The 121896-nt window shown below is 40.3% G+C and overlaps 2 protein-coding genes across 3 annotated transcripts in view; one reads left to right on the top strand and one right to left on the bottom strand.

Annotated features, from left to right (window-relative positions):
* The first annotated feature begins 24444 nt into the window (after window positions 1-24444).
* LOC124795527 (OCIA domain-containing protein 1) lies at window positions 24445-69279 on the top strand. Of its 2 annotated transcripts, none has more exons than XR_007016715.1 (7): window positions 24445-24597; window positions 24691-24814; window positions 30417-30597; window positions 38298-38449; window positions 45849-45966; window positions 48553-48770; window positions 69074-69279. XR_007016715.1 is itself a non-coding variant. In XM_047259598.1 (7 exons), the coding sequence occupies exons 1-6, from the start codon at window positions 24496-24498 to the stop codon at window positions 48689-48691; spliced, it is 816 nt and encodes a 271-aa protein (XP_047115554.1). In that variant the 5' UTR covers window positions 24445-24495; the 3' UTR covers window positions 48692-48694; window positions 69074-69279. The 2 variants fall into 2 exon arrangements, 1 of the variants encoding a protein (XP_047115554.1); XM_047259598.1 differs by having other exon boundaries at window positions 48553-48694.
* Window positions 69280-116384: 47105 nt separating this feature from the next.
* Window positions 116385-121896, bottom strand: part of LOC124796308 (endoglucanase E-4-like) — a 22278-nt gene continuing 16766 nt past the window's right edge. The window contains exons 7-8 of the mRNA XM_047260435.1: window positions 120169-120308; window positions 116385-116644 (exon numbers count right to left, since the gene is read on the bottom strand). Of these exons, the coding sequence (XP_047116391.1) occupies window positions 116431-116644; window positions 120169-120308 (354 nt within the window). The 3' untranslated portion in view covers window positions 116385-116430. The remainder of the gene's footprint in view (window positions 116645-120168; window positions 120309-121896) is intronic.

Genomic DNA, 121896 nt, shown 5'->3' with positions numbered 1-121896 from the left:
GTAGGCTTTAAATTCGGCCTGTATCCCATTCAAGCCAATAGGTGGCATTACCCACAGAAGAATTTCTACAGTGAACTCACTCTCTATAGACCTGATAGGATCTACACTCATACACATTTGGTACAGGGGGTCCACAGGCATTCGTACACTGCTCCACTTGGTACATAGTAACACTAATTTATTCAAATAGTCTACAGACTCATAGCAAATTGTTCTTACATAAGGCTGCCAGTGGCACAATCTTTCTGTGGCGATCGACAGTCCCCAGTAAAGATTTTCTAAATTCACAACTCTTGAATATTTTAAGTACACTACTGGCCATTAAAATTGCTACACCAAGAAGAAATGCAGATGATAAACGGGTATTCATTGGACAAATAGATTATACTAGAACTGACATGTGATTACATTGTCACGCAATTTGGTTGCATAGATCCTGAGAAATCAGTACCCAGAACAACCACCTCTGGCCGTAATAACGGCCTTGATACGCCTGGGCATTGACTCAAACAGAGCTTGGATGGCGTGTACAAGTACAGCTGCTCATGCAGCACCACAGTTCATCAAGAATAGTGACTGGCGTATTGTAAAGAGCCAGTTACTCGGCCACCATTGACAAGTCGTTTTCAATTGGTGAGAGATCTGGAGAATGTGCTGGCCAGGGCTGCAGTCGAACATTTTCTGTATCCAGAAAGGCCCGTACAGGACCTGCGACATGCGGTCGTACATTATCCTGCTGATACGTAGTGTTTCGCAGGGATCGAATGAAGGGTAGAGCCACGGGTCGTAACACATCTGAAATGTAACGTCCACTGTTCAAAGTGCTGTCAATGTGAACAAGAGGTGACCGAGACGTGTAAACAATGGCACCCCATACTATCACGCCGGGTGATACGCCAGTATGGCGATGAGGAATACATGCTTCCAATGTACGTTCATCGCGATGTCGCCAAACACGGAAGCGACCATCATGATACTGTAAACAGAACCTGGATTCATCCGAAAAAATGACGTTTTGCCATTCACGCACCCAGGTTCGTCGTTGAGTACACCATCGCAGGTGCTCCTGTCTGTGATGCAGCATCAAGGGTAACCGCAGCTGTGGTCTCCGAGCTGATAGTCCATGCTGCTGCAAACGTCGTCGAACTGTTCGTGATGATGGTTATTGTCTTGCAAACGTCCCCATCTGTTGACTCAGGGATCGAGACGTGGCTGCACGATCCGTTACAGCCATGCGGATAAGATGCCTGTCATCTCGACTGATAAGATGCCTGTCAACTCGACTGCTGGTGATACGAGGCCGTTGGGATCCAGCACAGCGTTCCGTTTTACCCGCCTGAGCCCACCAATTCCATATTCTGCTAACAGTCATTGTGTTGTGTTGGCAGAAGAGCCAACACCGTGTTACTAGAGGAGGCCGAAATGCTCGCGTTTTAGCTCACGCAGGCTGACGTGAGGAGGGAGGGACTATACTGACGTGAGGTATGGAACATGACAAGGAATTATAATTCAGAAAGCGGACGTAATTAGTTTGATAGTTAACTTTAATCCATTAATGATGAACGTCGCTCTTGACGGTACATGATTCACAATATTATCTGCTCAGAATACATTCATAGTTACTGAATATGGCGCCTTGCTAGGTCGTAGCAAATGACGTAGCTGAAGGCTTTGCTAAACTGTCGTCTCTGCAAATGAGAGCGTATGTAGACAGTGAACCATCGTTAGCAAAGTCGGCTGTACAACTGGGCGAGTGCTAGGGAGTCTCTCTAGACCTGCCGTGTGGCGGCGTTCGGTCTGCAATCACTGATAGTGTCGACACGTGGGTCCGACGTATACTAACGGACCGCGGCCGATTTAAATGCTACCACCTAGCAAGTGTGGTGACTGGCGGTGACACCACACATTGGATCTCGACCAACGCGAGCAGCATTGTCACGATACGATAAATCGCAATCGTGATAGGCTACAATCCGACCTTTATCAAAGTCGGAAACGTGATGGTACGCATTTCTCCTCCTTACACGAGGCATCACAACAACTTTTCACCAGGCAAAGCTGGTCAATTGCTGTTTGTGTATGAGAAATCGGTGGGGAACTTTCCTCATGTCAGCGCGTTGTAGGTGTCACCACTGGCGCCAACCTTGTGTGAATGCTATGAAAAGCTAATCATTTGCATATCATAGCATCTTGTTGTTGTCGGTTTAATTTCTCGTCTGTAGCACGTCATCTTCGTAGTGTAGCAATTTTAATGGCCAGTAGTGTATATGCCTGTGTTCCATGAATTTAATTCTGACATGACGTCACCATACACGTCAACTGTTGAGACTTTACGGCCGTACATATGGGATGGATCATACCCATCCGTCATCTGATTCTTCATGTACCCCATCACATTACACATATGTTATAATATTAACTCTAGTACTGTGCATATATAACTCTGGTACCAATGCATTGTGCGTTTTAAACTTTAGTCACTATGGCAAATTCATTATCTAGTGACAGACCCCCAGTTATTCGTTTAGATCCAACAGCAGCCACGCTATATATGCTGGTGAACAGAAGTGCTCTTTATAAGGCACTCGACTGCAGTTCTGTAAAATGTGGCAGTTTTTATGGTAGCAGCTGCTACTGTACCTGCCACTGCGATGGTGTATAGTGTAGAGGAGCGACACCAGTCCGATAAATGAGGGAGACCATATCTGGGTTGCTGTGGCAGTGGAGCCAGTAGCATGTGGATTTCCTCATCCAGCAGTTGTGCCAATACTGGTTCAGGGGCTCATTGTGCTGCTGGAACAGTAACAAACTGTATGTATAATCGAATGTATATTTGTTAATAACAATGATAATTATATTATTATTAGATAATTACTTTCAAATATAACAATCTTATTGTTCTTGTGCATGGAGGCGTTGGCTGATACCTCTCGGTATGAATATCAGACCTATAAGGAGGTAGACTTGGGCAGCTGGATTCATAATATAATAAAGGGGAGAGGTGGGGACAGCTCGTTTCCTATTGCCTTGCTATTGGTCGGCAGGTTGAAGGTGAGGAAAGGGGGAAGGGGCAAATCGGGAGGAATGGGGTTCCCATGGATGACCTCTATCATTTGCTACTGGTTCCCAGTGGGGGAGGGGAGTGACCATGAATAAAAGTCACCCAAGTGTGTAACCTGTCACTGAAAATCCTTATCAGTGACCCTGAGGGTAAGACCATCATCTGGTCTTGTTCTCTCACTGGTAACCTAATAGTAACTTACTATTATGTATTAAATGAAGTAGGCAACAAGTGCTCTGTAACGTTATTTCACAGTTGCTTAATTCGCTAAAATTTCAGTGAAAGTTTCCTCTGCATTAATGTATGAAGCAATAACATGTTTATTTTGAAGAAGCAAAAAGCATCATAAATTGATGAGCTGTTCCGAAAAATTTTCTTGTATCTGTAAATCCATTTGCAATTACTCAGATCAAAGGCTTACAAATTAGAGAATGCGAGAAAAAGGTACCATGCGGATACAACATCCCGTTAGGTAAATAATGCCTTGAAAGCTTTGTGGCAGGAAAAATTTCACGTGGGGTGGTTTGACAGTAGTATAAACATTATGGTTTTCTTATCACTACAACACCAATCTTTCTAAGACAGGAGAATCAATAGGCAAAAACCAGAATCACATATATATGAGCAAGGCAATTAATTATGGGAAAACAAGTTTGCAGCGCAATTAAATTCACACTACAAGGTAATTAAATTTTATTTTCCTTGAAATATAATAAGTTTCCTCTTACTTTTATTTGCCACTTTTTCTGACTGTATTTCTGCCCACTTTTCTGTGTGGTCAGTGCATCTGGCTCCCTTGCACTGGGCCCAGATTCGATTCCCCGTCAGCTCAGAGATTTTCCGCTCTCAGGGACTGGGTGTTGTGTTGTCCTCATCATCATTTCATTATCATCAACATGTAAGTCGTCCAATGTATTTGAAACTGTATTTGATACACCTTCATACACTTCATTTAAAACAGCACCACATAAACATGTATCATGAAGAAAGAACTTTAGACTCGCATCTGAAGAAACAGTTCTTTTCAAAATTAACTTGTGAACCTGCTTTTGCTTACATATTTTTAAAATGTGTAGTTCATGTGAATCTCGTATTAGTACACATACAGTATCCAAGCTAGGTGATATAATTTTCAAACAGTTGAGGATGGCAAAGTCAAGCCACTCTTATTAAGGATGTCAAAATAAAGACTCATTTGATTTCAGAACTGCAACACAAGTTTCACATGACCTCTTTTGTACAGCCTTCTGTGCCATAGATCCACAAACTTAAACGATAACAGGATTATTATTAGGTATATCATTTTTGTTCCTATCTTTGGCACATCTATCTTCAGTTCTTGGCTCGCTAGACAGACTGAACCACTCCAAAATCATCATTCATAATCTGGTGGTTGAAAGAAATGCTCCAAAACGTGAAGACAGAAGTCAAGTAAACTATTGACATCAATTTTGGTTGCGTATTCTAAAATTTAAGTGTACAAAATATGATAATTTGCTCCAGACAGTTGTCCGTCCAATCCAAATCTTGCTTCTAAATTATTGGTCCGAAACTTTCTAGTCAGAAAATACTATTTAGAAAATGTTGAGACATAACTGAGTAATGTAAGAAGAACTTCGTTGGCACAATGCTTTGTGTTTTGCTCTTGAAAGGGATTAACCCTTTTTGTTTAGTGACTTCCATCGGCTTAACCAGCCTTTAGAACTTTCCAACAAATTTAGCGTATAACAGTTACAAACAAATTGTGCACTGGATTTCTCAGTACCTTCAACCATTTCTTTAGGAAAATAAATTATTTCAAAATGTTCTTTTCTCGTTACATGGGTACAAATACCATCATGGCTATAATTTTTTCAACAAAACTGACCAGATAATGCATAATTTTGAAAACCAACCATGTAAAGTTTTTCCTCATGAAGCCAGCGTTCTGTTTGACATGTGGAAGTCGGGTATGGTGAGGGTATAATATAAATGAGGTGTAGCATGATAACATGATATGGTAGACCTACACATTATTGAGTGAATACATACACAGATAAAAGAGGAATGATTGTTCACCATGGACGCAAAGAAAAGAGTCAAGTCTCTGGTCATAGACAAGTATTGCACTCACAGCACGTCAGCAACCTAAATCGCAGCGTATGTCCACACAGAACACTTGTCCCCCATAGTGTGAAGCTTGGAAGTCAAGAAAAGAGTAGGGTGAACGACTGTGGAAGTGCTAGGTACAGACATACGTGACTGGTAGTGTCATAGCTGGCAATTTCGTGAGACATGCCTGGCCTGTTTTTCAAAGTGATGTTGGTGCAGATTTGTTTGACTAGTCGCACTGTGGCTGTCACTTTCTCGAGACATGACTGTACTGTTTTTCAAAGTCACATGGGCGTGGTACGAGCACTGAAAAGGTGGTGTAGCTGTGGCTGATGTGGGAAGCATTCAATGCATACACACGAGACACAAGTGGAACCACTGAGAAGATGGGGTTGAGATGTCAGTATTGAGGATGTCGGCATGTGGAGGCCTCACATGTCAGAGAAACTTTGATCTGGTCACAGTGATGGCGTACATTGAGGGGGCAGTGTGGCTGACATTAAATGCTAATTTATAAGTCAGTGAAAACTTCGGTGGGTGCACCTGCAACAGTTGCCATCCATGGCAAACTGGATGCCGTGCTGAGGTAGAAATGCCAAGTAACAATCCGTACTGGGCCATGGTTGAAGTGATATGGTGGAGATACAAACTTAGAGTCCAGCATTGTTGTGTTGAACTCATGTTGGGGAGAGGTGCTAAGGTTGTCAACGGTGGTTGAGGGCAAACTGTGCTGTTGTGTTTGGTTCCTCTGATTTTTCCTGTGTGTGGCATTGTAGAGAATCATCAACCTGTAGTAGGTGTGTAGTAGTCTTAACATGGAACCAGGTGGACACAGCCAGTGAAATCAGTGTTTTCATGTGAAGATCAAGAGTAGGTGGTGGTCGGGATGTGTAGCAGTGAGTCATGTGGAAGAGATGTGTCGACAGTGTTCTTTGCAGCTGGAAAGCATGCCTGATGATGCCAGTGGCAGGGTAGCTGGGTGGTGAGGTAGGGCACTGTGTTCTAATGTTTGCGCTTCAGTGTGTGTCAGGGATCCATGACAAAGTGATTGTAGCATAGAACAAAGAGTGGGTGTGATCAGATATAAGGTGGGCATGACTGGTCAGCAGATATGGGGCTACACAAAATGGGGCCACACATATGTTCCCACTGTAATCATCATGATGATTGTGTGACACATCAACGGCTGCTCGCACAGCAGGGCTGGTGCAGTGAATATATCATTATTACAATGTGGGAGCAATGTTTTCCCTGTATGGAGTACATGTTGTGATGAATAGCAGTCAGTGTAGCGTTGTTGAATTACCAAGAGCTCATAGACTGTGGAGGCACACTTGTTGAGTGTATTGATAGATGTACAGTTGTCCTTCTATTGTTTGTCTTGAGCAATTGATGTACCAGATAGGGTTGGAGGCCCCAGGGCTAAAAGTCCTGGGATGTAGTGGCCTGTATCAAAGTACAAGAGCAGGATGTTTTGTATCATTAAGAGATGGGAATGGATTAAAAAGTCCAGCAATAGGTCAGGTTTTATGATACAATTAATGAGGAATGTCCATGTAAGGTGGCATGAAAGTAACAGTTTCATGGTCCAGGTCATGGATATGTGCACTGTAGTCGATGACCTGGCAGCTTTCTGCCGTTGCTGCACATGCAGTGCAGTATGTTCATCCATCGTCGATGAGCTTCCAAATAGCTGAGGGTGGGTGTCAGAACTGATGTCTGCCAAAATGTGGTATGTCAGACGCAATGAGGCAGAGGGTTTGGTTGAAAAAGCGGTGCTCACAAGTGGACCCAGCGGAAGTGGAAGTCTCATAGAACACTAGAATTCAAGTTGATGAGAAGATCATGTTCATGTGTGTGATCAGAAATTTGAACCTGGTAGCAGTTACTGTCAGTGGGAAGAGAGAAGATTTGCTGCTGTGTGGAGTGTCAAGGTCAACAGAATAGATGAACTTGTTACAGGCGCTATCGAGTAGTCGAAAGACTGGCGACAGTCGCATGAAGTGTTGGCAGACATCTGCGTGAACATGGTGACACATAGGAGTGGTTGGTCGACTCACAGTCGTTTTTTTTGGCTGTGTGACAGTCATTGTGTCGAGCAGTCGCTGTGACATATGTTGCATGAGGTTCCATAGTAGATTATATAATGCTTTTAACTGTTCAGCACTATCATCATAAGTTGAAGCTAAGTATTGAAGCACATCACTTGAAGTACACATCACTGTAGTGACTGAGAAGTCGGTTGAGAAGCACTACACTGTCCAGAACCGTGAATTTCGGCACACGACCATTACTTGTGGATGGCTTTTTCATAGTATGACAACTGTATCGGCGTTAATTTTATCTTATATGTGGTCAAGGCGATTTGTCAGAATCACCAGTGTAGAATTCAGGTATGGTGTAGGTGTACAAATAAGGTACAAAGCGGATAATAATGATGTAGTTTATTTTTTTTTATTCAAAAATGGTTCAAATGGCTCTGAGCATTATGGGACTTAACTTCTGAGGTCATCAGTCCCCTAGAACTACTTAAACCTAACTAAACTAAGGACATCACACACATCCATGCCCGAGGCAGCATTTGAACCTGTGACCGTAGCGGTCGCGCGGTTCCAGACTGTAGCGCCTAGAACTGCTCTGCCACCCCAGCCGGCTTTTTTGATTCATTTTCAAATAATTCTTGAATATCATCTACTTTACTTGGTGATGATTGCACATTCTGGTCAAATACAACTAAATTTTAATTTAACTTTGGACTTGGTGACTTACTTGTATTTGTTTTTGGCCAAGTGCTGGCTTGATATATTGTCTATGGGTATTTGCCATGTGTCACCACTTAAGTCCTGGTTGTGTGCTGCAGGTCAGTGTTTCCTGAAAGGTGATGTCATAGTCTTCTGGATGACTGGAATTATGCTCTCAGATGTAATGTGATCTTCTGTTGCTGGAATAGACAGATGGCATCCAGATGTGATCTTCGGGTTTTGTCCGTAAGTTTCGTGTTTCCTCTGAATCTGCTAATGTTTCTGTTGTCAGTGCTATTTCTGTAGTTGTGGAGTTGCCCTTAGACCTAGCATAGCTACTTACTGACAGAGTAGCTTTTCTTTTTCTTATCACATAATATAATTCGATCACAGAGGAAACTGACATAAATCGTGTTTCCATTTCTTCACTAAAATTTTGCTTCAAATTTGCAACAGAGTTCTTTAATTTTGTGATATAATCAAGTTCTCAAATTTCACTGGACGTTTCAGTTGTTACATACCACTGCAGAATGTTCTCTAATAGTGGCCACCTGTTTATTTCCAAGTTTAGAGGCGCTATCCCTGACAGCTCGTGGACATTACAATATTATTGCCAACAGATACTCGAACGTACACACAACTAACAATCTTTACACTAACTTGAACTTTTTGAATGATTCCCACTGATAACCCATAGTAACATGTAGAATCATTAATTACAGTATGGCACCACATGACACTTTGCACAGTTCTATCTATATTTTTACACAAATCTGTGACACTTTTTATTACATCTTCCAGAAGCTGTTCTTCGTTTCTCTTATAAAGATGTTCCTCTCATTTAGGTCTTCTTTCATTTGAATTTTCCCAGAGTCAGTTTTAGATGTTTTATTTAAATAATGAGATATATTGTCGAAAACTCTTGGTAATACGCCGTCTCTTCATTTTGGTCGAGATCTTAGGTATTTCTGCTTGTTTCCTAGCATATCCTTAAACGTATCAAGGTTTATTCTGTCCTCTTCTTTGAACTGCTTAACTCATACCATAGAACTCTCGGAAGGGAACCAGTATTTTCCTGGAATTGCTTTCAGCCATTCACAGTTTTTTTGTCCTTATCTACTGGGAACCAGAATAACGTGATGTAGCTTTGAACGCCACTGGGTCGGTAATAGTTTGGACATCCTGAAGCATAATACGTGTCTGGCATCTGAAAAATGTCGTTTAACTAATAGTAATACACTTTTCCTGTAGTTAACAAACTACTCTTAACTAGCATGTTTTATATTTGGCCTCATTCTCTTATATTGTATTTAAATGTCGTTTTTATAAAAAATATATCAGTCGGAAAACTTACCTTTAGAGACAGACTAGCGATCTTTGGACGTTTAGAGACAAAGTTTAACAAAAGTAGCAAACCTCACTGCAAAGAAAGCCAAACATTCACAATCTGGACGTCTCACAACATAAAACTGCATAATTTCAGTAGGCTGTCTTCACAGCTTTTCCATTTCTCATGACTATGGGTGGTGTGGAATAGAGCTTAGGATGAGGTTGGCGAAGAAAAAATGGGCACAAAAATACTGGATACAACAATCGGTATTTGTAGAAATCGTTTGGAGATATTCAATAAGCTAATAAGGGAACTACCTGCTGAGGACGAAATTCATTTATATCACTGTAGTACATGTGTTCCAGACAGCACTATTTCTAAAATTTTATGTTAAGTACAGTACTTCGATGCTACATACAACAGGTTTTTGTCTCAACAATTCTACTTTGTTTTTTATTTTTAGAGGTAGTTAAGATTCCAATAGCTTGTAGGCGACATAAACACGATGCTTCCCTTACCAATACAGTACTTAATTTTGTAACCAAACTTTCTACTGCTGTCCAGAACAGTTATTATTCAGTGGTTGCAGCAGTAGAAACACTGTTGTACCTACATAGCATTTTAATTAGGCTGAAAAGTAGCTTTAAATTCATAAAGCGCAAATAAGTTTCGAATTTCCACTGCGCTCGAAGACTAAAGAGAAAAACTGTTCCAATAATGGTGAAATGAAAAACTCCCTGTACAATTTTGTCTATTCAGCAGTAATATGAACCTCAGCAACTTCATACTCCCAGTTACAATATTTTTTAATCCATACATCACTTTAAACAATGCTGTGTTACTTTATTACAAATAAGTGCTTATAAGGAATTGTTGAATGCTAGAATGAATTTCCTATCACACAGTTTAAGAACATTTTTCCATTTTACAAAATATTTTCTCCTTACTTGGAGAAGTGCTTTTAAAGAGCCCAAATACAAGCAATGGATTGCAGCGATCCTATGATTGCTTCATGAGTCGCACTTGTGTGGGTAAATCGCAAAAATCCCTTGCTCATTGCATGGAAATCCCAAACATTTTGAGGTTCACATGTGATTCGTGCATGAAATATGGCTACCTGGTTGGTAAGCAGTAAATGTGGCAATATGGCTACAATTCGCTTCTGTAGTTGTTAAGTATGGTTGTGCAGTTTTATTTCATTTCACTTTGTCATGTTGAGTAATAACTTTGCATTAGAATTCATAGTTATTCAGGGACCATGAACTACTGTGAGACATGGAGTACAGAGCTGCCATTTATATTAAGAAGTAATACAAAATGCACCCTCAGTTTTTGCAGTGGTTAGCATTTTTAAACTTGTGATGCAGAAGTAGAATTTTTGGGAAGTTGATAAAAGTATCCCTGTACACTGGGCTTCTCCAGATGATATTGAGTTATTCATCAAGAATTACATGCATCGTTAACAAGTTTTAACTTTCAAACAGAATGATCAGCTGCATTATTAAGTGGCAGTCAAGCTAAACTCAAGTTCCTTCTCACATCTCACAGTCTTTTTCTCATAAAATTTATAACAAGGTTTATGGTAATCAGAAGTACTGATGCTGAAAACATTCCTACAGATTTAAACGTTTTCTGAGCAAAGTTGTTTCCATTATGACATGGAATGATACTCATAAAAGTTGCATGTCAACTGACTCTGAATGTGGAAGCCTACACAGACATGAACATTTCTATAGACACATTGAGCTGGCAAAATAATTGTGTAAATACTTGAAGTTAAGCTATAAAATAGGCAAAAGGTTTTTAACAAGCTACCAGAGTCATTAAGGAGATAAAGGAATTAAACTGATTTAAAAATTGTTGAAAAGTGTACCTTACAGAGAAATGTGAATGCAGTATGAGTGAGTATGAAATATTACATTAAATATCAGTTGTTATCTTGTGACATAAAACAGTAATGACCTCATATGTGACTGCAAAATGTAATCCTGCTTTTTTTACTGTACATTTATTGCATATCCAAAATTGTATGACATGCCCTACACACTCAACTGAAGACTGTCAACTGGACTCCATGGGCAAGAATAAATAAATAACACCAATAAACGAATAATGAATTTCATTAAGCTTGTAGTAAGATGTGCACAACCCACTGGTGTCAATGAAAAATGCTACATATTATGTAAAATAGTCTACAGTTACTAACTGGAAGAAATCGTTCCAAAACAAGTTTAATAAATTACAATTCCTGTATTTTTTATTTATTTTTTGTGTGGGAATACCTACTGCTGCTAAACAGTCGATTTTCCAGAGGATAACTTCTCAACACAGTTGTTGTTGTTGTTGTGATCTTCAGTACTGAGACTGGTTTGATGCAGCTCTCCATGCTACTCTATCCTGTGCAAGCTTCTTCATCTCCCAGTACCTACTGCAACCTACATCCTTCTGAATCTGCTTAGTGTATTCATCTCTTGGTCTCCCTGTACGATTTTTACCCTCCATGCTGCCCTCCAATGCTAAATTTGTGATCCCTTGATGCCTCAAAACATGTCCTACCAACCGATCCCTTCTTCTAGTCAAGTTGTGCCACAAACTTCTCTTCTCCCCAATCCTATTCAATACCTCCTCATTAGTTATATGATCTACCCATCTAATCTGCAGCATTCTTCTGTAGCACCACATTTCGAAAGCTTCTATTCTCTGCTTGTCTAAACTATTTATCGTCCATGTTTCACTTCCATACATGGCTACACTCCATACAAATACTTTCAGAAACGACTTCCTGACACTTAAATCTATACTCGATGTTAACAAATTTCTCTTCTTCAGAAACGCTTTCCTTGCCATTGCCAGTCTACATTTTATATCCGCTCTACTTCGACCATCATCAGTTATTTTACTCCCTAAATAGCAAAACTCCTTTACTACTTTAAGTGTCTCATTTCCTAATCTAATTCCCTCAGCATCACCCGATTTAATTTGACTACATTCCATCATCCTCGTTTTGCTTTTGTTGATGTTCATCTTATATCCTCCTTTCAAGACACTGTCCATTCCGTTCAATTGCTCTTCCAAGTCCTTTGCTGTCTCTGACAGAATTACAATGTCATCGGCGAACCGCAAAGTTTTTACTTCTTCTCCATGAATTTTAATACCTACTCCGAATTTTTCTTTTGTTTCCTTTACTGCTTGCTCAATATACAGATTGAATAACATCGGGGAGAGGCTACAACCCTGTCTCACTCCTTTCACAACCACTGCTTCCCTTTCATGCCCCTCGACTCTTATAACTGCCATCTGGTTTCTGTACAAATTGTAAATAGCCTTTCGCTCCCTGTATTTCACCCCTGCCACCTTCAGAATTTGAAAGAGAGTATTCCAGTTAACGTTGTCAAAAGCTTTCTCTAAGTCTACAAATGCTAGAAACGTAGGTTTGCCTTTTCTTAATCTTTCTTCTAAGATAAGTCGTAAGGTTAGTATTGCCTCACGCGTTCAAACATTTCTATGGAATCCAAACTGATCTTCCCCGAGGTCCGCTTCTACCAGTTTTTCCATTCGTCTGTAAAGAATTCGCGTTAATATTTTACAGCTGTGACAACACAGTGGCGTGCATAATAATGGACTGATAGAAATTGCTCGGCAAATCGTTCATGTTTGGCGGTGTTAAGGCATGTGACGAGTTGCAGCAACATCATATGTGACAGATTGCTGTGATTTGTCGCTCATGTGTGGGACTCTTAAGAAAGTTACGTGGATATTAACTTTCAAAGCTTATGTGTGTAAGTTGTGATGGCAATGTGCAAGTAGGATGTCTCCACTTGTCAGCTGGGATGGCCGAGCAGTTGCAGGCGCTACAGTCTGGAACGGCACGACCACTACGGTCACAGGTTCGAATCCTACCTCGGGCATGGATGTGTGTGATGCCCTTAGTTTAGTTAGGTTTAAGTAGTTCTAAGTTCTAGGGGACTGATGATCTCAGCAGTTGAGTCCCATAATGCTCAGAGCCATTTGAACCACTTTTTTTTTGTCTCCACTTGTAAGTTGGCTTTCGCCAGTGGTGGTGGGGGAATGCTCATGTAAGTAATCCAAGGCTCTGGAAACCTTCATTTAAGCCGGGTTCAAACACACAACTGCAGTGATCCCACAGACAAGGCATCACAGTTGGAGTTGTACAATATTGTGGATCAATAAAATACATAAAATACAATGAGAATAACCTGACATCATTATTTTATCCATGTTGAATCTCGGCGACTCTGTGCCCATTTATCATAGTTAGTGAGTGACTCAACCATCCACAATCACTTTTGAAAACGTTTTATTTCAATGCCATAATCGATTTCTGGTTACCATGTTCATCTATCATTAGATGGCTAATATGTTCAGTTAGATAGATATTTTGATCAGCTGAATGTCATCTATTCCTGCGATAAAGCTAGGTTCACACATGCAACAAAGTGTAAACAATGCTAATGGCAAACTGCAGTTGCAATGCAGTTGCGTGTATGGGCTCACAGTTTTTAGTGGCGCAACTCAAGAGAAATAACTTTTGTCATGCCTCTGAAATTTGAACTCGGTTGTACTTTGTTGCACCACTTTCCTTCCACTACTTCTCACTGGTGGCAGATTTCTAAATGCAAGCGTTCTGTCTCATTTATCAAAGAGCAATTGCTGCTGTGCTCCTTTACATTTCAGTGTGTTTTCATCTTATTATCGAAAACAGTGAAAACGGTGGTCAGCAGATACACTTTTGCATCTTCTAGAACTTGAAGAACAGCAACCCATACTTGATTTTCTGCAGTAAAATCACGTTTCCCATAACCTTAAGATTATTTATTTCCGACTAGCTAACAGTTTCATTATATACTCGAACATCAACATATAAAAGACTGAGAGGAAAAAAACACTTTTACACAGCACAGATTCAACTTGTCTTACATGCAAAAGATATAAAGCATCAGAGGTATGACGAACTTCGTAATTTTTATTTCCAATTTTAACACTTTCTCCAAATAAAAAATATCAAAAACCACTTAATATCACATTGATTTAATCTTCTGCACTCCATTTCCTACATGCAGCATCTCGAATCGGACCCTTTCCAATGCCTTGGTTAGTAGATCAGCTACTTGATATGTCTCATCAATGTGTTCCATCCCCATTCAAAAATCTCTGACGTAAAAGTGGCGAACTTCAATGTGCTTCGACTTTCGATGATATGTTGGATTTTTAGACAACTTCACTGTACTTGCACTGTGAACATAGAATGTGGGAGGTGTCACTTGTTTGGATATTCCAATCAGTTCATACAGCAACCTTTTCAGTTAGAGCAATTCCTTTGCTCCCTCACAGGCTGATATTATTTCTGCTTCCATAGCTGATGTTGCCATTGTCTTTTGTAATTGACTGGTCCCTGATGGAGCCCCATGAGGGAGTGTTGCGACAACACCTGTTGTTGAACGCCTTGTGTCCTTCTCACCAGCATAGCCAACATCACTGTAGACTTCTAAACAAACTGCATTGTTCTTGTAAATAATTCCACAAGTCATCGTATTCTTCAGGTACCTAAAAATTCTTTTCACTCGATTCCAGTCTTCAACTGTAGGATATTCCATGGCTCTAGCCGCTTTGTTCACTACAAAAGCAATAGCTGGATGGGAGACTGTAGTCAATTACATCAGACATCACACCACTTCACGATAAGGAACTTTGGCTTGACATCACTTTCTGCACGTCCATTTGGCTTAGAAACTGCATTGGCTTCATCCATTCCAAATCTCTTCAGAATTTCCATTGTATAGTCCTGTTGATTGATTGCTATTGACCCCTCTTCATTTTGCTGTATCTTCATACCTAAAAAGTTCTCGAGAGATCCTCAAGTTGTGTGAAACTCCAACTTCAACATTTCCATGAACTCTTCAATATCTGCTATATTGCTGCCCAAAACTAAACCGTCATCAACATAGACTACAAAATAAAAACAATTTTTGTTGGCCTGATGGTAGAAGAGACATGGATCAGCTCTACCATTTTCAAATCCAGCTTTGTTCATGAAGTCTATGAAACGCTTGTTCCAACAATGTGGTGCCTGCTTGAGACCATACAGACTTTTCTTCAGTAAACATACACATCCAGTATCATCTTCAATAGCTTCAGGTTGTTCCATGTATACATCTTCTTCAGGTATGCCATTGAGAAAAGCTGTTTTGGTGTCAAACTGGTCGAGTTTCATTTTCTGTGCAGCAGCTACTGCCAAAAGGGTTCTAATCGTATCATAGCATGCAACAGGGCTGAACGTTTCTTCATAGTCATTTCCCTGCCTTTGTACATGTTCTTTGGCCACAAGTCGACCCTTGAACGTACATTCCCATTTTCTGCAGTTTTCTTATGCAAGACCCAACGATTCCGCAAAACCTGTGCACCACTTGGGTGCACAACTTATACCTGTGTATTATTCTCTTTGAGGGATTCAGTTCTTCATGAATAGCCTCCAGCCACTAAATTTTATTGGCAGACTGCAAAGCTTCAGTATAAGAGCTTGGATCACTATCCCTGATTATAGGGGTTCCCACCATGTACACATAATCTCTGCTGGTCATCCATTCTGGTTTTTTCTTCTCACATTTGCTTCTTCATTTCTCACTTAAACCTTTACTTCCTCTGGAACTTGATGTTGTGTCTAAATCTTCTTCCTCCTCACTTAATCCTTCTATCCTTTTGTTATGACTGACATTTTCTGATTCCTCTTCCTAATCAGAAGTCTCACGAGGTTCACTTTGTCTAATGGTTTCGTTGTGAGCAACTTCAAATTAAGTAACACCGCTCTGCAGATTGCATACAACTTCAGCCTTAAATTTCACATCATGACTCAGCACAACCTTCCCCTGAGATGGAATCCAGACCCTGAAGCCATTTCTGTCTTTCACATATCCAACCAGATGTCCATGCACAGCTTTGTCATCAAACTTTGTGTGAAAATTCTTGTTTACATGCACATAACACTCCGTTCCAAAGATTCAGGTTGCCTACTGGTCATCCATACCACAGTTCATATGGAGGTTTGTTTTCAGTAGAGGCTTGCCCAGTGCGAGTCAAAAGGTATGTAGCAGTATTGCATGCTTCTGCCCGTAGTTCATTTGGCATTTTACTGGGGTTCAATGTAGAACATGCATATTCCACAATAGTTCGGTTTCCTCTTTCGGCAACACAATTTTGCTGTGGTGTGTACGGTGGGGTGATGCAGTGCTCGATACCTCTGTTTGCCAGCAATTCCGAGACCTTGTTGTTGTCAAATTCTTTTCCTCCATCACACATGAATTGTTTAACAGTATGACCATTCGTCTTCACTTCATTCAAGAACTGTTCCAAGACAGTGTTGACTTCACTCTTCCGCTTCTGGAAGAAAATTTTTCGAAATTTGCTAAAGTCATCTTTAAAACATACGTGGTAACAAGCTTTTCCAAGAGATTCTATAGTCATTGGTACATTTACATCAGCATAGAATTGTTCACCAGTAACCATTGGTCGATTCGTTCGAGTCCTGAATGACTATCTATGCATTTACCCACTGCACATCCATCACAAAATTCTTCTTTGCACCCTTCCACATTGATATTCATCTGCTTCAAAAGACTTTTCATGTGTTGTTTGTGTTGGTGGCCAAATCTCTCATGATAAATGTGCAGCGTATCTGACGATGTTACCAAGTTCACTTGAACTGGTTGGAATTGCTTAAATACACATATGTCAAGAACATAGAGACCTTGATTGTAATGACCAGTCATCACTGTTTCACCAGTCACTTTGCCTTCAATGTGGACACTTTTGTCATCAAGGTTTGCACAGAAACCTTTTCTTGCAGCTGCTTTTACAGAGAACAAGTGAGCACTTGCTTCAGGAACACAAAGCATTTCTCTCAGTTCAGTTTTCTTTGTGGAATTATTCAACTGAATCTGAATTTTCACTGTTCCCTGTCCATGAGCTAACATGCTTACACCTCTTTTCTCAATTGAAATCTTTTGAGGAACAGCAAATTTTGTATAAGACACAAAATATTGTTTATTTGCAGTGATGTGATTTGTGGCACCACTATCTCAATACCGTCTACTTCAAAACCTTTATTGACTGAGGCACCAAGAACATGTGCCAAAAATGCAACATTCTTTTCAGACAGATTGATGCGAATGTTTTATCTGACTTTTTCACTGAACACTCTGCTGCCCAATGCCCACGTTTATATGGAAATATTCGTTTTTCACGTTCCACATTCTTTTTCGATTTTTCACTATCATCACATTCATTTCGCTGAAATACAGCTGATTCAACAGTGCTTTGATCACGCAATTCAAAGGTGCACAATTTTTCAAGCAGAACATTCACACTTTGATTTTCGGACGGAATTGTGTCCCACAAGTCTTTAAAGTTGTCATATTATTTGCCTAGCGTGGATAAAATTCTGCCTTTTAAGATTCTTTCAGACAAAGCATTTTCTTCGTGTTTCTGCAGTTCGTCGTTCAAGTACACAAAAAGTTTCTGTAATTTCGCGACATGAGTGCTAATATCCTCTGCTACGCTCGAACCACGCACATAATTTGTCCCAAATTTCACTTGCCTGAGTGCATTTTAAAACGAGTTCATCTACTGACTTCCCTAGCGCACTTGCTAATAAACTGGCGGCTTATGCATCGTCTTTCGTCCAGTGGTGATGTGTCGCTCTTTTTTCTGCGATCGCATCTTCTCCCACTTCAGGACTCTTTTACATACCTGTGACGAAGTCTTCAAATGCATATGCTCCCAACAGCATCAATATATGCCACTTCCATTTCGCCCAGTCTTCAGGTGCTTCGAGCTTGTCCACATGTATCTTATAGTCACCAGTGGTAGCTGCCATTTACATTGCAAAAATAACGGGCAAATTCACATTATTTGTTATAAATTCACGGACGAGCGAAAACAAACACTTCACAGCTTTTCATGCGTGGTCTGGGCCCATAACCTGTTAAGATTATTTATTTCCGGCTAGCTAACAGTTTCATTACATACTCGAACACCAATATATAAAAGACTGAGAGGAAAAAACATACTTTTGCACAGCACAGATTCAATGTGTCTTATACGCGAAAGATCTAAAGCATCACAGATATGACGAGCTTCGTAATATTTTTTACTTCCAATTTTAACATGAATGAATAAATAAATAAACTTAATATATGTTACCAAAAAAGTGAGTCATATCAAGTTATTCATCTGTGAGACCAAACATTGTATAAATTGTGGATTGCATGCTGAAAATAGCTCCCAAGTGTGATATGGCAGGTGTTAAAAGAAGTTAGTTATTCAAAATGCCTATATCAACGAATACAATGAGTTTCTAAAACCTTGGAAGAGTGACGTGGTGATATCTACATGTCAGCTGTTGTTCAGGTTGCCACTGCAGACAGAATCATCATCTCTGAGGGTTATTTCTTTTATAAATGTGTTTGTGGCTCCAGATTTATCCCTGTGAAAAATCTCTTTTTGGATCCAACTTTTGGGTTTCTTCTTCCTTATATTTAACTCTTATCACAGTGTTAATACCATAACTCTCACTATAACATTCATATCCACCCATATGATTTCAGTTGACTCCATACTGAAATCTGTGCAACTACATAGAATTTGTGGCATCCTGTGTGCACGGTAGCTCGTAATACCATTACAGAAAACCACAAGCTGTGGCACCACAGTAGCTGAGTGTGTGTACCTGGCTAAAATTCCAGTAAAAGGTGATTTTTAATTTTTTTTAAATCCATATGTTTTCCAGGTCGCTGTATCTACATCTATACTCTGCAAATCACTGTGAGGTGCATGGGAGAGGGTATGTCCCATTGTACCAGTTATTAGGATTTCTTACTGTTCCATTCATGCATGGAGCGTGGAAGAATGATTGCTTGAAAGCCTCTGTGCATGCAGTGATTATTCTAACCATGTCTTCACGGTCCCTATGTGAGTAACATGTAGGGTCCATCAGTATCTCTGTGACACTCTCCTACAGGTTAAACAAACCTGTGACCATTTGTACTGCCCTTCTCTGTATATGATCAATATCCCCTGTTAGTCCTATCTGGTATGAGTTCCATACAATTGAGCAATACTCTAGAACCGATCACAGGAGTGATTTGTAAGTAGTCTCCTTTGTAGACTGGTTGCATTTCCCTAGTATTCTCCCAAAAACCGAAGTCTACCACTTGATTTACCCACAACTGAACCTATGTGATCATTCCATTTCATATCTCTACAAAGTGTTACACCCAGGTATTTATATGATTTGGCCAATTCCAACAGTGACTCTCTGATATTATAGTCCATAGGATGCTATGTTTTTTCTCTTGAAGAAGTGCAAAATTTTGCATTTCTGAACATTTAAAGCAAGTTGCCAGTCTCTTCACCCTTTGAAATCTTATCAACATATGACAATATTTATGCAGCTTCTTTCAGATGATACTTCATTATAGAAAAATTCATTGTCTGCAAAAATCCCGATTTTACTGTTAACAATGTCTGCAAGATGATTAGTATACAACATGAACACCAAGGGTCCTAACACCCTTCCCTGAGACTTATACAAAGTTACTTCTACATTTGACGATGACTCTCCACCCAAGAAAACATGCTCCACCCTTCCTACCAAAAGGTCCTCAATCCAGTCACAAATTTCACTTGCTACCCCGTGTGATCGTACTGGTGACAATAAGCGTAGGTATGTTACTGAGTAAAATGCGCTTTGGAATTCAAGAAATATGGCATCGGCATCCACCTGACCGCTTTGATCCAGAGCTTTCAGTATGTCATGTGATAAAAGTGCGAGTTGGGTTTCACGTGATCAATGTTTTCGAAATCCAGGCTGGTTATCATTGAAGTCGTATTGGTTGAGCCGAGAATACGTTCTACAGCTGGGTTCACACTCGCAATTAGTGTGACATCACAGCTCGTGGATTTCTGTAGTGGCATCGTGAGCTACCATTTACACAAGATGGCACAAATTCTAATTAGTTGCACAGCTTTTAATATGTGAATGTTATAGTGCAGGTTATGGCGTTACAGTTGTGACAAGGGCTAAATACAAGGAAGACGAAACCCAAATATTAGATCCGAAAATAGATTTCGCATAGGGACAAGTCAAGAGCCACAAACACATTTATAAAAGAAATAACACTCAGAGACGAAAATGCCGCCTGCAGTGGCAAACTAACCAACAGATGGCACGTAAATATCATCTGCAGACATGCCATTCTTCCAAGATTTTAGAATCTTATTGTACTCGTTGATTTAGGCATTTCGAATAACTAATTCTAAAGTTTAGCAGCTACCACACCACACTCGATAGCTGTTTTGTGCATATAACCAATAGTTTATATGATGTTTTTACACTGAAATGAACACCCTTAGCTGCTTACAGGCGTTGACATACGTCAACAGGGACAGATGAAACTGTGTGTCTCGACTGTCAACCCGCTTACATGGCAGACACACTATCCATCTGAGCCACCGAGGACACAGAGGATAGCGCGACTGCAGGGATTTATCTCTGGCACACCTCCCACGAAACTCACATTCTCAACGTGTTGTCCCGCACTACATTCGTAGTGTTTGGTCTCACAAACCACGAAGTTTATATGACTTGGTTTCTTGGTTCCATGTATCAAGTTTATTTGTTTACTCATCAAAAAACCTTGTAAGTTGTGGCATGCGTCACTGGTTTGCAAATATTGCCCCTCCCCCCTATCCACACACACACACACACACACACACACACACACACACACACACACACCTGATCCAGAAATCAAACTATGTTGCTGCTCTTGTTGTTGCAGAAGCTGCGAAATTTTACCTGCTACCACTGTGATCACTTTTATCATAAATAAAATGAAAATACACTGAAATCGAATGGAGTACAGCAGCAATTACTCCATGATAACTACAACAAAATGCTATTGGTTGGAAATACTGCCGTCAGGGAGCAGTAACGGAAGGAAAGTGGCGCTACAAAGTACAACCAAGTTCAACTTTTTGAGGCATGACAAATGTCGCGTCTCTTAAGTTGCGCCAATACAAACTGGAAGTTCACACAAGCAACTGCAGTTTGCCACGAGCTGTGGCGACACTTTTTTTGAGTGAGTGAACCGGCCGTAAGGTTGTACAGCTCGATGTCAAGGATATTGGACGGTAGTTATGTGGATCACTCCTACTACCCATCTTGCAGACGGGGGGCAGATCGTAATGAGAAGAGAGGATAACTCAGCAAAAAAATCAGTACAGTATCTAACAGGGATGCCATCGGGGCCTGGAGCTTTGTTCCTGTCACTTCACCCCAAGGCACCGTCAGATTTCCCGGGAAGAAGGTTTTGATGGCTGAAGTCATTCGTCCGTTGTCGATCAAGTGACCCCACGCCCATTCCCATTCGATACGCGGCCATATGCAGATCTTCATATTTCATTTCGTCATGGTTTCCGTGGTTGATTTCAGTTGTATTTTGTTTGTTAATTGTTATAAATTGTTTCGTTTCGGTATTTCTTTTGTTACAATTTATAATAAATGATGAAAGATTAATTAAAACAGTGAGGCAGGAGACTGAATTATACGACATGAGTGCACTAAATTAGTTGCCCTGTACTACACTTATAAAGTGGATTTTTATACATACCAGTATGGCATTTAATATTTAAATGGATTGCAGTATGGCTGCAGCTTGTAAAGTGAAAAATGTATTGTAGCTAGAATCACATTGATTAGAAGGTGGAATTTATTTATAGTTGTCGGGCATTTGTAGCGTTTAGTAACGAAGTGGACTGAAACCTTCAGACACTGCAAGTTCTTTGCTTAAATGTTTGTTTGTGGCGTACTTATTTTTAGTAGCTCTGGATTGTGTGCAAAACAGTTTTGCAAACATCAGGGTCAATATTTGTGTGGTTTCATCAGCTAACCCGGTACAAATAAGACACTCGAACTGTTAAAATCTTCATACAAAGCTTAAAGAAAATCTATAAATCTTGAAGGGAAAGGTACTGAGGGAGATACGACTATTGCACAAAAGTTTGCATTTGCTTAACAACTAAACTTAACCTTAAACAAACCAATATTTCACGGTGATGGCGGCGTGTGACACTGTGTTCCTTTTAGTGAGTCTGGTTGCAATTTGACGTAACAAATAAAAAAAGAAAAAAAGGAAAACTGATTCTTCGACTTTCTAAAATATAAAATCCAGATTCCTCCTCCTCGAACTCATATTTTTCAGACCCAAACGTCTTTGTTTGTTTTTGCTTTTTTGCACTTCTGTCTTCCTCCTCAAATATGTACCCTATCCCTGCAAGATGCAAACTATTTGAGTCGAATAAAAGTAATTTTTGTACAACTGTGAACTCTGTGTATATGAACTTTGTGCACTTCGCGCGTGAAAACAGTTGGACGCAATTCCCGCGAAAAAAACAGCTGCGGACAGCTATGCAAGCTGACTTGAATTGGCTTGTCGTGACTGTGCTCTGACAGCCAGTATGAATCGGCGTAATTACTGTTACATTTTCTGTTAAGGCCCGTCCACACGCAACGATCTGTCTGCGCAAATGTCTGCGCACATCACATCTGCGCAGACAGATCGTTGCGTGTGGACAGAAGATTTGCACCAACCTGAGGTGTGTGCAAACCTGCAAGTTGCAGTTGGAGGTTTGAGCGAAACCTCTCCAATCTGTGGGTTCAAACCACATCTGCGCAGACAAGTTGGAGCGTGTGGACAGGAGATCGCCGCAAATCTGGCGCGAAACAGCTGTTTGCTCTGTCTAGTGTTTGTATTTGTGTGCATAGGGCATTAAAATGGCTGATACTCGTCAGTGTTCTCGAGAGTTTGTAAGTGAATTCATTGAAATATATAGAAACCACCCACGTTTGTGGAAGATTAAAAGTAAAGAATATAGTGACCGAGACAAAAAGACAGCAGCATACAATGCTCTAATTGAAAAATTGCGGGCAGTTGACGCCTCGGCAAACAGAGAAAAGGTAATAAAGAAAAATTCGTTGCGAACTGGCGAAATTATTTGCGGATGGATGTCGAAACTTATAATTATCTCTTAAAGGTTGTAACCCTTCGTATTATGAGAAAAAATACTCGTATGAGAAGGGCAATTTCTCCTCATGAACGGCTGGCGGTAACATTAAGATTCCTAGCAACAGGAAGGAGCTACAAGGATTTGGAATTTTCAATTGCAATATCGAAACAAGCGTTGAGTAAAATAATACCCAACACATGTGAAGCTACTTACGCTGTCCTGAAGGATGAGTTCATGAAGGCAAGTCAAGTAAATTAAGTCTGTCAGCGAACTGTTTACCGAAAAGAGTTACCCAAAGGTCAGAAATCTAGAAGATCTGGGGTAAGAGTAGATCAAGTATACCAGCCAACGTTATGGTATTTTGATCTGCTTGGCTTTCTTACTGATCAAGAAACTCCAAGACGAAGCAGGAGTACAACTGAAGATGAAATTGGAGTGTCAATGTGCCAGGAAATAGAACACGAGGTAATGTAAAACAAAACAGGTTCGCCCTGCAACTCTCGCAGTAAATGTACGTGAGAAAACTGCTTTCGCCTTAGCAACCACTGTGTACACCATTTTGACCGCCTTCTCTGTTTCCTGCGGTTGGTCTGAATGTTCTTTGCAACACAAGTAGCGAACACAGACCACAACAGAACTTCCTCCATTTCTATATTTCAAAATAACTGAATTAAATTTTTGACGTTTACGGAGAGCGTAGTCGCTTGCCACGGATATTTCTTTTCTACACCGACAGGTGGCGGGCGAGTAGTAGATTGGGGTTTGTGTCGTGTGAACACACCACATTTGCAGCGATCTTTTGCATGTACAGACATCTGCGCCAATGTCTGTGCAGACAGATCGTTGCATGTGGACCGGGCTTTAGTGTGCGAAAGATTTTTGGATGAATAAAGAAATAAATTTTATGTGTTGACAAAGAGAACGCTATAAACATTGTGTTTTGAGAGACCAAACTTTGCATGAATTTGGGTTATATGCGGACAAAAGCTAGCTCACGAGTATGATGTGACAATTATTAAACTAAAAATGACAGGTATTCGAAATGCCTGCGTTAATGGATATAATAAAATTGTAAACAGCATTTGATGTTGGCTGCCTTGAGTTGTGCGTACCAGCCAGAGATCACTAATATCAACTTATTTAGAAAGTATCACTGATGTTATGTTGAATGGGGATTGTAGATTGTAAACATGGCAGCGCCTGTAGGGATTGATGGGTTGGATCCACCGCAGAATCCTGATACTCACGGAGCTCCTCATGGCAGGCTTGATCCCCAGTTTTCACCTCAGATGGCAAGCCACCTCATATGTGAAATAAATGAAAGTGACATTTTGAATTGTTACTTTATTGTTAGAAATTAAGTGTTATTGTTTGCTTTATTTTAGCCTTACCGGCTTACGATGGAAGAAGTAAGAGTACTAAGACAATGCAACCGAGATAGTTTTTATCAGAGATCGTTACCTTTCGCAACAATTTTGGGTGGTACAACCTATTTAGCCGTGAAGTCAGGTGAGTGTAGTTGTCAAGGGTGTGTTCAGATGAAGTAAACAATAGTGTCGTCACATCACGAGAGAGAAAATATTTGTTGTAGCGCCTAAGAAAAATGCTGTCATTAGTAAAACAAAGCAGTTTTTATAAATTTCGTAACAGTTTCGTCAAGTTACATCATTGTGAATGTCAGTTTACTTCTTAGTCTAAAACTGTCAGAATGTTCTAGAAACTAACGTAGATTATTTTTATTAATTTACGCCTACAGGGATTATCTTACAATGCTGTAGGATTTGCCGTAATAATAATAAAATGAAAATAAATAGCGCGAAATACACATAGGGCCTACCCACAAAATGTAAAAGTATGCTTTTATGAGGGTAGAACAGGTTGTAGGACGTGCTCTTCTTGAAAGAATCATCCCAGCATTTGCCAGAAGTAATTTAGGGAAACCTACGTCAGGATGGCTGAAACTCTACTCTCGGTTATGAGGTCAGTTCAAAACAGCTGCACTCCAGTTTGTATGGTTCCTATTGTACAGGGTTCTTTGATATTCCCGCAATTTGCTCTTCATTACTGCATAGATCAAGTACACTTGCTGGCGACTCCAGAGCCTTTAACGTGCTTCTATAGCCTAACTCCAATTTGTCCAGAAAACTGACTCCGTGCCCTTAAACATAATGGTATGCCTCATGCTTGTATTTGTACTTGTCTTCATATCCTCCTGTTAGTCAGCTGGAAAAACTGACTCAGCATTCTCCCTCATCCCATAATAACTCAGGAGAATGACAATACATTACTGACCTCCACTAGAGATCTCAATAGGCTTACATGATTTTCTTGTAAAAATTTTGTAATGTGGCAGTGTTGCAGTTATCGCCTTTCATCATTAACCAATACTCTGAGTCTACCACATAGTCCTTTAGTCTGTGGTATGCATTACTTTTGAAGACTGTTTTAACTGCTTTTTATTATATTTTAACAATGTGATTCAGCTCCTTGGGCTATTTAAAATACAGTTTCTTCCCTGATGGAAAAAGCTTTTGATGTTTACTTGTTTTCCTTTGGTGAATGTAAGTCTGAACTGGTTCCTGTTCAGTGATTATGTAGAGAACTGTTAGTGGAATATTTGGCAATGTTTTTTCTGATATGGACACAGATTGATTCATGTACTCACTTGGTGCAATAAGGATAGCCATTATTTAACTGTTTTATTCAGTGAGCCTGACTGCTACTTCTAGATAGTTATTATCCTTAATGTCCTTTTCCTGCAGTTTAAAAAATGTTTCCATGTTTTTTATCTTTGATCCTAAGAAAAGAATCACATAGCTAAAAATACGGTGTATGTAGGCACAATATGAGTGCAAGGCATTGACTCACAAACTGATGGTAGAACGGTAGAACCTGACAAGCAATTAGTGATTAGATACTGTTTACTCAATAGACTCGTAGTGAAGAATTCCTTGAGGATATATAAGATGATAGAAAATGAAGTAGCTATGGTTTGATAGGTTACATCATCACAGATGTCAGCTCGATCTTACTAATAAAACCTAAATCTCGTAGAAACTGATAGCACATGAAGGAGTAGGTAGCATAGGCCTACTATTCTTTCTGTAGAATTGAATAACTTGGTTGCTTGCTGTTAGGGGATCCACAGTTTTTCTTGCATTTTCCAAAAGGGTGTGTGTGTGTGTGTGTGTGTGTGTGTGTGTGTGTGTGTGTGTGTGTGTGTGTGTGTGTGTGTGTGTGTGTGTGTGTGTGTGTGTGTATATATATATATATATATATAAAAACAATGATGATGTGACTTACCATACGAAAGCGCTGGCAGCTCGATAGAAACACATACATACACACAAAATTCTAGCTTTCGCAACCAACGGTTACCTCGTCAGGAAAGAGGGAGGGAGAGGGAAAGACGGAAGGATTAGGGTTTTAAGGGAGAGGGTAAGGAGTCATTCCAATCCCGTGAGCGGAAAGACTTACCTTAGGGGGAAAAAAGGACGGGTATACACTTGCGTGCGCGCACACGCACACATATCCATCCACACATTTACAGACACAAGCAGACGTATATATAATGTCATACATTGTATATCTGTTCGCTATTTTCATGTTCATGTGATCATTTGCATGATTGGTGGTAGTAGTAGTAATTATAATAATGAGCAAGCCATTTTACATTTGCATGTAAAGTATTTTAGTATAGATGTAAATTAGTAATTCCTACAGAGCACCTGTCATACATTACAAAAATAGAAATTGTTCTGTGGGCTGTCTGTTGCTCTTTTTCTCAATTACATGTAATGATGTTCATAGAAAGATTAATATAGGCCTACTGTATATGTCCAAACCCAATATGATTTCGAATGCTAGATGATCCTCCATTGCTGAACCAGTGATTTCAGAAAATTGAACAAGACAATAAAAGTTCTGATAAAATTAGATAAAGATCTCCGATAGATACAGATGCCAGTTAGTCCTCCTCCACTAAAATGCTGCACAGAATCTGGAGAATCACTGCCACTGCCATGGTTAACTTGCATTTCTTCCCTTAGCAGATTATCTTCACGCCCATCTAATGAATTTGTTATTCAGCATGTCTTAGTCATTTACAATTGATGCACTGGATACGCATGTGCAAGGGGCCTGAATCCATTCTGTAATTAGCGATAGGCCTACTGAAGGCTTCATCAGTTTACCAGTAGGTGTCATGGCTTGACCATCTTAAAGTAACTAATAAGTGTACAGCTGCTTCAGATCTTTAAATGGCTCATTCACCAATGCATGTAACACTTCTTGTTATGAACTCAGGCCTCATGGAATGATGACAAGATCTGTGTTCAGTTTCACTATTCCTGCTCTTACTGTGGGTGTCAGATGCCCCTTGAAAGCATCAGGGATCCACATCCTAGCCTTCTGGTCCAGCGCTCCAGACTGTATGGAACCAACCTGTAACGAACTTGTTAATGTATCCTTGAAATGAAATGACACCAGGCAGCAACTTTTCCTGTGACATAGTTTCATGATTGAGGATGGCATGTGGTCGCATCTTCGTTCCATCGGCAAGCACGCATAACATCCTGGTGATTCGGAATTTCTCACAGCATGTAGTGCAAACCAGTACACTTCCAGCACCTTTCTCTTCACTGTTGTACTAGGTGGCATCTTGAAATAAACAGAAGTCTCATCAACATTCTTCTTTTCACCACTTCCTAAAATTGGCTTATGTCACACCACACTTCCTTGAAGCTGCACAATTGTTTGTTCTTTCTGCATGGTGAAAACCATGATTTTGAAATTTGCGTCATAGCAAAACGTGTTGAAAAGCTTTATTTTGAACTATGTTGTTCCACACTACAATCTATTGCACACTTTGCTATTAGGTTTAGAGATGTGATGTCCAAAGTAAAATATTTGTCTCTACAAACACTTAATGCTATCATATCACAGTGCTCTAAGTGCATGTAAAAGTTCAAGGCTAAAGTAGTAGATGTAGCAGAGAGTAGAGTTATGGCTTAATGGAAGCTCGATGTTTATTTTGTCACGAAAAGAAACTCGACATTATGTGCCGTGACTGCAAGAAGACCCCAGACAGCTGGGTGTGATATTTCAGGAAATAACCTCGTCTTGAATTCAGAGATATATGATTATTCATAAGTAGTGGTGATTTTACTAAATGGGCACAGACTGCAGGGAACAATACCTAAAGGGTAAGAAGCAAAAGAAAGTCATAGATGCATATGGCCTGAAAGTCTTTCCAATGGAGTTATACCCACTAGAAGGCTGAGATAAAAGATCTTTAACAGTGCAGATTTCAGTGATTCAAAGTGCACATGAGAACACACCAGGAAAGTTGGAACATTCTGTCTGTACTATTGTTCTAGCTCTGCACTCGAGAGCGTTGAGTGTGATGCAACATTATCTGGTAGACCTTTGCACCACCAAAGGCATGTGTTTCAGAAGGGAGGCACAGTCACCTGTGTAGGAAGTGCAGATACGCCTTGTTGTGGGGTATTGTGGAAGAATGATTGGTCACATGATGCTGTTAACAATAATCCCTCCCCACCCATCAATACTGAACCAGTATTGATGGTTCGCTGCCACCAGGCCTGGGGGATTCTGTGCAGTAAATATGTGGGTTTTATGAAGGTTTACGATATTGCCCTTTGTATAAATAACCTCATCAAAGAACAGGATGGTTGACAGAAATCCCAGCATAATGGAGGCCTGTGCAGTGAACCATCAACAAAACCTCTGCCATGGTGGCAGGTCTGTAGTTAATAAGGCCGGCATTAATTGTAAGTAATATAGATAGTGGCAGTTGTCATGGGAAATGTTCCACACAAGTGTCTGGCTGTCCCCACGCTGGCAGGCCACCTGTCTATGATCACTGTTAAATATCTTTTATCTCTACCTTAAAGTGAGTGTACCTCCTTTGGAATACATTCCTGGCCTTATTCCCTCAGGTGTCATTTTGTGCAGTTTGGCCTCATTTTGCAAAAGCACCCAGTATACACGTATTAAATCTACTGTACATAAAGATGTTACGGGTCTATTGAACCTACAAGTATCGGATGTTGGCTTTACCTTCCTCAGCTAAAGTCTGGATCAGGGCCAGTGGCACTCACCGTGCTATTTATCTACTGATGGTAGGTTGGCATTGTGTCAATTTCAGGTAGCAAATGGGACGATACTTTCATGTAACAGATGAGAGATGAAAATATAAATTTCTAGCATTCTCTTCTTTGCTGTTGTCAAAAATGTTTAACTTTTTCCAAATATGTCATGAATTACAAGGTTGTGGCTATGTTGGGACCTAAGAGTACAGCTGAATATTTGTAATAAATATTTCCACAATTATTCAGCTGCTTGTTTTTTAATATGTCACAATTTACAAGGGTGTGGTTAAGCTGGGACAGAGACAGATTAAATTTATTATTGTCATTTTCACAAATATTTGATCACTTTTTTGACGAGTATGTCACAAATTGAGGCTGTGGTTGAAATGGGTTTGGTTGTGAGTTAGCAAGCAAATAAATGTGAAAGCTAAAATACCTCATTCTGGTGACACAGATCTGTAGCTTAATGCAAGGCCTAGATTAGGTTAAAATGCAACAGTTTAACTCACACACAATAAATTTAAAATCTGCATTGTGACATAAATTTGAGTATTACGTCCGAATATCACAAATTAAGACAACATTGCTGCACTAACTATGTGAGTATGCTACAGCCCTGGTCTAGACATTTACTGCTTTCCTCTAATGTTGCTTATAGAAACTGACTGAATTTGAAGTGAGAATATTTGAAGTGAGAATATTTGAAGTGAGAATATTTGAAGTGAGAATATTTGAAGTGAGAATATTTGAAGTGAGAATATTTGAAGTGAGAATATTTGAAGTGAGAATATTTGAAGTGAGAATATTTGAAGTGAGAATATTTGAAGTGAGAATATTTGAAGTGAGAATATTTGAAGTGAGAATATAGTGAAGTATGTTTTCTATTGTGTACATATAGTTGCTAAAATTGGACAATAAATTGTATCATATCCTCCATTCGCTTCTACTACATAACAAAACATACCAGTAACTATACATACTACTTCCCGTGTTTGTAGGTTACTTCAAGGCTCACCCTCGTTTCGGTGCCACCCCAAAAGTCATTGTGGCAGGCCTCTTGGGTTATTTTGTGGGGAAAGTATCATACCAGAGCAGATGTGCTGAGAAATTGATGCAGCTTCCCAACAGTCGTATTGGAGAAGCTCTAAGGCAAAGGAAGAGACAAGGAAATCAAGAAATGTGAGAACAGGTTTTTAACTGTAATTTTTACAATATAATTGGATAAAAAATATACTGCAATTTTGAGCATTAGTTTGCCGTACAATGATAAACTATTTCTAATGATGGCTCACCAGTTTATTATAAGCTCATTATTTGTTTGATGTTTTGTGTACTGTTGTACTATGCCAGTCTCTTTAATTATACTTCGAACTGTAATACTTGCTTCTAAATAGTGCTCCCTAACATGAGGACAGAATTAAACAGAACTGGGGGAAATAATGGGTTGTATGTGTGAATAAAGTGTCTGGTACCATGGACAGACAGATATGTGTAATCTACAAGCAATGGTGGGGGGAGGGGGGTTTATGGTCACCATTCCATATAATTTGATAAATTACGTATGTATTTTGAGTCATCTACATGTGAAGCCATATTTCGCTAACCAGTGGCCACTGTGAAGTGCTTGTTAGAAGATAATTTACATTCCAGAATGAGATTTTCACTCTGCAGCGGAGTGTGCACTGATTGGAAGGTAGGGGAGGAGATACTGGCAGAAGTAAAGCTGTGAGGACCGGGCGTGAGTCGTGCTTCGGTAGCTCAGATGGTAGAGCACTTGCCCGCGAAAGGCAAAGGTCCCAGGTTTGAGTCTCGGTCAGGCACACAGTTTTAATCTGCCAGGAAGTTTCATAATTTCCATTGACCACAACTTGGGATTTCTTCCTTTCCATTCACATCATAGTGTGCCGGAAGAATGACTGCTTGAAAGCTTTTGTGCATGCTGCAGTTAGTCTTATTTTGTCTTATTGCAGGCCATACAAGAACAGTGTACATGGGGCTGTAGTACATGTATATTCATTGCTTCATGCTTGTTCTTGAAACATTGTAAGCAGTAGGCTTTCACAGATTAGTTTCTGTTACTCTCTTAGAGTGTCTGTTAGTTCAGGTTTTTCGGCATTTCTGTGATGTTATTGTGTGAGCCAGATAATTAGAAGTTAAAGATTGAAAAGTTGCATGTAGATGAATTCAAGTTAATGTAACATAACTAAGGAAAGGGAGAGTAGCTATATACACAATAAGTGGAGTGAAGACACAGGCCTTACACCACAGTGAATACCACATTGACCACCTAATTTGAATGCTGCACTTCAATAATAGACTTGGAAATATACAGTACAACAGTTCTGGCAATCTATAGTAACAGATAAAATGCTTAAAGGAGTTACTAATAATACTTAGTTGAAATAACTGAGAAACGATGGTATGTGGTGATTTCAATAAAGAGTTCATCTTAGATAGTTCTGATCAAGGATACCTGGAGTTACTTTCGTGTCTACCTCAATAACATTCCCAACAAGAATGGGACATAGTGCTACTGTGACTGATAATTTATTTCTCAGTATGTCTTTACTGAAATAGGTTTTAGCCCCATAATACGTAGTTTATTTGTTGATGATGGTCAAATGGCAACTATAAAGCATCCTCATCAGTCATGTTCAAATAAGAAAGGAAAAGGAAAATTTCACAGATTTCTAAATGGTTACTTAGTTTCACCATTAAGAGTGACATAACACCATGAAAAATTAGTAGTAGTTCACTAAGGATACACAGTAGACAAATTTATTTTCTAAAGATATTATTACAACCTTATGAACCCAGTTTTTCCTCTGCAACATGTGAGGGGCATTGCAGTGGAAGCAAAGAGAAAGCTTGGCTGATTTATGGGATGAAAATACCATGTACTAGAGAGAGTGAGCTTTATTCAGTGCAAAGGGCTAGCTCTAAGTAAGGCTTGAAAATACATTACAAGCAGCAGTATTGTAGAATTCTTCAGTGTGTTCTGAAAAAGCCGTACACTATATACTGTCCTCAAAAAATTCGAAATTAAGACCAAGGAAAAGACAATTTGGACATAATTGGGCATGAAACAAGTGAACTTGGCAAGGCAAATGATATTAAAGTGCCAGATAAGTATAGCAGTGAAACAAATGGTATAAAATTAAAATCATTGGCTCCTAAACTCTTCATATCCGTAGCTGAAAACACAGGGATAACAAAAATATGTCCATCAAAAGCAAATCCCATAGACTTGTTTATGTAGGCAATCCATACTCCACCATCAGACATTGGTAATGCCAACTCATCGCTTTGAGAGATCATGAAAATCATTGATCTCAAAAAAAGTAGTTACTTTTCTGTGTATACTGGTATCTCAGCCAAAGTACTAAAATCTTAGACTGACATTTTTTTGTGTAATCCTTGGGTTAACTTTGTAATGAGTCTGAGTCAAGGTGCACATGCTGGAAGAGTGAAGTATGCACTACAGCAGTATACAAATGTGGAGATAAGCAGCAGATCTCTAATAATAGGCTGAGCATCTGACCTCTGATTATAATTTTCACCTGCTTCAAGATGACTGGGTGTTTGTGTTGTCCACATCATTTCTTCATCATTCATGAAAGTGGCGAGATTGGACTGGGCAAAGGTTGGGAATTTGTACAGGCACTGATAAGCGCACAGTTGAGTGCCCCACAACCCAATAATTGTCATCATCATATAATTATAAACCAATTTCCCTCATTCCATGTTCTAAAAAGTTTTTGAGAAAGTAGCTCACAGCAAACTATTAAACCATCTTTCTGAGAATAACTTCTTTACAGCAGCTCAGTTTGATGTAGGAATGCCGTGTATGATGTTAAAAACTCAATTATAGAAGAACTAAGCAACAAAATTTATCTTGTTGGAATTCTGTGATTTTCCATGGCCTTTGCTTATGTAGATCATACAATTCTGATGGGGAAACAAGTCTGGTGTGGCATCTTTGCATGGATGGAATCACAACAATAAAAAAAGGCTCTTCAGGAACAGTAATACCTGCCAATGACATTAGTACATTGATAAGAGGCCCACATGCAGCTGCACCAGACACAGCCAGGGGAATAATGGAACAGGTTTATGATTTGTTTACAGAAAACGGTGAACCGTTAATCTTGCTGAGATCGTATTATGCAATTAGAGATACAATAAAATCTCCTTTTTATGCTTTTCAACAGACTGACTCAAAAAAGTGTAAAATACAGAAAAACACGGAGACTGCCAACTTTAGTGTTTTAACCAGTATTGCTTTACATGCTGTATTTAATGTAGTTTTATAATGATTATTAATAAGAAGCAGTACTTTACGTGAATATCTTTTTATTGTATTTTCACGAAAGGGTATTGCTTGCACGTTTTATTTTCGCCATTGGAACGAAGAAGGAAACGTGCATTTGTTTGTGTTAGCACTCACCCACTGCCTTCGTGATTACCACAAATGTGCCTTACTGACCAGGTTTAGCACCTGGCTCTTTCCAAAAATTAAAACTGTTCTTACAGGATAACATTTTGACTCCATTCCTGACACTGAGGGGCCCACGACAGAGCAGCTGAATGCACTTCCAAATGAATCCTTCCAGAAATGTTTCCAGTCAATGTTTGGGATAAGTGCATTACTAGCCAAGGACAGTACTTTAAAGGAGATTAAATCAAATTCCATGTACTTCGTTTCTAATAACATTATTTGCCATAATTTCTAATCACACCTCATATGTGCAGATAAGAAATTTTGTGTGTCTGTTAATGCCTGATTGGTACATATATCACTGGGTGGACAATTCATGCTAAGTCATTCCCCAGTGACCACTCACAATGAGTATCAGCATGTCAGCTATTACAAATCAAAAGTTTCTCTCTTTTGGTACTAAGGAGGAATTTTCTGTCTACCATAATGTGCAGGTGGCAGAACAAGAAATAATATCTTATTGGGAACTATGTGGTTGCCAGACTCTAGAGTCAACTGTCAAAGAACGTTATCGTCCATGGTGCCAGAGCCACACCTTCTGATGTAGTTGATAAATTCTCTAAACTTTCGTGCATCTATACATCTGTTATGAAAGGATACTATATCTATGGAGTAGAAAGCCAGATATGGGTCCTTAGGAAGTTTTGGTAGGGTGTTGCCCTGTTGGTTCATACTTTTCCCCTCTCTCTCAAAGCCAGATCATTCCATGTCAATTCAGACAGAAAAATTCTCACCTACCATCTCAGATTTGGATGAGACTGGACTTACTTGTTCTCCTGTTAGCTATTTTCGTCTGTCCATTTCCATTTTATAGCACTACAAAGTGCATAAGTCTCGTTGGTTTTAACATTACCGTGACATAGATTGACACTTGCAAACATTTGGAAATTATATTACCTCATTTACCATTCAGATTGTAAAATTTGATGGCAATATTCACTGTAGTATAAGGATTGTAAAAGAAAAGGGGAAAAATACTCATACCTTTAAATGGAACAACTAAGACAGGAAAAGAAATGTATTTTTATCTAAGTACTTTATATTGCAAAAGACATGGTTTTTACATTACACTAAATATGACTTGAATGGGAAAGGGTAATCTCTAATATTATTTTTTTGCAAAATAACCCTCAAACTATTGTCTTTCACTTAGAAAAATAAAATTAATGGAGTGATTGTTCATTTGTTGTTTTTTGTTTTAGCACCAGATAAATATTTTTAGTTTTTGCTTGAGAACTTAACATAAACCATTGACATTTCAAAGGTGCGAAACGATCTGGGGTTTAAAATGTAAGTGACTGAACTAATTGTCAACCTTGGAAAAAATTGTAAATTTGTGGTAAGGTCTTATGGGACCAAACTGCTGGGGTTATCGGTCCCTAAAGCTTATGCATTACTTATTCTAACTTATGCTAAGGACAACATACACCAATTCACAAGGGAGCACTCAAACCTCCGAGGGAGGGGGGGGGGGGGGGAAATAGCCATGTGGACCGCGACAAGGTGCCTCAGACTGCGCGGCTATGAAGATGGGCTCCACATCACTGCTGATCTCCTTTCTTCCAAGTTTCCTAAAGAATCTAATTATTTAAAGTTACCAGTACCATGGGGAAGTGCATTGGGAGTGGATGACAGAATGGTGGAAGGGGAGGCTGTGGGGGAGAAGGTGTGGATGTAAGATGAGTGAAGGCAGGGTCCTGTAGCAAGTTGGAGATGGGTGAGGGGCTGGGCATTTGTAGCCAGGAGGATTTCTAAGGACAAAGGATGCGTTGCAAGGATAACTCCCATCTATGTAGTCCAGATAGCATGGGTAGTGAAGCAGCCAGTGAAATCAAACTGTTGTGCTCAGCAGTATGTTCCACCTCTGGGTGGTCAACTCTGCTCTTGGCCGAACACCAGCTTTCCTGAACTGCATACATGGGAATTATCCTTGCAACATATCCTTTGTTCCTGTAATGTTTCTGGCTTCAATCTCTACTAATATTAGGATAGAGGAAAGTTTACAAAACCTGTAGGAAGTCAAATATTGTCTGCATTAGATAAATTTCTTTCAGTACTTTAGTGTTAACATCACCAAATTAAGTTTTATTTTATGTCTGAGGAGTCCATAAGTCCGATACATTCCTCCCTTGACAAAATTCATGCACTACCTGGAATCAGAGGTATCCATAATTTTGAACAGAAACATTGTTTAGGAAACATGGAAACAAGGAAGATCAATAGTGACAGGGAACTCACCTTGAAAGATAATTTGGCATCCTTTGTAGAGAATAAAACTGATCCCATAACAAAATGTACATAGCTTGTAAATATATAATTTTCTGGTAATTTGGGATAATAATTAAACTGAATACAACAGAAGATGATGTTACTGTACAGTTTGTATGTCATTCATTTTATTGGCCCAAGTGAGATGATATTTTTCTGGTTCCAACCCTTCATGTGTTCATGGTCATTGAACCATCTAAAACATCAGCTGGAAGACTGACTTACTTTTAAATATTGTTGGTTGTGAGCCTGTTTCTATAAGTTCAGTCACTTACAATTGCAGTTTTACCACCAATGTATTGTTCATGTCTTTTGAAATTTCAAGGTTTATTTTAGGTTCTCAAGAAGAAATTAAAAAAGTTTCTTTTGGAGGCGGCCGTTGTGGCTGAGCGGTTCTAGGCGCTTCAGTCTGGAACTGACCGCTACGGTCACAGGTTCGAATCCCGCCTCGGGTGTGGATGTGTGTGATGTCCTTAGGTTAGTTAGGTTTAAGTAGTTCTAAGTTCTAGGGGACTGATGACCTCAGATGTTAAGTCCCATAGTGCTCAGAGCCATTTTATCTGTTGGGAAAATAAAATAAAGGGAACATACAGCATATCAGTATTATTTTCCTAAGTGAAAGACCATGCTTTGAGGATTTTGTTGCAGAAAAGGAGATTAGAGATTGTCCCTTTCCGTTTATGTGATACTCAGTGTAACTGAAAAACCATGTTTTTTCATAAAGTGAACTGCATAGATGAAAATATACCGTTTCTTTCCTGTATTGATGGTTATATTCACAGATATGAGGCTTTTTTTTCTTTCTATACTATAGAGTATAACCACAAAATTTTACAATTTAAATGATAAATATAGAAATGGTAACTTACTTTCTAAGTGGTAGCAAGTGTTGTTTTGTACAGCCACAGTGTTAAAAAAGACAAAACTTCCAAAAGTTGAAGTACTGTAAAAAATTTAAATAGAAATAAAATGATAAAATTTGGTACGGTTATTTGCTTCTATAGGGAGAACAAATAAGCTGTGTGATACAAATCAGTGCAACATGCTATGACTTCCTAAAGTCTCAGTTCTAGCTTTCTGCTCGATAGGCATTTTCTGCCACGGGAAGTTGTAAAAATCTCGACAGCTTGGTGCTCCACAGCTCTCAGATATTTATAATAATAAATAAGAAGTCTGTAGCAAATCCCACTTTTTTATCTGCAGTGGTTTTGCAGAAAATGATCCTTATACACGTAAAAATGAAAGTTGTGGGAAACGCAGAAAAAAAGATTTTATTAGCATTTCTGACAGAAATAAGTTCTTTAATGTTGGCCATTACCATACATTTGATCTTTTTGGTCTTCAGTGCAGCTCTTTTCTTCTAGTATGATCCTTCTGGCATGCCCTTTTGCCAGTATCCTCCACTGACATTACACACATCATCAGTCTTTTTCAGTGGAGCAAACTGCATCAAATCCTAGTCTTACAAGAGTCCCGATTCTTCCAGGGTCACCATCACCAAACACCAAACAGGCATCATATGAGGAATTTTAGCAACAGTAGCTGAGCAAAATGTTTTCTTAGGGTGTCTGTTTCAAATGAGGTTTCGTGTTCCATCATGTATGCATTTCTGTAGTAAATCATAATTAATCACGTGGTCAATGGGCTCCTTCTCTACTCTACAAGTGTCTTCCCTGATGGGAGGAAGTAATAAAATATTGCAAACAATAAATCTTTAAACATTTTGTGCTATCTCTGGTGATGGCTTTATCATCATCAGTATTATTATTATTATTATTATTATTATTATTATTATTATTATTATTATGCCTCACATAAGTTATTTAATGTCAACAATGTCATATGTAACAGACTGTGACCAACTTGTCACAGTTGCTGGAGTTGAAACTATTTACCATAGTGCAAGGCTTTATATGAGTTGTGATAAAGTCCCTGCCTAGAAGTAAGAGATATCTATTGAAGAGACATGGTCTAAACTACTGCTTCAACCCTTTGAGGAAATGAGGTTCAGAAAATACTGTGATTCAGGAGGCGAGTAGTTCATTCTCGTTGAGTAATTATCTTTCATGTAAACCTTTTGAAAGATTGAAGATACCATTTTTTGGTGTTGCAGACTAACAATGGATCCAAGTTTTGGTGCTGGAGTGTCATTACCAACGTTTGGAAGTTTGGATACATTCTCAGATGTAGGGCCACAACATGACTTGGATTCTGGATATCCAGCGAGTGAAGGGTTAGATGATACATACAGGCCAACTCTTGACTGTAAGTAGTTTCCGTATTTTCATGGATTAATCAATACATAAAAGCCTGTTCATTACCTTTGTGATTTCTTCAATTTTCTTAATGGAGTAGAACATTTTTAATCGGTACAATGTATGGAATGTACTACAAGCATGTGGATTTCACCTTATACAGCTTTTCCAATTAAATACCAGTTTCACTTTAATGTTTTCAGCTGGATCCTGATAACCATGTTATTTCCTGTATAAAAAGTCTCCCACAATCTGGCGATAGGGTCCTGATTTAGGAGCCAATGATAAGGTTATTTGTTGGGAAAACATACACTGGTAATAATCAGTTGCAGTTATGTATAGAAAACAATATAAAGTATTGAAGCATATCTCTAGAGAATAGGTTTACATTGATTTTGTGATTAAATTTTGCTTTGCAGTAAATTGCAGAGGTTACTTTATGTCCAAAATGGATCTTCTGGTAAAGGCTTCATAAAAAGAAAGAATATTTGACCTTCAATGAAAAATATTTTGTATTCAAATATGGTAAGAAAATGAGTCACTCCCAGTTCAGTTTGTCATTCCTTCAGTGTAAGAGCCAACTAATGAGCTCTAGGTGAAGGCGGTGTAGTGTAATGTAAAATCATTCATAAGAATGAAGTTACTTAAGGACTGCACCCTCACAGGTTCACCTACCATGAAGTACAAGATACTAAATTTAATGACAGAGGCAGCTGTCAAAGTGAAGTTAGACTGGTGGGTTTGATGTGAACAGAAGAACAGAGACTGCCATCAAAAGTAGTGTGATCTGGAATAATATTGTAGATTTATTGAGAATAGGCAAAATGAAGTAAGAATCTGAAAACTGACCATAAACAGTAGAGGGAGGGAGGGAGGGGGGAGTGACAAATAGGAATGAGTAAGTATATGAGAACAATTACATCTGAGAACAAGTGAACAAAACAGTATAACAAATAACTCTGCAGTTGTGTTTTAAAGAAGACTGTTCCTGGGAAAACGTCAGGTATACGAGATAACAATTGAAGGCTGCTTGCTGAAAAAGAGGAGACAAATGCCCATGAGCAAGGTTGTGCAAGTTTGTAAGACACTGGTCTCACATTCATGAGCAGGACAGTTCAAATTCCTGTCGCACTATCCAGATTTAGATTTTTCATTGTATCCTTAAGTCATTTCAGATGAATGCTCGTGTGGTTTTTTACGAGGATGTGCCCAATTTCTTACCCCATTTTTCTCTAGTCTGAGCTTAAACTCCATCTTCAATGGCCTCAAAGTCAGTGGAATATTAAACCGCAATGTTGCTTCCACTGACAGGTTTACATAAGTGGAAATTTCTAGTCTGGCCTCAGTGTCTGGAGACAGTGTTTCACTTCTTGTCTCTCTTTCCTATGATTTTGTTTTGTTATTATTATCATTATTACTTGCGTAACAACGCATATACGAAAAGAGCCGCGAAATACCTTTCAGTAACGCTGTGCCATGAATTTCTTTATAAACATTAATTTTCAACAAAACAGAATATATCGTATTGTTATTGTTCTGTATCTGGCTTTCTATTAAAGGAACATTTTTACGTTACTGTAACTCACTATAAAATTCAACATATCTTCCCTACTTTATAGTTATAGAAAATGAAAATTACTTTGTTATGAATACTGACGTTACAGTTCGCAATAATTGCTCAACATCAAAATTTTGCAGTGGATTTTTGTTAACAGTAAAACACCAATAATTACCACGACTAGCACAAGAACATGAGACTATTATCGGAGAAAAAGACGTTTTTTCTATAAGGTTTGCCAGACCAGAACTAAGCACAGCAAGATTCCTATTATGTTACGAAGGTAAATTATCTTTTTTGTACTGTTAGTAATATATTATCAGCAGCCCGCGTCAACCTGCAAAACACATCATAAAATCTGCTGCTCTGCTCTGCATGTCCGAGAGCTGAATGAAATAATTTTATTTCACTATTACCTCCCCGCTTCTTTGCGGTATGATAGATTTCATTTAATGCAGTTTGAATGCGCCGCGGCAGCGGCTCATTCGTTCGTAGCGCAGCTCTGCACCACGGATAATATTTAAATAACTGAAAATGTCTTAAAGGGATGGGATAATATGCCGAGCAAGCTATTACAAATAATAATGCAAGGTTTCATTAAATAACTCTATTCAAAACATTTAAATATGTTAGTTATTACACACCTTTAAAATGAGTACGTAATGGCGTACATCTCTCAATCTTGACAAAAGAAGGCTACGCTAGCGTACAATACAACGTCACAGGCTATCCTACTCCCGTAACTCCAAGAAGAAGACAGAGAAATTAATGTTCGTGCTGTATTATTTATACTAGTCACACATTCTCATCTTTGTTTGATATTTATCGTCTGTGGCGGTTTCAGTTCTCGCCGACACAGATATTATCTAAAATAAATAATAAAAAAAAATACATAATTCCATACAGTAACAGAACATGATACACAATGTTTTCTCTTTACTACATAATATGTCTTTTGCTAATAGACGTTAAAAGTGGTTGTTGTGTTTGAGTTGTGGTTGTGTGAATGTGTGTGTTCTCTACTTCAGAAGAAGCCCTTTTGGCAGGAAGCTGAAATGTATAGCAGTCTTCTTCTTGTGCTTTTCTGCAGCTCAACAGCTCTGTATGGTCAGTAGCAATGTACCCTTTCCGTAATGTTGTTGTTGTTCCATCCCAAATTTTCCATTGTGGGACAGTATAAAATGCTGATAAAGAAACAAAATATTGTCAGCCTGTTGGTCCTATTTAGGTACATATTTTCAATATGTCGTAACTTGTAATGAATGCATTTGCGCGATTCATTTGTTAAGTATGCTGTTTTGACCATATTGCTCTTGCCTATGAATAGTTATCATGCCTGTGTGCAATAAACGTAGAGATTATCATATCCAGTATCGTATCTGTCATTGCAAACACAGCAGAAATACCCATTTTCAACAAGTTAAAATCCCCGTGTACTTAAACACGACACTGCCATGTTTTCTAATCATTTTCTGTATCAAGAACCTGACTTTGGAACAGTCTTCTTCAAAATATTAGTGAAATTAAAATCCTTTCAAACTTCAGAAGATAGATAATGGCCCACCTATCACATTAGCTCTCTCTTCCATATTCTGGTCTGCAGCTCACTTTTGTTCAGCCTTCCCTCCCCCACATTTTCCCCTCCCCTTGTCTACAGAATTTTCTATCGAAAGTCTCTTCTTTCAAAACTGCCATTGTCAATTTCATTTCACTCTTCTCGTATTTCATTCTCTCTTCCATTTTTTTAAGTACCAAACAAGGCTTCAAAAGTGCATAATTGATCAGTATCATTCTTAATGGCTCCATTAATTATTATTGTTGTCATTATTACTATTATTATTATATTCCTTTCTCAGACGTTATGTCTGGTTAAAAATGGAAAGTGACGCGGACCTTTATCAAGCGTAACTTCCTTTTAACTGTGTGGTATATGTTACATTGCATTTAGGAACTTTCGGGTAATTGAACATGTATCAATAATTACAGATTTCTGTAGTTGTATATATACGTTTGGATGTAGCAGTATTGCGTTGATGTACTGGTGGATATTGTGTGGTATGACTCCTGTAGTTGATAGTATATTTGGTACAATGTCAACTTTATCCTGATGCCACATGTCTTTGACTTCTTCAGCCAGTTGGATGTATTTTTCAATTTTTTCTCCTGTTTTCTTCTGTATATTTGTTGTATTGGGTATGGATATTTCGATTAGTTGTGTTAATTCTTCCTTTTTATTGGCGAGTATGATGTCAGGTTTGTTATGTGGTGTTGTTTTATCTGTTATAATGGTTCTGTTCCAGTATAATTTGTATTCATCATTCTCCAGTACATTTTGTGGTGCATACTTGTATGTGGGAACGTGTTCTTTTATAAGTTTATGTTGTAAGGCAAGCTGTTGATGTATTATTTTTGCTACATTGTCATGTCTTCTGGGGTATTCTGTATTTGCTAGTATTGTACATCCGCTTGTGATGTGATCTACTGTTTTTATTTGTTGTTTGCAAAGTCTGCATTTATCTGTTGTGGTATTGGGATCTTTAATAATATGCTTGCTGTAATATCTGGTGTTTATTGTTTGATCCTGTATTGCAATCATGAATCCTTCCGTCTCACTGTATATATTGCCTTTTCTTAGCCATGTGTTGGATGCATCTTGATCGATGTGTGGCTGTGTTAGATGATACGGGTGCTTGCCATGTAGTGGTTTCTTTCTCCAATTTACTTTCTTCGTATCTGTTGATATAATGTGATCTAAAGGGTTGTAGAAGTGGTTATGAAATTGCAGTGGTGTAGCCGATGTATTTATATGAGTGATTGCTTTGTGTATTTTGCTAGTTTCTGCTCGTTCTAGAAAGAATTTTCTTAAATTGTCTACCTGTCCATAATGTAGGTTTTTTATGTCGATAATTCCCCTTCCTCCTTCCTTTCTGCTTAATGTGAATCTTTCTGTTGCTGAATGTATGTGATGTATTCTATATTTGTGGCATTGTGATCGTGTAAGTGTATTGAGTGCTTCTAGGTCTGTGTTATTCCATTTCACTACTCCAAGTGAGCAGGTCAATATTGGTGTAGCATAAGTATTTATAGCTTTTGTCTTGTTTCTTGCTGTCAATCCTGTTTTCAGTATTTTTGTTAGTCTTTGTCTACATTTTTCTTTTAGTTCTTCTTTAATATTTGTATTATCTATTCCTATTTTTTGTCTGTATCCTAGATATTTATAGGCATCTGTTTTTTCCATCGCTTCTATGCTGTCGCTGTGGTTATCCAATATGTAATCTTCTTGTTTAGTGTGTTTTCCCTTGACTATGCTATTTTTCTTACATTTGTCTGTTCCAAAAGCCATATGTATATCATTACTGAATACTTCTGTTATCTTTAGTAATTGGTTGAGTTGTTGATTTGTTGCTGCCAGTAGTTTTAGATCATCCATGTATAGCAAATGTGTGATTTTGTGTGGGTATGTTCCAGTAATATTGTATCCATAATTTGTATTATTTAGCATGTTGGATATTGGGTTCAGAGCAAGGCAGAACCAGAAAGGACTTAATGAGTCTCCTTGGTATATTCCACGCTTAATCTGTATTGGCTGTGATGTGATATTATTTGAATTTGTTTGGATATTAAGTGTGGTTTTCCAATTTTTCATTACTATGTTTAGGAAAGAAGGGAAAGCAGAAAGGTGGAAGGAGTATATAGAGGGTCTATACAAGGGCGATGTACTTGAGGACAATATTATGGAAATGGAAGAGGATGTAGATGAAGATGAAATGGGAGATTTGATACTGCGTGAAGAGTTTGACAGAGCACTGAAAGACCTGAGTCGAAACAAGGCCCCCGGAGTAGACAATATTCCATTGGAACTACTGACGGCCGTGGGAGAGCCAGTCCTGACAAAACTCTACCGTCTGGTGAGCAAGATGTATGAAACAGGCGAAATACCCTCAGACTTCAAGAAGAATATAATAATTCCAATCCCAAAGAAAGCAGGTGTTGACAGATGTGAAAATTACCGAACTATCAGCTTAATAAGTCACAGCTGCAAAATACTAACACGAATTCTTTACAGACGAATGGAAAAACTAGTAGAAGCCAACCTCGGGGAAGATCAGTTTGGATTCCGTAGAAACACTGGAACACGTGAGGCAATACTGACCTTACGACTTATCTTAGAAGAAAGATTAAGGAAAGGCAAACCTACGTTTCTAGCATTTGTAGACTTAGAGAAAGCTTTTGACAATGTTGACTGGAATACTCTCTTTCGAATTCTGAAGGTGGCAGGGGTAAAATACAGGGAGCGAAAGGCTATTTACAATTTGTACAGAAAGCAGATGGCAGTTATAAGAGTCGAGGGACATGAAAGGGAAGCAGTGGTTGGGAAGGGAGTAAGACAGGGTTGTAGCCTCTCCCCGATGTTGTTCAATCTGTATATTGAGCAAGCAGTAAAGGAAACAAAAGAAAAATTCGGGGTAGGTATTAAAATTCATGGAGAAGAAATAAAAACTTTGAGGTTCGCCGATGACATTGTAATTCTGTCAGAGACAGCAAAGGACTTGGAAGAGCAGTTGAATGGAATGGACAGTGTCTTGAAAGGAGGATATAAGATGAACATCAACAAAAGCAAAACAAGGATAATGGAATGTAGTCTAATTAAGTCGGGTGATGCTGAGGGAATTAGATTAGGAAATGAGGCACTTAAAGTAGTAAAGGAGTTTTGCTATTTGGGGAGCAAAAGAACTGATGATGGTCGAAGTAGAGAGGATATAAAATGTAGGCTGGCAATGGCAAGGAAAGCGTTTCTGAAGAAGAGAAATTTGTTAACATCCAGTATTGATTTAAGTGTCAGGAAGTCATTTCTGAAAGTATTCGTATGGAGTGTAGCCATGTATGGAAGTGAAACATGGACGATAAATAGTTTGGACAAGAAGAGAATAGAAGCTTTCGAAATGTGGTGCTACAGAAGAATGCTGAAGATTAGATGGGTAGATCACATAACTAATGAGGAAGTACTGAATAGGATTGGGGAGAAGAGAAGTTTGTGGCACAACTTGACCAGAAGAAGGGATCGGTTGGTAGGACATGTTCTGAGGCATCAAGGGATCACCAATTTAGTATTGGAGGGCAGTGTGGAGGGTAAAAATCGTAGAGGGAGACGAAGAGATGAATACACTAAGCAGATTCAGAAGGATATAGGTTGCAGTTGGTACTGGGAGATGAAAAAGCTTGCACAGGATAGAGTGGCATGGAGAGCTGCATCAAACCAGTCTCAGGACTGAAGACCACAACAACAACATGTTTAGGAACTGTATCAATTTAGGATCTACTTTGTATATTTCCAATATTTGCAGTAACCATGAGTTGGGTACACTATCAAAAGCTTTTTGATAATCAATGTATGCGTAGTGTAGTGACCTTTGTTTAGTTTTAGCTTGATATGTCACCTCTGCATCTGTTATCAGTTGCTCTTTACATCCTCGTGGTCCTTTGCAACAGCCTTTTTGTTCTTCATTTATAATTTTGTTCTGTGTTGTATGTGTAATTACTGAAGTTAATATTTTGTATATTGTTGGTAGGCATGTTATGGGGTTATTATTATTATTATTATTGCCAACTATTATTTTTTATTAATAATGGAAATAATTTTCTGATCGTTACGTAAATTTTTTGTGTATTGTTTCTTGGCAGATGTAAGAGAGGGCTCTTAAGGCCTTAATCGGATCAAGCTAAATAAGCGGTAAATAAAGAAATAATCTGCTTATCCTTCAACATTGTCACAGATTGTGACCATGTCATATATTAAAAGTGCAAAAATTAAAGCCAGCCTCTCTATAGTTTATTTTCATATGTGTTTTAGCACCAGCATTTGAAGAAGAGATGCCTCTGCCTGAGGCACAGCAGCGTTCTACAACATATGAAGAACTACGTAGGAAGAACAGAGAAGAATATGAGCAAAAGAAAACAAAACCATACAGGTAAAGCAAAAGATGTTCAAGAGTTTTGCGTGCAAAAACCACTTAAAGAACGTAGATTAAAATGTTTCGTGCTATGTTTTGGATGTCGAAGCATCAACGTGTTAACCCTCATTTCATAAAGATTGGGTTTCAGTTCTGTTCTTTTTCCTTTATCTTACTAACAATAAGAGGTAACAAAGAGTATAATATTCGCAAGAAACAAATTCACTCTTTTAGCCGCCACCTCTCTCTACTGGCAACCCATCATTTTCTTCAGTTTTAGTTGATAATTGAAAGTACATCTACATCAGTACTCACTAATCACTGTTGAATCCATTTCATACGGTACTTGATATTATAAGTCATGTTAAGGTTTCTTTCCTTTTATATTTGTAAATGGAACATGACAAAAATGACCACTTAAATGCCTCTTTGTACACTTTTTATAGTCGAATTACGGGAACAGTTCATAGGGAACTCTAGTGTGTTCTTAGATTTTTCACTTAGCATTGGTCCATGGAGATTTGTTAGTAGGTTTTTACTGGATGTTTCAGAATATAATTCAGTTGTCAGTTGCAAATACATTTTTATTTCACTTTACTGCTTTTGAAAAATTAATTTGTCATCTTCAGAAGCCTACAAAATAAGGAATGTTATGAAACTTCAAACCTTGGTTATACATTTATGCTAAGTACAAAAAAAAGTGCATTACAGAAACTTACTTAGTATTGATTTAGTAGATATCAGTATCTTCTTTGTAGAAGCGTGATGCCATGATATGTCCAAAAATGTGTATATTATATGTGATTATATTAAACACAAATTGACAAATAGATGATTTACAGAACTAAATCATCTATGTACATGTCAGTCTGTTGTGCCAGCAGCAAGGAACATTTTATAAAAGCTTGTAAAAAGTATAAGTAAGGTATACAAGGAAATTGTATATAATACTTGTGGAAAAAACATAGCACATAGTTATTATATATAAAAGGAATGGACTAATTTTCACATTTTATGAGAGATGCTGTGCACTCAAAATAGTGTCTCTTTTTAATACAATTTGATCATTCAACAGAGCTTGTGAATTGAGGTGGGAATGTTTAAATATTTCAAATTCTTCTAAAGAGTTCATTTTGTAGCCCATGTGAACTATATGCAAAATTTCAATGTTGTGCAAGGATGGAGGAGGAAGAAGAAGAAGCTGTTTTTAGATTTTGAGATATCCTACAAAAATGGACTTACATGAATTCTCACTTTCTTTCTTGAGCAAGTGATTCAGTTACTGTGAATTATCAATCTGTCTTTAAATCACATACACACATATTTGGACGTATCATGGCATTGTGCTTCTGTGAAGAAGATACTGACATCTACTAAACCAATACTAAGTAAGTTTCTGTAATACACTTCTTATATTTTACATAAATGTATAGCCAAGGTCTGAAGATTTATAATATCCCTAACTTTTTAGTCTTCTGAAGATAACAAATTAATTTCTCAAAATCAGTAAAGTGAAATAAAAATATATTTGCAACTGATAACTGAATTTTATTCTGAAAGATATACTACAGTTGCTGAAAAATATCAGCTGTGAATAAAGTACTTTCACAGGATGGTAGGATCTGCCTTAAAGCATCTGCCAGTTCAGTTACTTTCTGCTTTTCAGTGAAATGCTTCTGTGAGTCAAACAAACCTTTGAACATTTGTGTTACTTTCCTTTGCACATGTTCAGTATTCATTGTAAGTCCTATTTAAGATGCGTCCCACTCACTTCAGTGATGTGTTGCACAAATTACATGTAAGCATTTTCATTTATAGATGGCATATATTTTCCTGTTACCCTACCAATTAATAAAGTATGCTGCCCCCAAATTGAGCCTATGTGGTCATTCCATTTCATATATGTTCAAAATGTTACTCCCATTTATATCTATAAGTTAATTGGTTTTAGTTGTAACTCTTTGGTACTATAGTCATCGAATACTAAGGTTTTGTATTTTGTGAAGTGCATAGTTTTACACTTGTGAATATTTGAAGCAAGTTAGCCATATCTGCAAGTTTTTGATACCTTATCAAGATCTCAGCAAATGTTTGTGCGTTTTTTTTTTTTTCTTCTCTCTTTTTTAGACAACTGCTTCACCTGGAGACAAAATATGATCTAAGGATACTTTTGATATTGTCTGTCAGGTCACTTAAACATAAATGAGCAATAAGGGTCCTAAAACACTTCCCTGTGTCACAATGACAGTTTTTTCTATATCTTTTGTTTATCTGTAGCCAAGATAACACGCCCTTTCTACCTAGAAATTGTTGACCCAGTCACAAATATCTTTCAATACCCCATATGATCATTCTTTCATTAATAAGCTTTGATCTGATATGGAGTCAAATGCCCTTTGGAAGCCATATGTATGGTAACATGCTTGGATGGCTCTTAATTCTAGTTAGCGTGCCATTCTCCATAGACTTGTTTGTGAATGAGGAATTGATGACCTTGTTGTTTTGTTCCTCAGTCCCCATTTAACAAACTGTCATAAAAAGAATAGTCCCTTGTTTTTTTTTCTTACCACATAAACACTGTGTAATTTGTTGATTTTATTTCAGAGGTATAGCAGGTACTGATGAAGTGCCTACTGTAATTCGTCAACAAACACCATTGGAGGAACAGGCACCTAAAAGACCTACACCACCACCTTCTTGGAACAAACCAAAAAACAAATATGGAGATGTGTGGGAAGAATAACATGTAGGTTGTTAATTTTTTGAAGAATGTTATTACGTGTGTTACTGCTGAGCTATTCTGCACAAAACCATTTTACATTGTAAGTATTGGTAGAGAATATTCCAAGCCTTCTTGAACACACAGTATTAGTTTAAGTTGAATCTAAATGTTAATTCTCTATTTATGAATTCTCTCTCTCTCTCTCTCTCTCTCTCTCTCTCTCTCTCTCTCTCTCTCTCTCTCTGTCTGTGTGTGTGTGTGTGTGTGTGTGTGTGTGTGTGTGTGTGTGTGTGTGTGTGTGTGTGGAGATCTGTAGAGGATCGTCAAAGAACAAGTTATTACTTTAACTACTAGCATTTGGATTGATATTTCATACATCTGATGAAGCAGTCATTTGAAGATCCATCGGGGGATTAATATCACGTACCTGTTATTCACAGGTGTTGCTGGTCTATTTAGAGATGTTGAATGCTAATAGTACATATGATCAGGCTCTTGTTCAGTCCAAGTGAAGTGACAAATTCGAGACCTTATGTAATGCCCTCTGCCTCCTGATGGAAACACAGATGTGTTTTGAGAGAGAGAGACTATTACCATGCTGCTATGGTGCTTGGAGATCATAACAGAATTGGTGTTACTACTTATGTACGGTTGCTCAGTTATTTTTGACATGTAAGAGAACATTTTAATCACACCTGGCCTCTGCATTTGCACAGCTGCCATTAAAATGTTGTTACTGTCTGGTGTTTCATCTTATGGGAGCATATGATTGTTGCATGAAGTGAGTGACTGAATAAAAGGAATTTCAAAGTGCTGATTTCTTCAATCAATGTGGTTGTAAGGAAGTATTCCTGTAAAGTAGTAGTTACTGGTTAGCAGCTTGCTGTTTGTTTCATTTGAGAAATGATAGCTGGCCTGAAAATGTTTCTGTAGGTCAGCTATTTATGGCTAGCATCTTTAAACTTACAACGATGTGCAGTGTTTTCTGACCAGTGCCAAAGTGTAATACCTGCCTGGCACATGCATGTAACCTTCAATAGGGTTCAACGTAGCATTTATTTTATCAGATCTTATTTCATAACTATCGCTCAGAAAATCAGAAACTAGGTACCTAAAAATGTAACATCTATGTATGATCAAATTAGCATCCAGATTTTGGTAAAACATAGAAAGTTCAAAGAATTTATCTCTATTACCAAAGTGTATTACAGTTAATAGTTGTTAGTTGATTCATTAACTACTATTGTTCCTTCAGTAACTTTGAAGAAAGAAACAAAATTGACACTTGACAACTGAAAAATGTTATAATGAGGTAAAATCCATCATCATTTTTGATAGTTTCCACAATAAACTCAGACCAAGTGTGTCAGTTATATCATTCTAAGTTCAAATAGCATTCAAGATACTTATCAGATGATTTTTATCATTCTGTTTTAGCTACATTTCAACAAGTCTTGAAAAGACAATAGCCACTGGAACTGCATGTCATATTATACCCAAAAGTAGAAAAAAATCTCAGCTTTTGTTTCTCTTACCACTATTACTTAAAATCACATTCATTGGCTCAGATATCAAAGATAAAGACTCAAACCTTGTTTGGATTTGAGTCTTATTTATTTATTTATTTATTGTATGATGATACAGGGCTTGGCTCAAATACACAATTTTAAGAGTATACTGTGTAAGAAATGACAAGCAAAATACAGGTACAGTATCAAATGTCCAAAGTATTATGCTAAATTATGTACACATTACACAAGTTCTTAGACTTCTAAGTCCAGTTGAGCCCTTCAGGTGATGCACGGTGGATGTCATTTATTGATCCCCCGAAGGCTCGTTTTGAGCAGTCACCAACAATTCGATATATTGTTTGCAGGGCAGCTCCACTGTCGCAATCTGGAGATGTTGCCCAGCCCCATTGTGCTTTAGATATCTGCAGTTCCCTTGTCCTGTTCAGATGCGGTTGATGGTTCTCCACTGGCATCTGGGGAGTGTGAAACCTGGAACTAGCATGAAAGGCTTTTCGACCAGATGACCGTTGAACACTGATGATTCTTCCCACTGATTTCTCCATACTTGGTTGATGTTAAAGTCGGAGGCTTCAAGATGTTGTGCAGTTCGCCAAGGTGGCTTTCTTGACTTCAGGTGCTGTTGTTCTGCTATTGATATATCGCTGTGTAGGGGTAGCTGGGGGTTCTCCTGAATGTTTCTCCAGATCTTCAGGAGAGCATCTGATCTTTGTAGAGCTGGAGGTTGGATTTTACTTAAAACTGGTAGCCATGCAGTTTGAGTGCTATGTATGCAGCCAGTGATAAGTCGCATTGTCTGGTTGAGTTGCACATTTATCTTGCTACAGTGAGCAGTGTTCATCCAAGTTGGACAAAAGTATTCAGCGACAGAGTATGATAGTGCCAAAGCAGTTGATCTTAGGGTTTGAGCGCTACAACACCGGAGGTACCAGCAAGCTTCTGATTGATATTATTATGGGTCTTCACTTTTGCGGCCACATTGGAGAGATGTTGTCGGGAAGTTAGAGACTTATCGAGTGTTATTCCGAGTTACTTTGGTGTGCTGCAGTATTTCAGGGTTTGTCCTCGGAGTATAACTTCCAGTTTATAGTCAGAGAGTGTGTTCCGTAGGTGTAATGCTGAAGTAACAGTTTTCTGAGGGTTTAGAAAACTGCTAGAGTCTTTGCTTCACAATTGAGTAAATTTGCTTTCTGCAGAATTAGCTGCTTTGTCATCATGTCTTCGAATGCAGCTTGTTGTAATGTATCTACTGCATGAAGTGATTTTTGTATGGCTGCAGAATCTTTTCTTTCATATTTGATTCCAAAATTTAGTTCTGCAGAGCTGTTCCAGGAAACAAGTACTGTTTGCACATACTTCTCACACAACTGAGTGCACGATGGTTGCTCATGCACAGTTACAGTTCATCAAGAACAAAGTAGCCTAGCCATTTTGTTTCATTATGTTAACATCTGAAATCATTATTTGTCAGTAATCACGTTCAAAACAATTGATTTATCTGCCAGCATAAAATTTATCATGAGATAAGTGAAACTTACCAAGAGAATGTGATGAGTGAAGGTGTGGTGTGAAAGTGGACTAAGGTGTTTAACGAAAGAAGGAAAAATGTCCACAATGAGGAGTGCATCTACTGTCTTTGAACACTGAAGAATTGGTGTGCTGCATTAATGAATAGATGAATAACAATTCATGATGTATCAATCTACTTTCAAAACACTTCACGATCTTTATTACATGCAATTGTAACTGAATGTATGCACTAAAAAAAGATTGGGCACATTGTGGGCACTGACAGTAAAAAAGGGAAATGCAGGGACCAGCCTTTTGTGTTTTTTTGCAGGGTTATGGGACAGAAGAAAATGTATTTTGAAAAGGATTGCCAGAGGCAGAGACATGGATTTGTTACAAGAGACCCGGAAGAAAATGACAGTCACTGGAATGGCTCCCTGAAACCAAGAAAGCAATGCCACCTCTCTCTTCAAGAAAAATAAAGTGCACCGTGTATTGGGAATGTGAGATTGGGGTGTATTTTTCATTCTTTTCCTGTTTGTGTTTATTTTGTAAGATTTGTGGTGGGTCTTATACCAGCCCTAACGGGAAGTTACGCCCCTGGCCGATATAACGGCAATATTTTGTCTACCGCAATACACCACCAGATGAAGGTAGTATTACCTTTATCCCCTCTCCTTTTTTGGTGGTCAGGATCCTTCTGTGCCACCTCCCTGACAACTGCGCTGAAGATAACTGGAATGCTACCGCAAGTTCTCTCTATTGTGCTGCTAAATAAATAGCCACATTTCTCACAAACAGGTGTATATTTTGCCCAGCATTTTCATTATTACTTTCCACTATGCAACTAACGATTGCTACGGTAATATCACTCTCTTGAGTACATCCAAATGTCTACATGCATACTGTAGGAACTGAGTGAAAAAAAACAGAAAAACAACTACCACTCTCCAATTGTTCATTAAGCCAATGATGGTGTGTCATTTACTCCAAGGCTTTTGGGTTCAGGCACTTGCTGCATCATGGCACAAATGACTCCCAGATGACCCGTGGTTATAATACCATTTCTACTGGTCCCCTTCTTGGAGGCTTCACCACTACAACACATTCACTGCATAGAAGAAAGGAAAGCACATAGTTTCCCTTTTCCACTACATTCATCGTTATTCAGCTTACTCACGAGCATCTCTTGTCGACAGCTTTCCAGTGGTGTGTTGGGATGTTTACAAATATCCCGAAACACTACAAGACATAGAAGAATTTACATTGCGTTATACAGAACAAAAGGTTTGATTACTGATTTGTGGTGCTGTTTTCGTGCATGACAATGAACGCGAACGCAAATGCAACCTACACATATGAGTGCAATCTCAGGCTGTACTTCATTCGTTTTACTGGGAACATTTCTGTCACCCTCCTTACAGTGTGGACCTAGTTGCATCCGCCTTCCATTTGTTTCAAACAATCCAGTTGGAAGAACATCCACAACTGAGCATGAGCATTATAGAAGAAGTTGAAAATACTACTTCAGTTGTAAATTACTTTATTATCACACAACCGGTTTTGGACTGTTATAAGCCTATCCTCAGGTGACGTACTGGAAATAGCAAAAGACGGAAGATAATTTTCACATGCGCCAACACACACAAAAAACAAAACACATTTTTTTTCCTAAAAAGTTTTAAAAACTTTTAAAAAACATTTCAAAACTGCCAGTTGGGCTAGGTGCTGTGAAACCAATATCAATGTGCAGGTGGCACCAGACAGTACTAGGGAATATATACTAATGATATCATGACACGCTGTGCTGCGGTCCCCGAGCACTGCGTGTACCAGGCGCAGTGTGCTGCCTATGAGCACAGAACAGGGAGTAGCGGATGCGAACGAGGAGGCAAATTTGTAAACCAGAGTGGCAAAAGTGCTCCCATCATTGACAGAGAGAAGAACGCAGGACCACTAGCCCGGCCGTTCACAATTTGAATTTATTGGTTTACATTTAAAATGAAGGAAAAAAAAAAACAAAAAAAAAATATAAGAGATACACGATATAAGTTAAAAGTGCTTTATACATAGTAAAGAAGCGTATTGAACAGGTCTGTCCAGAACTGTGGTAAAACAGTTTTTTGTATGTGTTGCAGCATGTGAAAATTATTTCCTGTCTTTTGCTATTTCCAGTACGACACCTGAGGATGTGCTTATAACAGTCAAAACCAGTCACGTGAAAATAAAGTAACTTGCAACTGAAGTGGCATTTTCAACCTCTGTTCCATTTGTTTTCTCATCTCATCTCAGGAAATTTTTTGCTGGCCAGCCTTTGTTAGTGATGATGAGATCAATGTAAACATCCAAAACTGGTTTCAGTCACAGCTGGCCAAATGCCGTGAAGCGGGTATGTTGCAGTTAGTGCCAGGATGTGATGCCTTAATTTTCAATGTGAATACGTTGAAAAGTAGTTTAAAATCTGTAGGTTTTTCTGTAATAAAATACAAATGAAAACAAACTGCTGATATTTGTTGGTTACATTCTAGATCACCTTTACAGTTTTACCAAGTTTTGGATATAGTTTTAAGTGTAATGTCTGATAGTTGGAGACCTTGAGGAAAATTAAATTTCCACCAGCTGACTACCATAATCTTTCACAAAAACCATGTGGGTGTAAATTCTGTTCACATCATCACATCCCAACACAGGTTCTATCACTGGTTTTGGATGAAAGTGTGGCCTTTATGGCGTAATCACGATGTCACTACAGTGTGGTCTGAGATCTGCTAAGTTAACTTTCACAGAGTGAGAGGGGGAAGATCTCCTCAGATGCTTACACCCAAACTTCCAGATGTTAAGACTCTCAGATCGGTGTCAAATATTGTATGTCAGTAGAGTATCAATCGAAACACCAATTTAGTTCGTGCTATATGCTGTTGTGTAGTAGAAGGTGCGTAAATGGTAATTAAAAGTAACAACGGAACTATGGAGCACAGGAAAAGCATATCTCTGAGTCAGTGTTTTGTAGATTTCTAATGGATGTGTTTGTAGAGCATATGGTTGTCATACCAAGGGTCCTACATTCAATCCCCACTGAAGATTTTTTTTATCTGATAATGCATGAAACTGTTGTATAGGAGAACATTTTCCTAACTTATAAAAGGACTTTTCGGAGTTTGTTGCAATGTTCTTGTGACAGTCTCCTTCACGTTGTTAGTTGAAAGTAGCAAACACATAGAGTACATTTGTGTAGATAGGCATGGTGTTCTGTTGCACATGTCCATCAAAACTCCACACCGATACAAATGTACTGTGCAGATTTGCTGTTTTCAACTAATGAAGCGAAAGCAGACTGCCAAAAGAACATTGCTGTCAACTCTGAGAAGTCCTTTTATAAGTCACAAAAATGTTTTCCAGACGTCTTGGCTCTCGCACTGACCATTTTCAGGTACTCGTGTGAGACTTTTTCCCTTAGAGATGTCACCCCTCCCCCCACCCTCATGGACTGCTCACTGTTCCCCAACTGTTCCAAAGGTCTTCATAAAAATTCTTCCAGAAGATTCTCGAACATTCCTGCTGGTGCTCGAGGGTGCTGTCTTCGCATAGCCGTTAAGGACTCACTGCTTCTCAGCAGGGTGTGAGCAAGTGTGATTTCATTTGGAGTACTGGCCCACACTCTGATTTCCACGTGACATCATGCCTTGTGTGTTGTTCTTAGTAAAATTTGTCTCCTTTCCTCACAGCTATGTGACTGTTTGCATTAATAAAATTTTATGGCCATGACAACATCATTGTTTTAAACTTTGTATGAAACTTTTAGTAGAGTTAATAGTCTGTATTTATGGCATTTAAAACAGATGCTTACAGTATTTGGTAGCAACTTTCCAAATGGAACAGTTAGTAATTATTAGCAATTATAGGTAATGGATAGAAAGTTATACCTTCTTTATATTGCCGTGTCTTGATTACAAAAATTGAGTATTCTTTTATTTACATTTTTTTGTGGTCAGTAATGCTGACTTTACTTTACAATGATTACATCATTTGAGTAAGACATAGTTCTTGCGCACCATTTACCCAGTAAGTTGTGTTTATGTGTTCAACAGTGCAAAATGATCAGAATGTATCCCGTGATGACTTTTAAAGTTTCGTAACAAAAGTTATGTTTAAAGCACTTTTGCAGACATATTCACAGCATCATAGGCCACATTATGTTCATGTGTTGTATCTAGTATTATATAGGAACAATATTATGGGAAGGATAGATTGCTCACATAAAGAAGTTGAGTAGCAGATGGTCCATCTGCAACTTAACATCTCTGCTATGTGGTGAGTAGCAATCTATCCTTTCCACAATATTGTCATTGTTCCATCTTGATTTTCCATTGTTTGATTATACAGAAGCAGTTTGTCTTGCATTTTGTAGTTTGAGGAAGCTTACTGAGGCAGCGAATAACTTGCATTCTTATGAGCTTGGTACAGTGAAAATTCTGTATAATACTTTTGAGGGACGACAGATTCTGTATAGGGGAAACTGCTACACTGAGGTGACAGAATGCTTGAGATACCTCCTAATATCGTGTCAGCCCTCCATTTGCCTGCCGTAGTGTAGCAGCTTGACATGGCATGTACTCAACATCATTGGAAGCCCCTGCAAAAATAATGAGTCACGCTGCTGGTGTAGCCATTCATAATTGTGAAAGTGTTGCCTGTGCAGGTTTTTGTGCAAGAAATGACCTCGGTTATGACCCATAAATGACTGATAGGCTTCATGTCAAGCGATCAGGGCCAAATCATTCACTGGCGTTGTCCAGAATGTTCTTCAAACCAATCATGAGCAGTCGTGTCCTGGTGACACGGTGGATTATCATCCATAAAAATTCCATTGTGGTTGGGAACTTGAAGTCCATGAATGGCTGCAAATGATCTCTAAGTAGCCGAACATAACCATTTCCAGTCAGACATTGGTTCAATTGGACCAGGGATCCATTCCATTTCTTGTAAACACAGCTCACACCACTATCGAGCCACCACTAGTTTGCGCAGTGTCTTGTTGAAAGTTTGGGTTCATGGCTCTACCATAAGCTCTTACCAACTGAAATTGGGGCTCATCTTAGCAGACCACAGTTTTCCAGTAGTCTAGGAGCCAATATATATGTTTACAAGTCCAGGAGAGATGCTGCAGGTGATGGTGTGCTATTAGCAAAGGCACTCACGTCAGTTGTCTGCTGCCACAGCTCATTAGTGCCAAAGTTTACCGCACTGTCCTAGTGGATGTGTTTGTTGCACATCCCACATTGATTTCTGCTGTTATTTCACCCAGTGTTGTCTGTCTGTTTGCACTGATAACTCTACACAAACACTAAGTGAAGGGCATCAATCACTGCGTTGTCCGTGGTGAGAGGGAATGCCTGAAATTTGGTGTTCTCAGCTCAATCTTGACGCTGTGAGTCTCAGAATATTGAATTCCCTAACGATTTCCAAAACGAAACGTCCCATGTTGCTAGCTCCAACTACATTGCACATTCAGATTCTGTTAATTTCTGTTGTGCAGCCATAATCATGTCGGAAATCCTCTCACATGAATCATTTGAGTACAAATGACAACCAACTTGTGTATGCAATACTTCTGCCTTCTGTATTTTTGTATATCACTATCCCATGGTTTTTGTCACCTCACTGTCTAAAGAGCACTTCCAGTTGACAATAATCAAATTTTACTGAAGACATCTTACAGCAAAATACAACTGTAGTCAAGTTATCATGAAATTCTTTGAATTTATGCAATTCGAGCATCGCAATCCTAGTATTTTCTTTTAAGTATTCAAGCAAGCAGATTGCTTCCTGTTTTTCCTGTATATTATTGGAATTATTTCTAGCTTCAAATGAGAAGGTTGTGTTATAGTTCATCTACATACAAACTCCACTATTCACCAATCAGCAAGCTTCTGAGTGTTTTGAATTCTTTAGATGCCTGTATATGTGGGCACAGGGTCATATTCTGTGTCACTATTACATTCGTTTTTACTTCAGTTTTCCGTGCATCTCCCAACAACGAATGCAATAGGCTGTACTTACATGGAGGGGTAGAAATATGTTTGAAACACCTTGGGTTTTTAGGCATTTTGATCGCCAAAGGTTTTAGCATCTTGCAGCAATCGGCATTCATGCACAATAAAACGATAAGGTGCTCCTTGCTTTTTTTTACTGTCACATCAATTTTCACCATCGAAAGTAGAAATCTTGTCTGGCATGAAATTAAAGAGTATGCCTGTTTCATCAGCATTAAAAATGTTGTGTTATTCATAGCTGGTTGTGAGATTGGGGAGAGTCTGCATCTATTGATGAGGTACAGTGTGTGCTGGTCTACACTTTCACTCTCCCCTTATTCTGCTTTATACACAACACCGTGCCACTCTCAAAATTTATCATTTCAAGCATTGAGTGGTTGTGGTGATTGGTTTGTGGGGTGTTCAGCTGCGCAGCCATCAGTGCTGATGATGATGACGACGATGATGATCATGAAATAATGAGGACCACACAAACACCCAGTCCCTAGGCAGAGAAAATCCCCAACCCAGCTTGGAATCAAACCCATGACCCCGTGATTCAGAGGCAGCAACACTAGCTTCTAGACCACGAGCTGCAGACATTCCAACTTTGAAAGCCTTGAAAGTTTCAACCCCTAACCACAAAGCTACTTGTAGAACCATTTCCTGTAAAGTTGTTCAGTTTATGGGGATATTTGTGACATGAGCTTGTTGAAGCCCAATTATTAAAACTGCTCTGTTTCGTTATAGGTTTCATCAGCAATTTTCACATGCTTCAGCAGCTTCTATTGTGGATAATTAGTTTTTCAGTACAGTGGTGAGTAGAAGGGGCCAGTTCCAGTTCCTCAGCTAGCTCCGTCCAACTTATATGAGGATTGGACTCTAATAATCAAAACTTTTCTTCAGTAGAAATCTTTTTCCACTTCTGTGCCATTCACTGAAAAGTCTTCAAAACCTTGATACTGGTGACATACACTTCTCTACATTTCACTGCCGTCTGCTATATCCATTGTTGTTTTCGCTACAGCTCATCAACATTTGCTTATGGTAAAAACAATAAAATGGCACCAACAAGACAAATAGCAAACACAATGTGCATTGCATCTCAGGTGACTCGAATGCTGACCCTGACATGTGATGTGACTCAAGCCAGCATGACCTTTCGGAGCACATGCTAACCCACAGAAGGGAAAATGAAGTGTCTACATGCATTTCCTTAAATGTTATAAAGAGGGAAATAATTCATTAGGGTTTCAGAAATAAGACAAATATAGGAGCATTACATGGACAAAATCATTGTCTAGAGAAAATGTAGTACAGAGAAAAATTTAACATTGTGTGTATGGATTGTTGTTCAGGACTGGAAAATATGGGCATAGTGTAGAGGAATTATGGGGGGGGGGGGGGGGGGGGGGAATATAATAAAGAGGTTTCACTGTACGTGGAACGATGAAGACACACCATACCATTCTGTCTGTCATTTCATCACACAATTTCTTCTTCTTCTTCTTTTTTTTTTTATTTTTTTTATAAATCTACAGTGAAACACCAGTTTTACATTTTTGTGTTGTACAGACCTTAAACATGCTAAACAGAGAAGAATTATCAATTGAGGAAAATGTTAAAACCTCAAAATATGAGAAAAAATGTTTAATTAGTGCATTTGATTAAAAATAGTAATCCTTTCCAATACATGTAAAAAATCTGTATAAGGAAGGAAATTAAACGTACAATACGATGCTTATACAATCATTTGTGGTAGTGAATTTCATCGCAGATGTGTAACAACAAGCAAAAGCTCATCAAAAAATTGAAATTTATATTTGGGGGAAAGGTAATTGAGCTATTTTCCAACATGCTACAGTCACAAGTTATATGTGAAAACATGCTGTTTTGAGAGAGTTTTCCTTTGTGCTCATGCAGAAAAAAGCAAAAAAATGGTGAACATGGTGAATTAAACCGAAAATGTCACAGCAGTCAAGTTGTTAAACAATAACCAAAAATGCGGACATTGCTTAATTACAAACTTCGTCACCATTGCTATTATTGTTTAACTTGTTTCTTACAAGCCACACTTCATATGCTTACCACCATTAAAGTGCTACTTTAGGCTCGATGAGAGAAACAGAGACATGAAAAAATGAGCTTACTCCCCCAATTGACTTTACAAGCTTCTTGGGGGTCAGCACAGTGAATTTCTGTATACTTTGTAAAATGTAAATGTAAAAGAAAGCTAAAGTGCTACAGTTCTATTTCATGCCTTCTATCTATGCTACCAATATTTGTGATCTACAGTGTGTGTTGAAAACTGTGTATGTGATTACGGTACATAGTTGCTGCATCTGTACAATGTCAGATTTGAACACAAAAGTTTTTAAAATGTGCTATCGCAAAACCCTTGTTCTATTTCTGTGTGACACCTCTGCCATAGCACATGATCTGCACATAAGTGTATTATCAGTACTTCACAAGCTTCTTTAATCTGTATCTGCAATCCCATTGTTGAAGAGCCACTTCTCTCCACACATCCAGCAGGCGAGCTCATTTCAAAAAATGTCTAGAATAGCACCAGTGGCATACTTACTTGTTTCATGCAGGAATGTTGTCAGCACTGCTGTGAGATGTAATGGAAGCAAAAGGTGTGTCAGCTGTTTGTGTAGGGCAGCCAATGAGAGAGCAGCAGGAAGATGACATGTTTCAAAGTAATACATTTGAAAGGAAGGGCAAACATAGCTGTAAATGAGGGTTATTAATTTAATTGTTCCTTGTGTGAGCCACATTTGTTTAAACTGTGCTGTTATTTTAAACTGAGGGCCGTGTCGCAAGCCTTGATATATATAAAAACAAAAAATAAACAAAGACACGGTGAACTATTTCTCTGCAAGCCTCAAAGAAAACCGGTGAACTATTTCTCCGCAATATGTTGCTACACAGTCAATCTGAACACTGAGTTAACAGATCAATGTTTTTTGAGTGAATCATGGGTGGAGCCAGGTGGATCAATGTTTTTAATTAAATCATTGGAGACAGTAAGTGGATCAATGTTTTTTAATCAAATCATGGGAGGAGGTCAGGGGATCAGTGTTTATTAATGTATCAAATGCGCGACTATTATGAATAAACATTGAGCCACCTTCCTTCTCCCACGACACAGTTAAAAAACACTGATCCACTTACAGTATACTCACACAAATTGATTGTGTACCACCTCCACATTTGATACATTTTTGTGTTTCTGCACATGCACCAACATCAGTCCACTTTATACACTCGCTGCCATAATCACAAAACATTTTTCTAGAAACTCACTAATATACTGAAAAATGGCAAAGAAGTCAATGGTTTCAATTTTGGTACTACAGTGCCCCTCTCCGCACCTCTCATTGGCTATACAAAATTGTTTCACTGCCAATCTATGAGCAATCAGATAAGCACCACTGTGACTGCCAGTAGCCCTGATATAGACTTTAAGCACTCATTTTATGTGTGTTGTGTGGCTTGGTGGCTGCGTTGGCTGATGTAACAGGTCGCCAGCTAATAAGAGCAATATCAGTCTGGAAATGGCCAATGTTTCCTTGATTCTGACGGCACATTTTCTTCAAGACTCAGGGTTTGAATTTAAAAGGTTGACGATTGATATTATGCTGAATACAGTACATTAGAAATAGGCACAAAAAGATTTGGCTGAATTGTAAGTGACACAAGAAAGGGGGGGGCTGGGCCCATTCATCACATATTGGCTCGATCCAGAACATCGACTGGCCTGTTTTTCCACTGCTGCTGCAACCTAGCAGTAGTTCTATTATATTTGCATGATGAAGCTAAATGTTGCAAATTGTGTCGGCAATGCCGATCATGGATTAGGTTAGTATTTACTCCCTGACCTCTCCTAAATCTGCAATGGCGTAAAACATTCCCTTAATTTTGGCACCCGTGGTGCAAACTGCCTTTCTTTTGTGACACATATAACTTGTTCAGTCACATCAAATGTCAGTAGGAAGACAACGGGATGAAGTCTCATGGGATGTTAAGCAACATAGAATTGATGTAAACCTTATGCGGAAGAAATGTGAAATTGCGAAATTTTTAGCATTGGTCTTATAGATTATTCACAGAGGCTATGAATTTATGGTGCAGAATTGTGAAGAACATAAAATCGGAGAATATAAAATTGAAGTTCAAATTTAATAATATATTTGCTGCTACTAATCACGATTTTTGTTTAATTTGTATCTTGCTCGACACTTTCTTTGCAAATACTTACTATAAAGTAGTGACAGGACACAACAATACCATCTGATGGCCATTTTTGATGTGGTTTTTTCTTTTTTTTGCCAGTTTTGGTGTAATTTTTTAATGACTTATTTTTCCAAGTTTGTTCTCTATTTTTTCCTCGTGCCATAGTTTTCAGTGTAATGTTGAAAATTGAGAAAATTGAAATCATACCTATCAGTTATATTTTTTGCATGTGATTGCTGTGTCCTTCGGTCAGTATAAGAATTGGTATACCAGGTCTTGGTGCTGTTTTCAGTTATTTCTAACACACAGTCCAATTTCCAGTCTCAAAAAACAGTTACTTACCTGGCAAATTTTCTCATGCAAAGTTCTTATACACATTAGATATTTATTCAGGAATTCAGCAGAGCACATCCATAATGTACCGTTTTCAGCTTTACAAATAGAATATTTGCTTTTTCAAGAAACTCAGTCGGCCTTTTTCCAAAATGATCTTTCCTTTTTTCTATTAACAGTTTTTAAGTTTTCAATGATTGAAGATGGCTGCTGTTGGGAAGCAAGAAGCAATATTTAGATGCGAACACAGTGTTTTTCAACATTATCTTCTTGTCTTATCCAGTTTGACCAAGGCAAAACCTGCAGAACACAATTCTTATTTCTATAGCGTATAAACCATAACTAGGAAATTGCTCAGCTCTTTTATGTTCATTAATAGCGATGTGATACCACACTAGGTAATGCTGTAAATACAACCTCTGACAAAGTTCAATGAATAGTCCTGTAACATGAATGTAGATGAACTATGAACTACAGTTACCTTACTGTCCTTTGAAAGTCACCTCCCAGAACTATGCACCACTGAGCTCTGTGATACATGTTCTGGAAACTTTTCATGAAGTCTTCCTTTGGGATGGTATTCAAAAGCTGCCTCATGTGTTGTTATGTGTCAGGAATATCGTCAATCTCTTCCCTTTCAAAGCGAGTTCGAGTCGAGGGAATATTAGGAAGCCTGGAGGATTGAGATCTGGTGAGTATGGTGGATGCTCAAGTTGCACCACCCCCTTTTTTACAGGAACTGTTTGACGATATTGGCTGTGTGTGGGTGAACGTTGTCATGAACAAAAAACCAGGAACCTTGTTGTGTGTGCTGGGGTCATACCCTGTGTAGATGTTACATGAAATGGTTCAGAATTTCAACATACTGTGCAGCATTTGTTGTTGTTCCTTCAGGTAAAAATTCCTTTTGGATAATGATGTGACTATTGAAAGAGGTGATGAGCATCGTTTTGATGCATGATGTTTTGGCTCTGACCTTTTTCCGATGAGGTGATGTTGGAGAACACCATTCCATGCTTTGCCGTTTCTTTTCAGGGTTGTACTGGAGACACCAGGTTTCATCCTCATTGACAATACAGTTCAAGAAATTGGTTGTCACATCCACTGCTTTGACAAAATCCCCTGAAGTCTCTGAACGTGCCTGCTTTTGGTCATCAGTCCAGCGATGGGGCAGAATACGACAACACGTTTTCCTCTTTCCTAACTCCTGGATAAGGATTTGTCACATGGATTCATGGTTCATCTGCAGTTCATCTACTATCATGTGCACAGATAATCGATGGGCATTCATTATTAATGTCCTCACTTTCTCAATGTGTTTGTCGCTGACGGTGGTTGCCGTCATCCACTACGGGGATTGTCGGTAACCCTTTCCCGGCCTCGTCGAAAACGGCCAAACCTCTCGTTCACACACATCATGGACAATGCTTGATCGCCATAAACACGTACCAGCATTGCATGCACTTCTTTCAGTGTCTTGCCAATCTTAGCACAAAATTTTAAATTGATCCTTTGCTCGTTCATTGTCCTGTTCTCAGTTGAGAACCAATACACTAAACAAGCAATTCATCCAACAGGTCTAACTCGGAACACAAACTATGCTCAATGGAACTACGGTGAGGGCAGGTTGTCAACACCGGCCGCTGCGCAGGTGCAGTGTTGTGGGTCGCCACTGTTGCCCAATCAACCGTTCTGACTTCATTCACCGAACTTTATTATTAGAGGTTGTAGAACCAAACTTAACTATCCACATTACTTCATTCAATGATGGTAGGTCCCCCATTTCAGAGAGGTTCACTGCCATTTGTGGAATATATCTTGTACAGGTCTATACAAGGGTCTATACAAGGGCGATGTACTTGAGGACAATATTATGGAAATGGAAGAGAATGTAGATGAAGATGAAATGGGAGATTTGATACTGCGTGAAGAGTTTGACAGAGCACTGAAAGACCTGAGTCGAAACAAGGCCCCCGGAGTAGACAATATTCCATTGGAACTACTGACGGCCGTGGGAGAGCCAGTCCTGACAAAACTCTACCATCTGGTGAGCAAGATGTATGAAACAGGCGAAATACCCTCAGACTTCAAGAAGAATATAATAATTCCAATCCCAAAGAAAGCAGGTGTTGACAGATGTGAAAATTACCGAACTATCAGCTTAATAAGTCACAGCTGCAAAATACTAACACGAATTCTTTACAGACGAATGGAAAAACTAGTAGAAGCCAACCTCGGGGAAGATCAGTTTGGATTCTGTAGAAACACTGGAACATGTGAGGCAATACTGACCTTACGACTTATCTTAGAAGAAAGATTAAGGAAAGGCAAACCTACGTTTCTAGCATTTGTAGAGTTAGAGAAAGCTTTTGACAATGTTGACTGGAATAGTCTCTTTCAAATTCTAAAGGTGGCAGGGGTAAAATACAGGGAGCGAAAGGCTATTTACAATTTGTACAGAAACCAGATGGCAGTTATGAGAGTCGAGGGGCACGAAAGGGAAGCAGTGGTTGGGAAGGGAGTAAGACAGGGTTGTAGCCTCTCCCCGATGTTGTTCAATCTGTATATTGAGCAAGCAGTAAAGGAAACAAAAGAAAAATTAGGAGTAGGTATTAAAATTCATGGAGAAGAAATAAAAACTTTGAGGTTCGCCGATGACATTGTAATTCTGTCAGAGACAGCAAAGGACTTGGAAGAGCAGTTGAACGGAATGGATGGTGTCTTGAAGGGAGGATATAAGATGAACATCAACAAAAGCAAAACGAGGATAATGGAATGTAGTCGAGTGAAGTCGGGTGATGCTGAGGGTATTAGATTAGGAAATGAGACACTTAAAGTAGTAAAGGAGTTTTGCTATTTGGGGAGCAAAATACCTGATGATGGTCGAAGTAGAGAGGATATAAAATGTAGGCTGGCAATGGCAAGGAAAGCGTTTCTGAAGAAGAGAAATTTGTTAACATCCAGTATTGATTTAAGTGTCAGGAAGTCATTTCTGAAAGTATTCGTATGGAGTGTAGCCATGTATGGAAGTGAAACATGGACGATAAATAGTTTGGACAAGAAGAGAATAGAAGCTTTCGAAATGTGGTGCTACAGAAGAATGCTGAAGATTAGATGGGTAGATCACATAACTAATGAGGAAGTATTGAATAGGATTGGGGAGAAGAGAAGTTTGTGGTACAACTTGACCAGAAGAAGGGATCGGTTGGTAGGACATGTTTTGAGGCATCAAGGGATCACCAATTTAGTATTGGAGGGCAGTGTGGAGGGTAAAAATCGTAGAGGGAGACCAAGAGATGAATACACTAAGCAGATTCAGAAGGATGTAGGTTGCAGTAGGTACTGGGAGATGAAAAAGCTTGCACAGGATAGAGTAGCATGGAGAGCTGCATCAAACCAGTCTCAGGACTGAAGACCACAACAACAACAACATCTTGTACAGTCCCTTCAGCAAGCTGACAGTTGGCATAACACCATAGCATCACTTACAGCTGCAAGTGCATTCTTAAACACTTTCTCTTTCTGAATAGGTATGTGCCAGATGTGATAAAACCAGTAACTACACCCCCCCCCCCCCCCCCCTTCCACCAAACCTCTGATTCTTAACAATCAAACTTCAGCTGAAAGCGGTTATACAGTGATATAATTTTGCAGGTGCCTTCAGTGGAGAGTGTTTGCAAAATTTGTTGTGACTAGAGCTGGTAGGAAAGAAATAATAAATTAAAATGTCTTTGCCTGATGCTGAAGTTTTACTGCATGATAGCGGAAATATAGCTAGGGATAATTTTAATAATCTTTTTTTCTTTCATTATTTTGTGGGGAGTGTCAATGAGAAAAAGTTTCAGAAAGGTTTGAAATTATGTGTAAAATTTGTTGGACATTTCTAAGTGCTCTCATTCTTGAGTACTGGAATAATATAGTTTGGGTAATTTAAGCAATGCAAATTATACTGCTGCAATACATACACACAGTTTCTAACTTGAATACTTGTCTTATCGTGTTAAAGGTTTAACTTAAGATTTTTAAATTCAGTCTGTAATTTCATGAAATACTTAAAAATCAAAATTTTGTTGCCCTTGGAAGTCATTAAATAGGCAATCTGCAAATGTAACTGGATTAGCTTCTAGCAGTTTAGTATTAGGGATTGGTGCATAAGTTTATAGTATTTTTGTTTTGCATGTTAATATTGTGGTTGCTATGGGTTTGTCTATTGGTTGTTATGTTTCACATGTAGTTCACTGTTGGGGATAGTGACTGGAGCTGTGGATGCTATAAAATGGAATGCCAAGTGGAGAAATCAATGTGTGTCCGACATGCACTTCTGTTTGATTTCAGTAGAGGGGTAACAGCAGCAGAAGCAGCCAGAAATATTGTGCCCTGTATGGAGATAGTGCCATTGGACAGAGCATGCCAGGAAAATGGTTTTCTTGTTTTGAGGAGGATCGTTTTGACACTGATTCTCTAGGGTCAGAAACACCTTCGGGGTTTGATGAATGTTGTTTAAATGAATTAATCCACAATGATCTTGGTCAGTGGACTCGAGAACTGGCAAAGATGATGAACTGTGATGATTCCATCACCCTGTGACATTTGCATGCAGTGTGGAAGGATCAAAAATGGGTGTGTGGATGCCAAGTGCTCTAACCCAAAATCACAAAAATCAGCAGGTGGTCATGTGTGCATCTCTGTTTGCTCATCATCACTTGGCTTGTGAACAACACTGACCATTTCTATGCTATATCATTACAGGTGTTATGCAAATGTAAGGAAAAGAAAGGAGTGGTTGAGCCCAAACAAAATGGCAACTCTCCGTTGAAAGACCTTTGCACAGTCACAGAAGATTGTTATGCATCAGGCGGCACAGTGACAGTGTGGTATATTGCAAATTGCTTCCCTGAGGTGTAACCATCGGTGCTGACATTTATTGTCAATGGTTGAGGCATCTTGTGGACACGGTCCAAAAAAATGACCAGGAAGATTGTGTGAAGTGATGCTCACAATAATACCCACCCTCATTCTGCTAGACTGACAAAAAACATTATACAGGAGTTGGATTGGGAAGTCATTTTGCACCAACCTTATTCTTGTGACCTTGCACCCTCAGATTTTTAAAATGGAATGATCATATAAAGTTGATCGTTGGTAAAGCAGATGCCAGACAGAGATTCATTGGAAGAACCCTAAGGAAATGCAAACTGAAAACAAAGGAAGTAGGTTACAGTACGCTTGTTCGCCCACTGCTTGAATACTGCTCAGCAGTGTGGGATCCGTACCAGATTTTGATAGAAGAGATAGAGAAGATCCAACGGAGAGCAGTGCGCTTCGTTACAGGATCATTTAGTAATCGCGAAAGCGTTACGGAGATGATAGATAAACTCCAGTGGAAGACTCAGCAGGAGAGACGCTCAGTAGCTCTGTATGGGCTTTTGTTGAAGTTTCGAGAACATAACTTCACCGAGGAGTCAAGCAGTATATTTCTCCCTCCTACGTATATCTCGCGAAGAGACCATGAGGATAAAATCAGAGAGATTAGAGCCCACACAGAAACATACCGACAATCCTTCTTTCCACGAACAATACGAGAGGGAATAGAAGGGAGAACCGATAGAGGTACTCAAGGTACCCTCCGCCACACACAGTCAGGTGGCTTGCGGAGTATGGATGTAGATGTAGATGTAGAAGTGGCAGTATTGGTATGCCGATTTCTGTCTTCATTGCTGATAAACAGTAGTCTGCATGGATGCTTGAACCAGGTGCCTGCTGTGGAGGCCCATGTACTGCAACAATGTCCACTGAATGGTCATTTGGGAGGCATTGTCAGTAGTCTCATTGTCCATATGGGTGATCAGTTGCCCACCACTTACATGTGTATGTACCTGTGCTGCACCACAGTTGCTTCAACTCTGATTTTGGGCAGTGCTGTTTTGCCATGAATGGTATACTTTAACCAAAGTGACACAAGAACAGTTTACAAACTTAGCCATTTCAGAAATGCTTCCACCTTTGGCCTGGAAACCAGTGATCATGCCATTGGATGCCAGATAAATTGCTTCGTTTCTGCTTTGACAATGACTGCAATGTTTTCCACGCCCTCCTGGCATACTTTATATCCCCTCTACTGCTGGTGGTGTCCCCTGCAGTCTAAAAGTGCTTATTGCATGTTGACATTGAACATAGGCAGTGGTCACATTAATCTAACTGGACCGTGTATTAGGTTATTTTGAAGCACTAATTTATCGCAGATGTTACTTTTTGAGATTGCTGTAAATAAGTACACAAACTAGAGTTAGAATCGAAGTACCGTAGATAAGATATATGTAAAAATTCATCCTACTAACCAGATCAGCCAGTGTGCTTTCATTCTATACACTTAGAATGGCAAAATTGGTCCGTACGTGGGTCACCTTCCCATTCCTGGAATTTATACACTAACCTCTCTGCTGTTTCAAGAAATGGGAATAACTATGAAGACCACTTTGTGATTGCAGAAAGAAAAAAGTAGTATTTTTCCATAGTCCGTGTTAAGAGCATTTTTATTCATGTAACTGATTTTAAGATATTAAATCTCATTTCCAATAATGCATTGTTATGTATTAAAATGAACTGTACTTGTCTTATTTGACAAAATGTACAAATGTTTATTGCAGTATTTTCTGTATTAAGATCTAATTGTTCTTGTGGGAGTGCAAGTGTTTACGAAACAGAGAGTGAGAAATGAGGTAATCTGGCTTATTTCAGATGCTTGTTTTCCTTATTTTCAGATTTGCTCCGTTGCGGTCTTCATGTGCAGATTTTTTAGATTGTCTTTTATGAGGTATTCGGCAATAAATTGTTTGGCTATTATTTTAGCAGAAAATATTTTTGAGTGATTATGTTATTATGATAAATATTTGCAATTGACCAACATATATGCTAATTTTCCAAAAAGTTATTTCAAATACATTGATACAATTTTATCTTCTGTTTACTCCAGTATTTGTTTATTGTCCAGGATACAGAAAAGAATGGTTTCAGCAAGAAGGTTTACCCTTTGAACCACGAAGTTTTTTGTTTGATGTTTTCAGATTTAATTCTCATTGTCTATTGGCTGTAAACTTTTATTTTTATACTTGAATCCTTATTGCTGTCAAAACAAATATTAACACCAGTTAAGCAAGTTTCAAAATGAAGTTTAGAGCAGGAAACCCTGCCTCCCAATGTGTGTTAACTATAATTAAATCTTGTGAAATTTAACACATTGCTGTTTTTATCTGTCCTCCATGATTGGATGAAGAGAATAGGATATGTAAAGTGTGGGAACATCATCAGATCTTGAGTGATCATGATGATGATCATGCATAATCATGTGTGAAAGCTTTATAAAGTACCTGACAGTGTTTGAAAAGAGCATCTTCATGGGTCTCCATTTGGCTGGCTGATTGAATAGTGCAATATCCAGATTTGTAGAGCACTCGGTTATGATAGTGGCCTAGTGTTGGACTACAGGGGAACATGAGAGCAGGCATATTTGTCAACAAGAATCCAGTCAAGCATGAAATGGAATGAGTGTATGGCATTGTTGACCAGGAGGTTCCATCTGGGGAAGTTCATCCCCAAGTGCAAGTCTTATTTCAGTTGACGCCACGTTGGGTGACTTGCGCACTGGTGATGAGGATGAAATGATGATGACAAAACACAACACCCAGTCCCCGAGTGGAGAAAATCTCCAACCCAGCTGGGATTTGAACCTGGGCCCATTTGTATGGGAGGCGAGCATGTTACCACCCAGCTAAGCAGGCGGACTCCAGTCAAGCATGTCTGACCAGCACAAGGGTAAATCATTTCACCAAGTGCATCTTAACCTCTTCACATCTGTGTTTGTAATATGAGAAAAATCAATGGACTCTGCAACATTCTGTTCTTTCTGCACCATTGGACAGAGACTAGGAGCAGTCAGACTAGATTACCATCCCATGCTTAGGCTGCTGTTTACACCACAACACAAATGACTGCATTTGGATTGGTACTGTGACAGTGAAGTGCAACTGTTGATGGACGGTGTCATATTGTGTTCAGTGATTAATTGTGCTTGTACACTACCCCAGTGAACAAAATTGCCAAGTATGGAGACAGCCTGGAAAAAGATCGCTTTCATCCAATGTTGGAAAGGCACAGAAGTATTACTCATCCATCCTGTTATGGGTGGCCATCAGATATGTCTTCTGTCATGGCTGCTAGTGATTGAGAGAACTGTGATGGTGCAATGGTACGTAACTGATACCCTGCATCCTCGTGGTCACCTTTCATGTGACAGGATTGTGGTACCATTTTTCCACAGGACAACACTCATGTACATGTGGCACATGTCACTATGAACTGTCTGCATGATGTTAAGGTACTCCTGTGGCCAGCAAGTTCCCTGACTGAACAAGTGTGTACCAATGCAGACATCAATCTATCCAGTGCCAGTATCTAGGATAGTTGCAACATTTGTGGGCCATATTGCCTCACGATGGGATACAACTACTTTATGGCACCCTTCCCAACCAAATCAGTGCATGAATACAGGTCAGAGGGTGTGCAGTGTCATACTGATAAGTGGACTAACACTGCTAATTTCTTTGTAAATTTGATTTGATTATGTAATCAGTGAAATAACATCACAGAACCTTCAACAAGTGAAGTTTCATTTTGTTTCCTCGCCCCCTCCTGGGTACTTCACCTTCCTTATCAGGCAGTGTACAAAAGCTATTGGTGACCTGCTTGGGAACAGCAATGCGTCATCCACTCAGCTACCGGTGTAGAAATTGCCCGTATATATTGATGATGTACAAAACTTTTTTCAGAAATTGGAAATTGATTTCCTTGTGACAAGTTTCATGTGAACTGTAGGAAGCAATTTCCTATAAGCTCGCTTGCCCCAAGAGTGACTTCAAATAGCTCTAGTGTTGTTGGGTGTTGGTGTAGTATTGAAGGCAGTAACATCAAGTGAGACCATACAGGAGGTTTTATATTAATTTCAAGTTCTAGTTTAGAGCAGGAAACTGCAAACATCTGTCTGTGCAAGAGAAAAAAATCATGTTAATATGCAAGATGAACCCAGTGTTTTTAGTTGTGTTCCCAATGGCATCCAAGATGATGTTAAAAATGAAAGATAAAGCTCCAATTTTATGATGATTATTTATTTTACAATTGCAATTTCAGTCCTTTTGGGCCATTGTCAACTGGCACTGCAAAAGCTAAAAGAATACAAAAATGAAGCACAATGTGTGTAACATCAAACAAATATGACGCTCTGTACATCATGAAATAATGTAAATTATGTTAACTGTTACCATTGTGAACATCTTGCACATAAATCGCTACAAACCAATATTCTAACACGCTTTTTACATGTGCACTAAGACTGTTGGCATGAAAATACATTCACAAGTCAGACTGTCTGTGGTCTTCTCAATAATAGTACATTACAGAGATAATAATTTAAGTGTTATATCATAACATCTTTTTATGTCTGTTGAAATGTACAGTTTTCTTAGCTGTCCTCAATTTCCTAACACTTAATTGCAGGACCCCATCACAATGAAATTTTCATCTCGCTTAGTAGATATTTTACATCAGAGTTTCTTAATATCATCATCATCATGATCCTCTGCAGAACTAGTAGGCGTGTAAAGTATACTAAGTATACTTGTACAAATACAATGGGTCTTGTCCTTGCATCTGTCTGAGCTACAAAAAATACGTTCACTGTACTGATCACAGTTGAATATCACATTTGTAATTTTTTTTAAAATTAAGACTATTTAATTTTGTGTTGGCAGCCTTGTTCTCAATTGGCCAGAAATCAATTCTATCACTGTATCTTACCAATTCTCACTGTATTTCTGCTTATCTACTTATCTTTCCAAATTCTGTAATCTACCTACCCAATTATGCTATTGTGTGATCTGACATTCCACATGATTCATGGAATGTTAGAGGAGTATTTTTTATGACTATATTGTTTTCAATAAATCCAGTCCAGATATTCTAAAGGAGGACAATTTTATCCATTCAGTAGAGTTGCATATCCTCGGAAATATAGTGGCTGTAGTTTCCCCCTTTCAGCCGTTGGCAGTACCGACATAGTCATGCCATATTGATTATTGTTACAAGGTCAGGTCAGTAAAATCATCCAGACTGTTGCTCCTACAACTACTGTAAATGCTGCTGCCCCTATTAAGGAATCATGTACGGACATTTTGGACCGTCAGTGTAGGCATTACAGATGACTATGATTATCAGGATCAAATCTTCACATAATAAAGAACTGAATGGAGAAGAGGTGGATGCTAGTTGATGATGAATGCTTGAAATTGGTAAATGGAAAATACATAATACAAAGATGCTGACAAGGTACACAAATATTGTTAACATTTGTACTGGTGTATTACAATGAGGTGACAAGTCATGAGGTAGTGATGTGCAAATATACAGATGGCAGCAGTCCTGCTTCCACAAGTTATAAAATGGCAGTGCACTGTTGGAGCTGTCACTTGTTCTGAGGTGATTAATGTGAAAAGGTTTCTGTTGTGATTATGGCCACGTGACAGGATTAACTGACTTTGAACACAGAATGGTAGTTGGTATTAGATGCATGGGACATTCCATTTTGGAAATCATTAGGGAATCGAATAACCTGCAATCCACAGTGACGAGTGTGCCAATAATACAACATTTCAGGCATTACCTCTCACCACAGATAACACAGTGGCAAACAGCCTTCACGCAACGGCCAAGAGCAGCTGTGTTTGCAGTGTTGTCACTGTTAACAGACACGCAACACTACACGAAATAACTGCAGAAATCATTGTGGGGTGTACAAAAAACATATCCCTTAGGACAGTGTGGCAAAATTTGGTGTTAATGGGCTATGGCAACAGATGACTGACACAAGTGCCTTTGCTAACAGCATTACATTCCTCCAGGGCCTCTCCTGGAGTTGACTGCATCTGTTTGTTCCTAGATTATAGGAAAACCTTAACTTTGTCAGGTGAGACCTAGTTTGTTGGGAAGAGCTGATGGCGGGGTTAGAGTGTTGTGCAGACCCCTGACAGTGGCTCCATAATGTTGTGGGCTGTATTTATATGGAATGAACTGGATTCTCTAGATGTTTGGGTACTTGTAGCCGTTCATGGACTGCATGTTCCCAAACAACGATGGAATTTTTGTGGATGACAATGAGCCATGTCACTGGGCATTGTGCCAGGCAGAAGGAAGTCTGACACGATATTAGGTGGTGTCCCGTAACTTTTGTCACCAATAATCGCTAATCTTGATGTAAACAGAATTTACTCAGTAATAAATCATGCCGTCTCTATGCTACATGTTATGGAAAGATGTAACTGGAAGAAAACTAAAGAATTAGAAAAACATAAGTTGAAACATTAGGTGTGACTTTGTATTTAAAGTACAAAAGTAAGGTACAGAATGCTAATCAAAATACTAATCAAAATACTAATCAAAAGGTTCTATACACATGTCATAATTTCTGATGCTGGCACTAAATAAGAATACAGTTCCTATAATACAATAAGAAATCAGTACAAGACAAGAATAATTCATAACTCAAACCATGGTAAGATTGACACACAAACCTATGTATATGAATCAAGGACAATGCATAACTGTTGTGTACATAGTTCCGCATAGTCAGCGCATACACATCTTTCCCACTAGAGCGCGCCCTGCTAAGCACAACAGCGCAGGCGCAGCGCTCGTCTGTCTCCGCACTAAGAGATGGCACTGTCATAGAGACAGACCAAATTCTGCTTCCGCCGATCTGCGTATTAATATGTAACGAGCCAATGAGATTGCTGCTAACGTAGAACCTTTTCTCCTCGCGGATCACACTCACGCAGTGATACATGAATGCGTGAGGTATTATAAGGAGTGTACAGACCTCCGATTAGTCAGTGTGCATTAGTATGCATTAGTCTGTACCAGTCTGCATTAGTCTGAACCAGTCTATAGTCAAGTTTCAGTCTGCACCTAATAAGATTATCATATTTCTGTACATAGCCATGAAGAGAAATGTATAGACCCTTTGTCAAGTATCAGAGATATGTGAGAATAAGATTAACGTACCAAGACCAAAGGAACTTCAGATTGCCAATTGTAAATAGCATCCAGAATCAAGTTAAGTAAGGTTTATGATTGTTATTATTTTAATAAATGTGTGTGAAAATAATAAAGTTCTGTTTAAAGTTGGTCACTGTCAATCTGCTACTCTAAGCATGCAAGTGGCATTTCTATCGTCTGACCTAACGGCAGAAGATAAACATGCCACGATAAGACTATGAGACGTATTGCTGACACTCACCTACTTCGTTAGAGCGACAAGTCAAATAATCTGATGGTGTGTGTACCGAAGGTCTTACAGTATGCACACCACAGTAACAATAATGGGGAACCATACACTAACAAAAAGAGAATGCTAACACTTGGTATCAGTATTCTAAAAAATCACAAGCTCTCAAAGCATCTTGCTGCTAAAAGTATTAAATATTAACTCAAAAGTGAAGAGGGGATCTGAATGCTTACACTTACGGACAAAAATGTTTAAATAGGGAGAAAGGATTAATGAACAGTCTTCAGATAATTAGATTGGGAATTGGAGGATAAAGTAATATTTCATGAGAATTTTAATGATAGTTTCTGGATACATTTGAGAGGTGTGGATGTTGTTTTCACAACCTCGCATGTGTGTGTTAGCACTGTCAGAAGGCTTTACAATTACTGAAAGCAGATTCCATTGTTTATTATGTATGTAAGTTTCAGTTGTGAGCTAAATAACCACATTATTTTACTACTTTATTATGCAAGTAATTCAGTGTGAGATGCATAAAGGCGAGATCACATGAGACTGAAAACATCAAGAGTAAGTAATCATAGAGAACTGAATTTAAAGGATGGAAAAGAAAGAAATACCACACACAATTCTGATTCATTGTTGTCGTCAGGCACGTACTCAAAAATTATTATTTTCATGAGCTACAAAGAGCATACATTGCTGACATAATTAAATTGCAATAAGTTTTTGGAAGTAAAAATTCGTGCTGTTTAGACACCAAATCAAACACATTAAGGCAAATTCATACTGGCGGTCACATCACATCAAAAAAACATTTCAGAGTGCATTTCAAATGGTGGCATTCACTCTTTCCTTCAAGTGACTATCGTGTCACGTCAGTGTTTCTCGGGAAGAAAGTTGTGATGGTGTCATGGTCTGCTAAAATTGGTAGTTAACCTGCTATCATTGCATATACTATGTTATAGTTGTGAATTTTGTGTCTTGTTAATTTCTATCATATTATTGTGCTTTGTTTTCATTACAGATTTCAAATGTTACATGGCGACTTTTTTTTAAGTGTCCTTACAGACATCTGAAAGTGAAAAACTTTTTTAGGATTTACAAAAACAGAATATAACTGATGTCCACATTGCGCATAAAGAACATTATTAGTTGAAGCAGTTTTCATTAAACATCATTTTAAGTAAAAAAGCCAGCTCGAATGAATGAGAAAAATACAGTGGTTAATTACATTAGACATGTAAGCAAAAGAAACATAATGGATATGGTAAACAGGTTCTATTTATTCCCTTGTAAATATTGTTTGAGGTGTTTGTTTGTTTCACTGGCAAATAAATTTCAATGTTTTGAGAGGTTTTGCTTCTCAGCAATGTACCACACAAAATTGAAGAACGTTTGCTTTGGCCATTATTAAACTTTATTGTTGTTACTTCCTCAATTGTGAAACTATACTCCAACTGAAACTTCCTGGCAGTTTAAAACTGTGTGCCGGACTGAGACTCGAACTCGGGACCTTTGCCTTTCGGGAGCAAGTGCTCTACCAACAGAGCTACCCAAGCGTGACTCACGACCCGTCCTCACAGCTTTCTTCTGCCAGTACATCCTCTCCTACCTTCCAAACTTAACAGAAGCTCTCTTGGAAAACTTGTAGAACCAGCACTCGAGGAAGAAATGATATCGCGGTGTTTCTTTCAATGATGGATGTGCCTTTATTTGCGTATACATTACGAGAGGTACTGTAGCTGTGCTCCTTTCAAAGGCATAAATGGTCTAAAGCACCTGGGTGCTTGTATTTGGTGTTTTTTTCTAAATTATAAACACATTTTAACTAATGTGCTTTAAATAAATGTTGCTCTGAAACACTAGCACATTGAGGATCTCTTGAAAAGGTACAATTTATTGATATTAAATGTCAGGTTATGAGTTACTGGTGTTAAAAGTTTCACAAAGCATATGACACAGGACGTAGTTATCATTTTTACATCAGCACTGTGGTGTGTGAGTAATGTTTGCAGTGGTGGATGAACAGATGGAATAACGAATACAACTATTCTGGTTTGCTTTGTGCTACCAGCAAAAATTTTATTGTTCACCTCCACTTTCTGGGACTTGTCATTGTCAATAATTTCCGAAAAAAGAATGATACATGGAAATGTGAACTATCTAGTAAAAACAAAATACCTTTCATTGTCTGAAAAATACCGCACATATGCAGACGATATATATTGTAGGAGTGGTACACACACATTCCTGCTGAATTTTTCTCATTATTTCAGTTACTTTCAAGAGAAAGAAAGAAGTTTACTTTTCTGTCAGTGAATTATAATTTTTCATACAAATTAGAACATATTTCGAACAACTAGCACATTCATCTACCAGTGGGTGAGGAACTGCTGTGGTACTTTTTGTAATGCATACAACTGGGTAAATAACAAATATTTAGTTGACAGTTCCTCACTTTCAAGGAAAGAAAAGACAGCAATGGCTTCCAGATTTGCAATGAGTGAATCAGGTGAACATGTAGAACTTCTTTAATTCGTCTGCTAGAATAACTTAGCAGTCACGGTGATACCTTGACAACAGAGACATCTATTGATGCCTTTAAGAAAGCTGCTTCAAATGATGCAGGAAGCCTATGGTGATGAGTGCTTCAGCCATACTCAATGCAACGAATGCTTCACACGGTTTAAATATGGCCGGATAGAAGTTGAAGAATGCCCTTCGACGTCTACTGACGATGCTCATGTCAGGAATATCAATGAAATTGTGCATTCCAGTTGGCAACTGTCTGTTAGAGAGACTGCAGGAGAATGTGACTTGCAGGTGAATCATGTCATGAAATCCTGACATGATATCTTGAAATACATTTGTGTTGCCGCCAAGTTCGCCCCATAGCTAATGGGTCAAGACCAGTTGCCTTGCAGTTTGCGAATAGCTTTTTCAGTATTCACAATGAGTTTGGAAAGATTCTCCAAGACCATAAGAAGCTCGTCAGGTCAGATCAGGTCAAATGTGAGAACCATGCTGATAGTTCTCTTTGACTAGAACAATTAGTTCATCATGAATTCGTGCCACGGGGACAAACTGTTAATCAGTGGTACAATTGGGATGTGTTAATTGTAAGAAGGAAACACCTGAAATGTGGTGAGACAATTCATGACTCTTGCATCACAATAATGCACCCAGACATTCATCCCTGTTGGTGCATATCTGTAGCACAAAAAACGAAATCCCTGTGCTGCCTCATCCTCCGGACTCTCCAGACTCGGCTACTGTGGACTTCTTTTGTTTGCAAAGTTGAAAACCCCATTGAAAGGAAGATGATTTATGACAGACCAGGCAAAAGAAAATTTACAGATGACACTTCACGCTATCCAGCAAGAAGTGTACCGAGACTGCTTCTGCAAATGGAAACGGTGTTGGGAAAGGTGTATCAATTGTGGAGGAGAGTAATTCGAAGGACACCATGATCAGTAAATACAAGGTGTGCCTAGAAAAATATTGTGGACGAAGTTCTGGAATTTTTTGAGCAGAACTCGTACACTGCATGCCCATAATTCATGATCACATTGCAAAGAATTTCAGTTTAGTAAATGCTCAAAGTTTTGACTATTAACTTTGACGCATTTCTGAAAACACATTTCAAAAGACAGTGGAACACGCCTGAATATTTTTTTGCTGATTTCTGCACAGATGTTCCTAACTTGTCGACATAGATTTTTGTGTTGGCATTTCTTGATAAACTTTGTGCTTCATGTATCCCCATGAGAAAAACTCTGGGGGCATGAGATCTAGAGAGCAAGCAGGCAAATGGACAGGTCCTTCTGTTTACCTTCAATGAAGTATGGTCTAGTGATGCGTAATCCCAGAATTCCACACCAACCATTCATGTTCCACTGCCTCTGATGCTCAACTTCCTGTGACCACCTTGGATTTTCCATTGACCAATAATGCATATTATGTTGGTTCACTTGAACATGATTGGTGAATGTTGACTCATCGGAAAATAAAATGTTTGATAATGTTTCAGTTTCAATTTGTACTAGAGCCATTTGTTAAAATTCAACAGGCTTCTGGAAATCATCCCCATGAAGGGCTAGGTGTAGACTAATGTGGTATGGATTGAATTTATTATGTGTAATTATTAGAAGAACACTCCTTTGCGAAATTCCTGAATCACGTTCCAGTTGACGGGAACTTATGTGTGGATTAACAGTAAATGCAGCAAATACAGTGACTTCCAAATTTTCCCCAGTAGCAGTTCTTTGATAATGTTCTCTTGTTGCAACACCTCCAGATTCAGAGGATAAGTTCACAAGTCGTTGAACATTTCTTACAGGTGGCTGTATTCTTTCAGGGTACCGTTCTCCTTGTAAGTTGCCAGCCGATCTAACATTCTTACGAACTTAACCATAAATGTAAATCGTATCAATTCTCTCATTAATCATGTATTGAGCATCCATGATTACAAAACAGTTCTTATGAGGTTTAAATTGGCTTTGGATACACTCCTACCGATGTGAACAAATATGTAAACAAATGAGTATTGTAATGAGAATACAACTAAAAGATCAACAAACCAGCTTACTTAAACAAATTAATTTTGCTCATTGAATATCAATAACAAAATAAAAGTAGGAAGAGAGAAGTCATAGTTTGTGAAAAACATTTGCTGTCTTATTTATCCAATATCACTAGCAGATAAACATACGACAACATTTATACTCAAAATTGAGTGCCCTTTCCATTTCCATAGAAGGAAATACACTATACTATTTTTTTTAAAAGTAATTTGACACTGAAAAACATTGAGCATTGTGACTCTTATGTCCCCTTACGAATACCGCAAATTTTGTATGAAAACAGTTTTGATTTCCCCCTTCGTTTCAGAGCAAAATGGCTGTGACACTAGAAACGTCTCACCTTGTGTATATCTCAACGGTAAATGAAAGGTTTGAGTGTTGGCTTTTCTAGTGAGATCAGAACTGAAGTTACTACCTAGAATTTACATGAATTAGCGACTTATAGGACACTGTTGTAAAGTATAAACTGGTATTGATGGAAGAGTCAATATCAGTTAAATGCTGACTCCTTCAGAATGATAAATGATATGGCATCACTGGGAAGCAGGTGGAGGATAGGATGGGAATTGCAGTGTTGCCAGTTCCAAACTTAATCAACTTTGTTTTGATCGAAGTACAGAAAAGCGAATTGTTGATTCATAAAAAGAAGAAAACTAAAATATATTGTGTGCTAGAACTCAAACATATGTGTGTAGAACAATGTATAGAAATGATGTAATAAAGTAAACATGTCATTAATCCAAAGACTGTTTTGAACACCTCAGTTGAGGTGCTACACCTTTGCCTTCCTCTTACATTAGAGCTGACTTACTCAGCCAGTTATAGGTGTGTGTGTGTGTGTGTGTGTGTGTGTGTGTGTGTGTAATGTAGATTCTGAATTAGCGTGCTACTCAATGCAGCAGCTAAAAAACTGACCCGTAAAGATGCTTTAAAATAAAGTGTAACCTTTTGATCTAAATGACTTTTATTGTAGTGGCAAAAGTCAGAATATATCCCAGTATTAGTTGTACAACTGAAAATCTTGAAGAGAGGCTACCGAAACCAGAAAAGACAACATGAATATTGTGTGTCTGCACACCCCATATTTTCCATAATATTCAGTCGAACCAATTGTCAGCTACATTGCTGCAGTTTATGTCTGTTTCTGATTTTGGCTGATCTTAGAGTGGTGATGATGGGATCAAGCTGTTCATCAGTTAAAATTTGCCTCTCCATATCGTCCTCATGTAGCCACTCTGCATGCCGAACCCTTTTAGCCTGTGATGAAGTTGTTTTGCTGCCAAGTGCTTCATGCAAAAGCCTTTATGTGTTGGCAGCTGCCCACATAAGCCCCATCAGACTGTGGCAGTGATACAAGGGCGGTTCAGAAAGTAACCTCCGATTGGTCACAGTGCGGGTTGTGGGGGGAGTAGCGACGCCATCTGTGCGTTCACGCACTCAACAGGTCAGTCGGCATCAAGCCGTGGTCGAGTGAACGTCGTACCTGCGCTAGTTTAGTTTTTGTGGCAGTTTGAAATGTGTGCTGCAATAGAAAACCCCGCCAAATGTGAAGTGCGTGCTGTCATAAGGTTTTTTACAGCCAAAGGATATTCTGCAGCAGCTATTCATCGTGAGCTTTGTGCCGTGTACAGACCAAGAGTTATGAGTGAAGGAGTTGTCCGTGAATGGGTACGTTTATTTAAAAGTGGACGACAAAACGTTCATGATGAAGAGAGGAGTGGTAGACCATCATTGGTGACTGACGAACTCATTCAGACAGTTGATGCAAAACTTCGTGAAAATCGACGTTCCTCAATGTCGGAGTTGTCTACTGGTTTTCCACAGAGTTCTAAGACTCTCTTGTACGAGATAGTGACAGCAAGATTGGGTTACCGTAAGTTCTGTGCACGATGGGTGCCCAAAATTCTTACCGACCACCACAAAACTCAAAGAATGGCCTCTGCATTAGACTTTCTGTCACGTTATGAGGACGAAGGAGAACCATTGTTAAACAGAATCGTGACCGGTGACGAAACCTGGATTAAGTACGTGAACCCTGAGACAAAAGAACAATCAAAGATGTGGGCACATTCAAATTCGCCTACCAAACCAAGAAAAGCCTCGCAAGATTTTTCTGCCAGAAAACTGATGGCAACGGTATTTTGGGATGCCAAAGGGGTGTTGTTGGTTGAATTCATGGAACGTGGTACGACCATTAATCAAGACGTGTACTGTGAAACAATAAAAAAGTTACGACGGGCTATACAGAACAAACGCCGTGGTATGCTGACTTCCGGTATCGTTTTTTTGCATGATAACGCCCGTCCTCACTCTGCTCGCAGAACAACGGCCCTTCTTGAGTCCTTCAAGTGGGACGTTATCAACCATCCACCTTACAGCCCAGACCTGGCGCCAAGTGATTATCACCTCTTCATGCATTTGAAGAAATGGCTCGGGTCACAGCGGTTTGATGACGAAGAGCTCAAAGATGCGGTCACAGGCTGGCTCCAGGCACAAGCGGGTGATTTTTATGCAGAAGGAATTTCAAAGCTTGTGAACAGATACGATAAGTGCCTCAATCGCTATGGAGACTATGTAGAAAAATAGTGCAAAGATGTAGTTGTAAGATGTATATATTAAAATATTTTTATTTAGCTTGGTGTATTTTTTTAAATCAACCGGAGGTTACTTTCTGAACGGCCCTCGTACAATGGCAAATGCAAAATTGTGTGTCCATCTTTCTGTGTACTGCATTCGAGGCCCATTAAGCATTATGACGTGCAACAATTCAGCACAAGCTTAGTTGGCAGCATGCAGTATATCTTTCCACTTGCAAGCCACAGCATGAGAAGTTTTTTTGTACTTGCTGTGGGTACCTTGTCAGCAGCAGCAGCAGCAGCAGCAGCATGTCTCCAGAAACAGAATGAGTGTGAAGTACAATTATTTTTCCACCTTTACCAACTGCGGCTTTAAAGCCACCTGAACCGTCACTTGTTTTCCAACATGCTTTCCTTGTATGAATCTGTATTACCCATGTTTTGCCCAAGTAAAAATTGTTCTGACTGGTGATTTTCTTATTTGAACAATATGTCTCAATAATGTGCCCTTGAAGGAACGATATCACTAAATTCCGTTAAAAATTTTCTGCCAACATTTGTGTGTAAGTAAAATATCCTTTGCATTGAGGTAATATTGCTTGTAAAAGTTACAGTTTCACACATTTGCAATATTATTTTTTTGACAGATGGAAATTCTCGTGTGTTATATATATTAAGCGCAACGCATGTTAGAGCTTTAATGGTCACACTGGCTGTAATGTTGAAAACAGAGCGCCCAGAAAACTACGAAACACTCACTCACTGCCAGAGAATGTGTGACATCAGGTGCACAAAATAGCCTAATTCAATCAGCTTTGTTTGTGACTGACTGTAGGTGAGTGGCTTTATCCCTCAGTTTTATGGCCGGTAGTGGCAGACAGGGCACAGACACGCCACTGTGGTGATAGTTACCAACAGCAACTGGCATGGGTACAGTGACCAAGACAGTGGCCAGCCATATAACTGGCAGTTGGTGGACTTCATCTCATTTGCATGCTGAATGTGTCACACACTTATGTGGCTCTGCATAGTGATGTGAAACGAAATGAGCAAATTTGTTGGTAAGTAAATAAGTTAGTAAATTCATGTTGCATCATCAGTTGGGAGGCTGCCAAACCTGTGTTACTGTCCTGGTCCGAGAATAGCTTGTTTGCTACCATTTTGTGAACTTTGCAAGTAGAAAGAGAATTTTTTAAATTTTATTAGAATGTCTGAAAACAGATTTAATGAACTATTAAAGAAAACTGAAAGCCACACAAGGGCTATAGAAAAAACAGTGCACAGGAAATGAGAAGAAACTATGGTAATATTAAGGTAAGCTTTTTAGTACTATTTAAATCCTTACTTAATATCAGTAATTTCACTCAAAGAAATGCAAAGTAGTGATGAAACAGCACTATCAACAACTCAGCCTTCATATTATGTTTCTTGGTGCGACTGTGCCTTTGTGCAAGTTTGTGAGGAACTACTTGGTGTAATGTTGTGCTTTCCAGTGTTGAACCAAGTTGTTGTTGGCATTTTTATGCATGCTATTTCATCAACTAACCCAGTGATTGGGTACATGTCCTTATCGTGAACAATTTTCTTCATATTTTAAATAAAAAATTGTGGAAACTAGTGTGTTTGTATGTATGTATATATTTCATTCTGACACAGTCCATCCAGTCATGACTGGACGCAGATATAGTGACGAAGTCATCAAACTAGGTGTTGCAAGGTGTGGTGTTATAGTAATTGCTGCCTACACACTAGCAGTGTTGGTGTCGTGCCTTTATTTACCAGTATAACATGTCTGACTGTGTCAACAACACCTTTGGTGCCCTTTTCCAGAGCTCACACGGTTATTCCAAGAAATGCTCATTTCCTTAGCGTTTTCCAGGTGTGGTGGATGAGATTGCAGAGAGACATGAATAAACAGACTGCTGGACACCAAGGTTTGTTTAAATAGAAACTTCTACATCTACATCTATACTCCGAAAGCCACCTGATGGTGTGTGGCGGAGGGTACCTTGAGTACCTCTACCGGTTCTCCCTTGTGTTCCAGTCTAGTATTGTTCGTGGAAAGGAGGATTGTCATTATGCCTCTGTGTGGGCTCTAATCTCTGTGATTTTATCCTCATGGTCTCTTCGTGAGATATACTTAGGAGGGAGCAATATACTGCTTGACTCCTCAGTGAAGGTATGTTCTCGAAAGTTCAACAAAAGCTCGTACCGAGCTACTGAGCATCTCTCTTGCAGTGTGTTCCACTGGAGTCATCCATCATCTCCGTAATGCTTTCACAGTTACTAAATGATCCTGTAACGAAGCACACGCTCATTGGATCTTCTCTACCTCTTCTATCAACCCTATCTGGTATGGATCCCACACCAGTGAGCAGTATTTGAAACGTCCCCTTAGAAAATTTATGAATGACTTTGCTGATAAACCTCTTACATTATTTGATTTTCAAACAGCTGAGCAGAACTGAACGTACTCAGACATTTTGCTCTTTACCTATTCTGATCAACACTAAACTGACACACAATATGTTTAGCGCAACGCAAACTAACCTTTAATAATCCCTACAAAAGAATGGGCCTGACAAACAATAACCTATACCTTTCACAAATCACTTACTCAAACTACTGCAATACAGCGAGCGCAAATACTGCCAGCTCAATAGAAGATTCAAACTACTGAAGGCACTAACTAGTGATAGGCATAGTTAGCAAATGAAAGATTTTGACAGAGAGCAGACAATGTATTTACCTTAATAGCGCTCAAAAGTCATTATATATATATATATATATATATATATATATATATATATATATATATAGCAGTTCATGACATCCAGTCTTGCAAATTTACTGTCTCTGATGGACACACGTCCAGGGCTCTCAAAACTCCGCCATCTCTCCCCCCACATCCACCACTGCTGGCGCCTCACCTCCAACTGTGCAACGCTACGCGCTGTAAACAGCCAACTCCCCAACACTACAATAGGGAACAACAATGCAAACCAGCCACAGACTGCACACACCACAGCAAGTGATTTTCATACAGAGCGCTAGGTGACGTTACCAACATAAAAGCCTAAGCAGCCTACTTACATATTCAAGCAGTGGGCGAACACGTGTACTGTAACCTCCTTCCTTTGTTTTCGGACTGCATTTCCTCAGGATTCTTCCAATGAATCTGTCTGGCATCTGCTTTACCAATGATTAATTTTATATGGTCATTCCATTTTAGATCACTCCTAATGCCCACTCCCAGATAATTTATGGAATTAACTGCTTCGAGTTGCTGACCTGCTATATTGTAGCTAAATGATAAAGGATCTTTCTTTCTATGTATTTGCAGCACATTACACTTGTCTATATTGAGATTCAATTGCCATTCCCTGCACCATGGGTCAATTCGTTGCAGATCCTCCCGCATTTCAGTACAATTTTCCATTGTTACAACCTCTCGATATACTACAGCATCATCTGCAAAAAGCCTCAGTGAACTTCCGATGTTATCCACGAGGTCGTTTATATATGTTGTGAATAGCAACGGTCCTACGATACTCCCCTGCGGCACACCTGTAATCCCTTTTACTTCGGAAGACTTCTCTCCATTGAGAATGACATGCTGCGTTCTGTTATCTAGGAACTCTTCAATCCAATCACGCAATTGGTCTGATAGTCCATATGCTCTTACTCAACTTCCGTTGCAGATTATTAGGTTTTGTGACAGCTTTAATTTTGTAGACTTCTTAATTACACTGTCTTAGAAACTTGAATTTTGCACAATTTTGGTCTCCCATTTTCATTTCGTGAGTAGATTCGAGACAATAATGCTTGGTGATACATTGCTGCCTGTGATGAGAAGTAATGCCTGAAATTTGGTATTCTGGTCACGTTCTTGACAGTGCGAATTTCGGAATACTGAATTCCCTAACGATTTCTGAAAAGGATTGTTCCAAGCGTATAGCTCCATCTACCTTTCCGCATTCACAGTCTGTTAATTTCCGTAGAGCACCCATAATCCCGTCGAAAACCTCACACAGGTACGAGTGACAGCTCCGCCAATGAATTGCCCTTTTATACCGTGTGTTTGCGGTACTACCGCCATCTGTATATGTTCATATCGCTATCCGATGACATTTGTCATCTCACTATAAAGCCATGTACACGTCTAGGGACAAAGTAGCCGAACATGAGTTGCAGGACAACTTGCGCTTGTTACTTGCATAACACTTAAAACACACTTGTGATGAAAAATGTTGACCTGGTGCAACGTAGCATCCCTCGTACTGGAAGGATTGACGCCGTATCGTAAGTCGACAACAGACATTTGCATCCCATCTCTGAGTTGATAGCAGCACAGCTGACCATCATTTCAGCACTCGACATTGGTTTCTAGATATCACAGAGGAAGCGCTACAAAATATGTTTTCATCCATTTTATTTACATACCGGAGTGCATTCGAAGAGAAATGTACTTTTAATGCAATTCCTGGCTCTCATTCAAAGAGAAATGGCGTACTTGTAATGCAATTTCTGGCACGCATTTTAAGAGAAACGGCATACTTTACTTGCGACTTCTACGGTGGGCTATAGCACGTTAGTCACCGCTGCAGTAATTGGTTTTTTGATTTTGAAGAGAACAGCGCTGCAACAAACCACCCTGAATTGGTGGTCTAAGGCAGTTGTTAGTTGGCACAGATGCTTCCAGTGTGCTTAGACAAGCCCGTATGACAAAGAACTATGTGGAAGACTCTCTGTCTGTGACCAACTGCAAATGACAAGAGTTGTGGAGGTCCTGGTGCTCGACGATTGGCGTGTAACATTCAAGGAAATAGTGAAAAAGTGAAAATCAGTCATGAATACTGATTCATGAGTACGAACTTTAGTGTGACGATAATCACCCTATGCGTGTTGGATTCCACAACTGCTTATACTCACTCAGAAACCCTCTAAACCAAGACAGCAACGGAAATGATAAGTCGTCAGGCTGTGTGACGTTACGAGTAAGTGGCTTGTGGAGCATGAGCTGATGGACTGGCTGTCAATGTTGTGGCTGGGCAAGGCTGGCCACAGATAGGGAGAGTGATGAGTGGATGTGGGATTGTCCAGGGTAGGTCCATTCACACATGTGTGAGGGGATTGTGGTGACAGTGGCAACTAGACTGAATGAAATATGAGATGGATATTGCATTGTCACCGAAACCACGACACAGATCTTACCAAAATAACTCAGCAAAACAAATACACCTAAAATATCGCGGCATGATACGAGCTCGTTGCAACTTTAACATGTTGACTGCCTCATGCATAGTGATGGATGTTTCTCCAGCAAGCCAGGCCATGGTGTCAGAAGTGAGATTCTGCTGTGGCTGCCAGCAGTCTCGTAGCAGTCAACTTGTTAAGCAAGATTCTAGAACAAATGTTAAGAAAGCTGCTACTGTTTTTAGTTACGAATACACCACTGGACAATAGAAACCAATAATAATTAAACCAGTGGAGCGAGCACGTCGTATGAAATATCAAATGAAAGCTGACGACGTCAGGAAACACCATAATAGGCTACATTTCAAATTCTGCTTGTATGAAAATCCCATTAGATCACCGAAGTTAAGCTCTGTCGAACTTGGACAGCATTTGGATGGGTGTTCATCCGGGCTCTCGAGCACTGTTGGCAAGCTTGGTGCACTTGTGAGTCCAATTGGGAAGCTACTTGACTGAGGAGTAGCGTCTTCGATCACGAAAGCTGATAACAGCCGGGAAAGTGGTGTGCTGACCACCTGCCCCTCCATATACACAACCAGTGACGCCTGTCGGGTGAGGGTGACACGGCGGTCGGTCAGCACTGTTTGGCCTTCCGAGGCCTGTTCGGACAGAGTTTATGCTTGCAAAAATGCCACAGCCATAAATACGCCACAAACTGCACATAGCATGAAGGTGTAAAAGTTACCTAGTTCTCACGTAATCATCCCAGGTAATGACTATCTACATTTCATTTTTAGGTATATGTCAAATGATTATTTATGTAAATGACCAATGAAAAACATTATTTTAATCGCTACGGAAGTGCAAATATTCAAAGTAAATCACTTGCACAAAATAACATGTACATAGAAGCCAGAAAATCACATTTTCTTCGAGGTGGTAATATTTATCTTACAATTTTAAATAAATTAATTACAGAATTTTCAATGAGCGATTTTATATTCGAACTGGTCGCCTCAACCACGATGGTAGTCAGCTGTAAGTGAATTAAAGCGTAATGAGTGTGTTACAAGTAGATATGTGTTTGGTTTAATCTTGTAGTAATTGCGCCAAAATGCAGTCGTACAGTGGTGAGAAGGTGATTTGCAGCAAGGCAGAATCCAGGGCCACACGAAATAAACATCGGCGCAGCTGTTCACACCAGCATCAGTGGGCGCTGCAAATAACAACTTGATGGAAGGGAACGCTGTTCATTTGTTTGGGAAACCGTTTCGAGTGAAATTATCATAGGGCTTAAGGTCAGTACGATTGGAGCTTGAGAGATCGACAGTTCAGTTTCGGCTCAAGACTCAATCGTTCGGAAGTAGTAGTGGGCAGTCGGGAGTTGGCCACAAGAAATATAGCAAGTCCGTGATCTGTTAAATACAGTACTGCTCAACTAGTAAGTCATCCGAGACGCCTGACTTACTGATTAGTAAAGAGCCTATGCTTACAGAGCAATGTTAAGAGTTTTTCGTGAGAGTGATATAGTGATTATTTACGTGAACGCACATCGGAAGTTTGACTGTCGATATCTGAATATAGTAAAGATTAATTTGAGGGCTATTTAAAGTGATTTAATTCAGCAATACTAGATACACTGCAACTGCTGTTGGCTATTAGAATGTTGGAGGATGTTAAATAGATTTGTTTGGTGATATTTGGTCAGAGTTTAAGTGGCGGTGGCACTTAGTGGTTTATTTTTACTTGTTTTTCTGATCTTTAGTCCGCTTGTCAGGGAGGTGTCAGCACTCGTAACGTATCATCGTGTGTCTAGATTGAGAAAATATTGTCGCTCAAAGAAAAAGAAAAGTATATTCCGACTTGTTAATAAATTGAACCCTACCTACTATCTTCCGATGAAAGAAGGAAAAACATAAGATAAAATAATGTAACAATTTAGTAAGGAATAATTACGAAATTAGAGAGATTTGTCAAAACATTAGAGCCTTTAAAGCTAGTGGAATAACCAAGATGTTAAAACACGGCTATTATTTACAAAAGAAATAAAGTTCCCAAAACCAATCTAAAAAACATATAGTCATTCCGAAGGAAATAACAGGAATAATTAGCGGGTTATGAAAATAAAGAGACTTTGAACAATTAATATTAAGAAATAGTTTGTAATGATAGCAAAGAAAGAGATTGTCAATAATCAGTTGGGCAAGGATTATATCACAGGCGAGTAGTTAAATTCATCGGTGTCTTTAGAGACAAGATTTGCACTCTTTAACAAGAATTTTTACCATCATACACTGGAGGAGCACTGGAATAAAAATATTAGGCTTGTTTTCTTGAAGAGCATTACTGTAATGGAACAGGATTTTTCTGAATATTTACTCCGCTGGTTGGTAAGTTATATGAAGTGAATCGACAGTGAAGCTTAAAGTATGCAGTTGACAGCCATTTAGATGGTCGTGCATCGATATTACTGTAGCAGTACCACTGTTTAGGATAGGGAAAGTTAGTTTTGTGCGATATTCGCAGCACGAGTTACAGCCAGGTGCAGGCCAGATGGCAGTAAGTTACGCATACCAGCAGTTGCGAAGACAAGTACAGGCGACAGAGGCATAGAACTGCCAGAGAGGGTGCACCCAGCAGTTTCCATGGCGCAAGTCACAGGCAGAAGAGGGCCACTGGCCAACCTAAGTGTTATGCATACGTGACGCGAAGTGATGTGCTTGGCAAAACAGAGGCGCACAGCCAAGTATAAATAGGTGTTGTTTTCCAACGGGATTGATTCAAGTGTGTCAGCTCTCCTGGATGGCGGGGCATGTCACACCGCTGGGCTACACGCAGAAACAGATGGGGCGACTTCGTCACAGTCCATGGTGGTCCGTTGGTTTGATGCGGGATCCGCAGCCAGCCAGCGGCGGGCCAATCTTCGGCTCACTACCGCGGGCAGTCGTCTTGGCTCCAGACACACACTAGAGACGTCCCGAGGTGAGGGCCGCAGATTCAGACGCCGGATAGCAGGCACTTGTTCGTCGCTGTGATCTCAGCCACGCCGGCGAGGAGAAGGACACAGCTGGCTGCCCGCTGCTCACACCGAGCAACGCTGTGTCGGTTGCTGGCACAGCCATCCTGACATCATTGGAACTCAGTGTGCTGGCCAAGGCCGACATTTCACAGGATTGCATTGCACAGGCCGCTGGGGCGCTTCCTCAGCATTACGGGGCCCTGAGATGCAGACCGAGGTGATCGGCACACTGTAGTGTAAACAAATAAATCATTCATTCAGAAAGTTCTCGCCAAGTTTTAATATGGCAACTCTTGGCCCATCCATTACATTACCAATGGCAAGAATAATGTGTTACTGAGTTATTTAGTCTCAAGTCGGGCTTTGTGTAGGACACTAATATTATTTAGACATTTGAATATTATGTTATTGATAACACAAAGTTTCATTAACAAATTATGTTATCATCAAGTTGGTATTTCATTTGTGTGGAAGATATATTTGAGAGGTATTTCGCAGAGCATTTTGATTACAGGTAACAAGAACATTTGGGAGCGGATTAATTTATAATGTATATGCTCACCATTCTTGAATACTATTACGAAATTTTAGATGAATTGTGGTACATCTTTAGAGTTAAAAGGCTCAAATCAAAGTAACCACAGTCATCAGAATAGTTGTGCTGTAGCAGCGATTGTATGGCAAGGTCCTGCAATCTTCTAATAGAAAAGCAGTCAGTGCAGGATTAGTTGTTTCGGTCTTTACTAAAGTATTATGAGCGCTCGTTACATTTGAAGTTGGCGCAGCTAGTTCTCAAGTGCAACGTTGTATAGTGGTGTGTGCCGAAGTGCTTCATCTAGCTTAGACGATTTGTTCATTAGATTACGCATCATTAAGGTGAAAATCTTTCTTAAAACAGTGTTTCTTTGTGGAAGTACTGTTCGATAAAAACGCCTACTCTTTTCTGTCCGCAAAGTAACTCCTTTACGATGTTAGAGAACTTAAAAGTTTTCCAACGACTTGTTTCACGGACGTAAATACGTTATTTTATTTATTTTTGGTAATCGTAATCTGAACGATGACAGTGCAGTCTGTGGTGGGAAGAGCGATACATGTAACAGTTTCGAACGTTTCGAAGCACCAGGCTACCGTTCTCGGCAACTGAAACCCTGGCAGCCAAGTCAGTGAAGCTACTGCATGTTCTTTGAGCTAGCCAACGCACGGAACAGGGCGGACTTGGTTATTCGCTTACTGTTTCCTTCGTGTTGACAGTATGCGTGTGTGCAGTGTGTCCTGCCGTTCGTTGCGAGTTAGCATATAGGTTTAAAAAAAAAAGGTTGGATTACCAGCAAAACAAACTATTTTTCTTGTTCTGCCTCTAAAAAGCTAAAACTTAACCAATAATTCTGTTGCGACTGAAAGGTCAGGATTGTCGGCGTTGTCGATGGATGATAAAAGTGGAAATGTAAACCTAAACGCTGAATCCATCTATGAAAATACAGTGAACAAATGTGTACATAACAAGTCAAATAATCGTCCAGAATGTTGGACTTTTCATCAAGAAATAGCATTTTGTGAGAAAAATGACTGGTTAATCGTTTCAAACAAAAAAGTCGGTTATAACATTATCAAAGAAACGGGAAATTCAAGTGCAGAAAGAAGCAGGTCGTGAACGTTGCGCAACCTTGGGCCACTGTATTTGTGTCATCTTCAAGTGATTCGAGAAAAGAAGGTTGCTGTCCAAATACTATTTAGTGCTAGAGAGAAGACTAGGACATCTCGAAATGAATAGGAGGTGACAGCAAATATATTTCGCACTTCTTTTTAAAGTCACGTAAAAGAATGGACACTTCAGTGAATTTGAGACCAAAACTGTCCTGCAAGAACTTAGCAGAATTGGCATGGGCTGCAGGCTCCATTTTACATTCTGGAAATACGTGTATCACCATTATTAATCACAGTGCACAAAAAATGAAAAAAATACCATCATTAAACTAGTTTTTGAGACAGGATGTAAAATATCATTAATTATTGATGAGACAGTTATCATCTAAAGTCATTTATTTACAAACCTGAGTCCAAGACATGAGAGAGCCCACAAAGTATTTGTAAGACATCGCTAAATCGTCTGGAATCCATGGGATTTTCTAATGAGTCCCTCATTTCAATTGCAACAGATAGACCAGCAATAATGATGGTATTAAATACACAACAACCTATATTGAAAACTTCAGTAGTTGTCGCTGCATTTTATCTAATGTGAGAGTACCTCAAAACTTTTTTTTTTTTTTTTTTTTTTTCAAAAATGGCACTGCTTAAAATACTTTACAGTACTTTCTGAATTTGAGTGCCCATACGAAAAGACTTGACACTTCTATTTTGCAGCAGTTTGAAACTCACGTGTGATGGATTTGTACTTGTTGTCACACTGATTGTTTAGGATAATGAACTTTTGTTCTATGTAGAGATTAATAGTCAGGACTTGTGCCGTATGACTTTGAGTGTTTGTCTTTGAGTTTTGTCACTAATGGGCTCTTAAACAAGCTATTAAAGCCAGTGTTCCATTTGTACTGCTCTGCTGCACTAGATTAATTATCATTTATCTTTTATTTTAATTTGAATTCGCAATTGTGTGAGGCTGCCTTCCCGAAATGTGTAAATTTTTTGCAGTAAACAGGTATTGTATTTAATCAATTATTATTCTCTTTCGAAAACATAATTAACCACAAGGGATTTATCTGTGCAGTTTATTTACAAATTGTATCGCTAACCTGCCTATTAGATTGTGATGGTGTAAGGGTGAAATGGTAAGTAAATCCATGGATTTCATTGTGGTGGTTCACTACCGATCCCTACAACAGTGAAGCGAGCCAAGCTAAAAGTCTAAGATATGAATTGCTCGTACCCAGAGCAGTCTGTGTAACCGCTAGTGCAGGCATAAGGCCAATCAAGATGAGTTCTTTAGCTGCCTAATCTCCATGGAAGAGTGCTGGATGTTTCTATGTGATTCTGACACAAAGATGCGAAGAAAGCATTGGGAACATGTGGATGCACCGTTGCCAGAAAAAGCAAAGACCTCACCAGCACTGATGCTGAGTACCTTTTTTTGGACTTCTATGGTGTGGTGCTAACATTACGCTTGTAATGGCTAAACTGTCATACGAGTATACTACCGAAATCTCGTGACAAGTTTGTGTATGCTTCGAGGCAAAGATCTGAGGGACCCTGTCCAAGGGAGTGTTTTTGCTAACTGCAGCTCGTTCTGCTTCTTTGGGCTGTATTTCCTCGCCCCACGTATTCTTCGTCTTTCCGTGAATGAAGAAACCATTACATGACAGATATTTCCAGAATGGTGACGAGGTGATATTTGATGTGGAACGTTGCCTGCACACCCAAAGTGCAGACTTTTGTAACTGAGGGCACCCTCAAGTCATCCGTCTTGTGTAAAACTGTATCGCACCGGACGACGAATATGCAGACAAGTGCTAACATTATAATTAAGTTTCATGATCACAGATTAAGTTTTTCAAATCGATAATTAAAGCTTTATAACCACTACACCGACAGATAATTTTCTGTGCTGGGATATTTTCTTTGCTTATTCTTCATATGATGAGTGCCACATAGCAAGTCTTGACAGAATTTTTAATATAAACTTTTCCACTTCCTGAAGATCTCTAATAACAACGAGATATTTATTTGCTTGCTATTTTCTTTAGTCTGTTGTCTATATAAAAGACCAGATTTAATGCTGCACATGAATTGGCACGATTATAGCACATAATATGTAACATAATTTCAGATGTGTTAGAAATAACTTTGCCTGTTTAAGGGGGAAATTGTGCATAGAATGTTACATGAAAAGAATAATAATAATAATTGAAAATATAATCTACTTGCTATCGTTCGGCCATGTAGATACCTGTTCATTCGGAATCCAAAGGCACATATAACTGGTCTGTTACACTAGGCAGCATTGGTGTACCGCAAATTTTGTGATTTACAATTGTGGACTACACTGCTATACAGCATACAGATAAAACCTTTACAGAAATTTACGCACTTGGAAGCATGCCGTTGGCCAGACGGGCTCTGTCTGTGTAGCGCGTCCCCTGCCCCTTAGAGCTGGAAACGTTGCCAGCATTGGCCATCTGGCTGGAATTTGGTCCCAGTGGTGATAGTAACAATCTCTGCCTTAGCGATCGTAATATTCCAGAGATGCTCTGCATATGGGTTCTGCACATGTGCTTTGTATATCCCTCAGTCTTCTTTCTTCCCTCGCTCCATTAAGAAATATATAAAAGTTAATTAATCTGGGAGAAACCACTTTTAGCCTTCGAGGGTAAAAAAAGTACAGACATATGTACGGTAGACATCTATACTCATGCTCATAAGTTAAGGATAATTGCAGAATGTGGTGCCACACAACGTGGCACTACACAAAACTGGCGCTAATAGCATAGGCACGTAGGGAACACACACGACACGTATCTGAAAGTCCACGGTATTGGTGATAAGTTGGGAAAACCGTCCCGAAACACATGTGCTACAAAACGCCACTGTTTCCTGCGCATGTACCCAGACATCAATATTGGATATGGTCATCATGAACACGTACAAAGGCAGCACAATGGGTTGGCATACTCTGCAGAAGGTGGTCTAGCAGCTGCTGGGGTATAGCCTCCCATTCTTGCATCAGTGCCTGTCGGAGCTCCTGAAGTGTAGTAGGGGTTTGAAGAAGTGCAACGATACTTCGACCGAGAGCATCTCAGACGTGCTTGATGGGGTTTAGGTGTGTAGAACAGGCAGGCCACTGCATTCGCCTGATATTTTCTGTTTCAAGATACTCCTCCACGAAGGTAGCTTGGTGGGGCTGTGCGTTATCATCCATCAGGAGGAAGGTGGGACCCACTGCACCCCTGAAAAGGCAGACGTACTTGTGTAAAATGACGTCCCATTACATCTGACCTGTTACAGTTCCTCTGTCAAAGATATGCAGGGGTATACATGCACCAATCATAATCCCACTCCACACCATCAAACTACTTCCACCCCACACCATCAAACCACGACCTCCATACAGGTCCCTTTCAAAGACATAAAGGAGTTGGTATCTGGTTCCTGGTTCACCCCAGATGAAAACCCGGCGAGAATCAGTGTTCAGACTATACCTGGACTCGTCTGTGAACATAAACTGGGACCACTGTTCCAATGACCATGTACTGTGTTCTTGACACCAGGCTTTACGGTCTCTCCTGTGACCAGGGATCAGTGGAATGCACCTTGCAGACCTCTGGCGAATAAACCATGTCTGTTCAGTAGTCTGTAGACTGTGTGTCTGGAGACAACTGTTCCAGTGGCTGTGGTAAGGTCCCGAGCAAGGCTACCTGCAGTACTCCGTGGCCGTCTGCTGGCACTCATGGTGAGATATCGGTCTTCTTGTGGTGTTGTACACTGTGGACGTCCCATACTGCAGTGCCTGGACACGTTTCTTGTCTGCTGGAATCGTTGCCATAATCTTGAGATCACACTTTGTGGCATACGGACGGCCCATGCTACGACCTGCTGTGTTTGTCCAGCCTCCATTCGCCCTAGTATTCTACCCCTCATAACGTCATCAATATGCGTTCTTTGAGCCATTTCCATCACACAGTCACCATTAGCATGTCTGAAAACGTCTGCACATTTTCTCGCTGCACTGTACTCTGACATGCACCAACACACCTCTGCATATGTGCACTGCTGCCAGCGCCACCGTGCGACGACCGCAGGTCAAATGCACCGCATGGTCATACCCCGAAGTGATTTAAACCCGCAAACCTCCCAGCAGAGCGTTGTTTCACCATTTATCAGCATTATCCTTAATTTATGAGCATGAGTGCATATACACCATACCGTAATGTGCATTACACCAATAAATTATTCGTCTTGCCCAGTGAGCTACATAAATCAGTTACGATTGTTATTTCATTGGCCTCATTAAACATAGTAATAAGATGTAGTTTTCTGTGTTTCATGCCCGATATTGCTAGTATTAGTGTAGTAAAGCAGTTACGCACCAGTCTGGTGATAAAATCAATCGAGACATTGAACGCTCATTCTGTGATTATTCATCTAATTATATTTACGAACCTGCGTCCTCGTGGTATTTTTTTTTTCAAAGATCATTTTAATTGTAACCTATAGCGTAACCATATATGTTTAATTTTCATCATTCCCCACGAAATATAGACAGATATTTACCCCACAAAGTGCAATTCGTGGCAGATGTCACAAATTAAGGTAGCGTATCTTTCCAAGGAAATGATATGTAAACCCATTCCTGACACAAAGTGAGAAGATGTGTAGTTTGTGCCTCATCAAGGTTGGCTGTGGAGTGGACATAAAGGAATGGAATAAAGCATAAAGGAAAGGAATAAGGCAGTATTTACTTTTTAGGAATAATGGTTTGTTCATGTATGGGGACTGACCCAAACTGTATGCCAGGCTACCGACCAGTCTTTGGGACATGGGAAATGGTCACATTAGGAGAGTGAGCTTGAACGTATGCCATTCAGGTCTATATTGGAGTAAGGGAGAAAATACGTCGTATTTAGATGGTTGCCAGCTCATGAGTGTGGCCTGGGCCGAGACTCCTAAGCGGCCACCAGTAGCCCACACCTGATTCCTCCCCCAAGTCTTCTTTTGACAACACACGGATTCTTTAGTTGCATTTCAGGAGAATGGCTGGAGCTGATCCATCTTGCTATGTAGGTCGTTGTTAGCTGTAAAACTTTTAAATAATTTTTTTTAACTACGGTGCTTGTGTCCTTTCGCATAATTATAAAAATCACTTGTACTCTGAACCCAGTGATTCTGTACATATCACCTACATCTGCATCTACATCTATACCCCGCCAACTACTGTGAAATGTATGGCTGACAATACGTCCCTTTGCACCAGTTATTAGTGTTTTTCCCATCGACGTATGGAGTGCGAGAAAAATGATTTTAAATGCCTCTGTGCACGTTGCTCTCTCTCTGTTTCCAGAAATCGACGTGTTTTCCGACTTCAACTTTTACTTCGTAAACTCAGCTGTCATATTTGAGACCTTAGCTAAATGTAATCTTTTGCTGTTGGAGGGAAGATAGTTCAACATTTGATATTTAGCTATAACTTTAATTTTCTCTTTTTTATAAGAGTATTTGTCGTCAGCTAATATAAGTTCCATTTCACAGAGAACCCAGCTTAATATCTGCTCCCATTAGGCGACCCATAGAACTCAGTTAGCAACAGTAATAATGAGCTTCTATGGATCCTCGCTTTGGACGCTTGTACCTTTCCATCAATGCTAACTACTCGAGTCCCCTTCGTGTTAAGATAATAGATTTCACTTCTGTCCGTGCAGTTGATTTTACAGTGCCTAAGAATTAAAAAAATTGTGAAGTCCATACAATTAAAAGTTTTCCTTAAATTTTTCGTCTTTTATTAACTGCACTGTTGAAATTGCTCTATGAGTGCCTCTGTTTCTCATAAAATAAAATAAGTACTACACCAATCTTTCTTCAATTTTCTGTTACATTCTTTGGTAAAATACCCTTTATCAGTAGTTTTGAAGCATATGGAAACTGGAAATTTGTGATAAGTTCCTATGGGACCAAAGTGCTAAGGTCATCGGTCCCTGGGCTTACACACTACTTAATCTAACTTAAACTAACTTAGGCTAAGGACAACACGCACACTCATGGCCGAGGGAGGATTCGAACCTCCGAAAGGGGTAGCAGCGCGAACCGTGGCAAGGCGTCTCTGATATATACCCACTTTTCCTTACTTTTGGCCGGCCGAAGTGGCCGAGCGGTTCTAGGTGCTTCAGTCTGGAACCGCGCGACCGCTACGGTCGCAGGTTCGAATCCTGCCTCGGGTATGGATGTGTGTCACGTCCTCAGGTTAGTTAGGTTTAAGTAGTTCTGAGTTCTAGGGGACTGATGACCTCAGATGTTAAGTCCCATAGTGCTCAGAGCCATGAATTTAATTTATGAGGATATCAGTTATTGCTCCGTTATATTGCTTGATTCCAATAAGATTTCCGCTCGTATTTAATCGATATTTGGGCAATACTTCTTTCCGACTTCGTGCAGAAGTTTTTCGGATTCACAAAGTATTCAGTGCCTCCTATCATCTTCTTGTGCTTTGTCCTCATTTTCAGTCCTCATTTCTTCTGGAAACCTTTGAAATTTCTCCAGCTATTGTTTCCATCCTTCTGCCTTATTTTCTGTTTCCATTACACAACTACATTTTCAGTTTAGATTTATTAGGATGCTTGTTCTGTGTTTCCTAATATTATTGTTATTGAAGGTGTACGCAGCATCTACTTCATCCTATTTCAGTTTTGTATCTGTAGCATGCCATATTTCTTCTGTTCCGTTTTTCAACATTTCTACAGCTAATTTTATTTCTAAGTAGCGTTTATTGTTGCTGTTTACTTGCAACATTATGAAATTTTAGTCGTTTCTTTATTATAACAGTATCTCATCTGTTATCCATGTTTCTTTAACCCTTGTACCTCGTATGCTTTATTGTACTTACTACGTCTCTTAAGGTAGTTTTATCTGTTTATGAATATCATTTCTTTTTAGTTAGATATTTTCAAGCTACTACTAACATTAAATTATGTTTAATACTTTGCACAAACCAGAATAGTGATTGCTAGTTAGCTGAGCAACTTAATCCTTTTCGCTGGGTCCTCACTATGTGACTCAGATGAATGTTTTATAACCATTAATTCACAAATTTCTTATTAAACAATCATAAAAAATTAGAATACTACAGATCTCTCATGCAGCGGCTAACCTTCTTATGTAGCGGTGCAGAAATCTGGTTTTGCCACTCAATAGTAATAATATACTTTTTTCTTTATAACAAATTATTTGTTTGTTTTTAGGATATTTAATATGTTCGATTTTTAGATGACTTCATACTCTTTCAGTTGGCTTATCGTACGTATCTGTAATTTCTCTTTGTTACTTTGTTTTAAACAGTTTTACACATGAAAATTAATAACGCTGCTGATAATGGTTGCACAATAGTAAACTGAACTCCTCCCGAACAGGCCACGAAGGCCCAACGCTAGCGGCCGGCCGCCGTGTCATCCTCAGCCCATAGGTGTCACTGGATGCGGATATGGAGGGGCATGTGGTCAGCTCACCGCTCTCCCGGCCGTATGTCAGTTTCCGAGACCGGAGCCGCTACTTCTCAATCAAGTAGATCCTCAATTAGCCTCACAAGGGTGGTGATAATTTTATTTGAACCGTTTCTTTATTATGAATTTATAGCAATATTGTGTCTTGTCTGGAATCAATTTTACATTTTTAGTGAATATTTGATAGTTCATATATCGGCACAGACTCTCGTCATGGTACTGAGTTGCTTTCAAGCGAGCAGTAGTGGGGAGATCGTAATGACGCGTGAATTCCAAGAACCAGAAGCACAGCCAGCCCGCCACTCCCCCCAGACCTTTCAACGGTTAACAGCCGTACCTCACGTACCTGATATAGCTGTTTGCTGCAATTTGCTGGCAACGTAATCCTCAGCTGAATCCTCCTTCTTATGATTAATTTACATATGTGACGTGTTGCTTGTAACGTTACAGAAGCCAGCTCCATTATTTCTTTTTCACACGGTCTTCAAAGGCTTTAGAGTGCATGTTGAAAAACATGCACTGGTACCAACGTTTTAGCTGCTTTAAGTTCTTGAATTTAAACAAGCATTTTTTTCGTGCTAGGGTGTGGTCACTATCAATGTTAGCAACTTATAACTATTACTGATCTTAAATTGATTCCCGAATCTTTATTTTATAAAAAATAGCCAGCTATGTTGTTTGATTCCCTATCATACTATATGATAGGGAATCAAACTATATATATATATATATATATAGGGTGTTACAAAAAGGTACGGCCAAACTTTCAGGAAACATTCCTCACACACAAAGAAAGAAAATATGCTATGTGGACATGAGTCTGGAAACGCTTACTTTCCATGTTAGAGCTCATTTTATTACTTCTCTTCAAATCACATTAATCATGGAATGGAAACACACAGCAACAGAACGTATCAGCGTGACTTCAAACACTTTGTTACAGGAAATGTTCAAAATGTCCTCCGTTAGCGAGGATACATGCATCCACCCTCCGTCGCATGGAATCCCTGATGCGCTGATGCAGCCCTGGAGAATGGCGTATTGTTTCGCAGCCGTCCACAATACGAGCACGAAGACATTTGGTACCGGGGTCGCGTCGACAAGAGCTTTCAAATGCCCCCATAAATGAAAGTCAAGAGGGTTGAGGTCAGGAGAGCGTGGAGGCCATGGAATTGGTCCGCCTCTACCAATCCATCGGTCACCGAATCTGTTGTTGAGAAGCGTGCGAACACTTCGACTGAAATGTGCAGGAGCTCCATCGTGCATGAACCGCATGTTGTGTCGTACTTGTAAAGGCACATGTTCTAGCAGCACAGGTAGAGTATCCCGTATGAAATCATGATAACGCGCTCCATTGAGTGTAGGTGGAAGAACATGGGGCCCAACCTGTTGATGCTACGTACTGATGTGCTTGATGCTAGTACTGTAGAGCAATGAGTCGCATGTCAACACAAGCACTGAAGTCAACATTAACTTCCTTCAATTGAGCCAACTGGCGGTGAATCGAGGAAGTACAGTACGTACTGACGAAACTAAAATGAGCTCTGACATGGAAATTAAGCGTTTCTGGACACATGTCCACATAACATCTTTTGTTTATTTGTGTGTAAGGAATGTTTCGTGAAGTTTGGCCGTGCCTTTTTGTAACATACTGTGTATATATATAAACAGTACGAGAATATCTTTGGCAGGACATATGGATATATATCGTTTGATTCCCTGTCGTATAGGATGATAAGGAATCAAACAACGTAGCTGGCTATATTTCGATAAAATAAAGATTCGGGAATCAATTTAAGATCTGTAATAGTTGTAAGTTGCTAACATATATAATGTGTGTGTGTGTGTGTGTGTTGTCGTCTTCAGTCCTGAGACTGGTTTGATGCAACTCTCTATGCTACTCTATCCTGTGCAAGCTTCTGCATCTCCCAGTACCTACTGCAGCCTACTTCTTTCTGAATCTGCTTAGTGTATTCATCTCTTGGTCTCCCTCTACGATTTTTACCCTCCACGATGCCCTCCAACAGTAAATTGGTGATCCCTTGATGCCTCAGAATATGTCCTACCAACCGATCCCTTCTTCTAGTCAAGGTGTGCCACAAATTGCTCTTCTCCCTAATTCTATTCAATACCTCCTCATTAGTTATGTGATCTAATCTTCAGCATTCCTCTGTAGCACCACATTTTTAAAGCTTCTATTCTCTTCTTGTCCAAACTATTTATCGTACATGTTTCCCCCCCCCCCCCCCCCCCCTTTCATGGCTACATTCCATACGAATACTTTCAGAAACGATTCCCTGACACTTAAATCTATACTCGATGTTTACAAATTTCTCTTCTTCAGAAACGCTTTCCATGCCATTGCCAGTCTACAGCAGCCTCTTCAGTAGATGCAGGGGCAACGGTCTGGATGATTGACTGATCTGCCTTTGTAACACTAACCAAAATGGCCTTCTGTGCTGGTACTGCGAACGGCTGAAAACAAGAGGAAACTACAGCCGTAATTTTTCCCGAGGGCATGCAGCTTTACTGTATGGTTAGATGATAATGGCGTCCTCTTGGGTAAAATATTCCGGAGGTAAAATAGTCCCCCATTCGGAACTCCGGGCGGGGACTACTCAGGAGGACATCGTTATCAGAAGTATATATATACGTCCTGCCAAAGCCATTCTCGTACTATTAATATTAATATTTCTCTTCATTCATACACTTGCCGAGTTCGAACTATCCCGATATTTTCTCCCCCCCCCCCCCCCCCCCCCCACCTTCAGTAACGACCATTCTTATCCCCTTTCACATATTGTACGAGCTCATTTCTATTATCCTACACTTTTACGAGACAGTCATGTCTTCCGCATCTGTGGTCAGCATGTACACTTATAGGGGTTGGACAGAAATATGGTAACACCGCGAGAAATGTCTGGTTGATCAAAAATGCAGATGCTAGACAAGCCTGCTGGTTAGACTTTACAAGTGTTAGTCTTGTTCAGAACAGTGTCCTGTGTGGCTTTGAGTGAATTATGTCGGAGTTAAGTGTTGGAGCTCGTATGGTGGGTGCTTCTGTAACCAAGGGAGCTCAAGTATTTGGTCTTTCAAGAGGCACCGTATCGAAGATTGTACCATATGCAGAGAAAGCGGAAAAACATTATCCGCTAAATCACAAAGCGGGCGAAAGTGTGTGTCGAACGATCGTGTATTTGGAAGAGGGCTGTGACGAAAAATGCGAGGACGGCAGCTGCGAAATTCACAGCAGAACTGAATTCCGCCATCGCGAACCCTGTCAGCACCAAAAGAACACGAAGGGAGCTCCTGAAGCAAGGAACTGCAGGGTGAGCTGGAATTCCAAAACAACTCTTCAGTGATGCAAATGCCCATAACAGGAAAACTTGGTGCTGAAGCCATAAAACCTAGACTATGGAGCAATGGAAGAATGCTATTTGGTCGAATGAGTCTGGTTTGACACTGTTTCCAACTTCTGGTCGAGTTCACATCCCAATAGTGAAATATAGCGGGGGTTCGGTGATGATTTGTGCAGCCATATCGTGGTTTTCCTTGGAAAACATGGTTACTCTCCAAGGGTCGCGTTACTGTCAAGGATTACGTGACCATTTTAGCTGGTTATGTCCATCCTATGGAACAATGTTTGTTTCCCAGTAGTGATATAGCGTTCTAAGACGACAGCGTCTCTGTTTCACACACTCGCATAATTCACAACTGCTTTCGTTAACACGAGGACGAATTGTCGCTTCTTCAGTGGCCACCATAGTCATCAGATCTCCATATTACTGAGCCATTGTGACCTACTTTGGAGAGAACGGTGCATGATCGCTATCCACCTCCATCATCGTTATCTGGTCCGCCCCTGGCAGCTGAGTGGTCAGCGCGACGGAATGTCATACCTACCGGCCCGGGTTCGATCTCCGGCTGGGTCGGAAATTTTCGCCGCTCAAGGTGTTGTGTTATCCTTATCATCATTTCATCCCCATCGACACGCAAGTCGCCGAAGTGGCGTCAACTCGAAAGACTTGCACTAGGCGAACGGTCTACCCGATGGGGGGCCCCAGCCACACGGCATAATATAATCGTTACCTGAACTTGGCACTATTTGCAGCAAGAATGGTATGAGAATTCTATTTAAAACCATACAAGACCTTTACTTATCCATTCCGAGACGACTGGAAACTGCACTACTGGCCATGAAAACTGCTACACCAAGAAGAAATGCTGATGATAAACGGGTATTCATTGGACAAATATACTATCCTAGAACTGATATGTGATTACATTTTCACGCAATTTGAGTGCATAGATCCTGAGAAATCAGTACCCAGAACAACCACCTCTGGCCGTAATAACGACCTTGATACGCCTGGGCATTGAGTCAAACAGAGCTTGGATGGCGTGTACAAGTACAGCTGCCCATGCATCTTCAACACAATACCACAGTTCATCAAGAATAGTGACTGACGTATTGTGACGAGCCAGTTGCTCGGCCATCATGGACCAGACGTTTTCAGTTGGTGAGATATCTGGAGAATGTGCTGGCCAGGACAGCAGTCCAACATTTAGGGTTTCGCAGGGATCGAATGAAGGGTAGAGCCACGGGTCGTAACACATCTGAAATGTAACGTCCACTGTTCAAAGAGCCGTCAGTGCGAACAAGAGGTGACCGAGACCGAGACGTGTAACCAATGGCACCCCATACCATCACGCCGGGTGATACGCCAGTACGGCGATGACGAATACACGCTTCCAATGTACGTTCACCGCGATGTCGCCAAACACGTATGCGACCATCATGATGCTGTATACAGAACCTGGATTCATCCGAAAAAATGACGTTTTGCCATTCGTGCACCCAGGTTCGTCGTTGAGTACACCATCGCAGGCGCTCCTGTCTGTGATGCAGCGTCAAGGGTAACCGCAGCCATGGTCTCCGAGCTGGTAGTCCATGCTGCTGCAAACGTCGTCGAACTGTTCGTGCAGATGGTTGTTGTCTTGCAAACGTCCCCATCTGCTGACTCAGGGATCGAGACGTGGCTGCACGATCCGTTGCAGCCATGCGGATAAATGCCTGTCATCTCGATTGCTAGTGAAACGAGGCCGTTGGATCAAGCACGGCGTTCCGTATTACCCTCCTGAACCCACCGATTCCATATTCTTGTAACAGTCATTGGATCTCGACAAATGTGAGCAGCAATGTCGCGATACGAAAACCGCAATCGCGATAGGCTACAATCCGGCCTTTATCAAAGTCGGAAACGTGATGGTACGCATTTCTCCTCCTTACGCGAGGCATCACAACAACGTTTCACAGGCAACGCCGGTCAACTGCTGTTTGTGTATGAGAAATCGGTTGGAAACTTTCCTCATGTCAGCACTTTGTAGGTGTCGCCACCGGTGCCAACCTTGTCTGAATGCTCTGAAAAGCTAATCATTTCGGTATCACAGCATCTTCTTCCTGTCGGTTAAATTTCGCTTCTGTTGCACGTCATCTTCGTGATGTAGCAATTTTAATGGCCAGTAGTGTATTTTGAATGTCGACGATTTTCCTGCACCGTACTGGGCATAGTAATGTGTTATGTTCTTGGTTTTTGCACATTTTTGTCCACCATCAGTATATGATTATAAGGGACAGGCAAATGAGAACGAAACAGATGAAAAAAGTAAGTAAACCGTTTATTATTTCAAAAGTAATTGCGATAACTGTTGACACATTTATCCCACTGTGAGACAAGACGGTCACTGTCTTCATGGAAAAGGTTTGCGGTAGCCTACAGAACCATGGTTGGCATGCAGCTCTTCGTTCGAAACAAGTGGACGACCATGAGTGCCTTTCTTCTCTCTCTTCTCAGCGATCACAGGCCCTGTAGACTACGCGCTGCACCAACTGTCTGCTTCCACCGCCTTCTATCTTTTGCAGCCTCTCTCCAACCTGTGGAAATTCCTAATATTGTGATGTCCTTCTCTATATCTACTTTCCACCTTGTACGAGGTCGGCCCAATGGTCTTGTTGCCTGGAGAGTTCCTTCAAATGATTTTTTGGTGACTGTTGTTTTCCATTCTAGCCACAGTCCAGCCCATTGCAGTCTCCTACTTTTTAATTTCTGGATGATACTGGGTTGCTTCATTAACTGATGATTTCTTTGTTCTTTCGAATTCTCCATACGCCATTCTCCAACCACAGGTCCCCAGGTTATTCTCGTCACTTTTCCTTCGAAAACATTCAGTTTTTCTCTTTCATTGTTTGTAAGCGTCCAGCTTTCTGAACCGTACAGTACTATGGGGCAGATGATAGTGTTGTATATCTTCATATTTGTGGTGATTGACAAAGCTTTACTTTTGAGTGGGTTGCTTAGTGAGTGCAGACATCTTGACCCTGAGGCTATTCTTTCATTTATATCCATTGTTATGATATTTTTACTGTTGAAACGTGATCCAACGTATTTAAACTGGAGAACTTTTTCTGGATTTAGAATGCTGGTCAATTTCAAATTAAGGATTTGGGTTTATGACTCGACCGATTTCCATGTATTCGGTTTCCTCTTGGTTAATCAAAAGCCCCATTTTGCTGGCACTGTGCCTGAGAGATCTGTACATGTCTTTCAGTTCTTCTTCAGTGTCACTCAGCATCACTATATCATCTGCATAAGCCAGGAGTTTTACTTCACTTTGTTCGAATCGGAGACCATTGTATACACTCCTGGAAATGGAAAAAAGAACACATTGGCACCGGTGTGTCAGACCCACCATACTTGCTCCGGACACTGCGAGAGGGCTGTACAAGCAATGATCACACGCACGGCACAGCGGACACACCAGGAACCGCGGTGTTGGCCGTCGAATGGCGCTAGCTGCGCAGCATTTGTGCAGCGCCGCCGTCAGTGTCAGCCAGTTTGCCGTGGCATACGGAGCTCCATCGCAGTCTTTAACACTGGTAGCATGCCGCGACAGCGTGGACATGAACCGTATGTGCAGTTGACGGACTTTGAGCGAGGGCGTATAGTGGGCATGCGGGAGGCCGGGTGGACGTACCGCCGAATTGCTCAACACGTGGGGCGTGAGTTCTCCACAGTACATCGATGTTGTCGCCAGTGGTCGGCGGAAGGTGCACGTGCCCGTCGACCTGGGACCGGACCGCAGTGACGCACGGATGCACGCCAAGACCGTAGGATCCTACGCAGTGCCGTAGGGGACCGCACCGCCACTTCCCAGCAAATTAGGGACACTGTTGCTCCTGGGGTATCGGCGAGGACCATTCGCAACCGTCTCCATGAAGCTGGGCTACGGTCCCGCACACCGTTAGGCCGTCTTCCGCTCACGCCCCAACATCGTGCAGCCCGCCTCCAGTGGTGTCGCGACAGGCGTGAATGGAGGGACGAATGGAGACGTGTCGTCTTCAGCGATGAGAGTCGCTTCTGCCTTGGTGCCAATGATGGTCGTATGCGTGTTTGGCGCCGTGCAGGTGAGCGCCACAATCAGGACTGCATACGACCGAGGCACACAGGGCCAACACCCGGTATCATGGTGTGGGGAGCGATCTCCTACACTGGCCGTACACCACTGGTGACCGTCGAGGGGACACTGAATAGTGCACGGTACATCCAAACCGTCATCGAACCCATCGTTCTACCATTCCTAGACCGGCAAGGGAACTTGCTGTTCCAACAGGACAATGCACGTCCGCATGTATCCCGTGCCACCCAACGTGCTCTAGAAGGTGTAAGTCAACTACCCTGGCCAGCAAGATCTCCGGATCTGTCCCCCATTGAGCATGTTTGGGACTGGATGAAGCGTCGTCTCACGCGGTCTGCACGTCCAGCACGAACGCTGGTCCAACTGAGGCGCCAGGTGGAAATGGCATGGCAAGCCGTTCCACAGGACTACATCCAGCATCTCTACGATCGTCTCCATGGGAGAATAGCAGCCTGCATTGCTGCGAAAGGTGGATATACACTGTACTAGTGCTGACATTGTGCATGCTCTGTTGCCTGTGTCTATGTGCCTGTGGTTCTGTCATTGTGATCATGTGATGTATCTGACCCCAGGAATGTGTCAATAAAGTTTCCCCTTCCTGGGACAATGAATTCACGGTGTTCTTATTTCAATTTCCAGGAGTGTAGATGTAAATTACTCTCCCGAACCACTTTCTCTAATGCTGACGACGGTTCAATCCCGTCTCCGGCCATCCTGATTTAGGTTTTCCGTGATTTCCCTAAATCGCTTCAGGCAAATGCCGGGATGGTTCCTTTGAAAGGGCACGGCCGATTTCCTTCCCCATCCTTCCCTCACCCGAGCTTGCGCTCCGTCTCTAATGACCTCGTTGTCGACTGGACGTTAAACACTAATCTCCTCCTCCTCCTCCTCTAATGCTAGGTTGAAGAGGACACATAAAAGAGCATCGTAAGCCTGTTTTAATTGGAAAGGGGGGGGATATGGATCCTCTGAATTTCACTGCTGCTGGGGAGCCATCCATGCACAGCTGTATGATCCTAATGATTTTCTTCAGGTCTCCAAAAATATAGAAATCGCATGCGAAGAGATCAGGACCGTATCAAGGATGTGTAAGGGTTTTCCCAGCAAAACTTTTGCAGCATAGTTGCAGGCACTCCAGCTCCGGGAAAGTCATGATGACCTTTTTCTGTGACTGCAAGGACATGCTGCTCGTTCACTTTCTGGAACACGGCGACACAATTAACGCACAGCGATACGTGGACACTTTGCGAGAACTGAAGCGCGCCATCAGACCCAAACGGCAAGGAGCGTTCACCGACAGCATCATTCTGTGGCAAGATAATTGCCCGCCCACGTGTAGCCAACGTTGTTTCGACTACGTTGCAGAATTTTCGCTGGAAAGCCAATAGTCACTTCCTTAACTCAGTCCGGATCTCTCCTCATGCGATTCCCATATTTTTGGTTCTCTGAAGAAAGGCATTCGTAGGCGTCGATTTGATTTGGACTGAGAGATGTAAACCTGGGTACAATATTGGTTCCGCAGGCAACTCAAACATCTTTACATGAAGACGTTGATCGTCTTGTCTCACTCTACCATAAATTTATTAATAAAATATTTGAAAAGCCACAATCGCTTCAATATAGTTTACTAGATGACCGGTTTCAGCCTCTGAAGGTGCCATCATCGGATCTGCGAAGGTATAACGTAACAGGTTTGAGGGAGGGCTTACATGAGTTAACTACATACATTACGATTATTACAGAACCACATACCTGAAACGTGCATTAACATTTATAAAACCATATGGACATCATGGCACATGAGTCAGAACATCTGCTAAAAATAATTGTCACAACCAATAAAAAATAATAAAAAAACTGCTCTCATGGTCGTTCTTTCCATAAAATATAAAACTGAAGTCACCAGATGAAACTACCACTGCTCGCCTAACACCGGTCAGCATCATCACTGCCCTCTTCCGCGCAGGCTTACCTGCTGTGATTCTAGCGGTTCACGAACAGCCACCAGATAGCGCTGTCCAAGCAGCGCACACACACTTGTGGCAGATGTGATGGTCTGTCTCGTGCCATGATGTCCATATGGTTTTATAAATAATTGTAATGTATATAGTTAACTCATGTTAGCCCTCTCAAACCTGTTATGTTATACCTTCACAGATCCGATGATGGCACCTTCAGAGTGCTGAAACCGGTCATCTAGTGAAGGATATTGAATCGATCGTGGCTTTTCAATTAATTTAAAAATAGAGTGATCACCCCACGACACACCATGTGTTCACTGCAATTTATTAATAGTTATGGATTACTTTTTAAATAATAATCAGTGTACTTACTTTTTCCGGCCAACGGCCTTGCTTTAGTGGTAACACCGGTTCCCATAAGATCACCCAAGTTAAGCGCTGTCGGGCTGGGCTAGCACTTTTGGATGGATGACCATCCGGTCTGCCGAGCGCTGTTGGCAAGCGGGGTGCACTCAGCCCTTGTGTGGCAAACTGAGGAGCTAATTGACTGAGATGTAGCGGCTCAGGTCTTGTAAACTGTCATAAGGCCGGGAGAGCGGTGTGCTGACAACATGCCCCCTCCATATCCGCATTCAGTGGCGCCTTTGGGTTGAGGATGACACGGCGGCCGGTCGGCACCATTGGGCCTTCCAAGGCCTGTTCGGACGGAGTTTAATTTAGTGGTTTGGTTTACTTTTCAGCATCCGTCTAGTTTCCATTCAACTGGCCATTATACAATCTTTGTGGACTATCAATACGTGACTGTTCTTTCTGTTTATTTCAGATAACCCGTTACTGCAGGCCACTGTGGCCGAGTGGTTCTAGGCGCTTCAGTGCGGAACCGCGTTGCTGTTAGGTCATTTAGGTTTAAGTAGTTCTAAGTCTAGGGGAATGAGACCTCAAATGTTAAGTTCCATAGTGCTTAGAGCCATTTACACCATGACCCGTTACTCTATTACCAGCTTCCCTACTCATTATTTCTTCGCGTGTTCTACCATTGTCGGAATCGGTGCGAATAATCATTTGATACCCACTCCAAAAATCTCCCTCTACCCATCTCAGTGATTCGTAAAATTGCATCTGTATTGTTTTCAATTTCACCTTTAGATTTTCTAGTTTTCCACCACATCGTAAGGTTAAAAAAAGTCCTCGTGATCGCCGTAACAGGCATTTCGTTTTTTGTAGTATTACTCCTATCGATTACATTCCACCCTGAGATCTGAATAGGCGACTGTTTTATCTCTGAAATATTTTGCCAGGAAGGAAGCTATTGTGTCATATTTAGGAGGTAATGTTGTGGTTACGCTTTTCTTTCGTTGATGTTGTCACACTTGGTTTTTTAAATTCTTGGTGAGTCACTTTCATTGGTTACGTACTCTTTCTTTTCAAAGGATATTTATAGATCTGACTTCTCAGTTGTTTTCTTCAGAAGTTCTGGTCTTCTCATTATCTGAGGTTCCATCTATTATTATGTGTTTTTCTTCCTCTATTACCCATTCTCTTATAACTTTTTCCAGTACACAGTTGAATAGTAATGGCAGTAAACCGTCCCGTTGTTTGATTCCCGATACAATTTGGAAGGATCTAGAATTTGTTCCTAGAAATTCAACTTCAGGTACTATATTTGTAAGAGTTTGTTTAGTTATCTCTAGAATTTTCCTATCTACGGCAAATTCCTTCTGTGTTTTGAGGAGTGAGTCTCTGTCTGTTGAAGCATAAGCTTTTATAAAATCAACAAATATTAGAACTATTTTCTTATTTGATGTTTTCATGCGCCTATTTATCTGTGTAAGGTTTAAAATTTGCTCTGGATAGGATCTGTTACTCTTAAATCCAGCTTGGTACTCTGAAATTTTTTAATTATTGGCTTCTGAATTGTAAAGTTTAACACTATCTCGCTAGTCAAAGCTAGGCTGGTGACCCTTATTAATTTGGCTAGCACACCACACATCGCCAACAACGCGTGCATCCCGAGCACGGGCGAGAGTGTGATTTTCCACGACGGCACGGAAGTTGCGACGCACGGACGAAAGGAATGTATCACACTGTGATAGATAAAATGTAGACTAAGAATCCGTACTAGTCGTTTTGCGAGTTCTGACAAAAAAGAAACACGGTTTCTCGCATTACTTAGGTACTATGTGTCGTGACTTGTTAGGACGCGACTGTACAAAGTGACAATTATTAAACTATATGAAAAACGTAAATTAGTTATAAACTACGGCGTGGACCCACCTTATTAAACATGTAAACGTCACTATAGGTATTCGGATTTAGGTTATGACATGTCCGATATGCCTGCCATCATAGACAATGGTGTGGCGCAGACGAATAGCGAAATTCTGCATGACCCGCTGAAGTGTCGGAACATCGATGCTGTCGATTACCTCCTGAATGGCTGTTTTCAGCTATGGTTTTGGGGTTATTGCGGTACATCTTGTCTTCAATACAGCCCCATAAAAAGTAGTCGCATGTGTTCACATCCGGAAAATATGGCGGCCAATCGAGGCCGATGCCAGTGGCCTCTGGGTACCCTAGAGCCAGAATGCGGTTCCAAAACTGCTCCTCCAGGACATCAAACGCTCTCCTGCTTCGATGGGGTCGAGCTCCGTCTTCCATGAACCACATCTTGTCGAAATCAGGGTCACTTTGGACAAAAGGGATGAAATCATTTTCCAAAACCTTCACGTACTGGAATGAAATTTTCACTCTGCAGCGGAGTGTGCGCTGATTTGAAATTTCCTGGCAGATTGAAACTGTGTGCAAGTTTCGCAGCAGAACTTCTGTGAAGTTTGGAAGGTAAGAGACGAGGTACTGGCGGAAGTAAAATTGTGAGGACGGGTCGTAAGTCGTGCTTGGGTAGCTCAGTTGATAGAGCACTTGCACGCGAAAGGCAAAGGTCCCGAGTTCGAGGCTAGGTCCTGCACACACTTTTAATCTGCCAGTGAGTTTCACCTCCACGTATTGTTCGGTAGTCGCCGTGCCATCAAGGAATACCGCACCGATTATTCCGTGACTGAACATTTCACACCACACAGTTACCCCATCCAAATGAAAGTGAGCTTCGACGCTAAACCAAACATAATGCGCATACTAATTCCCACCATACCTCGCGGCCGACAGTGCAGTTTGAACGTCCTAACGCAACCCGTTCAGGACTTACGACGATTTAATTTCGTATAGTTCAATAATTGTCACCCTGTATTTCAGTCTTGAACTGTGTCCTTATGCTCTGACAGATTTTATCAAGACCGATGAACACTATGGGATTTCCGCTGAGAAATAGCGTGCTGAAGACTGATACACACACACACACACACATACACACACAAAAAAGTCTGGCGTTTCAGATTTGTTTATTTATCGGATATATTGCATTAGAGGTGGTCACATTCGAAGGTGGATCCATTCGAGTCCATGCACGTCTGAATTCATTCCTTCCACTATCCAAAACATATCCGCATTCGTTTTCCGTGAGGCCGTGCATAGACCCCGTCGTTATTGCATGTTGTTGTTATTGTGGTCTTCAGTTCGGAGACTGCTTCACACTAGTCTATCCTGCGCAAGCCTTCTCATCTCTGCAGAACTACTGCATCCTATATCCATTTGAGAATGATGACTGTATTCAAACCTTGTTTTTCTTCTGAAGTTTTTACCCCAACACTTCCTTCCATTACCACATTGACAATTCCTTGACGCATTTTTTTTAGTTAAATTTCGTCATAAATTTCTTTTTTTTTCCTAGTTCGATTCAGTACCTCCTCATGAGTTATATGATTATGTAACCGTGTACTTTCCGTTGCACCACATATCAAAAGCTTCTATCTTCTTATTGTCTGAGTTGCATATCGCCCACGTTTCACCTGTACACAAACATCTCCAAAAAAGACTGTGGTGTCACCGCCAGACACCACACTTGCTAGGTGGTAGTTTAAATCGGCCGCGGTCCATTTAGTACATGTCGGACCCGCGTGTCGCCACTATGTGATCGCAGACCGAGCGCCACCACAAGGCAGGTCTCGAGATCCGGACTAGCACTCGCCCCAGTTGTACGGACGACTTTGCTAGCGACTACACGGACGAAGCATCGCTCATTAGCCGAGCAGATAGAATAGCCTTCAGCTAAGTCCATGGCTACGACCTAGCAAGGCGCTATTAGCCGTACATAGTTTGATAGTTATCGTATGAAATGTCTCATCAAGAATGCTGTATTCACATGAAGAAATAAAAGTTAAGTATTCGAGGAGCTGCATACTTTTCTTATTCGCATTCACTAATTATCCTGTTCCAGAATTCACGCCCGTCTGCGTTAGATAGCGTGCATTTCGGCCTCCTCTATCTACAAGGTGTTGGCACATTTTCCAACACATCAAAGACTTCATAACCCTTAAATTTATATTAGATACTAGCTGAGAATCCAGCGTTGCCCGGATATGTATTTATTGCAGTCTTCTATTAGCCATGCCCTCCACCCCTTCTCTCTGTCCATCTCCTCCCACCCCTTTCCAACTATATCTTCGCCTAGCACCTCTCGCTGTCCATTTACTAATTTTTCTTTCCTCTGTTCATCACCTCCCCCTCCTCTCTCTGCCTTCTCTCTGCCCATCTGTTCCTCCACCCAGTCTCTGCCCATTCCTTCCTCTTTCCTTTCACTATCCGTCTCCTCCTCTCCCCTCTCTCTGTCCTTTTCCCCATACCCTACTCACTCTCTCTGCATCTCCTCTTCCATTCTCTCTCCACATTATCACCCCCACCCCAACAGGAGGATGCTGGCTCTTATCCTCACAGTATTTCTTTCCATGTCGTAAAAAATATACCAAATTTGACTGAAGTCGTTCCAGGGGTTTAGGATGAGTTTTTACCCGTGGCTTTGCCCGCGTGCGCGCATATCAGATATATTTCACATATATTTAACTTACTTCACATCCGTTTGAAAATATAGTTCACATTTATGTTACAGATTTCTGCTCTGCTGTTTCATTTCCACACAGTTCAATGTTTATTGCGTCGTATCTCCTGAGCTATGTGTCGTACAATGATATAATGTTGCAGTTACATCCAGTGGCATATGTGGCTACTGTCTGCGAAATGTGTTGTGAACAGAGTTAGTAGTAAAGAACTAATAAATTAAAATGTCATGCTTGATGCGGCACTTTTACTGCATGAACAGCGAAAATGTAGTAAGCGATAAACTTTTTTTCTTTTCGTAGTTTTTTGGGGGTTTCATAGAGGTTTGAAATTATGTGAAAAGTTTGTTGCAAGTCACTATGTGTTCTCGTTCTCAAATACTAGATGAGTACCGCATGGGTATTCACCCGTTGTGGGCTACGCTGCTTTTTCACCCCTACCCCACCCTCCTTCCGTTGATAGGTAGGTAGTCCTTATCCTCACAGAGATTCTTTCCAGACAATAAGTGATATGTGTATTAAGTTTCGTTGAAATCGGTCGAATGGTTTCGAAGGAGATTGAACATACATACACCCATATGCCTATATATATATACATCCGCCTTTATGATATCTGTGGATTAACAAATTCCAGAAAGGCTTTTCTTGCTATTACCAGTTTGAGTTTTAAATCTTCCTTACTTCGGCGATCATCAGTTATTTTGCTACCCAAATAACAAAATTCATATGCCACTTCTTGTGCCTCGTTTCCTAATCTAATTCTCTCATCATCGCCTAAGTTAGTTCGACTTCACTGCATTACCCTTGTTTTTCTTTCATTGATGTTCATCTTAAATCTCTGTTCACAACAGTTGTTGTTGTTGTGGTCTTCAGTCAGGAGACTGGTTTGATGCAGCTCTCCATGCTACTCTATCCTGTGCAAGCTTTTTCATCTCCCCGTACCTACTGCAACCTATATCCTTCTGAATCTGCTTAGCGTATTCATCTCTTGGTCTCCCTCTACGATTTTTACCCTCCACGCTGCCCTCCAATACTAAATTGGTGATCCCTTGGTGCCTCAGAACATGTCCTACCAACCGATCCCTTCTTCTGGTCAAGTTGTGCCACAAACTTCTCTTCTCCCCAATCTTATTCAATACTTCCTCATTAGTTATGTGATCTACCCATCTAATCTTCAGCATTCTTCTGTAGCACCACATTTCGAAAGCTTCTATTCTCTTCTTGTCCAAACTATTTATCGTCCATGTTCCACTTCCATACATGGCTACACTCCATACGAATACTTTCAGATATGACTTCCTGACACTTAAATCAATACTGGATGTTAACAAATTTCTCTTCTTCAGAAACGCTTTCCTTGCCATTGCCAGCCTACATTTTATATCCTCTCTACTTCGACCATCATCAGTTATTTTGCTCCCCAAATAGCAAAACTCCTTTACTACTTTAAGTGCCTCATTTCCTAACCTAATTCCCTCAGCATCACCCGACTTAATTAGACTACATTCCATTATCCTTGTTTTGCTTTTGTTGATGTTCATCTTATATCCTCCTTTCAAGACACTGTCCATTCCATTCAACTACCCTTCCAAGTCCTTTGCTGTCTCTGACAGAATTACAATGTCATCGGCGAACCTCAAAGTTTTTATTTCTTCTCCATGAATTTTAATACCTACTCCGAATTTTTCTTTTGTTTCCTTTACTGCTTGCTCAATATACAGATTGAACAACATCGGGGAGAGGCTACAACCCTGTCTTACTCCCTTCCCAACCACTGCTTCCCTTTCATGTCCCACGACTCTTATAACTGCCATCTGGTTTCTGTACAAATTGTAAATAGCCTTTCGCTCCCTGGATTTTACCCCTGCCACCTTTAGAATTTGAAAGAGAGTATTCCAGTCAACATTGTCAAAAGCTTTCTCTAAGTCTACAAATGCTAGAAACGTAGGTTTGCCTTTCCTTAATCTTTCTTCTAAGATAAGTCGTAAGGTCAGTATTGCCTCACGTGTTCCAGTGTTTCTACGGAATCCAAACTGATCTTCCCCGAGGTTGGCTTCTACTAGTTTTTCCATTCGTCTGTAAAGAATTCATGTTAGTATTTTGCAGCTGTGACCTATTAAGCTGATAGTTCGGTAATTTTCACATGTGTCAACACCTGCTTTCTTTGGGATTGGAATTATTATATTCTTCTTGAAGTCTGAGGGTATTTCGCCTGTCTCATACATCTTGCTCACCAGATGGTAGAGTTTTGTCAGGACTGGCTCTCCCACGGCCGTCAGTAGTTCCAATGGAATATTGTCTACTCCGGGGGCCTTGTTTCGACTCAGGTCTTTCAGTGCTCTGTCAAACTCTTCACGCAGTATCGTATCTCCCATTTCATCTTCATCTACATCCTCTTCCATTTCCATAATATTGTCCTCAACAGTATACATTACTTTATGCTGCTCTTCCATGTCCTCAGCCGCCTCTGACAGAATTACAGTGTTATCACCTGCAGTAAATTGCTGCTTTCAGACTTCAATGCGTATTGTGCTATTCGTAGCAAGGCATTCTACGAGTCGTATATCTGACGATGGTGCACTGAACATTGAAACCAGTCGTGTATTAATAAAAATACTTCGCCATCGACAACGAAACTTTTTATAATACTAATAGTTCGGCGATAACTGCAGTGAAAACGTCCCATTTCAAATTAACGTTTTGGTTTTGATACGTTTTTATGTGTCAAATGAGGGTGACAAACGCAAGCACCAAAACGTTCATCTGTCGGTGCTGGGGAGTGAGGGAACGTGGGGTGTGAGGGAATGAGAACAGCACGACACGTTTGTACGCTAGCAGACTTTTATTGTAGGAAGGGCAGACTTGGTTCTCACAGGTTGTACTTGATGAGGGCGGCCAGGAGACCCTGGAAGGGTGCGTTGTAGTCGAGTGCGACCTCGTTCTTCTGGGCGTCCTGGCGGGTGTCGACGTAGTCGTCGTTGGCGCCGGGACCACCCACCAGTGCGCCGTTCAGCACGTGCGCGTTCGCCTGGGCGCCGTTGAACGTGTTCCAGTCGCACGTGGCCGGCGCGTCGGGGCACGAGCTGCAGGCAAAACGGAAAGACAGGTTACTCCACTGGGTAAACTCATTCTAGTCACTATAGCCGATAAAAAGAGAAGAAATTGAAAACAATGTATTATATGCGGACAATGCAGTTGTCTCACAGCTCCTGGCTTTCTTTCTTTAAAGCAGAAATCACTGATGGTACTGATTCGCTATAGTCGACATATTTGTGTCGAGAAATTAGCGAGTGTATTGGTATTTAAAACAACTGTAGATTTCTTCAATCTCAGTTGCATACTTTTAATTACATGACATGTTTCGATTCCTGTGGATCATCTTCAGGTACACGTAATCTGATATGAGTTTCTGACGCTCACAAGACGGATTGCTGACGCAACTACTTAGATCTGAAGATGATCCAGAGAGATCGAGACACGTCATGTGATCAAAAATATGCAACTAAGACTGAAGAATAAATGACAATTGTTTTAGGTACTGATTCAGCCGTTGCATTGCATCTCTTTGGACTAATAGCTAACTACACGCATTAGATTCTCGTTAAAGTAGAATCTCTGTTCCTTCAGGTATTTGGTCAACTCCCCCTCCCCCTCAGAAGATAAAAGTAGCTTGTTGATCATGTGTGCTGCGTGCACGACGATCAAGAGGTTCTAATTTTTTCCAAGTGGAGTTAAATCAGCAGGCGGCGCACTCTTTCTCAACAAAATTTCCACAACGGATGTGTATGGGAGAGTGTCGTGTACAGTGCTAAGTGAAAAGCTGAACTCATGGGTCAAGTTGGGATTTGTCAGCAGTTCGCGTTTCACATACCAGCCAGCAACGTTCATCTGCTACGATCACTGTTACCGATACACAGAGACGATTATGCAAGATATAACCTCTTGATTGTATTCCTCAGCAGTTAAAAGACAAGCATTGCCCGCTTCTTAGAGAGATTTTACTCTTTAGCCCTTCTCACCGTTCTGCCAGTTGATATCTGCAGGTAAACTAGGGCGTGTACAACGCATCTGACAACTCACTATGTGACACTCTTAGTACGGACCATTTGAATATACCTGGAAGTAACAGACACAGTATATTGTATTGCAATATACTAATGTACGTGCACTTCAATTGTTGTCCATAATGTTAACGACATAAGTGAACTATTTGGCCAGCAATGAAACCGATCATTTTTATTGTCTCATCATAGTAGGTGTGATCACTTCTAACAGTGCATCATATCTACATCGCACTGATTTAAAACATTATCGACAAGTTGTCGGCTGTGATGGTCTCGTAAGTTGTCGGCTGTGATGGTCTCGTAGTGAAACTCGTGACTGGTAAATGAGAAGATCCTAGTTGAACAATGGGAATTTTTCACTCTGCCTTTAACCTAACTTTCACCACTCAATGATGTGAAGATTCACCAGAAATGTCTCGAGGTTCGCATTCCACGTTAAACTGTAGGTCCTCTTTCCCCAGTAGGACTAATAGGGCTGGTTAGGGATACGGAAGTCGCCGAAGTGGCGTCCAGCTGAAAGACTTACAACAGGGCTTTGGACCACACGAAATTATCGTTACTATTATTGACAAGTTCCGCTTGTACTTTTAGCCATTTCTGATAAAGAAGAACGTACAGCTCTGGAATTGCACTGAATCAGCCAAATGAGTCCCAGATATGTTCAACTGGGTTCAAGCAAGAGAAAAACGATGCCTATTCCTTCTGTAAAATTGAGTGAGCCTTTAATTGTACCAGCATGAGGTAGAACGAAATGTGTAAGGATAGTAGCCCCCATATTTTGAGACTCCAGTGCCGGCAGACTGAGATGGTAGTCTGTGGTCTGGTTGTCTTTGATTAATTTGGCTGTACGTTAGTTACATTAACAGCAGAAAAGAGCAGCTTATGGCTGTAGGTTTCTCCTGTTTTCGGACATATTCAGTTAATTCGAAACTATTCGGCTACGACCATGCAGCAAATCGACTATCTGTAACACTGAAACCAAAGTGAGAATGGTAGTGTATAGGGCTGTAGGTTTATACCGTGGATTTCAAGTCTGTCAACTCCGAACCCCCCCCCCCCCCCCCCCCCCAATTTTTGAAGAAGAACTGTGTGGGAACGTAAAGTTTCAGGAAACAGCCGAGCCATTATGTTCAGCTAATGCAGTCGTCATTTATTTTCGACATTCATATCCGTGTACGCACTAGTGCAGCGACATGTTACTCCCCTGAAACAGTTAGCAAGTATTTCGCGAGCGTCGACTGCATGAAACCATACTTGCTCTTTGCGTTCACGCAATTGAGAAACTGTAAAAGAGCAAAACTTCATTTGTATCCGTTACAAATGAGAAGCGTTTGACACAGTTTGTCATTGCCGCTTAGTAAACATTCCGTGCCTCTGGAATATCAAACCGGTTCTGCGGCTGGACAAAAATTTCTTACTTTACATCACTCAGCATTTCGTTTTCCACGGAAATACACTGCCAGGACAGAAAACGGTGTCAGTGTAACAGGATTGTGAGTGTACACCACGTGTATAAATTATTTTGTGCATAACATGGCTCGCTCTTTGAGGAACTGGAAGAGCTCCAGATCATCAGCGTCTTGAACAAAAATTTCCTGCTAATTCCAACGAAAACGAAGCAGTATTATGGGCGTAAATAAGCCAAAACAGCGGATATAGTTTGATTATGTCATAATTATTCACGCAGTAGAACAACAACCATCATATATCTACGTTTATCCTCCTGGAATGATTGAAGGTGGAAGATGTTGGGTTGGATGGGTTGTTTTGGGGAAGAGACCAAACTGCGAGGTCATCGGTCTCATCGGATTAGGGAAGGACGGGGAAGGAAGTCGGCCGTGCCCTTTCAAAGGAACCATCCCGGCATTTGCCTGGAGTGATTTAGGGAAATCATGGGAAACCTAAATCAGGATGGCCTGACGCGGGATTTAACTGTCGTCCTCCCGAATGCGAGTCCAGTGTGCTAACCACTGCGCAACCGCGCTCGGTGAAGGTGGACGAGCACGTTAGTCTAGACGTGAGGAATGTAGATGACGGATTCGTACAAGGAATCGTGAAGTTAGCGTAATTCACTTTCAAAACTCTCTTCTGTCTAATTCTTGTGTGCCGTTCGGAGGTGTCGGTCCTTTACCAAGTTGAACTAACAGAAGGGCTGTGGGAATCGTCATGGATTTGCGTAGCTAATGTATGAGCTCAGCAGAAATGTTCACGTAATCATAGCGGTGAAGCTACAAGAAAGACTTTGTCTATTAAACAAAGATGCACATACGGACATTTGGTGACTAAATCTGGCAAATACATTTGCTTACTGACCATTTGAGAGGTCTGGTTTCGTACTGAGCACCAATCACTTCTTCTATGAATCATCTGCTGGCGGTATAGAAAGGGAGAAAACCTTACGGTGGCTAACAGTGCGAAGATGTAAGCAGATGTGTAGATGTAAGAAGTCCTGTATACTTCTACAGACGTTCCTTGTTCTAAAGAGTGTTTACAACTGAGTTTCTTTCTCAGCCGTTGACATTGAAAACTGATGGTCGACTTACCTGGAGCGGTGATGCGGGCTGCGTGGGTAGTTGCTGTCGATGCCGCACACGTAGCTGAAGCCGGTATCTCCCAGGGCGTAGCCCATCTGCTCCTTCACCATACTGCGGTACGCTGTTGGGTTGATTCCACGGTCGGACGCCTGCAGCAGAGGAACAGATCTCACCATGTGCTCTACGTACCGCTATTACACTGCTCTCAGTACACACTCCTCAATAGACGGATGAGCAAAACATTATGACTAGTTTCCACCAAGAGACTGATTGCCGCCTGGTGGCACTGAGGTAAGTGATGCATTAAGGAAAGTACACAGTCCAGTCACATTAATTTGACCAGTACCTCTGTCCTAGGTCAACGTGCTACAACCACAGGCGGCATGTGGCAACACTCGCAGTGGATGGTATATAAAGCGTGTCACAGGTGTGTCGAAAAGAGTGCAGTCGTCGTCGTGGTGTTATCTGCTGTCAAAAAGGGCGTGATCATTGACTTTCGCCCAAAGGGCAGCGTTTCCGAAACGACTGTTTGTAAGCTGTTTGCGTGCCGAACCGGCAGCATAGGTCACTGATGACAGAGTACGGCTGTGGGGATGTTTATGGGCAAACAGATGTGCAGCTAATCATAGCGTGTAATTACTGAGATGTGCAGCTGTTGAACAACTTACCGCCTAGGTGAACCAAGAAGCTACCAGCAGTGTCTCTCCAACAACTGTTCACCGAACATTGCTTCGTATGGGCCACCGCTACAGACACCTGGTTTATACACCCATATTAACTGCTGTTCTTCGTCGATGAAGGTTGGAATCTTCATGCCAGTACCTCAGTTGGACATCTGCTGAGTGGCGACAGGTGGAATTTCCAGATGAGTCACTTTTTATGCTCTGTCAGACAGATGGCCGTTGATGAGTACGGTCTTGGAACAATCGTCGGAAAGGTCCACGTCGAAGGAGGGAATGTTATTGTCTGGGGAAAGTTTCTGTGCTATTCCCTAGGTGATCTCGTCATTCTGGGGGCCTAATGGCTCAACGCAAGACTGTATCTATCTTTTGGGACCATGTCCACCCGAATATGCAGTTTCTTTTGTTCTCGATATGATGGCAAATAACAGCACGACAATGCAACGTGTCCCACAATTCGCAATGTACATGAGTGGTTTGGAGTTTACCGTAATCTCCTGGTCCAAAAGTCCCCTGATTTAAACCCAGTTGACAGTCAGTGGGGCCATCTTGATCGTATTGTACGCGCCATGGATCGCCAACCGAGAAACATAGGGCAGCTGACCATGGCACTAGAGTCTGTTTGTTTCCAAATTCGTGTAGGATACATTTCACAACCTCACTGACTGTCTGCCTTCACGTGCGAACTGCAGAAGGCGGTTGTTCACGCTTTTGAAGGTGGCCACATGAATGTGACTGAACCGTATATATAAGCGGAACAGAGACGGTGAGCAGTCATTCTGCGGACATTACGTGTTGCGAGTGGGGAAACCCACAGATATAAATGACTTGAACACAGGGCAGATTGTTACGGACGGCGACGAAACGAGCTTCTCGGAAACAGCGAAGCTGTTCAGCTGTTCACTTGTTTCTGTCGTGAGCATCTATGGAAGATGGCTGAGGACCGTGGAATCAACGAGCAGGCGACAAGGTGTTGGACGTTCACGCCTCACCACCGAAAGTGGATCTCGGCAGCTAGCCTGCTCTGTACAGCAGGACAGCGGCGAACTATAGCGAA

This window comes from Schistocerca piceifrons, chromosome 4, assembly GCF_021461385.2.
Source record: "Schistocerca piceifrons isolate TAMUIC-IGC-003096 chromosome 4, iqSchPice1.1, whole genome shotgun sequence".
Classification (NCBI taxonomy): Eukaryota; Metazoa; Arthropoda; class Insecta; order Orthoptera; family Acrididae; genus Schistocerca; species Schistocerca piceifrons.
This window is presented reverse-complemented; position numbering and strand designations above follow the sequence as displayed.

Coding starts and splice junctions, on each gene's coding strand:
- LOC124795527 (XM_047259598.1), top strand. CDS start 24,496: ATGGCAGCGCCTGTAGGGATTGATGGGTTGGATCCACCGCAGAATCCT. Junction 24,598..24,690: donor CCCAGTTTTCACCTCAGATG/GCAAGCCACCTC, acceptor GCTTTATTTTAG/CCTTACCGGCTTACGATGGA. Junction 24,815..30,416: donor CTATTTAGCCGTGAAGTCAG/GTGAGTGTAGTT, acceptor CCGTGTTTGTAG/GTTACTTCAAGGCTCACCCT.